Source organism: Oryctolagus cuniculus, chromosome 6, assembly GCF_964237555.1.
Source record: "Oryctolagus cuniculus chromosome 6, mOryCun1.1, whole genome shotgun sequence".
Classification (NCBI taxonomy): domain Eukaryota; kingdom Metazoa; phylum Chordata; class Mammalia; order Lagomorpha; family Leporidae; genus Oryctolagus; species Oryctolagus cuniculus.
Window position 1 is genome coordinate 23938402 of NC_091437.1, and position 121142 is coordinate 24059543.

Genomic DNA, 121142 nt, shown 5'->3' on the forward strand with positions numbered 1-121142 from the left:
TCACTCCCGAAATGGCCAAAATAGCAGGAGCTGGGCCAATCCGAAGCCAGGAGCCAGGAGCTTCTTCAAAGTCTCCCCTGTGGTTACAGGGGCCCAAAGACTTGAGCCATCTTTTACTGCTTTCCCAGGCCATAGCAGGGAGCTGGATGGGAAGTGGAGCAGCCGGGACTTAAACCAGCACCCATATGGGATGCTGGCACTGCAGGTGGCAGCTTTACCCGCTACGCCACAGCACCAGCCCCTGTATGTACTTGGATATATCTGGAATTCAAACTTGTTGGAACTTGTGACTGTGGCCCAAGCCAGCTACTACCCGGAGACGCCTTGTTCCTTGTCTGAGGGACAGGGCGCCTTTACCGTTGCTTGTGCTGACTCTGTCCCTGCCCTTCCCAACGTCTCTTCCCGACGTCTCCGAAGCTCCTGGGTTGTGACTGTTATCTGAAGCTTGTTGCGGAGCCTTTGACTTTGTTAGAATTTTGCTTTAGTGTAAGCAGTGAGAACAGTTCAGAAGAACACTTTGGAGGACGGATTGTGAGGTAGTGTGACATCACAGACCACGGCACTTACTGAGCGCTCACAGCAGCCTCAGGGTGTAGGTACTGCGGTTCTGCCTGCTGTGCCTGTGAGAAACTGAGGCATCGAGCGTTTATCCCTGACAGGACCCCAGGGTCAGCCAGGGACAGAGCTGGAACTTACCCTGGGCTTCTAACTGTGCTGCACTGACCCCAGAACTCCCAGGAGTTCTTACTCAGCACAGTTGCAGCACTGTGCTTCCTCCTTTGGGAGACAGTAAGGTGCCATGATTGCCCAGGAAAACCGGTGCACACACTGCTCCCTCTGCGTTTCTTCTTGAAAGGGTCCCCGGCTACTTCTGGCACACACGGACTCAAAGCCTGTGCCATTCTGTTCTGTCCCATGCAGCTTGTCCCCGCTGCAGTCGTAGCATTCACCCATGTATTTCTTTTCTTTTCTTTTTTTTTTGACAGGCAGAGTGGACAGTGAGAGAGAGAGACAGAGAGAAAGGTCTTCCTTTGCCGTTGGTTCACCCTCCAATGGCCGCCGCGGCCAGCGCGCTGGTGAAGATGGGACAATGTCATTCACAACAGATGAACTGCTCCTCTTCGTTGTGTGAACATTAAAGCCTGTTCAGGGGCTGGGTACTTTTTCTCACATTTCCATCAACCATTCGCCTCCAACTGTTCACTAGAAAATGGAGAGTAGTCGAACACGTCTCGCATGTCCCTGAGCTGACAGGTGTGGCTGTGTGCCGAGGACACGGGAACGTGAGTGTGCACCCGCTCTCCCAGCACTACGGTCGAAATGGGTGCCGGCACCGCAGCTCACTTGGCTAATCCTCCACCTGTGGCGCTGGCACACCGGGTTCTAGTCCTGGTCAGGGCGCCGGATTCTGTCCGGTTGCCCCTCTTCCAGGCCAGCTCTCTGCTGTGGTCAGGGAGTGCAGTGGAGGATGGCCCAAGTGCTTGGGCCCTGCACCCCATGGGAGACCAGGAGGAAGCACCTGGCTTCTGGCTTCAGATCAGTGTGGTGTGCCGGCCGCAGCAGCCATTGGAGGGTGAACCAACGGAAAAGGAAGACCTTTCTCTCTGTCCTTCTCTCTCACTGTCCACTCTGAACAGGTTTTAATGTTCACACAATGAAGAGGAACAGTTCATCTGTTGTGAATGACATTGTCCCATCTTCACCAGCAGCGAAACAGCCACAACTTGGCTCCTGCTCTTCCCTGAACCAAATGTGCACGTCTGCAGTCCTGGGCACGGGGTTTGCCTTCCCACGTGCCACTGCGTGGTTTTCAGCATCTTCCCTTACTAGATGGGGCCTGCAGCCTCCGTGTGCAGGAGGTGGAATAAAGTCTTTGATGTTCCAGGCCTTTGGAGAAAGTTTGAATTTGAACTGGACCAGACAGCTGCTTCGTGTTTTCAGTCCACTCATCCTGATCTCGTGCAACAGATAATCAAGCAGCCTGCCGCCCTCCTGCAGTCAGCTTTAAAGTAAGGAAAAGAGCGCTCAGTAGAGAGAGTGACTGACTGACGTTATTAACAGCAGTTTTGTTTATCTGGATCCTTCTTTTGAAGCAGTTAATGAATTTTGTGGAGTTTATCCCAAATGGTTTCCTTTTTTCTGTAGTTATTTGCATATATTAAGATGTACAACTCGACCTATAATTTGAATAGCTTAGACTTCGGCTTTCTTCTTCTGGATGGTCTCATTAAAATTCAGGAATGGGGAATGGTTGGAAAATTAATTTGTCATTGTCTCTTTCTCTACAATCTGTGACATTTTGTATAAACAGAAAAATATTTATATTTTAGCTTGAAGGGATCAATAAAATTGTGCAGGGCAGTCTATTAAGAAATATAATGCTAGTAACTTTCTCAGGAGTTACCTTGGAGAAATTAAGCTTAAAAATTGTATTGACAGGGGCCACTGCTGTGGCATAGTAGGCTGCGCTTCTGCCTGTGGCATTAGCATCCTATAAGTGCACCGGTTCTCATCCTGGCTGCTTTTTTTTTTTTTTTTTTTTTGACAGGCAGAGTAGACAGTGAGAGAGAGAGACAGAAAGAAAGGTCCTCCCTTTGCCGTTGGTTCACCCTCCAATGGCCGCCACGGCCGGCGCACTGTGGCTGGCACACTGTGCTGATCCGATGGCAGGAGCCAGGTACTTATCCTGGTCTCCCATGGGGTGCAGGGCCCAAGCACTTGGGCCATCCTCCACTGCACTCCCTGGCCACAGCAGAGAGCTGGTCTGGAAGAGGGGCAACCGGGACAGAATCCGGCGCCCCGACCAGGACTAGAACCTGGTGTGCCGGCACCGCAAGGCGGAGGATTAGCCTATTGAGCTGCGGCGCTGGCCTGCTCCTCTTTCAATGCAGCTCTCTGCCATGGCCTGGGAAAGCAGCAGAGGATGGCCCAAGTCCTTGGGCCCCTGCACCCATGTGAGAGACCTGGATGAAGCTCCTGACTCCTGGCTTCAGACTGGCCCAGCTCCTGCCACTCCAGGCACCTGGTGGAGGAAGTAGGGGCAGCGGGGATGCCTACCAGCACTGCACAGGGCCTCTGTGTGCGTCTCAGCTGTGGCTGCGCCGACAAGTCTCTGAGCTTGCTGCCATGTGCCCGGCTGTAGGCTGGGCCCGGATTACTAAGCAGAAAGAGAATGCCGCCAGCAGCCTCCGCCACAGCGGTCTGGCCGCCACTCGGGTGCCGCCGGCCGTCCTGAGCCACTTCTGCTGGCGCAGCCCCTCTTCCAGTTACTCCACCACTGGTGTTATCTTCTTGACGTCATGCGTCAGTACTTGAAACTACCTTACTTATGTGTTTAGTATGTTTATTCTCTGCTCCACACACCAAAACTCCCTAGAGGAAGAGCTTTCACTTGATTTACCGTTATAAATCCAGAACTAAGTGTTCCTGACAGGTGAGAAGTGCTGAATTGTGGTTGTCGGTAAAGCTGGCGCGTGGAAGCCTTCCTAGAGCAGAGGATGGAGGGTGATGTGGTTTCTTGCTTGTAAGCTGGATCCTGGTTGTCTTGTAGCAGGCATTTCTGCAAGCCTCTTTATCTTTGGAAAACAGATACACTGAAAATAAAAAAAGGGTGATTGGGGATTAGAATGACATAAGGAGTCATGGCAACTCACTACTTCTAAGTAATGATTTCCTTGGTTTTGAACTACAGAGTGAGGCGGGCCTGAAGTGCCTCCTAAATTCTAGAAGCATCTCTGATGTGGCATATCAGCTTCCAGGGCCAGCATGAGGTTAGCCAGTGCCGTTACTGGCACTGGGTCCTGGGAATTAGCCAGCTTCATTTCAAACTCTGCCTTCACAGTTTAAAATGAGCTCTGGGGCTTCCAGCACATTTGTGAGTTGACATTCAGCTTTTTAGTTTGTAAACTAAGGAACAAATAAGGTAAAAGTACAGTGTTCACCGAGCTTATACAGTGCTGGACATTGGGGGACAGCATCTGGTGCATTGGTTAAGTTGCTGCTTGGGGGATACCTGCATCCCATATTGGAGTGACTGGTTTGAATGCTGGCTGCTCTACTTCCGATTCTAGCTTCCTGCTACGGTGCATTTGGCAGGCAGCTGATGATGGCTCAGGTGCTTGGATCCCTTTCACCCGCATGGGAGACCTAAACTGAGTTCTGAGCTCCTGGCTTCAGCTGTTTGGGGAGTGAATCAGCAGCTGGAAGATCTCTCTCCATCTGTTTCTGTGTCTCTCTGCCTTTCAAATAAAAATGAAAATACACATTTTTTCAAGTATTAACAACTCTATCATTCTTCTAATGAAATATGTACTCCTGTTCTTAAATTTATCCTTTAAGACTAAAGCAGTCCATCGAGAGTTGATTAAGACATAAATCTTATATTCCTTTTTAAAAGTAACGTGTTTATCTTTTTGTAATTATTTTGGCACCATAAAATTTGGTAGAGGTCTAAATTTGTGTGAACCGGTTTACAACAAGTGGAAATCAGTAAATATTCTTTTTTTGATAGGCAGAGTGGGCAGTGAGAGAGGGAGAGACAGAGAGAAAGGTCTTCCTTTTGCCGTTGGTTCACCCTCCAATGGCTGCCGCGGCCAGCGCACTGCGGCCGGCGCATCGCACTGATCCAAAGGCAGGAGCCAGGTGCTTCTCCTGGTCTCCCATGGGGTGCAGGGCCCAAGCACTTGGGCCATCCTCCACTGCACTCCCTGGCCACAGCAGAGAGCTGGCCTGGAAGAGGGGCAACCGGGACAGAATCCGGCGCCCCGACCGGGACTAGAACCCTGTGTGCCGGCGCTGCAAGGCGGAGAATTAGCCTAGTGAGCCGCGGCACCGGCTAAATATTCTTACAAATAAACGACTGCTTGTAACTGGTTTAGTCATTCTAATAGAGACAATAGAACTTTTAGTAGAATCCAGATTGATTTTTGAAATGCAAACAGCGATCCCACAGAGAATTTGTTTCTAGGTTTTCTTTCTTTGCCAGAAAAGTAGTAGATTTAAAAATCTGAGCTTCTACCTATTTTTGGTTCAAGCTATAAGTGAGCTTTAGTTTATGAATCTTGAAAGCATATAAAAATTCGAATTTACTTTGTTTAGAGCACTTACTCAGAGAAGCATGTCTCTGAGGATTGTGACGTCCGTGTATATTTTAAACAGATTGTTATTGACTGTCTCCCGTGCTTCACCTACTATTTTAGGACTGACGATGTGGGAGTGGATAATACAGAGTGAAACTCCATGCCAGGTCAGAAGTTGGGGAGTTCCAGTAACTGTGTGAGGTGTTGAGGGCTGTGTCGTTCTGTCTCAGTGTTCACCCTCTAGTGTTGCAGTGTGAGAGCGACACAGACAGGGTGTCCATGAAGGGGCAAGGCTGCGTTCCAGGCAGACTTTATGAACTCAGAAGTTGGAACTTCGGGTAATTTTCTATCCGACGCTACTCCTTACAAATACTCTCTTCAGCTATCCTTAGCTCCTAAACGGTACACAGATTATGGACTGATTTGCCAATTCCTGTTCTAGGGTATAAATATATATACTTTGATACTAAAAAGTCTATCCTTATGTTTGAAAAAGCTGGAAAACATGTTTTATGAAATTTTTATGATTAATTTTTTAACATTTTAATCTGAGAGGCAGAGAGAGAGAGAATATGAGAAACTCCCATCTACTGGTTCATTCCCCAAAAGCCTGCAAAGCCCAGGACTGACTGTCTAAAGCTGGGAGCCAGGAACTCAGATTATGTCTCCCAGGTAGGCGGCAGGGACCTACTGACTTAAGCTGTCACTTGCAGCCTCCCAGAGTGCGCATTAGCAAGAAGATGAAGATTGAACGCAGAGCTGGACTCCAACCCAGGCACTCCAGGCCCCCGCCAGCCATGTGGGAGACCTGGTTGGAGTTCCAGGCTTCTGGGTTCAGCCTGGCCAAACCCTGTCCATTGTGGCCCTTAGGGGAGTGACCCAGTGGTTGAAAGATCTCTGTTTCTCTCCATCTCTCTCTCTCTAACTCTGCCTTTCAAATAAATATTTTAAAAAAGAGCTTTGGAACAAACAGTAATGTGTTGATTGCTTTTACTATGTTACTATTCACGTATATTAACATCATTTTAATTATTTAGCTGAAGGTGTTGATTTTTCAGTAACGTTTTGTGATTTTTTTTTCTTGTTGCCACGCAAGTCTCCTTGTGTGTCAGCGCTCACAGTTTTTGTCAACTCGAAGTCATTTTCATCAATCAAAATTGAAGACCCCCAGTGGATGATCTTTCATTGAAGATTCTTGTGGCCAGTGACAGCTACACTCTTAAGATTCCTGAAAGTGAGTAGGTGTCCTTGTGTTTTGTCCATTGGTAGGTTCTGCGTTTTAAAGATTAAATGATTTTTCATAATAATACCAGTGGGATTTATTATTTTTATTTTTATTTTTTTTGACAGGCAGAGTGGACAGTGAGAGAGAGACAGAGAGAAAGGTCTTCCTTTGCCGTTGGTTCACCCTCCAATGGCCGCCGCGGCCAGCGCACTGCGGCCGGCGCACCACACTGATCCAAAGGCAGGAGCCAGGAGCCAGGTGCTTTTCCTGGTCTCCCATGGGGTGCAGGGCCCAAGCACTTGGGCCATCCTCCACTGCACTCCCTGGCCACAGTAGAGAGCTGGCCTGGAAGAGGGGCAACCGGGACAGAATCCGGCGCCCCAACCGGGACTAGAACCTGGTGTGCCGGCGCCGCTAGGCGGAGGATTAGCCTAGTGAGCCGCGGCGCTGGCCGATTTCTTATATTTTTTAAAAAGATTCATTTCTTCATTTGAAAGGCAGAGTTACAGAGAGAGAGAGAGAGAGAGAGAGAGAGAGAGATCTTCCATTTGCTGGTTCACTTCCCAAATGGCCACAATGGCCAGAGCTAAGCTGATCCAAAGCCAGGAGCCAGGAGCTTCATCTGGGTCTCCCACATGGGTGGCAGGGGTCTGGATCAGAAGTGGAGCAGCCGGGACTTGAATGGGTGCCCATGCAGGATGCTGGCTCTGCAGGAGGCAGGGTTACCTGCTGTATCACAGGGCTGGCCCCCAGATTTCTTGTTGAAAATTAGGTGCTTCTAAAGCATCTCATTAGAGTAACTTTATTCCAAAGTTATCTTAATCTGCCAGCCAGAGATACTTAAACTTAAATCGCTTTTCCTGAGAGTATTTTAATCCCATGTATAAATACATGAGAGCATTTAAGAAAGTTCATTGAAAAATGGAATTAAAAGATAAGTTTGTTTTGGTGCAAAATATTTTTAAATCTGTACTTATTTTTTGAAAACCCTTTGTGTGTGTGTGTGTGTGTGTGTATCTGTACCTTGTGTTACATACATAATTATGTATCGTGGCAACCATCTCCTCAGAAACCATTAGATACCTGTTTTAGTAAATAACCAGTAATACCAAATTTAAATTTATAGAATGGCACATGGGGGAATTCTAAGAAATTCATAGAAAATGTGTATTATAAAATAAGAGTTCATGGATTTCTTTTTTGTTTTTAAGATTTATTTATTTATTTGAAAGAGTTACACAGAGAGAGAGAAAGAGATCTTCCATCTGCTCATTCACTCCTCAGATGGCCGCAATGGGTGGATCTGCACCACTCAAGAGCCAAGAGCTTCCTCTGGGTCTTCCCACATGAGTGCAGGGTCCTAAGGACTTGGGCCATCTTCTACTGCTTTCCCAGGCCATAGCGGAGAGTGGATGGGAAGTGGAGCAGCCGGGACTTGAATTGGTGCCCATGTGGGATGCCGGCATGGCAGGCGGCAGTTTTACCTTCTCTGCCTTCTAGTGCCAGCCCCAGGAGCAAAAATCCTCTTTCACCAGCATAGAGCTTAGCTCCATTCCCACTCACCTTTGCAATCACGGTCGCTGCGGTGTCCCTGCGACCCTTTGCTCTCGGGGGTTTCTCCCCATCTCCCACAGGACTCCTGTGCATCGCTGATCACTGCTGACGCCTTGGAGAAGCGGCCTTGATCTGCTGCCTTCTGAGTGATGAATCCTCTGGTGCGTCTCCACGTGGATGTTGTGAGTGAGGGCATGGGGTGGACAGCCTTTCCCTGGGTCAGGAAGGGCAGCTGGGACGCCCTCGTCCGGCACTCCCCCGGGATTAACATTGTCATGTACTTCTTACACGAAGAGGAGACATTCTTCCGAGAAGAGACTCCCATCATGCACCTGTGTTTCAGTGGTGCAGTGAGCAGAGCCATCCTGGGCTGGGAGGGCGGCCACTGTCCATGGTGCACTGAGCTGGTGGTGTGTGCCGGGGAGCTGCAGCCTCTGATAAAGAGCTGATCTGCGTTGCTGAATACCGTGCGAGCTTCATGTCCTTGGGCCTCCGCCAGTGCCAAGTCAGCTGCCTGGCCTTCACTGAGTTCGTGAGGCGGTGGGGGTGGAGCTTGCCCAGCTATGTCACGGGGGATGTGCTGGTCCCTGAGGTGAGGACACCCTGGAGGAAGCTCACGCCGAGGTCTCTGAATGCCTGGGCAGAGCATGGTTCCCCGAGCTGCTGCTCGTCAGGGAGCCGGGCCACCAGAACTGTTCGCGTAGCACGACTGGCTGTTCCCTTCTGTGCGGGTGTGCATTGTAAGATCCATTGCTGAAATATTTTAGGTTAATTTTTTTTTGACAGGCATAATTAGGCAGAGAGAGAGACAGAGAGAAAGGTCTTCCTTCCGTTGGTTCACCCCGAAATGGCCGCTACGGCTGGCATGCTGCACCAATCCGAAGCCAGAAGCCGGGTGCTTCCTCCTGGTCTCCCATGCAGGTGCAGGGCCCAAGCACTTGGGCCATCCTTCACTGCACTCCCTGGCCACAGCAGAGAGCTGGCCTGGAAGAGGAGCAATCGGGACAGAATCCGGTGCCCCAACCGGGACAAGAACCCGGGGTGCTGGGGCCGAAGGCAGAGGATTAGACTAGTGAGCCGCGGCACCAGGCGCTGGCCCTAGGTTAAATATTGATATAGTTTGCAAACTATCTTGATGGATTACTGCAGAAACATTTGAAAAGACATGAGAATTTGAAAAGCCAGCCATCTGCAGTGGGAGCACAGACAGTGAGTGTGGACCTGTTGGTCCATGTGCTCAAAGCTGCCCGTGGTTTCCAGAGTGCTCAGCCTTCCCTAAAGGCATATTTTAGCTAAATTTATGAGACTGAGCTTGCAATCCTTTATGTCTTTTACCGAACAGTTTTGTATTATTTTTGTTGTTTCTGGTTCATCTTGGCATGAATACATATTACAAAATTAAATTTAAAAACTAAGTAAAATCAAGATACAACGATTTAATTACACTTATAAAATTTTAAGTACTACGTAAGATCATCTTGTGATTCAGCAAACAACTTGTAATTTCCAATATACTTTGAATTCCTCTTTATTAAATTACCTTGGGCGATAACTGGCATTAGATTCAATAATACTAATTCATGCCGCAGAGGTTCTGTGAAAAGGAAAACGCTGCCGGGACTGCCCGTTGATGAAGTGCACCGCCCAGATGCAGAGGCCCGTTAGGCAGGGTGTGTTTGGGAGGCACTCGGCGTTCACTGGCTGCCTCCTGTGGGCCTGGGACCCTGCCAGATCCTTTGCTCAAGCGATCCCATACTTCCGTGACAGATCAGCCTGTTCACGGCTGCTGCCCGTGGCTCCGGGATGAAGATGTGTCCTTACGTGACCCACCAGGCCCCACGAAGGCCATCTCTTCCTGCCGCCTCTGCCTCCCCTTCACGGAGCTGCACCTGCTTGGTCCCTGCCTCAGTTTCTCGGAACTGCCCCACCGTGGTCCCCAGGGAGCCGCGCTGCTCTCTTCCTGGCAGCGCTGCACCCTCGGAGCTTTCCTCCCTGGAGGCCTGCGGTGGTGCTGGGTCGCCACCCACTCAGCTCAGGTCCTTGGCTCAGGGGCGCCCAGCACTCATTCCGTGGCTCTTCGTGAATGTGCTTATCACGGCTGTCATTTACTGTGTACATGTCTGATGAGTCCACTTAGCCACCACAGTGGGCTCCCATCAGCTCAGGATCACTGCTGGGTTGTGCCTACTGTTTTGTCCCCAGTGTCCAGCTAGGTGTGGAGCACAGTAAATTTACTAAACTACTTTTTCAAATTCTTCCCCGAAGTACTGCCCCCATATCTTAAATTTCTAAGAAGTCAATTCAACTAAAAAAGAAAAAAAAAATAGAGGGCTGGCGTTGTGGTGTATGTGGTAAAGCTGCCACCTGCAATACCAGCATCCCCTGTGGGCTCCAGTTCAAATCCCGGCTGCTCCGATTCCAACCCAGCTCCCTGCTAATGCAGCTGGAAAAGCAGCAGATGGCCCAAGTATTTAGGGCCCGGCCACCCATGTGGAGGACCCAGAAGAAGCTCCTGGCTTCCTCCTGGCCTATCCCTAGCCATTGCAGCCATTTGGGGAGAGAACCAGTGGATGGAATGTCTCTCTCTGGATAACTGCGCTTCAAGTAAATAAATAGAAAGTGAAATGTGTATATTATTTTTCAGTTTGGAATATTTTTCTTGTGGGGAGCAATCCGGACTGGACTGAGTTACTGGAATTAAGACTTATTCTATGCATCTGCTCTCCCACAATATGGCGCTGGGAGAGAAGTAAACAGCTTCCGCACAGCTGCCTCCAGTTCAACTAATAAACTGTAGGACTTGCTCCTGATTGGAGGAGAGCAGCGTACTCGGCGTGTGGGCAGCCGAGTTAGGATTGGCAGAGGAGGACTATAAAGGAGGAGAGAGATGGCATGCACCGGGAACATCTGAGGGAACACCTGTGCAGCCCCCCAGAGAGCCGGCCGGCGGTGTGCCGCTCCCCTGCGGAAGTGGGGAATGTGGCCAGGGGGAACTGCCCTTCCACGGAGGTGGAAGGGATAGTAGCCAACCCGGGAAGAACCAGCAGCAAACCCGGGGAGGGCCGAGCAGACAAAAGAACAGCGCAGGGTCCTGTGTCGTTCCTCCGCGAAGAGGGGGAGCGACATAATGGTGCCGTGACTCGGATAGGAAACCTAGGCCGGATAGGAAACTTAGGAGGGAAGAAACGGGAAGAACTGGGAAAATACCGGAGAGAGAGACTAGCAAACAGCCTAGGGAAAAGCCGGACGATAAAGGTGCCGGAAGGAGCTATTGAAAGCCTAGGCATAGACTCGGATACGGACTACGGGGGAAGCTGGGAGAAATCTCTAAGGTCGAAGGCGAAAGTGAAAGCTAGAACAAACAGACTCGGACGCGGACTGTGGGGAGAGGCCAGGAGAAATGAGGGAGGAGTATTGTTGGAGGAAAGCTTGGGGAAACATACCGGGTAGAGAAAAATGTTAGGGAAATTGAAGCCGCGGGGGGCAGGCCGAGGCAGATACGAAAGCCACTTTGGGATTCTCAAGTTAGCCCGGGAATAGGGGGCGAAAAGTTGAAACCAGAAGCTGAAACGTAAGCCAGATTGGGATCCGTCTGATTAGCCCGGGGAGCAAAGGACGGGAAGCCAAATCGTGGGGCGGAGACGTAAGCTGGGTTGAATTCGCCAGGCTAGCCCGGGGAACTTAGATTGAATGCTAGTGGCGGACACGTAAGCTACGCTGTGTGACTCGCGGAGGCTGCCGTGTGCAGAGAGAGCGTGCGGGGCACAAGTAGATAGGGAACGGGGCTGGCGCGAGGCCGTGGTGCAGACGCGAAGGGCGTGGAGACCGCGGAGCACGCGAAGCCAAGCCGCGCAAAGCCGAGCCACGCAGATGAGAGAGACGCGGGCTGAAGCGGCTCAGAGCCGGCGAGGCGCCGAGAAATAGCCTCGGGGCGGAGCCTGCCGGCAGGGCGAGGCGCCGGGAGGCCGCGGGGATAAGAGAAATAGAAGTTTAGAAGTAAAGTGAGAGAAATAGGAATGCTGGAAGATAGAAGTAAAATGGGAGAAATAGGAATGCCCGGAGATAGAGAAATAGAGAAATAGAAAGGCCTCCCCTCAACATGGCAATTAGAAGGCTTGGATTCGGTCTGCCCGATTAAGTGAGGCGATGAGCACCTGCGGCGGCTAGCAGCTTATGCGCCGCAGGTCACCGAAGACAGGCACGAATTAACATCAGTAAGGCCTCCCCACAAAAAGGCAATGAGAAGGCTTGGATTCGGTTTGCCTGATAGGGCTTGTAAGCCCCTGCAGGCAGAGCAGAGCATGCGCTGCAGGGCACCGAACACAGGCACGCATCAGCGCCTAAAAACCTCCTCACAACATGGCGAAGAGAGGACCCGGATTCGGTTTGCCTGATTGATAGGACTTGTAAGAGCTTGTGGCAACTCTAGCAAGTAGAGCAGAGTGTGTGCCGCGGGACACCGAAGACAGGCGCGTATCAACGCCAAAAAATAAAAAGAAAGGGGGATCTGTGGGGAGCAATCCGGACTGGACTGAGTTACTGGAATTAAGACTTATTCTATGCATCTGCTCTCCCACAATATGGCGCTGGGAGAGAAGTAAACAGCTTCCGCACAGCTGCCTCCAGTTCAACTAATAAACTGTAGGACTTGCTCCTGATTGGAGGAGAGCAGCGTACTCGGCGTGTGGGCAGCCGAGTTAGGATTGGCAGAGGAGGACTATAAAGGAGGAGAGAGACGGCATGCACCGGGAACATCTGAGGGAACACCTGTGCAGCCCCCCAGAGAGCCGGCCGGCGGTGTGCCGCTCCCCTGCGGAAGTGGGGAATGTGGCCAGGGGGAACTGCCCTTCCACGGAGGTGGAAGGGATAGCAGCCAACCTGGGAAGAACCAGCAGCAAACCCGGGGAGGGCCGAGCAGACGAAAGAACAGCGCAGGGTCCTGTGTCGTTCCTCCGCGAAGAGGGGGAGCGACATTTCTAACTAAAAGAAGTTTTTAAATATTCTTACTACTAAGCAATGACGGTACCTTGTGACTTGTAAGTGACGATTTTGTGTCCCTTTGTTCTGAGACGGTGATCATTGCCACTGCTCTGTCTTTCTCAGGGGCTCTGCCTGGGCAGGCGTCTGCTGTCCCCTGGCCTCTCTCGTTCCCAGAACAGGAGGAGGAGGAAGACCTCAGTCAACAGCAGTGGTGTCGGTGGCGTCAGTTAAAAGTAGAGCCACTTTCTTGCAGTCTGAGCTGCTACTATTGCAGATCACATAGTTTACAACTTTGGATTTCAGGGGTGTGCGGAGGCAGCATAGACTAGAACCTAAAATCTCCTTGAGATAACGGAGCAAACAGATGGACGAGAAATGGCTTCATCGAGATGGTGTTGGGAAGCCGTGGGGCGTTGGGAACACTGCAGAGGTGGGGCTCGGGCTTCACCCGGCTTTCCTTTGGTCTGCTGTCCCGGGGCTGGGGCCGGAAGTATACTGTGTCTCCCCACGTGGAGAAGGTGGCAGAATGCCTGTGGCATCTGTGCTGGTAATAAGGCAGCAAACCAAGAGGGACTCACGAGGGGAGCCTGCTAGCAGGAGAGCTGCTCACTGCCGCGGCCTTTCCTGCACGGTGAGAAGTCACTGCTGGAGACAAGGCCAGCAGTTGAACCTCGCAAGCTCGCAATATCTTGAATCCGAGAGAAAAAGTAACGCAGGATCGTCAGTTCATGTAAATTACCCGGCTGGCCTCACTAGGTTGATCAGGGAAGAGCAAAACGTTTCTGAGATAGCCAAAACCAAGAGAATATAGAGTATTTTTAATTCTTCATCTAGTAAAAATTAAAGCTGTCTTCATTACTTTGGAAATTGTTTATCTCAACAAGAAAATTCTGGATAAGTGAATGCATTTGATATTAGATTCAAACGTTAGTCTTTAAAAATCTGTTTAGAGCACTAAGCAAACTTGTGCATGTTAAAAATGTGTCTTTGCTTTTGGTAGAGGATTCTGGAAATGTTTGGGTAATTTTGTGGGCAAAAGACAAATGGAGGGATGGGCGTGTGGCATGGTGATTGAGATGCCTCTCGGGGTGCCCCTGTCCCATAGCAGAGTGCCGGGACCCGGTCCCAGCTCCGCTCCTGGCGTTGCTGCTAATGCACACCCCGGGGTGGGGGGCGGTGGATGATGGCCCACGTCCTGGGGTCCCTGCCATCTACACGGGAGACCCAGGATTCGCCGCCCATGCAGGTGTTTGGGGAGTAAGGTAGCATATGGAAGCGCGCGCTCTCTATGCCTTTCAAATAAAAATAAATAAAATTGAAAAATCTTCTAGAAAATCAGGGGAGAGAATGTGGGGAAAGGTGGTTACGTAGATTGTACCAATGGAAAACAGAAACAAGATTCTCAGAGTTTTGCTTTTCCTGGTTCGTGAGCCTTGCTGGCTGCATTTGTACTGCACACCCTACCAAGAGAGTGAGGCAAAGAGAGGCTGATTGTTAGATGTGTGAGCATTGCTGGTGCTTTGCCAGTGAGTGATAAATAATGAAGGATCATTCCTGCAGCGCGCCTTGCCTCTTAATTGATCTGTTCTCTTGTTTTCCTGTTAACTTCCTACAGTTAGCATTGTCAAAGTAGCAATCGATTTTATTCACATTATTAATTCATTACTGAACCTGACAATGCTTTTGAAGTGTAGCCATGTTTAGTACGAGAAAGTGAGCTACTCTATTACGTCTCTGTTGTTCCTACCTTTATAATATTTGGATGAAAGCTGAGCATTTGACATCTAAACCCAAGATCAAGATTTAAAAAAAATACTGATATAAGACACCAGGGGGCGCTGTTATCCAATTCTTCCTGGTGCCCGCCAGGGAGGCAGACAGGTAGCCTTCTGCCTTGGGGAAGCTCCCCTTCCGGGTGAACAGTGTCCACATCCACCTGTGTTCTGCTCTGTAGATGATCACTTAAGAAGGCTGGTTCTTGGGGGGCTCAGTATATGTTTCATTGTTGTAATGCCTCAGAGCTCCTTTTGAGATCGCCTGTGAACTCTGTGTGTTTCCCTGTCCTCAGTGGGACCACAGCGTTTGTCTTTTGAAAGCAACTTTAATTTCTGAAAACAACATGAAATTACTGGTACCAAGGAGATGAAGATGGGAAGTAGTCAAATCAGACGGTGCTGATGTAGTGGTCTTTGCTGTAACCAAAACAAACACAGAAACTGCTCTTAACTGTCTGCTCTTATACAGGGTGTTCTGAGCTGTGGGGAGTTAAAGGTGCTGACTGTATGACAGATTCCCAGCTCCCAGAACCATCTTTGTTGTCCTGGCCACTGGCATGCACGTTGTGTGCCCCTGCAATGCGGAACTCCTAATGATAAACACCCACGGGGTCACCTCCCCGGGAACCTGCCGCGTGGGTGGCCACTTCAGTCTTTCCATGCGTCCTCCCTTACCCACTCCTGAAGTCACCAGTGTACATTATTTCCTTACCTCTTCATAGAATGTTATTACACAGGAGTATATGAGTCCTTAGAAATTTGATTGTAATTGTTTTAAGTTTATAAAAAGGTATCATGCTTCATATGATCTTTTGGGCTTTTTCAAAAAATTTATTTGACAGGTAGAGTTATAGACAGTAAGAGAGAGAGACGGAGAGAAAGGTCTTCCTTCCATTGGTTCACCCCCAAAATGGCCGCTATGGCTGGAACTGCACCAGTGTGAAGCCAGGAGCCAGGTGCTTCTCTTGGTCTCCCATGCGGGTGCTGGGCCCAAGCACTTGGGCCATCCTCCACTGCACTCCCGGGCCACAGCAGAGAGCTGGACTGGAAGAGGGGCAACCGGGACTAGAACCCACACCCATATGGGATGCTGCTGCCGCAGGCAGAGGATTAACCAAGTGAGCCACGGTGCCGGCCCCAGTGATCTTTTGGACTTTTAAAAAAACTTTATATTGGGGTCAGTGCTTTGGCACAGTAGGTTAATCCTCTGCCTGTGATGCTGGCATCCCATATGGACACTGGTTCGAGTCCTAGCTGTTCTTCTTCCCATTCAACTCTCTGATGTGGCCTGGGAAAGCAGTAGAAGATGGCCCAAGTGCTTGGGCTCCTTTACCTGCATGGGAGACCAGGAGGAAACTCCTGACTCCTGGCTTCAGATCAGCTCAACTCCAGCTGTTAATGGCCATTTGGGGAGTGAACTAGTGGGTGGAAGACCTTTCTCTCTGTCTCTCCATCTCACTGTCAGTAACTCTGCCTCTCAAATAAATAAATAAAAATCTTTTAAAAAAAGCACTTTATATTACTATCATTCATCTATTTTGCTTTGTTTAGCTGAGTTCCATTTCCTGTTACTGTTGTATAACATTGCATTCTTTGTTGAAAAGATTCATTTATTTGAAAGGCAGAGAGACAATGAGAGGGGGAGAGACAGAGACAGTGAGATCCTCCCTCGGCTTGTTCACTTGTTAAATGCCTGCGAGACCCCAGGCTGGACCTGACCAAAACCAGGAGCCAGGGACTCCATCCAGGTCTGTCATGTTGGGGCAGGGACCCAAGTGTATGGGCCATGGTGTGCTACCTTCCCAGGTACATTAGCAGAAAGCTGGGTGGGAAGCAGAGGAGCTGGGACTCAAATCCAGGCACTCCCATATGGGATGTGTGCACTTGAAGCACTTGCTGGCGTTACCTGCTGGGCCACAGTGTCTACACAGTGTTCCATTCTGTAACTGTAACATACTTTGGCCATCTCACTGCTGGTGGACATTTGCCCCAGGTTTTGCCAAGACAAACAGTGATGTCATGAACAATTTCTGCCTATGTCCTGGTGGACAGTTACATCCATTTCTCCTGCAGTTGAGTTGAACTCATTATATTTTCCTTTAATGTATTGCTATCTGCACATACCAGTGGAGTCACAGGGAGTGTAAGTAAGCCAGCACTTGGAATGCTGGCATCCCATACTGGAGTGCCGAGTCAAGTCTTGGATCCTCTGGTTCCTATCTAGCTTCCTGCTAATGTGTACTGGTGGCCCAAATGCTTGGTCCCATGCCACCCATATGGGAGGCCTAAGTGGAGTTCCAGGCTCCTGGCTTCAACCTGGCCCAGCTTTGGCTGCTGTAGGCATTTAGGGAATGAACCAGGATACAGAAGATTCTCTCTCTCCCTCCTCTCTGTCTCTTTCTCTCTCCCCTCCTCTCCACCTCTGTCTCTTTCAAATAGAAGCAAAATAAATATTTAAGAAAAGAATACAGTCATTCTACTGGAATTTTCTGTATTCCAAAGAATTTAAGGAAAAATCCACAAAAGTTTCCAGAAAGAGTAATTTAGTCATTTCTTTCTGACTTACTGAAATCCAGGGAGCCAGAATTATGCTGAGTCATAATTTGAATATTTATATGGTCTTCTTTCCTCTTGGAACCTGTTATCAGCATGATTAAGGCAGAGGAATGCAGAGCTGTCCAGTGTGGTGTAGAAATAAGCAGCTATAATATGTATACAGCTGGGTGAGCCCACCGACTGGCCCCCTGGGCCACATCCTAGAGAGAGGCCGACCTCTCTGTTTCTGGTCCTCCCTGGAATGCAGCCTCAGGGGCACGTAGGGTCTGGTTGCATGGCCTGCCATCCCTGATTACCAGGAAACCCGTGACTCCCCCGGGAGCCTGGAGCATGCAGGTGAAGATGTACAGGGCCCTTGCCGTCCACATGGGCGGCTCACCCCCCAGTGTGACAAACCCACGGACGTGGCTGAGAGTCTTCACCACCTTAGCTCAAAGGAAGCCTCTGACTTACTGAGCCGCTGTTCGTGAGGTGTCTGCTGCTTCTAGCGTTTTACCCACTCCGCAGCCCTACCGTCCAAACACCTCCGCCTTGCTCTCCTTTCCCAGCAGAAAGGTGGCAAGTTTCAGAGGTGTCAGAAATGCAGTCTGGACCAGCTCTAATGGGCTTGCTTATTTGTTCTAGGTCTTCAGGAGTGAGAAATCTAAAAAACCAAAACCACCTCAGATCCCGTGGGTGACAGAAAGATCAGAGAGCCCCGAGAAATTCGTTCACACCCAAACATCAAAGTGACAATGAACTGAAGTCTAAATGCTGCTTTATTTCTTGCATGAATCCTTGGGAAATAACGATGCACGGCTGGGTTTTTAAGAAGACAGCTTCTGTTTTGGAGGTCTGGGCCTCGTCGCCCAGTTAGAGGAGCGCGGTGGGGTCGCTCCCGTCGCAGTTCTCCACGTGTACGTGCGATTGTATGCCGGGGTACACTTTCTGCAAGGGCAGCAGGGTCCCCAGCTTGTCTCCCTTTCTGATAGAACCTCTGTACTTAATTGGCTTGATGTAGAACATTTTAATACAGAAACCTAAAAAAAATAAGCATTATTATTTATTCTCTGAGCTTCTGGAGCCCTAAGTCAGAAATTTAAAAAATAAAAACAGGGGAAAAAAAAGAAGTAGAGTTGAATGAACTCCGAGGAGAAATAGAAGGAAATGACAAAATCGTATTTAAAAGAAGACTGACACTTGCCAAAGGGAGAAAAGAGTCTAATGAAAACTCAGTAAAAACAATGAAGAATAATAACAGGAAAACACCAAGTAGCTGGAAAATCGGCCCAGAGTGATGTCAGCTGCAAGACGATCTAACAAAGCTATTAGACTTTAAAGATGAAGGAAGATGGAAATCACCGTGGCAAAAACAGACTTTGCTTAGGATCCAAAGAACTAAAATAAGCAAGGACTCGCCAAGAAAGGTAGAAAGAGAGTAAAATACAGTCATTATAATATGACAGTGTTGGGACTTAGTATATGAGTACTATCTATAAATATAAATGGGCTTATCTATTTTAAAATTTCCCTACTGGCTTGAGAAGCAAAACTCAATTATATGCAGCAAGAAATAAAACACAATGATTGAAAGGGCTAAAAGTAAAGAGCCACACAAGGTTTGCCAACCAAATGGAGGCAATAATAAGACATTAATGGTTATGAACCTGTTACCTAACAGTGGAATTCAGGCCAAAAAGCACTGATACGAGGCTCAGGAGGACAACATATGATGGAAAAGGCCACAATTCTCAATGAAGTTATAGCATTTTCAATTATTCATGCGCTGTGAGCACAGAAGCCAGTTATATAAAGCAGAGACAACAGGAGATGCAAGGAGAAAGGCAGGAAACCACCAAAAATCAGATACACACTACTTTCAGAACAAGCAGCTCAAGTGAGGAAGAAAAAAAACGAAGGTTATGACCTTGTCCAAGACAGTAGGCATTCACAAATGAAGAATTCTGTGCTAACAGTTTCATCAGTCATCAGGGATGTGCAAATTAAAACCGTGATGAGATGCTGCTGCACACTCGGCAGAACGGCTGAGATAAAATGGTAAATAGATGACACCAAGTATTGTGTGTGGAGCCAGTGGACCTCCCACACCCTGCTGGCTGAAGTGTCGATTGAGAAACCCACTCAGGAAAACCGTGTGGCACCATCTGCACCTGCGACCCAACAGTTCCATCCCGGCAGCATTCTGCCAGCTGCTGAGCAGGTGATGCCAAATGTGAAGTAGCCATAGGGCAGAATCGAGGTTGCACTGGGCCCAGTGTAAGTCGGTCCTTGTGAAAAACTGCGGTGCTCAGCGGACTGATGGCCTGCGGTGGCCTTTTACATCTCCAGGAATTAGTGTCAGTTTTGATGGGGGACTTTGCCATATCATTTGGTGATGAAAGTAAGACTCTGATTTGCCACACCTAGCAAGATTTCTGTCTGTACAGATCCACTAAGGCTGTAGTTGGCTGCCCACGTGTTGAGTTCAGGAGTCACCATGGTAACCTGTCCAGTGCCGTAACTCTCCAAGTGTCAGGTGAACCTGATGACTGCTTCAACTCTGGTGTCTGCTAAGTGGTGGTGCTTCAGGGGACCCAGTGCAATCGCAGCAGTTTCTGATAGTATTTTGGGCCCACAGAGGACAGCCACCAAGTCGCTCCTCAAGGACTTGGGGGTCCTCACAAAGTGACTCTCCCAGGCTGTGCGAGGACAGAGCCCTCTACCCCACCCCCAGTGGATTGCATAACTACATTAATAGTACCGTAAACTTCCCAATAGCAATTTCAAATCACCTAAAACGGGGAGCCGCCCAAATCGTCCACACACAGAAGAGGTATGTGACGGGACACTGTATCACTGTGAAGGTGGGTGTGGATGAGCCCCACAGCCTTGCTGTGAAAGGAAAGGGAACCCCCCCCCCCAACAAAGAGTGCATTCTCCTTAATTCTATCCTGTTTACAAACAGACAAAACTAACATACAGTGTTATACATTGTGGTTTTTCTTGCTGGCAATAATGACTGGAGGTTAGTGTGAGTGTCCCTGGGGGCTGGTAAGGTTCTGTTTCCTGGGCTGGGGGCTGCTCACCCAAGTTTGTTCACTGTGGGAAAATTCATGGAGCTGCACACTCGGCATTGTGCCCTATTCTGTGAGTGTGCTACCCTTCAACAGAACGGAAGCAGCCACCCACCCCGTTCCTGGAAGACCAGGAGCCCTAGCTATACCTGGAACATAGAGGCCTTTGAAAATATTTCATATTCAGGCGTGCAGAAATGCCAGCATTCATGAACTGGAGGGATTTTGGTCATGGTGAGTATTTCTGAAAGTGACTTTGTTTATAGATTTTTCAGAGGGAAACCACATAGGCCACAGGAAGGGACCCTGGCAGTCAGCTGTGGGTTTTGGTGGAGCCTGTGCATGAAGCAGAAGTTGTCAGGGTGCTGGAGCAGCTTTGAAAATGCTTGGAATTTTCATTGTGGCTTTGAGAGAAGCAGAAAAGTTGTGTGTATGGAGCCTGCATTAAGTAAGCATGCATCAGCACCTCCAGGCGGCGCCCCAGGTCCGCCCATCACCCCCTTACCTCTCCCGGAAATCCGAACACCATTGTTGATGGCGTTTTTGGTTTTGTATGGTTTCTCCTGGCCCACAATGGTTCCGGTGAATGGCGCCAAGACGGTAGACCCATCAGGGCACAGGACATCCACACCAGGGTGAGGCCTCTGATTTCTAGGATGGAGACAGGCACAGACTGAGAGGAGCTGCCGCGGGGAACTGCGTTTTCTAGGAATGAGGAGTCAGCCTGCTGTTCCCAGACTGGGGTTCCACAGATGAGACTGCCAGAGCATGCTGGCATACCTCACTCTGTTTAGCCCCATTTTGTTTGTTTGTTTGTTTGTTTTAATTTAAGGTCTGTGGGTTGAGAGAGAGAGCACATAGGAGAAAGCCATCTCCTGTCTGCTCATTTGCTCCCCAAATGCCTGCATGAGTTTGATCCATGCTGAAGCTGGGAGCCAGGAACCTGCTGCCCCCAGAGTGTACCTTGACAAGAACTGGAACTGGCAGCAGAGCCAGGACTCAAACCCAGGTACTGCATGTGGAATGCAACATCCCAGCTGTCCTCGATCGCTAGACCAAACACCTGCCCTGCTTAGTCCAGGTTGGACCTCCCTCTTTCTAGGTAGTAATAAGTACGTTGTAAAGACGAAAGCCTTTAAAATAGTACTTGGTGGCCGGCGCCGCGGCTCACTAGGCTAACCCTCCACCTAGCGGCGCCAGCACACCGGGTTCTAGTCCCGGTCGGGGCGCCGGATTCTGTCCCGGTTGCCCCTCTTCCAGGCCAGCCCTCTGCTGTGGCCAGGGAGTGCAGTGGAGGATGGCCCAGGTGCTTGGGCCCTGCACCCCATGGGAGACCAGGAAAAGCACCTGGCTCCTGGCTCCTGCCATCGGATCAGCGCGGTGCGCCGGCCGCAGCGCGCCGGCCGCAGCGGCCATTGGAGGGTGAACCAACGGCAAAAAGGAAGACCTTTCTCTCTGTCTCTCTCTCTCTCTCACTGTCCACTCTGCCTGTCAAAAAAAAAAAATAGTACTTGGTATATGGTAAGCCTTAAACATTAGCTATTATTATTTCATGGCATTTTAGAGAAGGGAGGTAGTCCATGTAAGTAAATGTTATAAATATCTGAATCTTGACCCCCTTCAAGACAAATTTGCAAATAATTCTTTGTATGAAAACCTAAAAGTATCCCTTGTTGCCCTAGTCTAGTTTTCTCTCCATGATCTAGAAAAGAAAGCAGTGTTCACCAAACATGGTGTGTCATGCAGGGAGTGGTGCCCCTGGGCCTACGGAAGTGGATGCAGAAGTAGCAAACAGTTATGTAGTGTGAGGTCCTCAGGCTTGCCTGTAGCCACCCCTCAGCGCTCGCCTTATTCTTCCACAGCTGTCGCTGTGCCTGCTCCTAGCAGCCTCCTTCCCCTTCTCACAGGCTCCTGCCTGAATTAGGGGACTTCAGGAAGTTCTTGGAAGATAGAATTAAGACGTTTATGTAGAAGCAAAAAAATTGAAACCCACAGTTTTTTCCATAATATGCAGTTTTCGTGAACTCTATGAAGATGCCTTGTGTGCTGGGAGTTCAGTTTTTTTTTTTTTTTTTACACCTAAGTAAGCATTTCATTTATTTTAGTACCATCTTCCATGAACTTTTTAAAGTATCTTCATACATGTAAAGTAACGTGGACCAGGTTCCAAGTGAAGAGCCAGGAAGACATCATATAGATCAAGGGCATAAACTTAAGCAAACTGGTTGGAGTCTTAATTTTGGCCATTCAGAGGCCGCGTTTACGTGTTTTCTGTATCTTAGTCCTGTTTCAGGTACTGGGGCTGCTTTCCAAGGGGCATCTCACGCACATTAGGGTGCAGACCAGTGATACGGTTGGCCACGTGGCTGTGTGATCAGAGCAGCAGTCCCAGGGTAAGGCAGTGGTTACTGAAACTTGGTGAGCGTGTCCTCCACTATCTGGAGAGACAGAGGTATTCTCTCATGTGCTGAGGGCCAGCCTCTAGCAGTCCACATCCAGAGCTCGGGTTAGTAATACCCTGGTTTGGAGGGAAGAGAATCCAGATGCCTGAGTTCAAGTCCAGCCTTTGCTGTCTCCAGCTGTGCTTCTCAAATCCCTTAGCCCTTTGGTGCCTCGTTCCAAGTTCCCCTTGAATAAACTGCAATGGGAATGTTTGGTTTTACCTTTGGAAAAGCCAGATGAGCTAAGTCAATATAAAGACTTTGTGAGGGAAAAGAACATTGGTTCCCTTCTTTTTTCCTTATTCCATGTTCTGTCCCCAAATCAGAGCTCACATTTGAAGCCAAGTTCTCAGAGTTGTGGCAAAGGCAGGAAGGTATCTGGATGCACCCCTGGGTCCTGTTGTCCCAAGGGATGTGTGAGCTCTCAGGAAAGCAGGGCGAGGACACTGAGGGGAGGGCTGAGGATGCTGAGAGGGTGATGGCCGTTTGTGACCCCCATACCTTTGAGCAGAGTACTGTCCGCAGCCGTGGCTGTCGCATGCCCGGATCTCGTTGGAAGACTTGCCAGCACATATACTCGCCCATGGCCCAGCCAGTGCTAAACAGAGAAATGTGAGAGCCTCAGATATTCCCAGTCTCCGCTTGCCTCCTTCATCTCCCAGTGAATCCTGAAAAGCCTGCTTTTACTGTCGTTTTCCCATCTCTGTAGTTTTTAGAAAGGTTTTCCCTACAAAATTTTGCATGATTCAGATGTAAAATTGACTTTTTCCGTGGCCACAGGATTCTGTTTTATAACAGAGCTTTTGCAAATATACTTATTTATAAGCATTCACCTTCATTGTTAAACATTGTTTGAGTTTACTAATAAGTGATGCAATGCTTCCGATTCTAGCTTCCTACTAACGTGTATCCTGGCAGGCAGCAAATGATGGCTTAAGTACTTGGGTCTTTGGGGCCAGCGCTGTGGCATAGTGGGTAAAGCCACCGCCTGCAGTGCCAGCTTCTTATATAGGCACTGGTTTGAGTCCGCGCTGCTCGTGTTCCAATCCAGCTTTCTGCTATGGCTTGGGAAAGCAGTAAAAGGTGGCCTAACTCCTTGGGCTCCAGCACCCATGTGAGAGACCTGGAAGAAGCTCCAGGCTCCTGACTTTGTATTGGCTCAGCTCTGGCTGTTGGTGACCATTTGGGGAGTGAACCAGCAGGTGGAAGAGCTCTCTCTCTCTGCCTCTGCCTCTCAAATACATAAATAATCTTAAAAAAAAAAATACTTGGGTCCCTGTCATTTACATGGGAGATCCAGATTAGATTTTAGGCTCTTGGCTTAGCCCTGGCTGTTGTGGCTATTTGGAGAGTGAACCAGCAGGTGGAAGATCTCTCTCTCTGCCTCTTAGACAAAATGAAAATAAATGAATAAAAATTTTTAAAAAGCAAACGAATCAAATATCCTAATTCAAAAGTAACTTTGAAGTGCTGTTTTATGATTAGTCCTAATGCTCAAACCCCACCAAAATGTTTGAGTTAAAGAAAGAGGCTCTGGACTGGCCAAATTTATTGAACACTAAATAATCTCCTTCATATTTGCAGTTATGGAAAAGGAAGATTTTAGAAATGATCAGAGGCCGGCGCTGCGGCTCACTAGGCTAATCCTCCACCTAGCGGCGCCAGCACACCGGGTTCTAGTCCCGGTCGGGGCGCCGGATTCTGTCCCGGTTGCCCCTCTTCCAGGCCAGCTCTCTGCTGTGGCCCAGGAAGGCAGTGGAGGATGGCCCAAGTGCTTGGGCCCTGTACCCCATGGGAGACCAGGAGAAGCACCTGGCTCCTGCCTTCGGATCAGCGCAGTGCGCTGGCCGCAGCGTGCCAGCCGTGGCGGCCATTGGAGGGTGAACCAATGGCAAAAGGAAGACCTTTCTGTCTGTCTCTCTCTCACTATCCACTCTGCCTGTCAAAAAAAAAAAAAAAAAGAAAGAAAAGAAATGATCAGAAAGGTCGAGGCAATTTAGTCTGTAGTGAAGGAGAGGTGAGGAGGGAGTGGAAGCTATTCTGAAAAATCACAAAGAGGAAAACCTGGAGGAGTGGGCTGGCTCTCGCCCCATGCCTTGTGCGAGCTTTAAGTGCGACTTGTCTCTCTGGTGTGGTACACATTGACAGGTGCTCATTTGAATTACATTTCCTGGTTTTCCAGTTCACAGGGAGATACGGGAATACTACTTAAAGTTCACAGGAAATGGAATTAAAAGGGAAGTTTGGGTGCAAATAATTTTTGAATTCCATTCATATTTTCATCACACACTTTTTCCAGCAACCTCTGGGAGACCCTTTATGCAATTAACCAACTTAACCGTTCACTTTGAAACACATCAAACAAGCAAAAACAAGACGCTGCTAATTTCCTCACTGATTTAATTTAAAGACACTTCACCCTTCGCTAACGCACGTGCTATGAAGGGAAGCCACAGGGAATGTCCACCAGACATATTAATGTCCTTGTGAGAGGTAAGGTTCTGGGGTCTCCTCCCTGGGGGCCAAGCTTCATGATCAACTAGGATATGACCACTCTTGCAGCCAGTGTCTCTCCTGGTCACTGGTCCATCCCTGGGCGCCTGAGAGTCTGCATTGTCTTTGCTGCATTGATTTCTGCAGGAAGGATCCCCTTGGTCCTGACCCACAGCAGCCTGAAGCCAGTCCTTACACAGAACCTCCGAGTCCTCCCTCTCATTGCCAAGCACATGCAGGTGGGAATGACTGAGAGACCCCTCTCCCCAGCGTACCTCTCTACTCCGTGTTTAGTAATCTGATCTACGGGTTCTGCTGTCCTTGTGCTATTAGAGACCCTAGAATCTTCCTCAAAACCAGGTTTTACAAGTCAGCCAAACTTCTAGAACTGTGCTTTTGACTTACCAGTGGAAATGGAAACAGCCAGAAGGAGAAGTCTTGTGGAAAACATCTGGGTTTTGCCCCCGGTGTGTTTCTTCCTCTAATTAGAATGGCCCGCACACTCTTTGAAGAACATCCAAGTTTGGATGAATATTTCTGGCTATTTTGCCTTAGAATTCTGCACCTCTCTTCTCTTTAATTTAGTCTGAGACACAGAAAACATAAGAGAATGGTGCAAGTCTAATACTCTGTGGTCAGCTCTCTGAGTCCATGTAGGGTCTGTGCAAAGCCTTTGATCCGAAGGAGTCGATTTCACTGGAAACACTGACTAAATATTAACAGGAAATGATCAGGCCAGGTGCAGCTTGATGGTCTTTGGGGCTGTGGTTGGTAGGCCAATATCCATGTGAATGATGGTAGGTTTAGTACCATCTGCTCGTAGGTCTTTTTCATTTTAAGAATTTATTTTCACTTTATTTTAAAGGCAGACAGAGAAACAGAGCTTTTCGTCCTGGTTCCCCCTCAAATGCCCACAGTAGCCAGGGCTGGGCCAGGGCCAAAGCCAGGATCCAGGAACTCCATCAGGGTCTCCCACCTGGGTGGCTGGGGCCCAAGTACTTGAACCATTACCTGCTGCCTGCCAGGGTACATGTTAGCAGGAAGCCGGATCAGAAGCAGTGTGGGCGGGTTTCAAACCAGGCCCTGTGTCAGGGAATGCAGATGTCCCAAGAAGTGTTTTAACAGCTGTGCCAAACACCCATCCCTGATAGCAGATCTGCCTTTCAGTTCTTGAGCAGCACATATTTCAGAAGAGAAATGATCGTGAGTAATGTATGACCCTTCAAAGTACAGTCTTCAGTATACCCATTAGGTTGCTTTTGATTATCAATTTAATTACATTTCATCTGTGTCCTACTTATAAATTACTTTGATAAAATTACATTTATTTCATTTGTGTGATTTTAAGTGTTTGCTTGTTTATCATAATGAAACATTAACATTCAAAGTCTCCATTAATAGGGGGAAGATAGATTATGATATGGGTGTATGGTAGAGTATAACAACTTATATGAAGATCGTTTGTATGTACTAGCCCAGTTAGATCTCCAAATATATTATTGAATTAAAAAGTAGCCTTTAGAATGATACGTACAGGATTATAGCATTTATTTGCATTTTGAAAACAAAGTGCGTATTCATCTTCATGATTCTTGAGTTTGTGATAATGATACAAAACAAAAAAACCACATAGACCAAAGTTAGGATTACCACTTTGGTCTCCCTCTGGGAAGGCAGAGAAGAGAGAACCAGGGAGAAATATGTAGGCTGCTTAAACTCTAAAATATCATTTCTAACTCAGAAAAGATCAGAATCAAATATGTAAAAATATTAATTTCAGAATTATTAGTTACATGGTTTTTATTTTATTCTTGGTGCGTGGACACCCTTGCTAGTATTTGCTGGAGGCAGAAGGGACTTTCCCAACTCTTTATCTGGGGTTTATGTGGCTTTAATGATTATTTATTTACTTATTTTTTTAACTGATTTGAAAAGCACATTATCTATCTGTCTAGACAGGGAACGAGCTCATGTGCTTGTGTTTGCATAAATGTTTGAAGAAGGCCAGCGCCGCGGCTCAGTAGGCTAATCTTCCGCCTTGCGGCGCCGGCACACCGGGTTCTAGTCCCAGTCGGGGCGCTGGATTCTGTCCCGGTTGCCCCTCTTCCAGGCAAGCTCTCTGCTGTGGCCAGGGAGTGCAGTGGAGGATGGCCCAAGTTTTGGGCCCTGCACCCATAGGACACCAGGATAAGTACCTGGCTCCTGCCATCAGATCAGCGTGGTGCGCCGGCCGCAGTGCGCCAGCCGTGGCGGCCATTGGAGGGTGAACCAACGGCAAAGAAGACCTTTCTCTCTGTCTCTCTCTCTCACTGTCCACTCTGCCTGTCAAAAAAAAAAAATGTTTGAAGATATTTGTACCTCTGCAGGCACAACTCCTTGTCAATTGTTTTTCCTATGCTATTATTTCTAATAAGCCCTTAGATTTTTGCTAATAGTTTCTCTGTTGATTTTTAAAAAGTAGCTATATTGATTATTCTGATTATATAAGTAACACATTCCTATTACAAAAATTACCCAGAATGTAAAAATAAATAAAACGAATTCCCATTAATATTTAGCGTGTATGTTCTCCTCTTTTTCTTGTTAACTGGTCTCTGTTGTCAGAAATATCCATGCTTTATTAGATATGTGCTGTCTTGAGCATTGCACTATAGAAAGATAAAGGCTAGACTGATAAGTGAGAGAAGGATTAAAGTACCTGGCATGGCTGAGAGCCTCCCTTTGGCTGAGGTCCACAACCATTGTGGTTTTATTTAGATAGGGAAATAACCAGTGAGAGGGTATAGAAATGAGACATTTCTGCAGTAGCTTTGACCTTTGGTTCCAACTGCAGCTTGGAAGCCTTTGGGGAAAGGGCAGGGTCAGTGTGCTTTGCATGTGGTTGTTGGCCTGGGTGACCTAACTCAACCCCTGAGTACCCCCTCTCCCCTGCCGTGTTTCACTGGAAAGGACCTACCTGGAAAGACCAGGCTGTGTCAGGCCAGTGACTTATTAACCTGGCATTCAGAAACCTGATGCAAGTCCAGAACCCCCTCTGCTGAAGTCTGCGTGGTCAGACCAGAGTGAAGGCAGCACTCAGTGGACTCTTGGCTAGTGGGGGCCTTGCTGAATGATGCTAAGTAGGCATCAAAGTCACCCTTGCTGCCTGCCCAATCGCCTGCTCACTTGTGCTCCCTCTTTCTCTCTCTGTGTGTCTTTCTGTCTGTCTCTCTTGCTCTGTCTCTCACATACACACACACATATCCTCTCTACTGATAGAGAATTAATTATAAGAGTGAAAGATTGGTCATTGCTGTTTGGGAGGTGAAATATACAAGGGGGCAGATTTGATTGCAAAAATAATGTAGAGAATACTTGCTATGTTTCCTCCTTTATGGAGTGGTTGACTTATTTTAGAATACAGGAACCTAAAGGATCATTTTCCCCCAAGCCATTACCTTTTTTATTGTATTGATGGAATAATGGATGGGTTAGATTGTGATCCTTACAGTGGGGAGGGTATTTTGTGTGATTGCTTTAAATTAAGTTATAAGCTTAGGTTAAAAGAAAAAAAAAACTCCATCTCTTTTTTGAAACATGTGAGTACACACAGTGCAGTGTCTTGTTGCACGCAGTATTTTGAGGTTGGAGGGATATCGCCAGGAGGATTTCTGTCTAGCAGTCTCCGAGGCAGTGTTACCCACAGCAGGTGGTGAATACACAACGTGTGTGTCATGATCTTCCTTCATGGACCCAAAGCAGACATTACTAATCAGGGAAGTGAGTTGTTCTGTCACAGTGCAGACAGGTCCTCAGCATCTTGCTTGGGACAAAATCTTTCTGAACTGTTAATGTGTTGAAGTTAGCATGTAGATTCATACATACTTGTCATCCCTGGTGGAGATAATTTACCTTACTCCAGAGACTGGGCTTTATACAATGTATGAAATCTCCCACATTCAGAACAGAGAGAGCAATTCAAGTTCATCAAGTTCCTGGAATCAAGTAAATGGACACAGAGATCAATCAGTGGACCAATAGATTATGGGTACCTGATAACTAAATAGATAAATGATAGTTCAATAGGTAGATAATGGATGGTAGCTAGATAGATGATAGGTAATTGATTAGATAGATAGATAGATAGATACAGATCAACAGGGATAGACAGGTAGCTAGATGTGATTTTCGATGGAGATGATTCTTCTATAATCTTAGCAATCCATAGGCGTGAAAGCCAAACAATGAAGAATTTTAAGGGCTTTCCAAACAGCTTTGTGGCCAGGTCTGAATTCTATTTCCTTTCCCACAAAAAAATGGAGTAGAAAACGTTTCCAGGTATCACCAAACAGATGTACAAACCTCTGGCTCCTGGATTCCTTTTTGGCTCCCTCAGGCCATGTGTTTTCAACTGCAGGTGCCTGGAGGTAGGCCAGGTGATATAAGAAGCCACAGGATAAACATGGTGACTCAGGTTGTTGGTGATTAGTTAGGATTTGGGAATAGGAAAAGAGGAAAAGGAAAGACCATTATATATAGTAAACATATGCAGTTTAGGGGTTTTTCTTTAATTCTTCTAACACATTTTAGTCTCTTTTTTTACATTGAGATTTAGGTCGCATACCATAAAATTTATCCATTTAAAAAAGTATGTGGGTACAGACTTTTGGCCTAGTGGTTAAACTGGCAATTGGGACACCCTCATCCCCCCCTGGAGTAGCTGGGTTCAGCGCACGCTGTGGGTCCAGCTCCTGACTAGAGCTTCCTTCCTGTGTAGACCCTTGGAGGCAGAGGTGATGGCATACGTGATCAGGAGCTTGCTACCCATACGGGAGACCTGGATTGAGTTCCTAGCTCCTGGCGTTGGCCATCCTAGCCATTGTGGGCATTTGGGGGATGAACTAGAAAATGAGAGCACTCTCTCTCTCAAATAAATGAATAATATTTAAAATGTGTGATTCACTGGTTTTTTTGTTTGTTTGTTTAGTTCATTAACAAGGTCTGGCAGCTGCTAACACTATCTAATTTCCGAATGTTTTCATCACTCCAAAAGGAAAAAAGCACACATACTAGCAGTCACTCCTCATTCTCCACTTCCCTCAGCCCCTAGAAACTGCTCATCTACCTTTTTTCCCCTATGGATTTGCCTTTTCTGGACATTTCATATAAACAGAATTAAGTACTATCTGGCCTTTGTATCTGGCTTCTTTGAGTTACATAATTTTTCTAGGAGCATTTGCAGTGTTACAGGTAATTTATTCCTTTCTGATAGCAAGATAATGACATTAAATGGATCTACCGCATTTTGTTTATCTGTTCATCGGTTGATGAGCATTTGAGTTGTCTCTGCCTTTTCTGCTGTTACGGATAGTGCTGCTATAAACATTCATGGTTATAACTCTGTGTTGAATTTTTTGACAAACTGTCGAAAAGTGGCCGCATCAGTTTACAGGCACATCAGTCATGTCTAAGAGTTTGACATTTGTTATTATCTATGTTTTTAACTACAACAATCAGAGCAGGTATGAGAGGGCATGAGAGAAATATTCCAATTTCTCTAATGGCTACTTTATTTTTTAAAAGTTTTTTTATTTTAAAGAGTTAGAGAAAGGCAGAGGCAGAGAGAGAGAAGTCTTCCATCCGCTGGTTCACTCCCCAAATGGTTGCAAAGGCCGCAGCTGGACTGATCCCAAGCCAGGAGCCTGGAGCTTCTTCCAGGTCTCCCACATGGGTGCAGGGACCCAAGGACTTGGACCATCTGCTGCTGCTTTCCCAGGCACATTAACAGGGAGCTGTGTTGGAAGTGGAGCAGACGGGACAGGAACAGCGCCCGTATAGGATGCTGGCACTGCAGGCAGTAGCTTTACCTGCTATGCCACAGTGCTGGCCCCTCTAATGACTACTTATGTTGAGCATCTTTTCATATGCTTGTTGACCATTTGTTCATATTCTTTGAGTAAATGTCTACTTAAACCCTTTGTTCATTTTTTCCCAGAAACATTTTATTTAAGGAATACAAACTTCATGCATTTTGTAAATACAGCTTTAGGAACACAGTGATTCTTCCCACTGTACCCTCCTGCCCTCTCACCCAGACTCCCACCCTTCTTCCTCCTCCTCCTCCAATTTCCCATTCTTATTTTTACCAAGATCTGTTTTCGATTAACTTTATACACATATCATTAACTCTATACTAAGTAAAAAGTTCAACCAGTAGTATGAAAAACAAAAAACTGTTCCTTAACAGTCAAGACAAGGGCTGTTCGAAGTTATTACATCTCAAAGGTGTCAATTTCATTTCTATAGATTACCTTTTGGATGCTCTGTTGGTTTTTTAAAATTAAAAAATATTTGAGAGTAAGAGAGAACTATCTACTAGTTCACTCCCCAAATTTCAGCAGTGGCTAATCCTGGGCTGGGCCAAAGCCAGGAGCCCAGTGACTCAGTCCGTTTCCCGTGTGGTGGCTGGAACCGAGTGCATGAGCCACCATTGCCATCTCCCAGGATACGCACTGGTGGGAAGCTGGAGTCCAGAGTTGGGGTAGGAAGCAAACACAGGTACTCTGATGTGGGATGTGGGCCTCTTAGCCACTGAGCTAGATAACCGCATGGCTCATACCTTTCTGTTGAAAACTCGGGATTTTAATATCATGTTGAAACTCCAGAAGTCAGATTTTCTGCTCGCCGCAACTCTCTGGGGTCTGGTGTTGTTGCTGTTTTTATCGTAGTTCTTGGTTTCAATTTTTCTCCTTTTTTAACCTTTCTGAGCAAATCCTGTAGAATTGTATATTCTTCATCATGGGTGGTCATTAGGTGTCTGCTTAGGCTTGGCCATTTAGTGATTAAGCAAAAAATTTCTTAAATATCTGAAATCAGTAGACCTCCCTGACTTTGCTGTGAAGATTCATTGTGTGCTAGGGCCTGTGGTCAGCAAGCTGCCAGGCAGTTCACAGCTCTGCCCAAGCCTTTACTTCCTGCTCTGGGTGCACAGCTCTGGGTATCACACAGCCCTGTACACATCTTTCTCTCTGTAGATTCCCAGGCGGATAAAGGAGCTTTGCAAAGTCCTTAAGGACAACTTGCAGTCAGCTTTTCCTTTTTAGCCCTCTGATTGGTCCTTTGTTTATCTGAACTTTCATCTACCATCTCGGGCAGTGCCGGGTGAACCAACTCTGTGATTATTTTCAACAGTCACCCCCAGGCAAAGGCTGGCTGGAGCCTGCACTGGGTAAGCTCCAAGTCTGTTCAGCTGCACTTACCTTGGAGTGGAGTCTTGGGTACCCCCAGACAAGATCAAATGACGCCAGTCCTTTGGAATGAGATTTTAAAGAGCTCCTTCCAGTTGCTGCCACACTGCTGATTTTCACTGCAAATGTGGACTGGTGGGATGGGATAGGATTACAGTGAGTCAGTGTCACAGAGCTCGCCGTTCTTACCAAGGTTCTGTCACTTTTCTTGAGTAAATATCCCCAGGATTGGTTCCTTTTCAGGGTTCTGAAAAAGCATATTCTGATCATTTCTGCCAACTTCTCACTATCTTTAAGGTGAGAAATTTTTTAAAAAATTATTTTATTTATTTGAAAGGTGGAATTACACACAGAGAGAGGGAGAGAGACACACAGAGAGAAAGATCTTCCATCTGCTTGTTCATGCCACAGTTGGCCACAATGGCTAGGGCTGGGCTACATGGAAGCCAGGAGCCAGGAGCTTCATCCAGGTCTCCCATGTGAGTGGCAGGGGCCAAGAACTTGGGTCATCTTCCACTGCTTTCCCAGGCACATTAGAAGGGAGCTGGATCGGTAGTGGAGCAGCCAGGACTTGTTCCGGTGCCCATAGGGGATGCCAGCATCGCAGATGGCAACTTTACCTACAATGCTACAATGCCAGCCCCAAAAAGAAGAGAATTTTCAGTTATTATTTTGCTGACATCCATAACCATTACTTTTATATTAAAATAAACATTAACCTCTTTTGAATTGTAAATAGAATCTACATAATTCTGTAAGCTTGCAATATGGATCTTGAAATACACCTCCCTTCCAGCAGTGAACTTCTCTGCTCTCCGTCCTCGAATTACATGAAGCCATGCAGCAGCACCTGCCGTCAGGTCCATGAACCGCCCCATAGTACGTGTGTGTGTAGCATGTACACATGTATGTATGTAGAAGTCAGTGCCCTCCCTCTCTCTGTCTAGCGTGTGCTAAAGGCAGAGGATCAAAATGAGGAGGTTACCGCTCCTAACTTGTTCAATTATGGTGTCTACCTGCACAGCTTCAACTGCTCTCAAGAACTCTTGTAAACTAGCTAATAATTTAGCCAGTGATAATTTATACAAAGCAAATATAAAAAATGTACACTAGTATAATTACATGTATTTTATATATTTATGTGTTATATGTTATATATGTTTTATATGTAAAAATATACACTAATGATAATTTATACAAAGGAAAATGATGTCACTCTAGCCAGTGACTTTTAGATTACATGTGAACTTTTCCCTGTAAACGATGGCCTTATCCCATTGGGTGCCAATAGGAAATCAAGGAAAACCCTACACCCATTCATTATTTGAATCCATCCTTTTCCGGTGAGAGTCACTTGGTCTTAAAATCCTGCTGGAGAGTTTTTTATGGGAACTGACCGTTTGATTCTGAGGTTCCAGGGTGTAGCAAGCCTCAGTGAGTAAACAACCCTAGCACTATCAAATACTTAGAGACTTGCAGTGGGCATTGTTCCTCACCCGGTTTCACCACCTGCTAGTACTTTGACCAACAAACAGCCCGAGGCCACCTGGGGAAGCTCAGATTAACCGAAGCCATGGTTAAGTGTACATGTTTGGCCGGCTGTGCTTTGAACCCTGAAGTTACACCGCACGCAGACATGGTCAGAGTGTTGCCAGAGTTACAACACACATTCTTGGCACCATTGTTCTGCTTGAGTCCGACCAGCTGGAGAATTGAAACTCAGTGATAACTCATCTGTGACAATGGAAGAAATGATGTTCGTCAGCCCAGGGATTAAATGCCTCTCCTGCTACTGATCCCTCCTAAAATTATTAAAAAAAAAGAAACTACCAACAGGAATGACTTCCAAAATTGATTACAGCACTATTGTTCAGCCACTCCCCCACCCTCCACTCCATGTGCGGGGTATGCAGGGCGCCGAGCTCTGTCTGGTGAGAGCGTGGAGGTGAGCGGGGATACCAGCAAGCTCAGCGAGGCTGAGAACCTTCCAGGGTCAACAGAAAGGGAGGGGGGTGAGTGAGGCCGGACGGGGCAGCCTTTGTTGTCCTGTAGCTGGCTGAGCCTGTGAGACGTTTCATGGGGCACTGGAAATGAAACCTCATCTCCCCGATGGCCTGTTTCCAACTACAAAGATGGAATTTTTGAATTTCATTCGGCTCTAGGGAGGCCTGGGACTGCTCCAGCAGTATTCCTGCTGGACGCCGTGAGAGAGGATAGGGAAGTCATTCTCGGGTGTTTGAAAACATCTGGGCAAGAACGAGAGCCATGTTTTCAAAGTTTATTTTGGAATTTTTATGAGGAACTGCATCAGAGATATAAAACAATCCTTCTGTTATTGCTAAACAGGAACTATCAGCAAAAGACGCTTGGTCGGACCCACTGGGCGTGAAGGCCGCGTGCCCTTCAGAGTGCAGCACACTGCCTGGATGGAACCTTAGCCACACAGCAAGGTACACACAAGTTTCCAGGAAAAACACAACGGTCCCACCTGGCAGCATCGTCTGTGATCCCAAACTCAGACACTTCCTTTCTGTTGGAGATGTTGTTTTCTCTCTGAAATTAACATTGGTATTAGGGTTCTGCAGTGAAATTAGCATTGGTATTAGGGTTCTCCTGATAGGAGATGGGTGGGTAGATGGATGGATGGATGGATGGATGGGTAGATAGATAGATAGGTGGATGGATGGATGATCAGTAGATAGAGATAGATAACAGATGAGAGATGACATAGATGAGAGAGGCAGAGAGAGATGGATTTATTTTAAGGAATTGGCTCATGCGACTAAAGGGGCTGGCTAGTGCACAATCTACAGGACAGGTTGGCAACCTGGAGACCCAGGGAAGAGTTGATGGCACGTCTTGAAGGGCAAAGCCAGTTCAGAAGCAGAATTCCCTCTCTCAGAAGCCTCCCATCGTTTTTCTCTTAAGGCTGGCAGCTGATTGGGCGAGGCCCACCCATGCAGAGAGAGTCATCAGTTTTACTCACTGTCTACTGACTTAAATGTTGACTTCATCCATAAAGAAATATCTTTATCGTGACACTGAGACTGGTGTTTGACCAGATATCGGTCCCGTGGCCTAACCAGGTGGAGACATAAAGTGAACCACCGTACCACACAAGTCCCTGTGTTTCAGGAGGAAGCCTTTAACTCTGTCCTTGAACTTCACCGGATGGAGTGGAACAGAAGCAGAGCTTGGCACACTCTGGGAGCCTGGGGCTGTGGGGACAGCTTCACAGAGCTTTAAGAAATTTCACTCTGTTATTTAATTTATGGCAACTTTATAGACCTACTTGCAGTCTCATTGAAAAAAAAATCTCTTATGGTTTGGTCCATTTAAATCGTTTGCTGAGGAATTAGGAGAGAAATAAGCTATAGTAGAACTGTTTGCACCAGGGAAGCACCCCTCATTCCCAGATTCATCGTACTCCGCGTTTTGTAGGTGTTCTGGGCGTCTCCTTGTATTTTGCCAGCACAGAACCATGCAGCACAGAACGGCAATCAGAGAAGAGCGAAGGGCAAGTAGAGTATATGCCACAGCAAGCAGGGAGGATCCCGCAAGGGAAGATAGACTCAGGGTAGCCCGAAGCCCCGCAGTTTCCATAACAAATAGCAGAGGCTGTTCCAGCATCATTTAAGAGCAGTCTTAGTTGGAAGAGGGTTCTCACCCACGGGCGTATGAAACCAAATCCACGTATTAAGTGACTTATGCTTTGGTTGATCAATATTAAATATTTTGGAACTTTTTTTCCCCAAAAAACTCTTTCTTTCCAAAAACTTAAACAAAAAGGTTGAAAATTTGGCTTTGTCAAAGGTAGAAGCATTATACATACAGTTGAGGGAATTCATCCTCGCTGTGTTCTTTTAAAGGGAACATAGCCTCGTTCTGTGTCTGCATTTACTACCTCATTTGTGCCTGTTCCTTGTTTCTGCCCCAACTGAAGCTCAGACAAGTGAAAGTGAGACTCTGACCTTGGTGCCTGGGAAGCTCTCACCTCCAACCATTCTCCTCTCTCAAGGACAGCCTCTCTGGGGTGACTTCTGATCCAGTCTCTGGTGTCATGGGCATGCCAGGTCTGAGTCTATGTCAGAGATTCTTTCCCCTGACGTGTTTGACAGTGCGTAAGTCACAGACGCCCGAAAGCAGAGCTAGCGCGTCTTTGAGAGACTGCAGGTGAGAGAGTGGTGTTAGACGACGAAGCCTTTCCTGTGCAAGTCACGTGACAAGGTGAGGCAGTCTGGGACACAGATGAAGAATCAGTGACAATTAGAAGGCATTTGTAAGTCGGGGGGTGGGAGGGACATAGTTGTTGTAGTGGCTAATGCCCCTTGGGACACCCACATCTCGGAGTGCCTGGGTGTGAGTCCTGGCGCCACTTTGGACTGCAGCCGCCCACTAATGGGTACCCTGGGAGGCAGCAGGTGGTGACTGCAGTGGTGGAGTTCCTGCCGAGCACCTGGGAGACACAGACTGGATTCCTGGTTTCCAGCTTTGACCTGGCCTAGCCCCAGCTGCTGTGGGCATTTGAGGACTGAACCAGTGAAGGAGAACTCTCTTTCCAGTAATAAAGACATAGGAATTTAAAAATAAGTAAAGTGGAGTCGAGGCATGTTGGAGAGCTCTTGCAGAGCAGCCCATCTTTCAAGATGAGTGGAGACCATGATGGGTGGGATTATACGTGGTTTGTAGGCTGCCCAGTGCAGCTGGTAACTGAGCAGCTGGGTCTAGGGAAGCCAGGCTCTGGGACCTTGTCTGCCCGAGAGTGGGAGCAGAGGGAGGGAGCAAGGTCCTGGATCAACAAGCTGGACCTTGAGTTCTAGGCTGGATGGAGAGGCAAGAAAGAAGCCAGCTGGAAGCTGGGGTGGGCGTCAGAAGCCGCGGTGGTCCTGAGCAGTGGCCGGACTGCAGTGAGCGGCCCCCGTCTGGCTCCTCGGGGAACCTCTCTGCGTCCACTGTCAGCGCGCACCACCCCAGCCTCTCCCTCCTCTTCCTCAAGTGCTCTTCCTCTCCTTGGAGCTTGGGCGCAAGTCCTGCCTGCTCTGTGGAGCTCGCCCGGCTGTTTGTAGATGTGTCGAGCCCTTTCTCTCAGAACTGTCTTCTGGGGCACGTAGATTATTTTAAAATGACAGTCCTATATTGTATCCTTTGCATAGACTCACTTCCTTATGCCAGCTCTCTGAGGATGAGAACTGGGTTGTACAGTGCTTTCATTTCCCTGACAAGGCCAAACACTATTTGAACACAAATATGCTAAAATTTTTTAAATGCATTGGTTGATTATGTAGTCAATTTATCCAATAAAAATAAATAATAAATATCATATGCTTATTTTGAGACTGTTTGGTAAATTTTGTCAGATTTTGGTATTTCAGAGTTTGTGATGTGTCCCAAAATATCCCAAAACATCTATCAAGTAATGCTAATTTCCAATATTATTTACCTAATATTTACAATGTTATTTGATTCCAGTAAAATACTCATGGAAGACGGGCTCCCAAGCACTTATTTGCAGTTTCTAAGTTGCGGCAGCACTGAGAGGATCCAGGCTTTCTGCAGACGTTTCACATTTCCTGGGTAAGTTTGCGCTTTCTTTTACTATGATGACTGGAATCTTGAAACACATTTGTAAGTGATAGGTTATGAAGAATAATAATGTATTGTACAGAAGATAACTTGTTTTTGTGAACCAGAATGGCTGCCAAGAGGTCAACTGTGCCTCAGGCTGGTGGCCTTGGACAAAACAATTCCCAGTGCACAAGATGCGTGGGTGGACTTGGGAAATCAAGCACGCGCCAGTCGGCATGGCCTCCATGGCCTTCCAGTAGTGGGCGCCGCAGAGCAGACGGCAGAGGGTCCGGCTGTGTGCTCCTTAGCAGCCTGCGTGCCCTTCCCGTCCTGATTGATGCATTAAGGTCTGGAATGGTCCAGAATTGTGAAAGTCGTTGGAATAATTCGATTTCATCAGCTGTTATTCTAAAGGTCTGCCGTGGCCCTCTGGGGTTGAGTCATGGCCTCACCGCAAGTCTGCAGTTCTGCCACTACTGTCTGTTGCCGTTGCGACAGACTTCATCCTCCGTGGAAAATGCTGATGCTTATAGCGCGGTGCTTTCGTCTCAGTAGGGCAGTTAATCTCTGTCTACACGTTGAAGGCAATGTCGGGCTCCCTGGACTCCTGGACTGATGGTCACAGGCCAGTTCTTAGAAATGACTTCAGCTGTAGAAATTCAGAGAAGAGGAAAAGCTTGGGAATGGTTGGAGCCCAACCTTCTGCTCTCACAGACGAAGGTGGAATCCTGAGGAGACAGGGACTGGTGCAGGGCCATCCCACACCTGTGTGACGGAGGCAGAGACAGGTCCCCAGCGGAACCCTCGGGTGCCTGCTCGCCGTCACCTTCCGTGCTCTTGACTGTCCTGCGAGCCTTCAGTGATGTGGAAAGAACGTGACTGGCAGCTCGCTTTGGTCCTTGTGGAGACAGACGGCCTTCACTTTGCCTTAGTAGCCGCTCACTGTGTGCCAAGCACTGAGCTAAGTGCTCCTAGCGTGCAATGTCTCCCTTAATCCCAGGCGGTGCCATCCCCCACTCCAAAGACAGGGTCTGGAGCCAGCAGATTCAGACTCTAGTCCAACTCTGCTTCTCAATAGCCATGTGACTTCGGGCAAGTGGCAGACCCTCCCTGAGGCTGAAACTGGGGAGAGCAGTAGAACCGTCTTCTCTTCAGTGAGATAGAAGCCACTTGGCACAAGAGATAGAAGCCCCAGGCAAGCAGCCAGAAATGTCCACTGTCATTTTTCCTGGTCTCGGGCATTCATTGTCTTCATGTTGATATTTAATGTGGCAACCGCCTCAGTGTTCTAGTTCACATTTTTGGTCTGAATGAATCTTTTTTTTTTTTTTTTTTTTTTTTTTGACAGGCAGAGTGGACAGTGAGAGAGAGAGACAGAGAGAAAGGTCTTCCTTTGCCGTTGGTTCACCCTCCAATGGCCACCGCGGCCAGCGCACCGCGCTGATCCAAAGGCAGGAGCAAGGTGCTTCTCCTGGTCTCCCTTGGGGTGCAGGGCCCAAGCACTTGGGCCATCCTCCACTGCACTCCCAGGCCACAGTAGAGAGCTGGCCTGGAAGAGGGGCAACCGGGACAGAATCCGGTGCCCCGACTGGGACTAGAACCTGGTGCGCCGGTGCCGCAAGGCGGAAGATTAGCCTAGTGAGCCACAGCGCTGGCTTCTGAATGAACTTTGAAAAGTGTGTGTAGAGGTGGACATTTGGCCCAGCTGGTAAAGTGCCTGCATGCTTTCTTGGAGTACCTGGGTTAATGCCCACCTCAGCTCCCAATTCCAGCTTCCTGCTTAATGCACACCCTGGGGGCCAACAGGTGATGGCTTAAGTAATTGGGTCTCCACCCACGTGGAAGATGCGGATTGAGTTCCTGGCTTCAGGCCATCCCAGTTCTGACCATTGCATACATCTGGGGACAGTTCTCTGTCTATCTCTTCCTCTCAAGTAGATAAACCAAAATAAATAAGTAAATAAGTCAAACATTGTTTTAAATAGTGTATGTATTGATGGCCAGCGCCGCAGCTCACTAGGCTAATCCTCCACCTTGTGGCGCCGGCACATCGGGTTCTAGTCCCGGTCGGGGTGCCGGATTCTGTCCCGGTTGCCCCTCTTCCAGGCCAGCTCTCTGCTGTGGCCAGGGAGTGCAGTGGAGGATGGCCCAAGTGCTTGGGCCCTGCACCCCAAGGGAGACCAGGATAAGCACCTGGCTCCTGCCTTCGGATCAGTGTGGTGCGCTGGCCACAGCACGCCAGCCGTGGCGGCCATTGGAGGGTGAACCAACGGCAAAAAGGAAGACCTTTCTCTCTGTCTCTCTCTCTCTCACTGTCCACTCTGCCTTTCAAAAAAAAAAAAAATAGTGTATGTATTGTTTTCATCTCTTCATACAAATAATGTCTTTGTGAGATGAAAGCATGAAGTAATATAAATCTACAGAAAAAATTGTCTGAGATGCTTCAAAAACAGCTTATTTTCTTGTGATGCCTCTCTTTACCCCCTCACTTAAAAAGTTGAAAATAAAATGAAGAAAAGATTCCAGATGAAAGGCATCACCACATTTCTTTCTAACAGTATTTGTTTCTCTTCTCTTAGGATCGGCACTCTGCCTGTGGCTCTGGCCAAACATCCCTTTAACGTTTAGGATCAGACACTTTTTAATCTGCAGGACAAAATTCATTGCACTTGGTTTTCTGTGGTGTCCCGTTCAGTTCGGTCCCCGTGCTGGTTGATGTGAAGGTGTCTCCCAGGACCATGTGCTCCGAACGACTCAGCCACGTGCTTGCCACTTGCACGTGTTCCTTCTGTCTCGGCAGCCATCGTAATCAGTGTGTCCCAGTGGGAACATTCTGCCTGAGTTCCCTGTGGCAGGCCCAGCATTCAGAGCAAAGCCGTTTGCATTTGATGCCTTGAGACCTGAAGGCCGAGGTTCTAGCTATAAATAGCATGCCCCATCGGGATGAGATCACTTCCAGGAAAACACTGAAATGTAGCAATGGGAATAACATCTGGCCTTTCAGCAGTTGCATTTGATTTAGACTTGGACATCCTACGTGAAATAGTGGCTTATTTATTAATGACTTCAGTTTCCGTGCCATCCACTCATTTTAACTTAAAAAGCAAGACCGTTGCCGGCTGCTCATTAAACCTATGTGTGGATGCAGTGTCCACTTGCTAGCCTGGCCTGTCCAATCCCACCTCATAGCCACACCAAGTAACTAGACAGTCCCTGGCTTACAGTGGTTCCGTGTGACGATGTTTCCGTTTTCCAGTGGTGCAGAAGTCATATGCTTCTGGTAGAAACTGTACAGACTTCAGGTTTGATCTCTTCCTGGGCCAGTAGTATGGTGTATGACAACATTCTCTCATGGTGCTGGGCAGCAGCCGTGAGCTGGAGCTCCTAGTGTACCACACCACCACAAGCACCACAAGTTCTAGGGAGGAAAGCTTTTTTTTTTTTTCTTTCAGTTGTTGTTAATAGGCTGAGGCTAGGGGATAATGTTCATTGGGTAAGATAAAATCAAAATCTCTATTTCAGTATCTAGATATCATATTTTTTTGCCCCTGTGTTGCAACAAGGCTCCTCCACCCTTTATTTTTGTTGGGTCCATGGCCAGCTAAAGCAAAGATGCCATTTCCAGCCTTCTGTGGTGCTGGATGTGGAAAAGAAAAAAAAAGCTAAGTTCCAGCCAATGGGATGTACGCAGAAATTGTGCTTGCAAATTCCAGAATGTGTTTTTAAAGAGGGGTTGTGAATCCCTCTTCCTTTCTTCTCCCTCCTTGTTTGGGATATATTTTAATGGCCAGGAGTTTGAGCAGCCATTTTGAAAAAATGGAAGACAGATGTCTTGGAACAGTGAGGCAGCGAGAGCCTGCGTCCCTGACACCGTGGACGGCCTTATCAGTCCTAGACGGGGAATTTCCAGACCACCGTGGGAACCAGCACAGAGCAGCAAAGTGCATAAAATACAAATGGACAGCTCTCAGATGCATCAGAGGAGAAAGCTCTGTGTACCTAACAGTTGTTGGAGCCTTCTAAATTTTCCATTTGAGGATTTAATGTAGAATATTTGTCCCTTCTGTCAGTTTGCTAATCATGTTGTTTATGTTTCCTACATGGCTACTGGCTTTTTGGTTGTTCTGCCAGTTGTTGAAATAGTTGTGTAATAATCTCCCACTCTGATCACACATTTCTGTCTCTCTTGGTGTTGGAAACTTCATTCATGCATTAAGATTTTTGAGGCTCTTAGAATAACTGTATCATTCTCTGAATTGAAATTTTTTAAGTGTTACTCTTTATCTCTGATAATATACTCTGCTTTAAAAGTAACTTTGTCTCTGGATTTTAATATAGCAGAAAGCAAATATACTTAGAATTTTTCATGTTACTTTTTCAGTCTTCCACTTTCAACCTTTCTGTATTTCCATGTTTTAGATGTATTATAAATATGATGTATTTGGGATTTACATTTCTCAATCAAGTCTCACAACTTTGGTGTTTTAATAGAATGTGTAGGCTGGTGCTCACTAGGCTAATCCTCTGCTTACGATGCAGGCACTCCGGGTTCTAGTCCTGGTTGGGGGCACCAGTTCTGTCCTGGTTGCTCCTCTTCCAGTCCAGCTCTCTGCTGAGGCCAGGAAGGCAGTGGAGGATGGCCCAAGGACTTGGGCCATCTTCAGCTTTCCCAAGCCATAGCAGGGAGCTGGATCAGAAGTGGAGCAGCCAGGACTTGAACTGGCTCCCATAAGGGATGCCGGCACTTTAGTCAGCAGCTTTACCCACTACGCCATAGTGCCGGCCCAAGATGTATTACTTATATAAATCAGGCTGTCTGGGAGAGCAGCTCGGGCTTGGAATATTGGTTAGAATCTTGTGTGATCTGGACCAGCAGCGCTGAAGTAACCTTGGAACATTTTAAAAATAAATTTTCAATTTCAGAATAGCTTTAGACTGACAGAGAAGTCGCAAAGGTAGTCCAGATATATTATCTTAACCCCGTTCCGACTCACCTTTCCTTGGCGTTGACCTGATGTCCCTGTGTGCGTGAGAGTTGGAATTGTGTTTTCATCAGGTCCACAGGACGTGTGTCACTTTCACATTACCTGAGTTGGTGTATGTACTGAGGAGTCTCACCTTCCCTTCTTCCCAGTCTACCCCAAACTGAGACTAAGCCCAGGCACTCCTTGCTGTGGCGTCAGTGGGGGACTGATAGCACACAGACGCCTCCCCTAGGGGCGAGGGGGGTCCCGCGCAGCCGGATGCCTGCAGCACGGTCTCCTCTCCTTGCTCTCACAAGCCTTCCCGAGCCCGTGGCGAGTGCCCAGCAGTTTCCACCTCATCTCCTGTCAGACTGAGCCCCTGAGGTCTTCATTTCAGTCACTGTATTTTTCATCTCCAAAATTTCTATTTGCTTCATTTTTATAACTTGAAGTCTTTGGATGCGTGTTAGTGAGCTTGTTTTTAGCTCCTTGAATGTGACTAGCACATTACTTTAAGGTCTGTGAAGTAATTTAACCATTGTGAGTCTGTTTATTCTCTCTGTTGGTTTTCTTATTTTTCTCTCAAGTTGTCTGACTTGGTGGCTACTTTTAAATGTATTTATTTAGGGGCTGGTGCTGTGGCAAAGTGGGTTAAGCCTCTACCTGTGTGACACCAGCATCCCATCCCAAACGGGCACCGGTTGAAGACCCAAGTGCTCCACTTCCAGTCCAGCTGCTTGCTAATGCTTCTGGGAGGGCAGTGGGAGGTGGCCCAAGTGCTCTCTCTTGTGGGAGACCCAGAGGAAGCTCTTGGCTTTTGGCTTTGGGCTGGCCCAGTGCCAATGATTGCCACCACTTGGAGAGTGAGCCAGCAGATAGAAGATTTATCTCTGTCTCCTCTCCTCTCTGTATAACTCTGCCTTTCAAATAAATAAATCCTAAAAAAAGAAAAAATAAATGTATTTACTTTTTGAGAGGCAGAGAAAAAAACAACAGCAAGGGTTCCTATGCACTGGTTCACTTTATTTGAGAATAAAATGGGAACGATGTGCACCTGCAAGGCAGGCCTTCAGGTCCAGCTACGTGGTTCTCAAGTGCTAGTGGACACGAGAATCCTCGCCTGGTGGTTGAATACGCGTGTGTCTGGGTCTTAGCCCCAGAAGCTTTGAGTCTGAGTACTCCAAGTTCTACAAACTCCTCGCAGGCGCCCCTGGACCACGTCTCATGAAGCTACAGGCAGAAGAACCCCAAAGTGCCTGTCGGTGCAGCATGTTTTTGGTTTGATTCTGCTGCTGACCGGCTCTGAGAACTTGGGCAACTCACTGTGCATCTGTGAGTTTCCAAAGCAGGTCATCAAGAGAGGTTCCTGTGACTCACCCCCACTTCCCAAAATGCTCCACAAAAGAGTGGGTGAAGTGAACCACACTCGCCGTCTCCAGCCCTCGTGCAGAAATGGTTGCTTCTCTACCGCGCTGATGTGAGGCCCTCTCGGACTCTGTCTTGTGTGGCAGTGGCAGTGAGGGTTGTTCACCATCCATGTGGCTCCAAGCCTGAGGTCTCTCCCCATTATTAATGGGGTCTGCATTGTCCCAGTGTCCCCTGCTGGGACTGTGGGTTGTTGAAGAGGGGCAGTGCAGGCTCATTGGACTGTAATGATTCAGACATATCTGACTGTCCAGTCGGTGTGGACTGTTGGCTCTGGGTGCTTTAACCATAAGAAAGAGCTTGGTTGATCAGGTTCTGGGTCTCTCTGGGCCCCCTTTGAATCCTCCGTGATCTGGCATGGCCAGGTAGCCTCAGCCTGCCAACAGAGCAGTTGAAAATCTTCCAGAATTGTCAATTCAAGGTGGCAGACAGAATTAAGGAAATCAAACCACCTTGCCTTTTCCTATCCCATGTTCCAGGTGTGATTTAGAATACAGGAAAGGTACCTCTACAAGAAAGCATTTATCAGTTTTTGACCAAGTCTGCTCTTTGGGAGTGAGATAGCAACAGGGCCAGCTCCTCTCCTCTGCTGGCCGTGATGTGGAAGGAGCGGTTAGTCGGGGTATGTTGAGGTAATACAGAGACTCATGAAGCACTTGTTATGTGCTAGGAGCTGAGGATAAAACAGTCAGTTAGAAGCAGTGCCTTCCCTTGGGAGCTTCTGTTCCCAGGAAGAGCCAGCGCCGCTATGCGTCCTTATCTGTGTCATATCTTGTGACAGACCTGGGCAGTGACATGGAGCAAAAGACACTGCTTGGGATGCCCACATCCTGTTGGGAGTGTCTGGCTGCGAGTCCTGGCTCCACTCCTGACTCCAGCTGCCTGCTAACGCACGCCCTGGGAGGCAGCAGGGGCTGACTCGAGCACTCGGGTCCCTGTCGCCCAAGTGGCGACCCAGACTGAGTCCCCAGCTTCTTAGCCCTGGCTGTGGGACACAGTTGGGAGCGAACCAGCAGGTGACTGATCTCATATTCTCTCTCTCTCTCTCTAATAGCTAACTAAACAAAGGAAAAATAAATAAATAAGGTTTTAAAGGGACGTGGTTCTATTATAGGACATGACAAAAGGTCCTGCCTAGAGCAAGGGGTGGAGCGGAGAAAGTGACGCCTGGGCCCATATCTGAAAGGAGGACCGGAGGGTGGGCGGGGCTGGTGCTGGGGCAGCGCCGAAGGGGAGGGGAGTCAGGCAGTCCAGGCCCGGACATGGCAGGTGCCCTGGTCCCATGTGAACACAGCCGATGTGTCCTGCAGGAGGAAGACGGGAGGAAACGAGGTGTGGGCCATGTGGGGAGGAGCAGCACAGCCCTCGGCTTAGGACCCCCTGAGCCACATGAGGGATGGGCGGTGCTGTCTTAGAATACAGTGGGAAACCGCTGAAGGCGGTCCTGCAGAGTAGAACTGTGGTGGTATCTGGGTGGCTGAACAGTGGACAGAGATGGGAGGGGCTGAAAGGGTTCGGGGCACGGCAGCAGAGATGGAGAGGAGTGGACAGATGATACAGCTCCACACGGAGGTTGCATGAGCTCGGAAGGGGCGAAGTCACCCCCAACATGTGTCTAAGTCAAGTGCGTGTCTCCAGCCGGCCCACACCCTCCACTCTATGTGTGCTCTTTCTCCCTGGTATTTTCCTAACAGCTTTTTCCCTAAATTTCCCATCCACACGGAGAACAAATGACATGCTAATGTGTTCAATTGGTATCATATGTGGTAGCTTTGAAGGAAGGTGCCAGAATGTGGAAGGGAAGTGATGGGGCTATGGAAAGTATCCATGGCAATGCTCTCCTGTTTAGCAAACACGACGAGAATCTGTGCTGAGATCATCAAAACAGTACCTAGAGGTACGCTGTGGCAGGTCCAGGATCTAAACTGGTGGTTTCCACTTTTTGCCTGCAAGGCAGAAGTACTGCTCAGATACTTTGTGCTAGAGCTCTCCAGCAGCAGTGGGCGGGCGTCCTCGGGCCGTGGGTGACTGCCACACTGCCATGTAGCATTGGGTGCGTCCATAACTCAAGGCAGCAGCTTCACACTTCGTTTAGGTCAAGCCTGCCGGTCTGCTCTGCAGCCCAGAGCCCTGTGCTCCTGCCTCATTCACCTGATACTTGGTCTCTGTTGTTGTTTTTCTTGTAAGTTCTGCAAGACTTTAAGACAGAAACATCTATGAGCAATCCAAAGATGCTTACCTAACGTGACTAGGACCATAAACAGTTAAGTCCTTGGGTGTCACTCACCGGTGATGCGGCTCTCTTGGTGTTTACTGACGTCTCCAGCACACCAGCAGTAGCTGTCTCTGGACTCCTTGGTGCATTAGGAATTATCTAGAGTTGATGTTGTCTAAATCCGTCCCAAGGTGGGGCAGGCATTTGGCCTAGCAGTTAAGACACGCTTGGGATGCCTGCATCCCATATCAGGTTACCTGCACTGAAGATTCCGTTCTGCTCTCAGTGACAGCTTCCTGCTAATGCAGGAGGCAGCAGGTGGTTGGGCCACTGTTTGGGTCCCTGCTACCCTTGAAGAAGACCTGGACTGAATTCCCAGTTCATGGCTTTGGGCTGGTGCAGCTCCAGCTGTAAGGGGTATTTGGGAAGCAAACCACCGGATGGAAAATCAACCTCTCTGTGTGTATGTGTGTGTCCCTGACTCTCCACCTTTCAAATGAATACAAATTAATTAGTTGGGTCCCAGATAGAAGAGTAAAAGCAACATGTTACCGTTTTCTGGTGGAAAATCAAAGAACTAGTGTTTTAGTCCACTCAGACTTCTATGACAGAATACCATAAACTGGTGTTTTATAAGCAAGTTTGGAGCAAGCCAAAGTCCTAGTCCCAGAGAACCCGTGTATCAACACCTTGTTTGTCCAGATATACTTTATGTGTATGTAAATGGAATTTATGTCAGTCTCAGAGCCAGTTGCTATGGTCTGCATGTCTGTGTTCCTCCAGAATTCTCAGTAATTTCCCATGGTTCTGCAGGCTGGGAGGTCCGCGGTGAGAGTGCTGGCCAGGGCATGCTCCCTGGTTGTGCAGTGCGGAGTCTGGCTGTGTCTTCACCTGACAAAGGGCAAACAAGCTCCCCAGGCCTCTTTCCCCCTCATCAGTGCCCCACCCGCATGCCCTAATCACAGCACCAAGGCCCTGCTTCTCGTTACCATCACTTTGGGATTTATAGGCTCAGGATATGGGTTGTGGGTGTGCACATTCAGGCCATAGCAACTGGTTTTCCTACTAGTTCTAAAATTGATGTAAATTCTATTTTTGGACATAAAATAGATCTAAATAATCTAAGTGTTGATGTATGGTTCTCTGGGACTTGACCTTCAGCTTGCTCCAGACTTGTCCACATAGGGGCTATACCTTGCAGAGCTATAAAGAAATTGAAGAAGATCTAAGTTTGGGGCCTTCCTAAGAAGTAGAGGGTGAGAGGCAGGCGTTTGGTGCCGTGGGGCAGCAAGCATCCCATCATGGAGTGCCTGGGTTGAAGTCCCCACTTCACTTACCACTCAGTTTCCTGCACACTCTGGGAGGCAGCAGGATATGACTCAAGTCCTTGGGTCCCTGCCACCGACACGGGAGACCCAGATGAAGTTCCAGGGTCCAGGCTTCAGCCTGACCCAGCTCCATCTACTGTAAGCATTTAGATTAAAGATCCTCCCTCCCTCCCTTTCTCTCTCTCTCTCTCTCTCTCTCTCTCTCTCTCTGTCATTGTTTCTCTGTTTGAGTGTTTGTGAGTATTTGTGTACTTCTCCCTCTTTCTGCTAAATAATAAACATTTGTCAGTAGAAAACTGGTATTGAGCTTTTGGTGCAGTAGTTACAAAGCCTCTTGGACGCATCCTCTAGTGAGTGAGTTCAAGTCCCGGCCCTGCTTCCAATCCAGCTTCCTGCTGTTGAGCACCCTGGGAGGCAGCAGATGATGGCTCAAGGACTTTAATATCTGCCTGACCCAGACCTAGAAGTTGCAGGATTTTGAGAAGTGAACCAGTAGATGGAAGACAGACAGACAGATAGACAGATATCTGCCTTGTAAAGAGAAAGAATTAAAAAAAAAAAAAGTATTTAAATCAGCCAGCCTCCAGTCAGTGGATTCAGTGACCGATCTGTCAGGATCTGGGTGCTACAGCAGCAGTGTGCTACCTTTGCCCATTGCAGGTGGTCCATCATGGGAGGACTTTCCTGCCAGCCTGAGTTAGACATATCCTGGGTTGTGGCTGGCACATTTAAATAAGAAATGTTATAGAAACATAAAAATCTCCCATTATCCAGTTGCCCAAAAAGCTATCACTAATATTTTGTGTATGTTCTTATGGTCTGTGTGTCTTCTTAGGTTTCTGACTGCTGTTTTTTTTTTTTTTTTAAGATTTATTTATTTAATTGAAAGGCAGAGTTACAGAGAAGGAGAGGGAGAGGGAGAGGGAGAGAGACATCTTCCATCTGCTGGCTTCCTCCCCAAATGGCTGCAATGGCCGGGCCTGTGCCAATCCAAAGCCAGGAGCCAGGAGCTTCTTTTGGATCTCCCACATGGGTTGCAGGGGCCCAGGCACTTGGGCCATCCTCTGCTGCTTTCCCAAGCACATTAGCAGGGAGCCAGGTTAAAAGTGGAGCAGCCAGGTCTTGAACCAGTGCCCACATGGGATGCCAGCACCATAGGAAGTGGCTCAGCCCAGTAAGCCACAGCCCCAGCCCTGTCTGACTGCTTTTTCCCCCTAGAAATAAATAATGGAAATGTTACATTTTTCTGTTGTATAATTACATTATCGCAGAGCTTAGCATATTGGGTAGTACTTAGTAAGCATTCAGTGTCGCGTCTCAGTCTTTTGTTTTTTTTTTTTTTTTTAACTTTTATTTAGTAAATATAAATTTCCAAAGTACAGTTTATGGATTACAATGGCTTTCTCCCCCGCATAACTTCCCTCCCACCCGCAACCCTCCCATCTCCCGCTCCCTCTCCCATTCCATTCACATCAAGATTCATTTTCAATTATCTTTAGCCTTTTGGCTAAGATCAAGTGTAGCATTCAGTAAATGTTTGAAGCAATGAGTGACCAGGGCAGCATGGTCTAGCTTTGGCCCTGACTCTTAGTCAACATGAACAAGTCCCTGCATAGCAAAGAAATCGATGCGACCTACTGTGCCTTTGGCGGTCCTTGTGATTACCTCACCTGAGCAGTGATACTCAGATTTAAGGCGCTGATGTCATTCTCTTTGTCGTTCACTCTGCCAGCCTGAACCCTGGCAGCTCTGAGGTGGCCCAAGCCAGGGCCTGGGTCCGTGGCTGCCTCCATCTCTGGAAGAGAATGACCAAGGGGCCTTCTGCCCGCAGGTGCCCTATGCGGGAAGAGAGGCCGGTTCTGCACTCAGGGGACACAGTCCCTCTTCCATCTGCCCACCCAGCTCTCTTCAAAGCCACACTCAGGCTCCCCCTGTGGAGGCATTTTCCATGACTCAGAACACCCAACTTGCTGGGAAATCACAGTTAAACAACCTTGCTCCGCGTCAGAAAATCTAACAGAGTCACTATTCGGGTTAAGGCACCTTCTGATCCATTTATCCACCCGACCTCCCACGTGGAATGTTGCAGCTTCACTTCTTCATTTTCCAAATTGCCAAAAACAAGAAAAAAAAAGCAGAAGAAAAAAGAATGAACTCTGGACTGTGGCTCTGTGATGCTCCTCTCGGAAACATGAAAGGAGGGAGCCAGAGGCCACGGTGGCGGCACATGGGCTGCTTGAGCTCAGAGGCCCAGGCATGCACCAGGACATTCTTCCTCCCTTAAACTCATGCCTGCGAAATTCTTGCAGCCAAGGTCCAAACAATGACTTCAGACGAAGGAGTAAACATCAGTGGAACAGAGGATTTCAAACACTTTGCCTGCATGGTCCCTGCCAAAGAGCTGCTTTCTGGAATTGGTGGAATTTCAGGTTGAGCTCACACTTACCCATTCCTTCTGGAACAAAAGTTTCAGAGGTTGCCAGCCCATGGGAGGCCACAGGGAAAGGCCCTGCACAAGATCTCTGTTACTGGCAAGAGGACAAAGTTTTCAGGACCACCCTGACAGACGAGGTGCTCCCCCAACTACCCCCACCCCACCCCTGTGGCCCATTCCCCTCCTGCCCGGAAATGACTGTACGCTCCCAGGTCTGACTCATCCAAGGCCAGACAATAAAGCAGTCACGTTTGTTGATTAAGAACCAGTGTACTGAGACTGTTACCGTGCCTCTCAAGTAGCTCTATTACTCTATCTGCAAAGCATGTGGCAAGCCTGCTCTGTGTCGTCTTTCCATTAAAATGCAGCCCCAACAGGAGGATTGCAGCAACCCAACATCTGCTCCAAATTTCCCCATGATTTATGTGACTGTGGGGCCAACTCTGTGTATAAATATAGACAGATTCTGAGAGGGATCTTGTCCTGTACACAAGTAAAAGCAGAGAGACAGGTATTTAGTTACAACATCCAATTTGTTTTAGGTCTTAGAATGTCCCGGTGTCAACCAGATGTCCACATATCCAGATTTATTATTGCATGTCACTGAAACATGGAAGTGCTTTGGATATATATGTTCCTTGTAATTAATTCTGAATATTTTACATAAGTTATTCCCATCACTACTGCAGCCAACAAAGGAGGAGTGAATTCCATTAACTTTTGCTGCTGGGGAAACTCGGTGGTCACAAGCAAATGGAGCAGCCAGCACCTAGTGCTTTTGACTCTTAGCTTACTTTTTTGGGGGTAGTCTACTCAATGCCATAAAGATTCATTTTTGATGAAACACTGGCCGTGTTTGGTGCAGGGGTGGTTAAATGTCAGTACCACTTCAGTGCAGGACGTACCCACGACACGGTGGCCCTCGTCTCTGACTAGGAATTTCATGTCCGCTCACTGCGGCTGCTGTGTGGGTGCTGGACTGCCAGGGCACAAGCTGGGGGCTGCACCCATGTTCAAGAGACTTGAGGAGCTTGCTCCTGAGGGTCAGATGCTGGCAATACTAAAGAGAAGCAAGAGGCTGCTTCAAGAGAGAGGCAGAGGGCAAAATCTAGAGGGCCTGCTCAATAAAGGAAAAGGGAGAAGATGGTGAGAAGGGTGGCCCTCTGGCTCCTGATTGGCTGGTTCAACAGTTCCTTGGGTTCAGTTTGGGGCTGGCGTTGTGATGCAGCAGATTAAGCCGTGCCCTGCAATGCTGGCATCCTGTATCTGAGTACTGGTGCAAGTCTGCTGCTCTGCTTGCAACCCAGCTCCTGCTAATGTGCCTGAGAACCCAGCAGAAGATGGTTCAAGTGCTTGGACCCCTGCCACCCATGTGGGAGACCCGGATGGAGTTACTGGCTCCTGGCTTCAGCCTGGGCCAGCCCTTATCCTTGCGGCCATTTGGAAGTGAACCAGTGGGTGGAAGATATTTCTCTCTCTCCCTCTCTCTCTGTCTCTCTCTCTCTGCTCTGTGTGTGTATATGTCTCTCTCCCTCTGTCACTTTGCCTTTCAAATAAATAACATAAATCTTTCTTAGAAAAGAGTTCAGTCTTAAACCAACATGGTATCAGGACTGCAAGCAGAGATGTCCACTCGGAGAGCCGACGAGCAGGGTGCTGGGCCTCAGCCCCCACAGCCTGAGTCAGCCTTGCTGTCACCTGTGTGGTGGGTTGGTGTTCTGTGCAAAGATTTGCTGTGGTTTCAGCGGTTTGATCTCCAAAACTCATGTTGAACCTTATGCCCCAGTGCACCCATCCGGGGAGGTGGGGCCTTTGGGAAGTGGCTGAGCCCTCATGAATGAGATTAGGCGCCCTGAAGAAAGGGCTTGGCCCAGGGAGTTCACCTGATTGCCCTTCCGCCTTCCGCCACATGCACAGAACATTCCTTCCCACGGGAGACTGCAGCCCTCCAGGCGCCATCTTGGGAGCAGTGAGCAGCCGTCCTGGACTACTGAACCCACTGGCACCCTGATCTTGGACTTCCTGGCATCCAGAACTGTAAGAACTGAAGTCCTAGAGCTTATAAATTACCCAGTCTGCAGTATTTTATTATTCCAGTAAAAACAGACCAAGAAAAACTTTTTTGGACAAAACAATCCTATCACAACCCAAAACATTGGGAAAAAAAAAAAAAAAAACACTTTTGCAAACATTGGGGAGTGGCTGAAGCATTTAAATCCGGGAAGTGAGTTGAATGGATTCCTATGGAAGACCCACTTGGGAGCAGTAGCTGGGAGGAAATTGGGGTCTTGGCTCAGCTGGCCTCTTAACAGCTGCTTAGATTTGGGAGAAGTCAGTCAATTATGCTGGGTCTCAGGTTCTTCATTAGTAAAATGGACATAGTGCTGCCTTCCCTGTAGGGTTGTTATGAGAATCGTTAGAGTGCCTGGGAGGCTTCAGTTTGCCCCAGCAGGGCTGGTTTCCTTCTCTGTGGCTGAGCACCCATTGGTGCAGCTCAGCCCGTGGAGAGGCAGGAGACTCCTCGAGAGGTCCCAGTAACCTTCCCAAAGACGGCAGGGCAAGCCCCCCTAGAGAAGATCGCAGAGTCTGGACTGCTGGTGCTAGGGGCTTCGGGCAGGGTATCTGGTGGAAGGCTGTCTGTTCATCCTATCTGGGAGTTCAGGGGCAGAGGGAGAGCACTGGTCAAGTGCAGGGGCTGCCTGCAGCCGCTGGCACACACACAGCCCACGTGTACCCAGGGTCCGGCAGAGCTCTTCACCACCACCTTTCCTCCTTAGCGCCTTCCCCTGCTTTCGTCCCTCTTGTGGCTTGAGTCGCACCACTGTGCCTCATGGTGGCTGGTGCACCTGCCTCACCACCCCTCGCCCCCTCACGATTGCCCAAGTCTCTTTATACACACATGCACACACACACACACAACTTCCTGCATCAGGACTTGGTTCTTGCCTGTGCACAGCCTGGGTGTTGGCTGGCAGGTGTCATCTTTCTCCTATCAAGATAGGAATGTGGGGGCCGGTGCTGTGGCTCACTTGGTTAAATCCTCCACCTGCGGCGCCGGCATCCCATATGGGTTCTGGTTCTAGTCCCGGTTGTTCCTCTTCCGGTCCAGCTCTCTGCTGTGGCCAGGAAGGCAGTGGAGGATGGCCCAAGTGCTTGGGCCCCTGCACCTGCATGGGAGACCGTGAAGAAGCACCTGGCTCCTGGCTTCAGATTGGCGCAGCGCCAGCTGTAGCAGCCATTTGGGGGGTGAACCAACAGAAGGAAGACTTTGCTCTCTGTCTCTCTCTCTCTCACTGTCTAACTCTTATCTGTCAAATAAATTTTAAAAATTTAAAGAAAGAGATAGGAATGTGTTCTTTAAGTCTTCCTCTCTGGGCTGGAGCCCTGCTGCTTTCTTGGCCACAAGAAACCCGGCTCGGTCACCGCTTGCAGAGCCTCATCTCTTTGTGCTGGGTTGTCACCGGAGGCAGAGGCCATAAGGGCCACACGGGCAGCGTTACCCAGGCCATGGCCCTCTGGTGCTTAGCCCAGGGGAAGATGACTACATTGATCAAACGCCCCAGCTCCCCTAGAAGTTAACCAGGCTGGGGGCTGGGGGCTGGGGGCTGTGGATTCAGAGCAGAGGGATGTGGCTGGTCCGCAGTGGGGCTTCTGATAGAGCCTGCCCTGCTGCACAGCGAGGGGAGAGCCGATGGCAGCCGGACCATCCCGGAGCCTCCAAACCTGGGCCTTTCTTCCTGAACCACAGCGCCTTGTTGCCCCCCTCCACGCCCCGCCTTTTTCTAGACTTAGGTTGCTGAGCGATTCCTCTTTAAGTGGGCTCACTCACCTTTAAGCCACACCTTTGCCCTCAGCCTGGGCGCTCACCTGCCTCAGGGAGATGGTTCTGCCTGCGTGGAAGCCTGGGGGTGTCTTCCTGGATTCACCTTTTCTAAATCACATTTGTGTCTCTGTTCCAGAAAGGTGTGTCCTGTAGCATTTCCAACAGAACTCTAGGTGACTCAGAAAAGGCAGCATTGTTTTTTCCTTTTTTAGGCCAGCTTTATTGAGGCATTATCTACCTATCATAGAATGTATCCCCGTTAGGTACGCAGTTGGATGAACTGTCATCCAGGTGGCCACCACCACAATCAAGATATGGGACATCCAAGTCCTCCCCCCAGATCGCCTGTGCCTTCATCTCCCAGTCTGCAGCCCCTGGCAACCACTCATCTGCCTCCTGTCGATATGAATCAGTTCTGCTTTCTCTAGAATTGTCTATAAATGAGTCATACAGTAGGTACACTGGCTTATGCTTTATGCTCAGCATAAATGGTTTTACATTTCATTTGTTTTCATTTTGTTTGAAAGGGGGAGAGAGGGAGAGAGCGAGCTTCCATCTGCTGGTTCACGTCCCAGATGCCTCAAAGGCCAGGGCTGGGCCAGGCGAGCCATAGCCAGGACCCTGGAGCTCCATCTGCATCTCCCACACGGGTGGTAGGGGTCCAAGCACTTGAGCCTCCCCTGCTGCCTCCTAGAGCGTGCATTAGCAGGAAGCTGGATTGGGCGCTGTGCACCCAGGTCCTGAACCAGGTCCCCTGGTGTGGGATACAGGGATCCCAGGAGTGCGTTAACCACTGTGGCACACGCCAGCCCCAGCATGGCGTTTCTGAGATGCACGTTGTAGCATGTTACCAGTAATTTATTCTTGTATCTTAGCAGTATCCCATTGTACAGAAGCGACAGTTTGGAGGGTTCGTTCCAGCTGGCTTTCTAGACCCTTCCACCGTGACATGTGGCACAAGTATGCCAAATGGCATCCTCAGTGGGAGCCGAGGGCTGGAAGCTACACTGCCCTGGTGTGTTAGTTTTCTGTTACCTCGGACCTTAATGGCTTTAAACAGAAGCATTTTCTAGAAACCTCAGCTTCCATGGGTCAGGAGTGCAGGTGCGGGACAGCTGGGTCCTCCACCCCAGTGCTCGCAGCGCTGCAATCAAGGTGTCACCCAGGTCTGGGTTCTCACCACGAGCTCAGGACCCTCCTCCTGGTTCCCTCAGGCTCTGGTCGGGAGCCAGGTCCTGCAGCTGAGATCTGCCTTTCTTGCTGTCCTGGAGACTGTCCTCGTGTGCGGGGCATGTGTCCCCCTGCACAGCACGGCTGTGTCTGCTGCTGCTTGAGTCACACCTACCTGCAGAACCCCCTGTGCCATGTGCGTGGTGCGTGGTATGAACACTGGCGTGCTGCCCCACCGTCCTTCCTGGCCCGGTTATGCTCGGGGAGTGGGGGGACTATGCAGGGTGTGCACCCTGGGGGTAGAAAGTGGAGCAGCTCAGAATTCCACCCCCACCTGGGATTTCACCTTTGACCCCTTGCTCCTCCACCTGCAGAGGGGTGACGCCGTGCCCTCGGAACCTGAGCCTGTGTTCTGTTGCATTGTTTGATCTTGGAGCCCAGCTGGAAGCACGTGAGCAATCATTTCGTCCAGCATGGACTCTCAAGGCTGTGCTAGGCAAGCGCTTTGAGAAGCCTGAGAATCGCTGGGGAGAGTGAGGGGAGAGGCAGCCCCACAGCAGGCAGGCAGGCCTGGGAGGGGTGGTCGTGGCCATCCTAGCTGCTCGCATACGTTCTGAGCCGTCCATGGCGGCATTGTCCTCTGTCCCTTTCCCAGCTCAGCACAGCCAGGTGCCCAGCTGCAGCGAGGGCAGTGTGGGTAGTCCCTGGGAGCAGCAGCTGAGGAGCCCGTGTGGGTTTCGTCTCCCTCCTGTCTCTGCCCTATTTTGGCAGTGTTTGTGATGGTGGCTGCTCCATCAGCCTGGGCTCTGCGCCAAGCCGAGCTGCAGCCAGCCTCTAGTGGACATGGGCGTGACGGAGAAGCTCTGTTCTCCAAGTCCCCGAGGTTCAGGGCTACTCGTTACTGCTGCACCACCAGGCCTGTGCTGGCTGATGCCGAGACGGGTGCCATCGCCGTGACGCTTGCTGCCCCCTTCCCTTGTCCCTGATCTGACACTTCTTGAGCTCTCGCCATCGCAGTCAAGCTTCGTGAAAAGTCTCTGTGTTGCTGTAGAGCTGCATGTTGTCTGTCACTCACACAGAGCTCCCCCCTACCTGCTGAGAGAGGACAGCTTTCACATCCTAGGACTTCAAGCCTCGTGACAGTAAATAGGCTACTCCTGTTGAAGAACAAAAAGAAATAATTAGCACATTTAGGGGAAGCTGTCAATCAAACGCAGTGTCATCTGATTTGCACCTGCCTTGATGCAGTTTACTTGTCTTCGCTCTCTGAAAAAATCTCAATTATCACGCACCTGCCGGGCCCCTCACTCTTCGGTTCCTGCACCTGTCGCTTGTTTGTTGCTTATGTCGGCATCTTTACCATTCTTGTTTCTCCCAGACTTTCACGTTCACCACGTCTTTCTCTTGGGGTCTTTTCTGCCGCCACATCCAGAAGCCCCAGAACCTTTTCCTTGCTGAGCATTTCGGAGCTCTGTCCCTTCCCCAGTGTCTTCTCACACAACAGCTGCCCTCATAGTTGTTTAAATGCCACTCACCTGCTCCTCTCACCCTAGGGGCCCCCAACGTCTCTTCCTTAAGCACCCTCGCACCCTGTGCTCTGGGCTCACTTCTTCTCTCCCTGCCCTGGAGCTGTGGGTGGCACTTCCCTACTGGGGCCATCTGCAAGCCATTCTTTGGCTCAGGACACTATTGCCCCAGCCACACAGCTTCCTGATGGGCCAGTGTGCTGGGCCACGTTGGGGACGGCCACCCAGTGACCAGACGCATTGCAAAGACAACATGACTCATTGTCCAGAGACCTGGCACCTGCAAGGTGGACACCACCAAGTGGCACACGGGCAGGGCCCACCCTCGAGCAGACACTGCAGCCCCCTGGGACTGAGAAGAACTCGTGCACAAGAACCAGCGTGGTGTTAAATTATGCCGCATGTTAACGAGGGGAACTTCGAGACCTAGTGAGGCCCTGGCATTTAGGTTCATGATGATCACTAACAGCTGACCAGCACTGGCGCCTGCAGACCGTGCGGCCCAGCCCCCGGGTTCCGGGGGAGGGCTTGCCTCTGTGGAGGTAGCGATAGCGGGAAGTGAGCCCCTGGCGTCCGGCTAGGACTGCCTGCCCTTTCAGAGTAGATGGGATCGAATTATTGCATCAGCTCCCCCGACACCCTCAGGACCACGGCCTCCCTCTGCGGCTTTCTTCTGCCTGTCCAATGAAAAGCAGATCGCTGCGCTGGCGCTGGCGCCGGCGCTGGCTGCTGCAAGCCGGCTTCGGAGGTGCGCGGGGGCGGGCGCGCTGCGCCATCTGGTTCTCGTTGACTTCAGCGGGGCCGGTGGAGACAATGGGCCAGTGTGCAGGGTGCGCGGGCGTGTCCGGTGTGGAGACCCTGGCCGGCAGGCTAGGCGTGGCCGCGGGCCGGGGGGCTCGGGTTTCCTGCAGTGTGGGGGTGTGCTCTCCCCCGCTAGGCCCTTCTTCCTAGAAAGATGGGTTTCAGCTGTTTTCCCAAGACTCCTGGTGACCTCCTCGTAAAAGCGATATTGTGTGCACGCGTGTTAACTTTCAAAAAATGCAGCCTACATTTGATACAGAAAGCTGGAGTGCACAGGGGTGAAAGCCTCGCTCCTTGGAGTTGTAGCCTAGGCTCTGCAGTCCTTCTTCTAGACACTTCTTAGCCTTGCAGATTGGGAAATGCGTCTGAAATGTCTGGGACCGGGAATGTTCTAGACGTTTTCCAATTTGGGAATACTTGTGTACAGTATCGTGCCATCCGCACCTTGGGAATGGGGCCCAAGAGCAAATGTAAGACTCTTGTGTTCGTATATATCTTATACCGGAGCCTGAAGGTGATTTTAGACAGTATCTTAAATAATTGTGTGCACCAAGTTTCAAGGTGTGGAATTCTCCACTAGAGGCATCATGTGCAAGCTCCAGGCTTCAGATGTTGGAGCAGTTCAGATTTTTAGACTGGAGGTACTTGACGTAAATTTGAAAGAATGTAAGAACGGCCTGGTGCACGCTCTGGAGTTAGTCAGGATGTTAAGTACTTCGTAGGGGTCACCTGCAGCTGCATGTAGTGCTTTTGCTAAGAACATTTTTACAAAGAATGCAGTGCAGTGGGGCAGGAAATCTGCCCTCGGTTCCCCAGGGAGGGGTGCAGGAGCCAGCCTCAGCTGAGGGCGGGGGCTCCGGATTCCACAGTGCATAACCCCCTCCTACACCTCCGGGCAGCTGCTCGCTGGTTTCTGTCTTGTTTTCCACCCCACATGGAATCGGGGCTTTGTACCTTCCTGCTCAGTCCCTAGCGCTGTGCGCGTGATGTTAACAGCTGCATTGCAAAGGCTTCCCTGAACCTGTTTAGCAAATCCCTTGATTCTGGATTGTTCCCTCATCCTGAGATGATCGTCCACTGTCGACATCTTCAAGCCCAGCTCCAGTGATCTGGCCGTAGAGGGATTCCTAAGCTAACAGGCATGTACTCTTGAACAGGTTTGGGAAGTTGAGACAAAATGCCTCTAGGAAAAGATGTGCTCCTTATAACAGTGGGCATTTAACCTTTCATTTCAAACTCCCAAGGATTTCAAAAAACGTGTGGCTTACCTTCTAGACCTTTGACTCACTTTGTAGTGATCAAAATGGTGAATATTTTCACTCATTCGTTGTCAATTTTAACTTTTCATGCTCTTTATCAGTTGATTCATATAACTCATTTTTTAACTGACTTGTAAAAACTTGTTGCATTAGGAACGTGGATCCTTTGTCACCCGTGTTGCAAATACAGTTTGTCATTTGCCTTTTTGTCTTGCTTACCATGTGTTTGTATGTTTGTGAAAGAGGCTTGAAAATGCTACATCTATCTTTTTCTTTGTATTTTCTCCCTTGTTTTATCTTTAAAGTTTGTTTCCCCAATCATACTAAATAAGTATCAGTATTGCATATTGATATTATCCTATCATTTAAAATTCAAATAGTAGTTATTTTAGCTTATAATGTAACTGTCAGAAGTTTATATACATTTAATGGTCTGAGCATTTTTAGACTTTAAGGAATATCTCAGCATTTCATATGTAATTAATGAAATCTATTGGTGTTTTCTTTAAAAGAATCAGAATTGCTTCATTTTCCTCACAGTTATTATGAAGCTAATACCTGATCACTTTAAATATTCTCAGGAGAGTTAAGACTGTTGAAAGTTAAGATTTTGGCAGGGGCTTCAAAAAACTCATGGAAAATGTGCATTGTGAAAAATCTATGGGTAGATTTCAAAAAATGTGTACCAAGTAAACTTTTTTATATTTTAGTTATTTTTAAGATTTATTTTATTTTATTTGAAACAGTTACAGAGAAATGTAGAGACAGACAGGTCTTCCATCCACTGGCTAACTCCCCAAATGGCCGCAGTGGCTGGAGCTGAGCTGATCCAGAGCCAGGAGCCAAGAACTTCTTCCGGGTCTCCCATGTGGGTACAGGGGCCCAAGCACTTGGGCCATCTTCTGCTGCTTTTCAGGCACATTAGCTGGGAGCTGGATGGGAGGTGGAGCAGCCAGGACCTGAACCAGTACACATATGTAATGCTGGCACTCAGGCCAGGGCTTTAACCCACTGCACCACAGCACCGCCCCTGAGCTTGTCTGTCAATCACATGTTTCCACCAGTTCTTTGAGGTGACCTCATAGCATGTTTGCTGTTACCAAATCTGGAGTCCCTTCCTCACCTCCCCCTCCAAAGCTCCTTCTGCCTTCTCAGTTTCTCTCTACAGGAAGGAGCAGAATCCTGTAGGTGAGCAGGTTTTGGGGGGGATTCTGGTTTGTAAAGTCTTTACAAATTGCATGACACTATTTACATATCTGAGGACGAATATCAGGAGAGCTACGACATCTGTGCACGAGTGATCCCCCCCTGCTGCTGAGAAACACCCAGCGGACGTGCCCTGGCCTCCCCTGCCTTCTTCCTGAGACCCCTGTAGACACAATGCAGCCAGCAGCCTGAGGGCAGGCGAGTGGGACCTTGTGAATCCTAGCAAGTCCCAGAGCAAGACAGGACAGCGCCAACAAGTCTGAGAGCAGAGAGCAGCTGGATAAATAATAAAGTTGAAGATCCCTCAACAGTCTACCATGCAGAGGCCACCTTGATTGACACCTGTCCTCAATGACTCTTCAAGATGCTCTTCTTGCTGGCGCCGTGGCTCACTAGGCTAATCCTCCGCCTGTGGCGCCGGCACACCAGGTTCTAGTCCCAGTCGGGGCGCCAGATTCTGTCCCGGTTGCTCCTCTTCCAGTCCAGCTCTCTGCTGTGGCCAGGGAGTGCAGTGGAGGATGGCCCAAGTGCTTGGGCCTGCACCCACATGGGAGACCAGGAGGAAGCACCTGGCTCCTGGCTTCAGATCAGTGCAGCACGCCGGCCGCAATGTGCCAGCCGTAGTGGCCACTTGGGAAATGAACCAACAGAAAAAGGAAGACCTTTCTCTCTGTCTCTCTCTCACTGTCTAACTCTGCCTGAAAAAAAAAAATACTCTTCTTTTATGCAGTTGAGATCCTGCTGTAGAATTGCTTTGTAAAAGCGTAGCTAACCACAGGACACCTGAGGCCAAGTCAGAAGCCAGTGAGAGAAGGGCTCGATGACAGGCAATAATTGTATTTGAATGGTTTATCAACCATGCGAAATGCACTTGTGAGATGACCCAAGTCATTCAATGGGAGTGAATTTGTTAAAAGCAAAAAAAACAAAAATTGTTATTCAGTCTTCTTGAAATGTCGGCGATCTTTTCCATTGCGCTGTGCAGCCACTCTTGGGTGGACGGAAGTCCAGATGCTTTTGTTTGTTCATTTAAACCATGGCTTCCGGAATGTGTAGGGCAGGGATGGTAGGTGAAGTGAGGAGGCCGCTTCCCCAGGGCTAGAAGTCGCTCTTCTCTCCTTCTACCCACTGCCCTCGGGCGAGGCCTGGAATCTTGTTCCTTCAGTAATCAGCTCAGCCGCTCTGCCAGTTGAGCCCATTTCTTTGTGTGGAGCAGCCATTGAGAACAAACAGTTGTGGAAGTGACCACCAGTCATGGCAGAGGATACCTCCAGAATCGTGGGGCGAAAGGTAAGGCACGCAGAATCCGTGCATCGGTCTCAGTAAAATCCCGGGGGGAAGAGAGCACTGAGGGAAATGGGAAGGGTAAGCTTCAGGTCACAGAGCTCTCGGACGACGCAATCCCACTGCACTTCCGAATGTGGGAGCTGGGTGCCCTCCAGGAACTGGGCATGCGGAGCCCCCCAGCCTCACATTACAAAAGCTTAAAGTGGCAGCCACCAGCAGGTCTGGTTAGGTATCTGAGGCTGCCTGTTGCCTTCGCTGTGAAGACTGAAATTGTTTGACTCTCAGATTTCCCTCCTCAGGACCTTCTAAGCTGCTTCATATGAGGGGACAAAGGAAAAAATCTGGAGCCAACCAATTTTTATGTTCTTTGAGAAGTTTCTTTTTCTTTCCAGATGTGTAGTATAAAAGTAGATTATTTTCTTAAAATTGAAATAGTTGGTGTTTAAGTGAAGGGCCTGTGTCAGAAGTCCCCACGGCCACCACTGTGTTTGCAGACTCACTCCAGTGACTCACAAAACTCAGCTAAAGTGTGCTCTCGGTGAGATTTATTGCAGCCGTGCTATGAGGCTATACGGCCAGCTCCTGGGGGAACAGCCACAGGCCGGGTCTGGCAGAGCCCCGAGCTTCCTTGCGCTGGCTCCCGCCCATCGTAGGTCTCACACAGCTCACGCTCCTCCCCTGCAAGGAACAACATATATGTGATGTCCTTGCACAGGGAAGCCCATTAGAGGCTCAGGACTCAAGTTTTGTATCAGCCTAGGGAGTGGCTTCCAGCAAGCTTTGGGCGCCAGCACGCAGGCCTTTCTGCGGATAGCAGCCAGCCTGTTGCGTAAGGCTTCTCGGGATGCCTGCCCCACCCCCCACCCCGTACTTTATTTTTACCTAAACTACTCTGAGCCATTTCCATTTACTCGCCAGTGATTTTGTCTTTGAGTGCTGTTTCTGATCTCATGTGTGAGTTTCTGTAATTCTCAGATGTGGTGAGACAGAATGAGGGACCCAAGCATTCTTCTGTATCATTTTTGTCACCTTACAGCCTGTCTCACGATACACACACACACATTGGAGATTTGTTTATCTGAAAGAGCGACAGATGGTGTGGGAGAGAGAGAGAGAGAGAGTGAGAGCGCACTTCCATCTGCTGGTTCACTCCCCAAATGCCTACTACAGCCAGAGCTGGGCCATGCCTAAGCCAGGAGCCAGGTATTCTGTCTGGGTCTCCCACATGGATGACAGGGGCCCAAGCACTTGAGCCATCTTTCACTGCCTTTCCGGGACACTTGCAGGGAGCTGGATCCAAACTAAAGCAGCTGGCACTTGAACTTGCCTCCTATATGGGATGCATATGGGAGCAGCTGTCCCTCTGCCATCTCTGTGAGTCTCATGGTTGTCCGCCAGGTAACTGATCCACTTCTCCCTGGTGTCAGCTCAGCTTCTGGCTGACCTAATGAAACTTTTCTTTTTTTTCTAATATTGTTTAAAACGTACTTTCAGTTGCAAACCTGGGTTTTTTTTTTTTTTTTCAGAAGTTCTGGAGTCTCTCCTCCTTATCCCCTTCCCCCACCTCTCATTCTCAATAGTGGAAGATCTTTCTGCACCCCTTGATTTCCCATGAAGAGCTGGGGGCTTGAACTTGCCGCTGTTTCTGGACTCTTACTGTCTGTCAGAACCCCTGTGAACTCTGAGGGCACTTCAAAAAGGTCATGAAAAAATGGAAGGAAAAGCTAAGTTTATTTGGGGGCCCCAAAATGGAAATCTCTGCATAGTTTCTTCCTAGGACACATTTTCCATGAAGGTTTTGAAGATGAAGATTTGCCATGAAGATATATGGATTTCAGTTTTTTGCACCAAAATAAGCATGTCTTGTCATTCCATTTTCCACAAAGCTATTGAGGAGCCCCTGCAAGTCATTGCATGGCAGATTGTGGGGGCACAACTACTAACCTGCCCCTGGCAGCCGGAAGGCTCTCTCCCCAGTGAACGTCAGCTAAACCAAAGCCCGATCTCCTACCTCACCCTGGGAGAAGCCTTCCAAATGCTCAAGGAAATCTTAATTCCATTTTTCCACAAGCTTTGAGAGTACCTAACATAGCTGAAAATGCATGTCTGGTCTCATTTTAAAACAAGTGCGTTCTGCCCGTTCTGACGGATTGATAACTCGGCGGTGGGGAGTCGGGTATTGCCTCCTTCTGACAATGAGCCCTGCTGCTTTTGTTAGGCCAGGTTTAGACAAAAGGTCTCCGGCTCCACTCAGTAGCTTCGGAGGCATCAGGTTATTTGGAGACTCTTCTGGCTCCCCAGAGCCTCTACTGTTCTCCAAGTGGGTTTTTTCCCAGAATCCCATACTCTCCTCTGTCTGCTGGGCCGAGCTGAGTAGGCGCCTGCTGGAGAGTAGGGTAGCGCCTGCCTCTTACCAGGCTGCTCTTACACGTGAGGCCCTTGGGACAAAGGGTGAAGGCTTGGGCTGTGTCCTGCCCACAGGGCCTCGCCTCAACCCGAATCAGGACAGGAGTGTCAGTTTGCTAATTTAGCAAACTATAAGATGATGCCCAAACCAGATATTCAGGTTAATGTAAAATCCACTTAAGGAGCGTAAATAATCTAATTGACTGTTGATGCACAAACACAATACATAATCCCAAACTCTCCCCTGCACTTGAGGTTCCGGCTCCCCCTCCTTTTGGCGTGAATTGCTCCGACTTGTCCCTTTCACCTGCATTACGCTGGAGGGAGGGGGTACTGGGAGGGCTGCTTTTATAACTCCTATCTGTGAGATGTACAAGAGGGAGGACGTGCACATCCCTAAGGATCTTTCTCTGTGACCTCCCCTGCCTTTAAGGCCTGAACTTCTTGTACCCAACAGAAAGACCACACTCTTCTAGTTTGTAAAAGTTTATTTGAGGGGCTGGCCTTGTGGTGTAGTGAGTAAAGCTACTACCTGTGATGTTAACATCCCATATGGCCACCAGTTAGTATGTGTCCCATCTGTTCCACTTCTGATACAGCTCCCTGCTAATGCACCTGGGAAAGAAGTGGAAGATGGCCCAAGTAGTTGTGCCCCTCCACCCACGTGGGAGACCCAGAAGAATCTTCTGGCTTGTGTCTTTGGCCTGGCCCAGCTCTGACTATTGTGGCCATCTAGAGAGTGAACTAGTGAATGGAAGATCCCTCTCTATAACTCTGACTTTCATATAAATAAATAAATAAATCTTTTCAAACAATGTATTTGAGAGGGAGAGAGTGAGAAGAGTCCTGTCTGCTGGTTCACTCCCAGATGCCAACAATGGCCAGTGGATTTGAAGCTGGGAACCAGGGACTCAAGCCAAGTCTCCCACATGGGCAGCAGGGACCCAAACTGGAGTCCGGAGCTGGAGCCGGGACTTGAACCCAGACACTCCGGTGTGGGATGCGGGCATCCTCACGCATGTCTTAGCTACCAGGCCCAACGCCCACCCTGCACACTGTGCTACTGCACACTGCTGGAGCACAGCCAGGTCCCAGCACTTCCCACACTGTCTTGTGTCTGTCTGGCCTGCCAGTCTACACTCCTGCAGGTTGAAAGCCACGTCCAGCTATGACCTCAGACAGAATGTCTGCAGAGCAGTGCCCAGTGGTGACTAGGTCAGCCAGACAAGTGAGCTCTAGACTTGGCTGAAGAACTGAGAGGACGAGAGTCCGGAGAAGGCGGGCGTGGCTGTCAGCAGTAGCGGCCTGTGACTGTCCAGTTTGTGTAATGGAAATGTTTACTGAGCATCTGCTTTGTGCCAGGCATTCTTCTAGACACTGGGGAGAGAAATGAAGAGAAACAAGAGAAATGAAATTCCTCCTCTGGAGGAGTTTACATATCTTGGGGAGATAGATAATAAACAGCCAACAAAACAAATCAAACAGTAGCAGTTGTTAAGGGAATGAAAATAAAGTGGTGGAGGGGGTTGTGCAGTGGGTTGAGCTGCTGCCTATGATGCCCGCATCCCGTGTGAGTGCCGGTTCAATTCCTGGCTGCTCCACTTCCAGTCTGGGAAAGCAGCAGAGGAAGGCGCAAGTGCTTGGGCCCCTGCTATCCATGTGGAAGACCCTATAGAGTGCCAGGTTCCTAGCTTTGGTGTGACCCAGTCCTGGCCGTTGTGGGCATTTGGGGAGTGAACCAGCAGATGGAACATACCTGTATTTCTCTTCCTCTCTCTCACCTTCTGTAACTCTGCTTGTCAAACCTCGAAAATGAAAAAAGGTGATGGAGAATAAAGTGAGATCTGTATGACACAGAGAAACACAGAAGAAAGAACTTTCCAGATGGCAGTGGCAACTTGTGCCAAGGCCCTGAGGTGGAACTAAGCTTCTGTTACAGAAACGGGAGGCCTTCCAGAGTGGCCGAAGACTGCACATGGGAGTTGGGAGCGGCTGGCACGCGACTGAAGAGTGGCTGGGGCCAGGTCTCACAGATCACTGTGCATGTCCTGGGCAGCCACTGAGGTGCTGTGAGCAGGACGGGGGGAGTGGGATGAGTGTGTTCACGGAGGTGTTTGGAGGTGACCTCCTGGACAGGGCCCTGACCTTCCACATCCACTCCCGTGTTCTGGTGAGGAGAAGACATTTGCTGTGCCTGCATTGGCAGCAGTTCTGCTTCCTTGGCCCCCCTGGTGCACGTTTGGACCTGGAGGGGACAGGACTTTGCTTGGCCACTGGGCCCTTGGTTCCCATGAGAGTAGAATCTGCACATTTGGTCTTAAAGCATTGAACTCATCGGCCTGCATTCTTTGAGCTGCAAGCCATACAATGCAAGTTAGTAAAAATGAGAAAACAGAGAATTTTTTGGCTGCCAAAACTGACCATTGCCGGGTAGAGCTGGCCTGAGGGCTCTGTCAGCTGGACCGTCTCTGTCATTTGGTCTCCCCTACTCTGCTCCACTCTGTGTGTGGATTTTATTCTCTCTTGTTCTGGGACTACTTCCCCAAAAAATGTCCTTAGATGCAGAATGTCAGGTGTCTTTCCTGGGCCCCAGGCCTCCGAGTGCCCCATGTTTGGAGTCATTTCCTTGAAATTCTCTGTCTGCTCTGAAGCTTGGACGTAGCTGAAGCCATCAGTGCTGCCCAGACAGAGTGCCCAACACAATTCTCTTCATGAGCCTCGTCTTCATTTCGCCCCTTTGGGATACCCGACCCTCTTTCATTTATGTGGGGTCAGCCAGATGTTTGGGTGAGCCTCAAGATGATCGCTGGGATTATCCTGGGACCCTGGAGCCAGGCCCCCGTTCCAGGAAGATGGCCTGGGGAATAGATAACTCTGGCAGGGCAGCGTGGTAGCTCTTTGACAGGACTTTGTGAGACCGGAACACCAGGATGGCACTGACATGCTGATTCGGGGTGCTCCTACTCCCACCCGCTGTAGGATGAGTTCAGGTTCTGGCTGCGTGTGAAGGCCCGAGCGGCTGTCTTTTCTGCTAGTGTTCTGACTGTGGCGCACTTGAGGGCCGCCAGCCTCGTGCACCCTGCTGCGCCCAGGTAACCACCCCACGTTGTACCACATGCCAAGGGCTGTGTCCTCCCAGTGTTCCTGATTAATACTGCTGAGCACCAGTGAGCCGTGCCAGATGATGTCCTTGCTTGCGTGTGATTGATGTGCTGGCTCCGTGCCCTCCCGGGCTGGCTGTCGTCCATGCCAGGTAAGGGATGGGCACTCCTTGAGAAGATCAGGGCGATGGTGGAGATCTGGCCTGTGCCCATCTCTCTCACATGGACAATGACCCATCAGTCAGAGGCTTTGTACGCTGCCTTCTCATTTACATCTACTCCGTTCCTAACTGGGTATGCTCGCGTAACCCTTACACAGCCAGACCCAGGGGACCAGTTTCAAGGAGGTGCTGGCCAAAGAATCACAGTCCACACACCCAAACTGACTTCAAAATAACACACATATTTTATTTTTGCTCCTTGAAAATCATGGAAGGGGTCCAGTCACGTGCTCGACAGCGACTCTGCCCACTCACCTGATGGTGCGGCTGCTCCAGCGCAGCCCTCACATTCACACCCTCGCCCAGCTGCTAAGCTCACATGTTTTTCTTCTTTCCCATCTCTCCTTTAGAATGTAAATTTCTCATCTAAAAGTATACTGTCCAATAGAGTAGCCTCTACAAATGTGATTAGTAAGCACTTGAAATCTGGTTGGTCTGAATTGAGATGTGCTGTATGTGTGAAATACACACTGGATTTCTTTTCTCTGGTATACTTGAGAGAGGGGAGAGAGAAAGAGGGAAGGAAGAAGGGAGAGAGAGAGATCCTCTCTGCAGGTCTCCTCCCTAAATGCCCGCAATGGCAGGGGCTGGGTGGAGGCCAGAGTCGAGAGGTGGGAATGCATTCGGGGTCTCCCAAGTAGGTGGCAGGAACTCAATTCACACTGGATTTTGAAAACTTGGTATGACAAAAAAAAACCACTGTAGAATACTGAGCTAATAGTTTTTATATTGACCACATTTTGAAATGATAATGTCTTACATTAGGCATAATTAAATATACAAGATTAATTTTGCCTGTTTTGCTTCACTTTTGTAATGTGGCAGCTAGAGAAGTGAAAGTCCATACATGGCTCCTCTCGTGTATCCATCAGACAGCACTGGGTCAGATCAGGAAGATATGGGAGGTTTCCTCATTGTCCTTCCCCTGGGATTCTCCTGTGCTGTAACTGGACTCAAAAACACTGTGCTCCAGTTAGCATTCTGGGAGAAATAACTTGTGTTGGATGGGATGTCAAAGGGCAAAGACCCTAGACACAAATCCCAGGGGACTTCAAGGAACCCATGGGAAAATGAAATCGACATATCAGCTCATTTTGCTGCAAAAATTTTTGAAATCCATGCATAATTTTTTATTTCATAATATAAAATTTCTGTGAATTTTGTGAAAACTACACATTGGATTTCATAATTTTTGCACCAAAATAAACTCAACTTTTAGTTCCATTTTTCACGCATTTTTAAAGTGGTTTCATAATAGTAATCGTTTTTGTCTCACCACACAGAGGTTAAGGGGCACTGGGATTAAAAGACGCTTCAGGAAATAACTGACCTCACTGCTTATTAAAATTGCCGTCATAAATCTTTACACTGGAAAACAACCTTAATGGGAGAAAGAGAGTAGATCTTTTTTCCCCTGTCACCAGTTACTGCAGAGTTTCAATCATTTCATTCACAAGGGGGCTCCTCTCTGCCTTCTGTTCTTTCCAGGCTTGCCACAGCCCCATACCGCCCAGTTGACACAGCGCGTATAAGACACTTAGCCCTTTATTGAAAGCTGGCAAGCAACATTTTCCTACTGCTTTCTTCGCTTGCATCCATGTGGAGTCCCCAATCTGTCGTCTGCAAGCACTTCAGACTCTCCCACTTTGCTCCACTGAGACCGTCCTGAGCCGTGAAGGCAATGCCCTCATGACTCACCCTTCCCATAAGATGTCTGGAACTTTGGGAAGACAGCCAGAAGTGCATAACGTGCACTTGTGATAAGAGACACAAGGCAGTCGAGGGGACAGTCAGAGGATCTGTTCTGAGCTTTGGAACAGTTTTTATCTGATCATCTTGTAAATCTTTTCTGGAGTGGATTGAAAAGCCATGAGCATTCTCGGCTCACAGGAAACTTAGTTATTCCAGGGTCTAAGTGCTCACATATGTGAGAGAACCGAATGCGGGCTGAATGAATGCATTTGGAAGGAATCCTGGCAGGAGACAAAGGCCGTCTTTGCCTTGGTGATTGCTCTCCCGAGGTCATAAGGGAGCAAGGAGGAGGGTGGTAGAAGATTGAAAAGCTGCCTTCTTATTGTTATCAGCTTGTGGCTTTGAAAACGAGAATGAACTTGGAAAGCGGTGTCCTAGACTCTCACAGGACGTCAGGGCACCAGGGAGCACTCTCTGGGTCTGTGACCTTGTCATCCTGTAATGCCTCAGGCTCCCCTTTGTATATGAAAAGCACAGCTCTACAAGGTGAGGATTTGTGTATTTAATATTTCAGACAACTGCTCGTTCATGTTACTGCACAAAGAGGAAGTCAGGCGTTGTGTAACAGAGCAGAGTCCCGAGAATTTACGCTGATAGCGGGGAAGCTGTTTCCTCTTCCCGCTGTGTCTAATTCGTGCTTTCCTTGACAAATGGCAAAACCGCAACTCTCATCAGAAATCGTGAACTCCAAATATTAATCTCTGCGTTCTTAGTTAACTTTGAGGTGTCATTTTCTTAACAGCTTTTTGAAGCAAGGAGCAAAATTTGGCCGCCTCGCAGCTGATTTATCCTCCAAGCAATGACTGTGCAGGCATGTGCAAACACATTTTTCGTGTTGTTGTTTCTGGCCAGAAAGCTCGACTTGTTTCTCCTCCGGGCTCCAGTTCCTGCGTGAGGCCTGCCGCAGCGCCACAAAATCCCAGGGCAGCGCAGCGTGTGCAGGTCATTTCCTCTCCCGCTCTGCAGGGCCGCCCAGGGCCAAGCGTAGTAGACGCTGTGTGCTCTTCAAGACCTCCTCTGCACACCTCCCAGCGGCTTCCGCAGCTGGGTCCAGGCCTAGCACGGCCGAGGCCCTTTTAAACGTGCCAGATAAATGTGCCTTTGCCCAGTGGGGTGCTGGATGAGACTCACTCGGCCTCTGCCTTGCTTCTGTTCTCTTAGGGTGTGGTGACTGGGGGCCAGCACTTTCTGGAGTTCCTCCCGAGACCTCTGGGCCAGTCTAAGGAGAAAATAATTTTAAAAATGACCTGCTCTGTCATAAAGCCTGCCGCACACCTGCAACCCCATCGGCACAAACTCTGACCTCAGAGAGTGTGGCTCACCCACACTCAAGATAGTCCTGGGGGGGAGATGGGTGGGTGGAGGGAGTGGGTGCAGGGCGAGGGCAGGGGGTGAGCGCGTAAAAGGCCATCATCACCATCATGTACAGGAGCAGCAGCTTGGATGGATGCCAGGAGCCCAGACGTGGGGCGCACGGCTGGCCCCGCAGAGAGGCACATGGCTGGTCGTGTGGGGAGGTGAGGTCCTCCTCGGTGGAGACTGCTTCTACATGTGAACTGTGTCTGGCCGCTGCCTGAGATTTATAAGGGCAAATTACTAAACGATTTCCATAGCGTGAAGGGAAAACAGAGGTGTGGGCCAAGTTCAGATGCGAGTCTCTGCATTCAAAGAACATTTATCCTGGGCTTGAGCGGGGGCCAGGCCCCGGCTGCCAGACTGAGCTGGAAGCAGCCACAGGGGAGTCTTCCCTTTGAAGTCGGGGGTCGGTTTCCGCGGGCCGAGGTAATGAACCCCTCTCGCCCCCGCTGAAGAGCAAGGCTATTATTTAGGAGGGAGGGAGCCCGCATTTGAAGTTCTGGGTTAACAGTGCTACAAATGATAGAAAACTTTTTCTTTCTAAGCAACATTTAAGTTGCAAGGACCAAGGCAACTCTCCTAATGTGGGTTTTACCCACTCCTCTTAGAGTAGCAATTTTAAAAGAGCTTTAATTTAATGAAACAAATCAGCATGCCAAATAATCCTTGCAGTGGCGGCGATGGTCTGGGACCCTGCAAGCCTCAGACAAGCCCCCCACCCCCTAGCAGCACTGAGTCTGCTCTCTGCAGGGTGAGGGGGCAGCTGTGCCAAGGCAGCCCCTGTGTGCCCAGCCAAGTGCTGGATCTTTAGGATAAACACGATAACCGGGACCCCACTGCGCCCTGGTAGAATGGGTTCCCCCGGGGTGGGGTGGAGTTGGGGAAGATGGCACATGTTGTGAACCCACAGTGGGAAATGCCCCCAGGAACCACGATGGTGATGCAGGAGGGATCTTTAAGATGAGCCTGACAAATGGACAGAATGTGGGCAAGAAATGGAGCAGAGAGCAGCACAACAGAGGTGGGCGTATGGGGAACGTTGGGCCTGTTCAGGGGAGAGGGAGGCCTCCAGTTGAGTTGGAAAGTAGGAGAGCACTGGGAGAAAAGTCCGGAGGAGAAGTCAGAGCTGGGCAGTGGAGGAGGCTGCCTGCGTGGCCCAGGCAAGAGGAGAGGGGACAGCAGCGGCTGGGAGGGGAGACTGCGGGAGCCAGTGGGATGGGGCTGCCTCCGTGGAATCAGCCGGGGAGCGTGGATGCTTGCAATACCTGCAGAAAGACCAACCTGTGTGTTCTCACTTAGGTGTGGGAGCTACAAAGGGGAGCTCCTAGCAGTAAGATTCGAATTGGGGTTTCCGGGGTCGGTGGGTAAGAGGGGTGGGAGGAGATGGGAGGGAGAAAGGACTGCTGACGGGCACAGGGTGCGGTTGGGTAAGAGGAAAAATTTCTAATGTTCTCTTGCACAGTGGGGTAACTATGGATGATTACAATCGTATGTTTCAAAATAGCTGGTAAAGAGGATTTTGAATGTTCCTAATGAGAGAGGTGACAAATGTCTGAGGTGCTAATATGATCTTGTCATTACACACTGTACACATGTATGGACAACTCGTGCATACCATAAATATGTGCAATTATTATTTTAGATTAAAAATGTATACATACAATATGAGGGCACTTCAAGAAGCTCCTAAAAATGGAATTAAAAGATGTCTATTTGGTTGCAGAAACATTTGAAATTCAGGAGTCTTCCCAAAGTCCACGAAAATAATGCATACTATGAAAAAACTAGACATGTATTTAAAAATCCCCCTGCACCAAATAGACTTACTTTTTTAGTATCGTTTTCTCAGGCATAGTTTCAAGTGCTTGGTGTGTTAACAAACCCTAGTGATGTCTGGACCACATAACCAGAGATTCTGGTTTAACTGGCCTGGGACATGGCCCTGAGCATCAGGATTTTTAACAAAGTGGCCAAGGTTCGAACCCTGGTGAGCAGCAGATGGGAGGCAGTGGGGAGGGGGCTGTCCTGGAAAGCTCCAGGCAGGGCTGATGGTGGCCCATAGGCCGTTCTGAGGGCAGCAGGCATGCCCAGGCCCTGACCGTGCCTCACCTGCGGAGCACCTGCCTACAGCTTAACCTCTCTGGCAAGGGGAAATGGAGAACATCTCAGGCTTCATTGCCCCTGCTGACAGGGCAACACATGGTCCTTTGTACAGGAGCACACGTGTCCCTGGCGCTGCAGGAAGACTGTCCAGAAATGGGCACAGCTTTCGCAGAATCAGTTTCAGATGCTGGCGTCCACAGGAGCCCTCTGCTGTCACAACTCTCCTGAGGCTGCTCCTCTCCCATCCCCCTTCTCCCACGCGACAAAGGCAAGATTTCCTTCTCTCTCCAGACTTGGTTCACCGGTTCACCTCGGGGCCTTGTGCCTAACACATAGCAAAGGGAGGTTAGAAAACGCTCCAGCTGTTGTGGCCATTTGGGGAGTGAACTAGTAGATGGAAGACTTTTCTCTCTGTCACTCCCTCTCTCTGTAACTCTACCTCTCAAATAAATAGATAAATAAATAAAAATAAAAATAAAATAAAATAAAGAAAATGCAAGCTCCTAGATCAAAGCCAGCAACGGTATTGGCTTCATCTAGGCAAATAGTGCCAGGTGAGACACACACTTCTCCATCTCTCCTAGAATTAGAGCTCAGAAGGGAGAAGGCTGTCAGGAGGGCAGGGAGCAATGTTAACCAACAAAATCATGCTTTTCCTCCCCAAAGGAAGGCTGCTTTGGGGGATGTTGACGAGGAGGGCTGGCCTCAGCTTGGATCGCCTAACCACAGTAAGCATTCACAGAGCTGTGTGCACCACTGTTTATCCTAAGTGCTTTAAGGGAATTACCTTCTCTAACCGTCCGACAACCCTAGGAGGAGGTACTATTATTATTCCACATTGTTGAGCACACTGACACGGAAGAGGGTGAGTGGATTGCCCACAGCTACAGAGGGCTTGATTCGCGAGGGGACAGAACTTTCTATAAACTCCATGAACTGAACCTGCAGTTCTAATATGTGGACAGACAATTCATGCAAGGCTTGTCTGGTGTATCCGGATAGATGGCAGACATCTGTGAGAATCTTCTGTAAGAGCTGCAGGAGGATCCATTCTCGGAGAAGATTTGGGAGCAAGATGTTGGAGGAGCACTGACGCTCAGCCACACAGCCCTGGCTGTGACTTCTGGCTCCGTGGCTCTGCAGTCTTGGCCACGTCCCACCCTTTCTGAGGCTCAGTCTCTCATCTGCAGAAATGAGGACAAGCATCCCCACTCGATGGAGCTTTAAAAGATCAAATCAGAGAGACCAGGAAGCGGCCTGGCCTGCAGCCGGCTCTGGGTGGGTTGACAAGTGTGATTACCATGGGTGGCATCAGCAGAACCACGAGGTCATGGGGAGGAGCTCCGTGAAGGGGAGCACACTTTCCCCTCACTCATGATTCCCTGACCCCCAGGGGAACCCAGACGGTTCATGGGGGCCGTACCATGAGGCATCCAGATCCCATGCCTCCCCATTGCCTTCCTTCTTCGAACTTTCTCAAAGAAAATCTCTAAGAGCACCTCTTCCAGGATGTCTCCCCTGGTTAACACAGCTTCGGCACGGCCTTTCTCTTTCATCATTTGACTGGTTCATGCTAGGTACGCCACAGGCTGGCTGGTTGGCAAGTCCATGAATGAATGCTGGGGATAGGTCAGTGAATAAGGCAGCCGTTCCCCTACGCTTGCCAAACATGCCATCTGGTACGGAAGACAGACCTGTCCCTGGCACATGCTATGGTGGTAGGAGGAGAGGCACTGGTGAGCTCCAGAGGAATGTCAGCACAGGGGGCTTCCTGGAGGCAGTGTTGTCTGAACTGAAATCTGATGGGCAAGTGGAAAGCAGACAACAGGAACAGTGTGTTCAGAGGCTGGAGGTGAGGAACAGTATGCTGGATTCGGAGGACTGAAAAATTTTCAGTGCACTTGGCGACAAAGAGGCGGGTCTCCTGAATTTGAACTTGATTTCTTGCCTCTTCTTGGCACTCCCAGACAATGATGTGTTTGTGGAAAACACAAAGATTCTTCCACAACTTTTGTGTTAGTCCCACATTTGCTTGACTGCTCAATAGGCACAGCTGACACCTGTTCACCGGGTGAAGCTCTCTGGAGCTTCCTTGGAGCCCATCTTCTGCAGCCCCTGGGCCTGGACACTGCAGCATGGAACCCAGGCTAGCCAGGAGGCACCTGCAGAAGCCCGTCTACTGACTCCTGTGACGTCAAGGGAGCCATGTCCTCAAATGCCTTTTCTCGCATGGTTTCCAGTTAGGACTACGGGCGAGCACTGCTCCTGGAAGCAGTGTGCCCACCTGGTGGCCCTGGGGCTGCTCCTGTGGGCTGGGTGAATGGCAGTGGCCTGGCTTGTCTTGGCCTGCCTTCGCCGACTGAGGCCAGGGAAGGGCACCAAGTCAGCAGCAGGCGTGAGCCAGCAGGATTGTCTGCTCAGACCTGAGCGCGGGCAGGTCAGATCCAGTCACCATCAGACAGTCTTAGTCTTTTTTTTAAAGATCTATTCATTTATTTGAAAGAGTGACAGAGAGGGCAAAGGATGGATCTCCCATCTGCTGATGTCGCCAACAACCTGGTCTAGGGTAGGCTGAAGCCAAGAGATTGGAACTCCATCCAGGTCTCCCACATGGCTGGCAGGGACCCAAGTACTTGGGCCATCATCTGCTGCCCTCCCAGGTGCGTTAGCAGAGAGCTGGAGGAGCTGGCCCTCAAACCAGCATTCCACTGTGGGATGCCGTGGCTTAGCCTGCTGCTCCACAATGCCTACCTCCAGGCTGAATTTTTCTTACGGCCCTCAAATCTTCCGGGCCAACTATCTGCTTTCTCTCTTACATACCCTTTGGGCCTGTCTGTCTACGAAAGTAACTGCCACAGAGACACAGGCCATGGTCCCTGACAAGCCAAAGCCAGCTGGGGTTGGGTTTTTTTTTTCTTGTGAAGCATGAAACCAAAGATTGTCTGTAATCTTTCAGAGCATTCCTAGTTGCAACATTTTCCTAGAAATCCACAAGTCAGTGCTGTTTGTGTTCTAGAGAGCGATGAAATGCATCCTCGGCCCTCCCACGGCAGCTGAACGCTGTGGCCGGCTCCAGGGTGGTCAGGGGTACCACCGCAGAGGCACGGCCACTGCCCCTCTGTCTGCTGGGGAGGGCCATGCGTGTGTCTGCTCGTTTCCATGTCACCGGTTTCAAATATTCAGAGGTGATTTTCCCTGTGGTTGTGGCAAGCACGTTGGTCAACCGATGGAAATCAACAGAAGATGACTTTTCCCAAAAGCCTGGGTTCACATGGCCTGGCCTCCAAGGCCTTGGGCCAGCTGTAGACTGGCAGGGACGTCACCTGCGACCTGGACTCAGGTTGAAGCTCCCCACGCGTGCAGCCTGGCCGCTCACACCCTGCCAGAACCCACCGTTGCGCACCACTTTCCTCTCCTGAAAGCAGGCCCACTCGCCCTGGCGAGTCCTCTGCTAGGCCTGTCCTCCAGGATGCCTTCGCTGGCTACTTTCCTCTGGCGCTGGACACTCCCTGGCTTGCTTTCATGGGTCTGTGACCTGTGTGTGTTTGTAAGCACCCTGAAGTCAAGAGCAACCATCCCTCACCTCTCCGCTCTGGAGCTGTAGAGGAAGCAAGCGTTGCGTGGGTCAGGTTCCCGAGCGAACGCCGGCCCCTGTGCCATTGCCTTGGTGGTGGGGTGTTTTCTTCCCAGCTCCAGCCTCCATCTCTCACTGTCGTTTAGGATGACTGTGATAAGTAGGGAACTTTCCACGACCTTCCTTTTCAGGAGATGTCTTCCCTGAGGTTCCTGCATTTGGCTGCCATCCACTCTGCGGTCTGTGCGAGGTAAGCCCTCGACAACAGCGAGTGCTTGCAGCCAAGTGAGTCCTCGGAGATGAAACCACAGAGGCCGACCCGCCGGGACCAGTAGCCGCCTGCTCTTAGCAAGGAAGAAAGGCCTTGCATTTGTTCTCGTCACCGTGCGGATCCCGCGCCAACCCCCACATCTGGAAGCAGTTACGGGGAGCGAAGAGGCAAGGAGGCCTGCGTCTCATGACCCTGGAGGCTTCCTTTCTGCCGCTCTGTTTATTAATTTGCTGGTTTAGAGTGATCGGCTTGGGTCCCCAGAGTGAGTTACAGGAACCGAAGGGAGGAAGAGTGGCCCCGGCTATCACGGCACTCCATGAAAGCAGGCCAGGGTCTTACCGGGGGGCTCGGATGGACTTTGTGTCTAAATAAACAAGGTTTCAGAGCTGCATACTGTGTAGTACTTTAATTACTCAGCCAAGTCCTTTTAAGCTCTGTCTTAAGCTTAAACCCCTCCCCAGCTTGGCAGAACTCAGCTGCCTCTGTCTCTAGGGCTCAACAGGATTTGTACAAACGTTCGGGATTTGGACACAAAGCAAGCCTGTTATTTGCACATCACACAGATACACACTTGTTGCCCTTCCTGGCCTCCCTAAGTCTGTAAACAACTTAGAAGTTAGGAAGGAGCTGGACTGTGTTTTGCACAGCGCCAGGGCAAGGCAGTGTTAGCTGCGGATGGTGCCCACAAGATGCCAATACAACCCAGCGGCGTGCGGGGTCAGCTTCAGGGCTTGTGAGTTCTGGAGTTTGAAAAGCGCCATGGAGGAGACTTGGGTCTCTCTTTGACAAGGACCAACGCAAGGCTAAGGCTGTGCAGCGTCTTCGGCTCCGTACAGCAGAGAGGGATAAAAGGGTGACCTTAAATGCAAACATCAGAAGGCCATTCTCTTTGGCCAGGAAGAACGAATGTGCAGGGAAGCAATCCTTGCAGGTCCTCGTGCGTCTCAGGCGAGGTAAAGCACTAACAAGAAGCAGACTAGCAGTTCTGTCTTCGCACTCAGCCTGTCTCCGGACTCTGGGTTGATGAGTTGCAGTCTACCTTGCCGCCTTGGCCTGGCTCCCAAGCAGACGATGAATCACTTCTTCTGGGAAGAATCCCACCCCCCACCCCCCTTCGGCTCATTTCCCTCCCACCTCCTTCCCCTCCCCCCAGGCCCTGCTGCCTCCCACCCCTGCCGTGGGCTGTGTGGCTAGGCGCTTTGCTTTGGCATTCCTTGCTCCGAGAGAGAGCCCCACATTAGCCACTTCCTTCATTGTCTGTGCCCCCCCCCCAATCCCCGCTGGCTCCCCACCAGACTGTGAGTGCCTCCGGGCCTCCGGGCCGGAGAATGACTCAGCCATCTCTGGACCAGGCTCTTAGCCTGCGTTGAGTTAAGTGTAGATTCGGTCAAGAGCTGCTTTCTGGAGCAAGCTGGTTGCCCGTATGCTGGCAGTAACCATTTCTTAGGGAGGTAGAATAACAAGACTGACAACCTCTGGGTCAACTGTTATTTCACAAATGTGCTCGCGTGCGCGATCCGATCTTTCCTACAGTCCTCAGGGGTCATTCCCATTCTTTCTTGTCTTAGGATCTCGGTGTATTAAATATTAAAGTGACCATGATGTTAGTTTGAATAATTATCTGGCAGATCATTGAGATTTGATCAGTAGTAAAAGAGGAATTAAGGAAGATTTTTTAATGTGTCCTGCCAGAGTGTTGTCACACTTGGAATTATGCCAAGTAACTCCCCCACCCCAAAAAAGAAATTACCTTTCCCTTCTTATTTTACAAATTTTCCTGGTGCTTAAAGAGAAACGACTGCTTAGTATATCTTGGGCTGTCCCCAGTGTGAAATGCATTAAGGAAAGAAAGTGATCTGTCTTGCCAACCAGAAAGTCAGACAGTTCAGAAGGCTCAGTAGGGATCTGAATGGCTGGAGCTTGCTGACTCCAGTTCCCACCTGCTTAAGGATCCCGCGGGAGCTGAGACCAGAAATTCATGCATGGAGGGTCCCCCGGGGGCAGGTTGGGTTGGGCTGTGACGTGTTCCCTCCGGGGAGGCTACAGGTGTCAGGGCTGCACACCCCTCCAGCTTCTTTCCAGACCCTGGGGGCAAGGCAGGCATGAGCTTAGGGGGGGTTTAAGGAAGCAGTTCCCCTGCTGTCTGTGTCGGTGAGTAGCTTTTCCATACTTAACTGAGATTCTGCAGGCTTCAGCAGAGGAAGACCTCGGGGTGAATGGGAGGGCAGAGTCACCAGTGGGCACTGGAGGAGCACTGGGCTGACACGCTGTCATGGCCCCCATGCCTGGGAAGCGCTGGCTCACCCAAGTCCACTCTGCTCCAAGCACAGCACATTCTTCTTGCTGGGGCCATGATGGTGGGGTTGTTGAGGGAGGCTGAGGACTTCTAGTGAACTCACTCAAAGGAACCCTGGTCTCCTAGGGAATCCACACTGCGGATCCGGCAGCCCAGTTCCCTGCCTGTCTGGGGAAGGGGCGACTGGCCTTGTGCCAGCCAGCTGCCTTGTTCACCACAGTGGCTGCTGGGACCTGGGAGGCTTTGCTCAGCAAACATCTGTGCAAGGAGGTCTGAGGGGTGTCAGAAGCTATGGAGTTACACCCCCAGGAGGAGGCACGGTGCACACAGGGAGTTTAATAGGGCAGACACAGGGGCCGGACTGCCTCCCTTTGGACCCTTATTCTTTTGTCTGCTGCCTTCAACACTGCTCTGCCGACTTCTGTCATCTCTCCCAGTCTTGCATGGACAGAGTGACTCCATGCAGGAAGGGCTCGGGGTGGCCCATGTGTGCCCATGCATGCCTGTCTGTGTCCTCTTCGGACTGCTTGTCCGCTTCATTCTGGGACCCACAGCCTTATCTGCAGGTGCCTGGAGGTCAGCCCTTGCTGCGCTTGTCTTTATTCTAATTGACACAATATTTGTCCGTGTTTATGGGGCACAGTATGATTATCAGACACATGGATACAATGTACAGTGATCAAATCAGTAAACAGCATGCCCATTTCCTAACAGAGCTGTCTTTTTATGTATTAGGAACATTTAGACTTTTATTTTCTGGCCATTTTGAAATCTAAAAAATTGAGGCAGGCCAGCGCTGTGGCTCACTAGGCTAATCCTTCGCCTGCAGCACTGGCACCCCGGGTTCTAGTCCCGGTTGGGGCGCCGGATTCTATCCTGGTTGCCCCTCTTCCAGTCCAGCTCTCTGCTGTGGACCGGGAGGGCAGTGGAGGATGGCCCAAGTGCTTGGGCCCTGCACCCACATGGAAGACAAGGAGGAAGCACTTGGCTCCTGGCTTTGGTTCGGCGCGGTGCACCGGCCGTAGCGGCCATTTGGAGGGTGAACCAACGGAAGGAAGACCTTTCTCTCTGTCTCTCTCACTGTCTAACTCTGCCTGTCCAAAAAAAAAAAAAAAAAAAATCGTGGCAGACGGTAGTTCCCTCCCTGTGCTGTAGAAGACAAGAAGTCCTTCGCATCCCGCTGTATTTTGGTGCTCCTTCTCAAACTTCTCTCAACGCCCCCCCCCCGCCCCGCCCCCGCCCCACTCCCCTTCTGCTTCGTCGTCTCTAGTGGCCTCTATCTACTCTCTTCTAGGAGATGGACTTGTTAAGCCTCCACCAATGAGTGAGAACATGTGCTATTTGTCCTCTTGTGCTAGATTTATTTCTCTTACATAGTAACCCCCAGGCCCATTCACCTGCTGCAAGTTGCAAGACTTGCATCTTTCTGTGGTTAAGATTCCATTGTGTATACATACCACATTTTCTTTCTGTGTTCTTAAAGGTTTATTTATTTGTTTATTAGAAAGGAGGTGACTGAGAGACAGAAAGAGAGAGATCTTCCATCTGCTAGTGCTGAGCCATCGGAAGCTAAGAACCAGGAGCTCCAGCCGGGTCTCCCCATGGGAGGCAGGAACGCAAGCCCTTGGGCCGTCATGTGCTGCCTCCCATGCACATTAGCAGGAAGATGGATGGGCAGCAGAGGCAGAATTCAGTCCCAGGCACTCTGATATGGAATGTGGGCTTCCCCAGAGCAGCTTAACCGCTGTGCCACAACACCTGCGCCATTCCACGTCTTGCCGAGCCCTTGATGCACTGATGGCCACCTTGGCTGATTGATACCACATCTCAGCCACTGTCAGTAGTGCTGCAGCCTCCAACATGCTGATTTTGTTTCCTTTGGATCTATGCCCGGCAGTGGCATAGAAGCAGTGGCCCAAGTCCCTTTCCCTGTCTCCCTGTATCATCCTAGACATTGTGTTCTTAGCTGCCAGCCACGGTGTGGTTTGTTCAGAGCCCAGAGGACCATCGGAAGCTCCCCACTTGGGCGACTGGGGGAGAAATTCTGGGGAGAACTGGGGAGGGGGTGCTACAGCCAGAAGTCAGGCCCTGGCTTCTAAGCCCCTGGCTGAGGGGGAGTGGAGAGTCCAGAGAAGTCCATCTGGGTACACTGGGGCCATCTGCATGGGGTATGAGTTTCTCCTTTCTTGCCAGGGCCATGGTGTCAAGCTAGGCATTGAAGAGGCTGCAGGGTGTAAAACCACACAGGCAAAACGCGATGGCCCTCACCATGCAGGCTCTGCAACCTGCACACACTCCTGCTTCTATGCCATGGACTCAAACGTCCAGGGTGTTCTGTGGCTGGGTGGGTTGGGGTGATGTCAGGATAAGGGCCAAGTCTTGGGGTCTTGGAAGGCGGCTTAGCAGAATGGCTGCTGTAGAGCCAGCAGCCACAGCCGCTTCAGCCTGCCTTCCTTTCTCCTGACGCCAGCGCAGTGCTGCCGCTGAGGAAGCTGAGACTGTCACTTAGCCTGGGGGAATACCCGGAGAATCAGGATGCGATGTGGGAGCACTCGCTGCTCCGTGCTGGGACCAAATGCCCACTAGGTTGTGGAGGGAGCCAGGACCACACAGATCAATGCAGTGCAAGGTGCGTGATGGCGCAGCCCCCTAACGCAGCGCCCATGAGTGTCTCCATCTGTCCTGGCCTTCCCCTGGACTAGGCGTGTGCTGCCCTGGGAGGGATGTAGGCCAGACCTTTCAAAACGGATCAGCATATGTGACCTGTGCTCCAGCATGGCTTAGTATGAGACTGTCAAAGAGTCTCAGGAGGCCGCACTGTGAAGACCAACTGTGAGGCCAAGGAGAGACTGCATCCATGAGAAAGCCTGCAGAATGAACAGCCGGGGAACGTGCCTGAGCAAAGCGTCCCAACAGCAAAGCTGGCGTTGCAGGGAAAGCATCATGCGCTGTGGTGGAGGCGGTGAGGCACTCAAGTGGCGGGGGCTGGGAGAGATCGGGAAAGAACACTTGCAGAGTCTCGGGACCGGAAGAAGGGGGGAGAGGTAGAACTGAGTGCGAGGTTTCCAACCTTGCAAGATCCAAGGAATGAAGAGGAGCAGGAGGAAGGAGCTGCGGGGGCGGGGGGAGTCCCGTGCTTTAGAATGCATTGCTGCTGGGTGGGGTCTCTGTCTCTGGCGCCTTTGCCCTCGTGTGAGGAAGTGTGAGGGGAGCAGAGAAAACAGGCAGGGAAGCTTTGCTCTTCAAACCAGCAACCAGCTGTAGGCATCACTCCGCAAAATATTTGAGGTCAGGCAATTAAAGCAACCTCAACACTGCTTCTGGATTCTTCTAAGATATTTTAGCTGAGCCAAATCAATGGAACTCTCTGGTGAAAAATCAATTTCCCTAGAAAATAAATTTGGATTCCCACCAACAAGTAGCATTTGGCAAGCCCTGATTAAGAAAGCCAGTGTTTGGAGAAGTTGTGAAAGCAGCCAGTCATTTCAGAGATAAACACTGGGGACCTAATGCCTTCCTGAGGACAGCTACAGCTGTCACATTGCTGTCAATCGTGGCGCCCAAAGCCGCAGGTTTGTTGTTAGTTCCTGCTGTTACCGTGGTCCGAACCCGCACCCTATGCAGGCCTTGAAAGGGAAGAATGGAAGATGCCTGGGACAGAACCTAATTTCCTGTCCCTGTTCAGTGTGTGGAAGACACTGTGCATCCAACCACACCCAGAGGAAAAACTGCTCATCCACAGTGTGTGCCAGGCCCCTGAGTGAGCGGAGAGCCCCGGCACATGTTTTCAAATGTACTCCTTTTTGTGACAAGGGCTACATGTGTGCAGTCCTGTTTTAATCAGATCTGAACTCTGGCCATCTAACATGACCGTGTAGGCCGTGCTTGTCCCACACACGTATCAGTTCCTGAAGGACCTCGTGAAAATACAGTCAGACTCTAGGTCTGGAGGAGGTCTAGGATTCTGTGTTTCCATGAAGCTCTGGGGTAGCGTTGATGCTACTACTTGCAGATCACATGTTGCGTGGCCAAGTGGCAAAAGACAACTCCTGAAAACTGAGATATGTAATCCCCCAAACATACTGTGTTTGCTCCTTAATTTCAGGAAGCGCAGGTGTTTCTGGGATGGAATGACCGCTGTGTGTCAAGTGCTGTGTCACAGGCTCTGTGTTAACAAGGTCGGGGCACCGCCCCCCCGGATGTGATCTTGTCCTCTGGCCCAAACTCACCCTTCGTCCTCACTAGCAATTCGTGGGGAATGGATTCCCAGAGTTCTCTAATAAACCACATGGTGAGGAGTTCAGGAGACCAGGTTCCCTCTGGAAACGATCTTGGCTGTGTCCCCCGGCTCTGCTGATGCCCTCACATCACTAGGGCCTTGGGCAAGCGGGGCTGCTGGCAGGCCTGGGGCCGGCAGCTGTGACTGCCAGCTCTCCTCCCTCTCCCCCCACCCCCCGACCCAGAACCCATTTCTCTCCAGGGCTCCTTCATGGGGAACTTTAGAGGTCGAGTCCCGTTGTCATGCACCACAGGGTTATTTTCAAACACTACTAGAGATCTCGTGTGTGCCGCAGGCTGCAAAAGCACTCATTTCTTGAAAGTAGCTAGTACTTCGAGTAGTTATTCTTCCAAAAAAGCCTCATTTTCTCCTCTTTAGATTGACATGGAAAGAACAACAACCAAAAAAAAAAAAATCCTTTCCCAGTGAAAGGCTCTTTGGTGTGCTGCGCCTGCCCAGGGTTGGGACGGAGGATCTGGCTCCTTCCAGGGCTGCGTCACCACGGCTCCGGGGTGGGAGGATGCCCGCATTAGGGGGGTGCTGCCTTGTATGGCTCTGCAGGGGGTGACAGGGGAGGGTGCAGAGTGGGGATTTTTTTTCTTTAAATATCTGAACAGTGAGTAAAGCATTACTGTAATCTCTGCCCTGAGCTCATGGAAAAACTCCAGTCATCGAACGTCAGGTTTACAGATGGGGGACGTGCAGTCCAGCGGCATCACCCGACTTGCCCCAGAGCCCTAGCGCTTGCTGGAGGCTCCCAGCCTCGTGCATCCAAGGCGCGGCTTCCCTACAAGCTGTCACGCAGCCAAGCGTGCCCCGTCCTGGGGCCAGCGTCTGGGCTTCAGCCGATGCTGCAGTGTCCCTGGGCACCTTCCAGTACCCTGTGACAAGCCGTCAGACTGCAGCAGAGAGAGGTTTTGCTTTCAGTCTATTAAATGAGCATTTTCAGGTCATTACTTCTAGAGCCACGAAAGTCTCCTGCCTTCTCAGTGACCTCTACTGTCTAGAATAATTCCTGGGGAGAGGGAACAGGAATTGCAGCAACTCATGTCAACTGGCCACTCCCCAAACGGTCGCAATGGCTGGGGCTGGATCAGGCCAAAGCCAGGAGCCCAAAATTCAATCTGGGTCTCCCATGTGGGTAGCAGGGACCCAAGTACTCAGCCATTGTCCTCTGTACTCCCAGGTGCATTAGCAGGGAGCTGGGTCAGAAGTGGAGCAATGGGGACTCAAACTGGTGCCACTATATGGGATGCCTGTGTTGCAAGCAGTGTCTTAACCCACTGTGCCACAACTCTGGCCCTGATAGGTTTTATTATTATCTCTAAGAGGTTGAATAGCCTGCTCAAGGCCACACAGCTGAAAAGTAGCAGGACAGGAACTGGAACCCAAGTCAGGGCTCCCAGAGCACTCAACACATTTGCTACACTAGTGCCGTTGCTCACTGGCGAAGACTGGCTCGGGGATCCAAGCTGTAAGTGTCAACCATCAAGCAACATTTCCAACTGCTGCTTCCTCCCCTCGGAGTGTACACCCATCCCAAGAACTTTCTTTCAGTTCTTCCCCCAGCCTTGTGGTCAGGACCACCCCAATTCCACAAAGGGGTTATTTGAGCAGCAGCTCATACTCGGATGCCAATCCATGGGGCACTGCGGTTTGGACCTTCACCCCGGCCAATCCAACCTCCCCGGCTTATGAGCGTAGCTACCATGCTTTTGACTCACTGAGTGGGCTCATTGCCAAGGACATCCATCTCTACTGGCTCACGGGCTGAGGCAGAGAGTCAGCAGATGGAATCTTCTGGGGTGGAAATCACCACTTCTTCCTACTATGTTCTCTGGGTCAAGGGGAAAAGAGAAAATGGTAATAAACATCACGAGGGGAAAAAGGAGGCAAAGTCAAGATGCAGCTCAGTCCAGGGACCCTGAGCCAGCAAGTGCAACCCTATCCTCTCAGAAAGTTGGTTTGGGAAAATCCACTTACTCCAGACCCAAGTATGTGCTTCTCTGTGCTCCCCAGGGAGCAGTACAGTCCCCACCTGGACAGAGGACAAGCAGAGCATTTTCCCCAAAGTGGCAGAGGTCCCCAACACAGGAACTGGTCCCCAGTTGTAGCCAGAGGAGTAAATGTCTCACCTCTCCCTTCTGGGGAGATCGGGTGAGGAGGAGGCCAAGGAGGCTCTACTCAAGGTCAAAGCCACAGCAGAACACCCCTAGTCTTCAATGCAAAAGATATAGGCCCAGCTCCCAGTGCTCCAGGAAACTTTGTATGTATAGCCTTATGGCCTCTGCCTTTCTGAGTGCCAGCCATACACTAGCAACCACTCAGCTTGACCCCTGCTTGCCTGCTGGCTCCCTGAAGCCCTCCCCAGTGTCCTCCCTGGCCCCTGTGACCCCCCCCCCCCAGGGATCCTTCTCAGCCAGCGCCCCACTTCCTCCACCTCTCCAGGTGGGTGTCCCCCTGGGTTCTGCCACCCCCTCCTCTTTTTCCCTTGGCTTCTCCTCCTGAGGGAGCGCATCAGTCCATGGCAATCACAAGCATCTACTAGGGTGTTTGACTCAGATCTGCCTGCCCGAACCCTCCACCTCCCTGAACCCCAGACCTCTGAATACAGCTCCCTCCCATCCATCTCCTCCATCTGAAAATGCGGAGGCTGTGCGTGCACTTTGTGCACAGAGAGCTGCAGTCACGGCTCACCCACAGGTGCGCCTTTCCCAGGGGAGCAGTGCTCCTGCCCCAGTCCTCCCAGGCACAAGCCTTGAGCTTACCTCTGCCCCTCCTTCTCCTTGCCCTCCGTGCCCAACAGATTTCCCAGTCCGGTCAATACTCGAACTGCAATCTCCCTTAACCCTGTGTCCTGCCCTGCACTCACTCCCACCCCAGTCAGCCTCTTCCTGCTCCTCAGTCCTCTCCTTACCCCACTCCTGCCGGTGGCCTTGACCTGCCTCTATCCCCCTCCTTTCCGACAGTGCTGTTCCAGCATCTTGGAGCCTCCCTCAACTTTCCCAGGCTTTCTCCCTGACAAGCTTCTTAGAGCACAGCCTTAAAATACTCACTTCCTCTCCTCCCCACCAGCCACCACTTCTGGCTTCAGGCATCCTGCTGTCCACAGCCAAGTCCCCGGTGACCTCTCTGTTTCTGAGAAGGTGGACACGATTCGGAACCGTGCTGGGCGCAGGCTGTTGACAGCTCCCCCGCTCCTGGACTCCCTGGGTCCCATGGCAGCTCCCCATTCTCAGCTTGCACCCGTGCTGCTGTCAGCACTCCCTCTCCTGAAGGCCTGCTCTCTTCCCCGTCTCCTCCCTCCTTCCCCAGGCTGCGGGATGACCCAGGCGTAGATTTCCATGCCAGATCTTCAGTCCCACTGCCCATGGGATGCTCCGGCGGGATGCATCATAATCATCCCAAATCGCAGCAGGCCTGGACCCCTCTCTCCATGCCCTCATCCCCAGAACAGCACCACTGCCCACCAGAATGCCCCTGCCCCAGACACCATACTCGCCCGTGGCTTCTTTCTTGCTGGTTCCTGGTATACAGGTGAGGTACACAGGCAACCTCCTGACACCCGTGCAATTGGCCCACCACTGTCCATCCCCACTCTACTCCCAAGCTCTGCCATGGCCCCTTCTGGTCACCTGATCCTGCCTGCAGCCTGCTTTTTTCTTGTCTGATCTACTCAAAGCCTGCTTGGGACACTGACCGAGCCCTTGTCTGTGCCCCTGTCACCAGGGCTCCGAGCTTGGCTCTGGGCCCTGTGTGCTCCTAACTCTTCCCCTACCCTTCCCTCCACCTCCCCGCGTGTTCCTGTCAGTTAACTCGAGTTCCCTAAATGTGCACCTCATTTTGCATAGCGAATTCCTTCTCATCCTTCATACAGGACAAGGGTCACCTGCCTGGGCCAGGTGCTGCCTCTGGACTTGAAAGCCTCAGCCCATTTCCATGGCTTGGCCCATGGAACTCCCCAGCTGTGCGCCCTTTCAGAAAGTACTGGAAAGAGTCTGCTCATCCATCCTCCCCCTCCTCCTCCTCCCAGCCCTCAGGGCTAGGAGTGCCTTGTGGCTTATTCCTGACTAATAGGTGTTTGGGTGCATACCTGCCTCCTCAACAGGTGACTATGTTTCTCTGCTCTGAGCTCCTCCAGGGGTGCATGGTGCTCATAGCTGGTTTCTGGGGGAGGGGGGGATGAATGAGTGCATGGCCTCCCCAAGGTTTCCAGGAACAGCTGGGGGCCCACACACCCCGCCTCGCGATTTGCTGGTCTCTCCATTAGCACTGGTGCGGCTGGCATGCGGAGTGTTGTGGGGGCCAGTACTGCCTCTATTAGTGCCTGAAGTGTTTAGTTAGCCAGAGCAGTGCTCGGTCCCGGGGTTCGGTTCGGGGCGTGAAGGACCTGAGGAGGGAGCGAGGTTTGAGGCGAGCCTCAGTGGCAGCGGCCGCTCAGCGCTCAGTGTCACCAGCACCAGGGCGGGTTGGGAGCGCTGGGCGCGCGGGTGCCGGCAGAGCCCGGAGCAGCAGCGCGGGCGCGGCAGCGGGCGGGGGGCGCCGGCGGCTGGGGAGGCGCCAGGCCGGCCCGCCCTCCCCGCGCCGCGGCCGCTACCACGCCCCTCGCGGCCGCTCCCTCCCGCTCGCCGCTTACTTAACCTGGCCCGGGCGGCCCAGGCGCCCTCACTTCGCCGGAGCCGCCCGCTCGCGCGTCCTGGCGTCCCTCGGTCCGCGCGCGTCCTCCAGCTTCATGGCGCTCCTCGTGCGTCTGCTGGCCCTCGCCCTGGCGCTGGCCTTGGGCCCCGCCGCGACCCTGGCCGGCCCCGCCAAGTCTCCCTACCAGCTGGTGCTGCAGCACAGCCGGCTCCGGGGCCGCCAGCACGGGTAAGCCGGGCCGCCCCGCCAGGGGCGCCTGACGGACGGGGGCCCCCGGGCTCCGAGCGCACGCGCGGGGGGCAGGCATCCAAGAGAGCGAGGGGCGCAGGGGACAAAACCCAAAGGAAAAGCAGGCAGGGGCGCGGGGGAAGACCAGCTCTGCAGGCGGTGGAAGGAGGGAGGTGCGGCTTGGAGGCTGGAAAGCCTGGAGGAAAAGGTCAGGGAGTGGCCAGCGACCCCCAGCTCAAGCCAAAAGGCAGAGGCTGTGGCGCTTTCAACTGCTCTCCCAGAATCGCCGTGGGAAGGTGCCCAGGGCAAGCCCACTCAGCGGTGCACACACCCCTACCCATCCCGCGCTGGCCCTTGTCCCATGACCCCAGACAGGAGGCGGGGGCCACCCAAGTGGCAGCACCTCAGGCACCCCAGAGTTCACTTGGCTGTAGTTGCACCCACCACCTGGCATCACAGCACTTCCTCCTCTGCCCCACGAAGAGCAGAATTCCCTGGGCCTTGTGCTCATTGTGTGGATGGGGAAACTGAGTCATGAAAAGACACATGGCCCCGACCACTCCCCGCAGTCCTGTAGCACGCACTGGAACCAGGCCTGGAGTGATCTGAAAGCGGAAGCCAGGTTTGTACCTGTGGGACACTGCACTGCAGATACTCCCTTGAGACGCAGGGGATGTGTTGGTGTGGGAGGCAAACCCAGGCAGCGGGTCTGAGCGGGTCTGAGCTGTTGAGGAGCCTGGCCTAGGCCAGGTGGAGGTGGGCAGTTTTCTGCATCCCAGCTCACGCAGGTCATGGCTACTTCACACCTGGGCTGGCTTTGTTGCCGCTTCCAGCCAGCCTGGTGGTACTGACTTTCCCCAGGGGAAGCCCCACTGCCTTGGGGCCTGGCATTCACACCTGGGGCAGCTCTGCCCTCAGACCCAAAAACTGTTGTGGGTGAGAGAGTTGTCTGCCTAGGCGCTGCCAAGGCCTGGGCTCCCCACACCTGCCAGTGCCCTGGGCCCCCAGGGGTATCAGTGGCCTCTTTTAGGGAGTAACTACCCTTGTATCCTCTGCCCGTGGCTTTGGCATCACTTGGGCCGTCTGAGGGGAGGTGGTGCTGGGAAGATGACATCCATCCCCAACCTCAGTGTCGTCCTGGGAAGGAGAGCACCAGGGTGTCCAGGAGCCGTCAGGGAAAGGGGAGACTCCCCTTGGACTTAGGAGGGAGGGTCAGAAAGATGAGTGGGTGCGAGGCCCACGGCGCATGCGGTGTTTTCATGACCTCTGCCAGCTCACCTGTGCCCTCCCTGCTTTCTTGCCAGTGGGCCAGGCTGTGTTCCATGTCACAGTCTGCCAGAAGGCTGTTCCTTCTGCCCCTTCACCTTTGAGTCAGGAGCAGAGCCCAGGGGTGCCCCTGCAGCATGGCACCCAGCCTGGCCTGTCCACCCGGCCACAGTGCAGGGCCCCACCAAGGGTCCTGGCTATGCAAACCTCCTGTCCTTGGGAGCCCAGAGCGGCACTGGCCAGCACGTGCTTTTTATTACAAGTTTCAGAAATCCGCTCACTGCCCCACCACACCCCAGCAGGCCACTCCTCTTGATGGGCTCCTTGCAGTGTAGTTGGCGAGGCCGATAGTCAGAGTGACAGGCAGAGTGATCCCGGGCACAGGAGCAGTCCTGCCCCAGTCACACGTGGGTGCATGGGGCCGAGAAGTGGGATATAAAGGGTACCAGCATGGCTGCGTGGACTTGCACTGTCCCTGAAAATACCCTAGGGCTGCCTGGCCTTGCACGCACAGGCGTGGCACCTTGTGGGAAAGGATGACCTTGTTCAAGCGCCACGGTGAGAACTGGTGACCCGGGAAGGAGAGCATCTTTGCCACTTTCAGGAAATGCTGCGTGTTCCGCAAAGCACGGGAACGCCGACTCCGCTTTCACGTCCATCTCCCCTGCACGCTCCCATTGTACAGGTGGTGAAACTAGCTCAGAGACAGAGAGCAACTGTGCAACACAGAAAGCTGCAGGGGGAGTCCTAAGTGGCCTGCTCTCCTGACTCCCAGCTGCGTCGGTGCTGCCGGAGGGAAGCAGAAACATTATACCGAGAGCTAAAAATGCAGTCATACTTGTTAATATCAACAATCAAAAACTGGACGGAGTCCCCGAAGCACTTGGCTTTCAAGTCCAAGTTCAATGGCAGTGCTGTTGTGCTAGGGGCAGGAGGCCCAGAAATGCTTGATACTTCAGCGTCAGTTTCCTATGTCTGCTGCCCACTCCCACCACCCCACCACCCCACCCCTGGTGTGAAAGGGACCCCAGCGGCCCCCAGCTCTACTCGTGTCCCTGAGGACAGCAGCAGTGGAAAGTCATTCTGCAGAGGAATGCTGGCGCTGCGTCCACAGAGACTGTGCCAGACACCTCCGGCCAGTGGCCGGGACTCCATCAGCCGTCAGTGTTTCCTGCCTGGTCAGATAGAAGAACTCCCAGGGTCGTACAACAATAAATAGGATGTAGAGCTGGACTGTGGCCAGCACGGATTCGTCAGGGGTTATTCGGGGACTGTGCATCCCAGGCAGCAAGCAGAGGTTCAGAGATCTGCTGGCATTCGGTCAGGCCCAGCTGGGGCGAGGGGCCCCAGACCTCCCCGCTGCTGGCCTGTGTGCTCCTCTGCTGCCTTAGCACTCCTGTCTTCAGGTCCTTATGTCACTGCTTCCTTGAGCCGCTCCCCTCTGCCTATAGGACAGGAGGTGACAGCCACAATATAAGAGACGGGACAGAGGAGTAATGAGGATGACTTCTCCCTCGGTGACCCAACTCCAAATGGGAGCCTTGGCCAGGTTCCTGTAGGCAAGGTGGTGGGGCCACTGGGTGAGGCTTCCTGCCAACCACTGTGCATGCGGAATGACACCTGTGGGTGACACATGTAAAGTAACTGAGGAGTCGATGGTGAAGGAACGCCCCCTGCTTTGTGAGCCCCTGAGCTTCCTGAGCTCAGGGTTTGGGGGAAGCCCTCGGTGTGTTTGCTTTGTGTTCCTCTGTCTTGCGGTTCGTCAGGGAAACTGCCTGCCTCCAGTTTGGGAAGATCACTCCTGGCTGTCACCACGGAGCCACAGTAGCCTCCCTGCCCCAGCAGCTCCCCATGAAGGTCCCACCACAGGTCCCTCATGGGCGGACATCCAGATGGGCAAGGCCAAGGTCTGCCCCCTGACGACACCAGTACCACAACTAAATTGGCCATTTCTCTTCCATCTTTCCAAAGTTCGGATGGCCCAGGAAGACCAACATGAGGGGAAGGACCTTGGGGCAGGGTGGGCGTGCTGTCCCTCTTGCTAACCTGTCTACTTTGTTCCCAGCCCCAACGTGTGCGCTGTGCAGAAGGTCATCGGCACCAACAGGAAGTACTTCACCAACTGCAAGCAGTGGTACCAGAGGAAAATCTGTGGCAAATCAACGTGAGTATCTGGGACCGCCCACCCCAAAGAAAGCTGCACTGTGGGCGCGCTGGCTGCCTGTGTCGGGGTCCTGGGGTCCTGGGGTCCTGGGCTGGGCCAGTCTTCCCAAAGGTCAGGCTGCCAAGGGTGCCACGGAGGTGCAAGTACAGCAGGGTCAGGGCACTGTGTGCTGGGCATGGCGTCTTTAGGAAGCTGGCTGATTTGTCTTGCATGGTTAAGGCTGCTGATAAAGCTAGATGCACGTTTCAAGGCTGGCTGGGGATTACGAGAATGAAACACATACACACATACAGAGAGAGAGAGAAGCACTCAGTCCTCACTGCGTGGAAGCAGCATTAGTGGAAAAGCCTGTGACTGGGAATGAAATCCATAGGTGAACCTATGCTGAAGAATGCCACCCAGCTCTGCTGTCCAAAGGAGACACCCCACAAAGTCATGGGGTGCCTAGGAAAGTGCTTATGATGAGGTATTACCAAGTACGCGGGTCACGTGCAAACTCTGGCTCTGCCAGGCCTCAGTTGCCTCGTCTGTAACGTGGGAATGGCTAAAGGATGGATCTTGTGGAGCTGTCGTGAGGACTAAATGACATAATGTGCACACAAGACTGATATGGCACCCGGCCCTGGTGTCAGGAGCTGCTAGCTGCTGTACACGTACCCCAGAAGGTACAGGTCGAGACCACGTAAGCAGATGGGCAAGCGCCAGCAGGGTGTGACTGGGGTGGTGACGGTTCAGCTTCTGGGTGCCTCTGTCACCATGGAGCAAGAGGCTTAAGAGATCCTAACCGACTTTTGCACACCGTCCAGTGTCGCGGTTTTAAAATTTATTGCTTGTGACGTGCTTCTGAGAAACCGTCTCCTCCGACGCCGTAAACTTGGGGAAAGAAAACCACTTTTTCCTTTAAAACGTTCCTGGAGATCCAGATCCCGGTGTGACCTGGAGCGTGGGTGGCACGCATCAATCCTAGCATGAGTGGAGGGAAATGAGCAATCTTGGCAGAGCAGGGGCAGCTGCGGAGGGCTGGTCCGTAGCCGCTGCTTCCCCCGGGGTGCAGGGCCCAGCCTCCCTGCTCAGCGCTGTGAGCTAGGAGCACACCTCTGTTCTGTCAACAGAGGCCCGTGATAATTCTTGCTGCTAGGAATACATGGAGATTGTCCAAATTCTGTACCACTCATCTGTCTATGAGAGCTGTGTTAAAAGAAAAAAAAGCCCCCTTTGTGCTAATTGACTTTTCCATGTAATACATTATGTACTCAAATAAACAATTAATTACTAATTACCTGGCCAGGCCCACGTAATTGCTTCTTGGAAGGTGCCCAAAGCTTGATGCCAGGCAAGCAGCTCTCTGCTCTGCCCATGGTGTCTGAGGGTGCCACGTTTCTCTTAGTTCAAGGGTCTCAAAACCCAGGACCAGCTGGCCATGGCTGGCACGTGCCGAGCTGTGACAGGTGCCCTGTTTGAAGTATTTCCTTGACTGGCTAACAGTAGCCTGGTAGCACTCCCTGCAGTGCTCAGGTGGCACTAGTCAGTGACAAGTGGCCCCAGGGCCCTGCCTTGTGCTACCTGTGCCTTTTTCCATGTACATCCCAGGGCATCGTGCAAGCAAGAGCCATGGGTTGGCAAAACGTTCCTGGGGACCGAGTCTTCCCCTCTGAGGCAAGTTGGGCCTTGAGCTCCCTGGCCCCAGGGAGCACAGGGGAGCCCAGACTCTGGGGTACGAACAGGGTGTGTGCGTGGGGTGAGAGAAGTGACGTTCGTGCCAGAGGCAGACCAAAGTCAGTCCCCAGGCCTGGCTGCTGACCTGGTCTTAGGGAGCCGGAGGAAGACACACTCAAGTTCAGCTCACAATCGGATGTGGCTGTTGCTTTAGGCGACTTCCAAAAGAGGAAATGAGGGTGGAAAAACATGAGTTGATCTAAAACTTCATGATCCAGGACAAGAAGGCCCTTCCTGGAACATCACGTGCAGTGTCAGGAAGGTGGAGCTGACTTGGGAGAGATCCAGCGAGCTCAGAGAGGGAAGGGAAGAAGCGGAACTCGGCTGCTGTCCTGGAGAGCTGAGGCAGAGCAGCTGTGCGGGGCTCGGAGGCCACTGGGACCCATCCCCACCGCCCACCCCGTCCTGGTCTGTGCACCGTGGGGGGTCGGGTGGGAAGGGCCCAGGGCTGTGCTGGCTGCAGCTGACATCATCCTTGGGCTTGCGGGTCCCTAGCCTAGGAGATAGGAGTTGGGGTGGGGGGCGAAGGGAAGATGACCAGCTGCGCGCGCGGGGGGGGGGGGTTCTCAGCAGTTCCCAGGGGCAGGCAGGAGTGGGTGCTGTTTCCCAGGGGCAGGGGAGGGTCACAGTTGGGTGGGGGCACAGCACGGAGCATCAGCCAAGGAGACTTGGAGGTGAAGCCTCCTGGAGACACTTGTCTGTCGCCTGGGGTCCTGGCCTCCCCCCAGCCCTGCTCTCCCTCCTCAGGTGAGGCTGCCTTGTCCCCACACAGCAGCTTGAGTGCCTTTCCAAGGAGGGATTTTGTTACAGGAAGTAGTTGCCAGTGAGCGAGTTTTCTGACTTGGGAATTCACGTCGGCTTTTAGTTCCGATCCTAAAGAGCACCAGAGCCACACGTTGGCAGACAGCTGACCAAACAAGGCTGGGGATTCAGATGGTGTCTCACTCCGGATTCCGGGCCCACGCTGGATGAGTGACCAGGAGGTTTCCATGGGTGGCGACCAAGCAGTGGTGCAGGAAACTGTGGCCAGGAGCCCAGCTCCCTCTGGACAGGCCTCCTCTGTGCAGGTCCTGGGGAGACGGAGCCAGTCCACAGCCAGGTTGGGGCTGGCGCCATGGGGAGCTGATAGGCGTAGTCCAGCTCCCACGAGGCGAGCCCGAGGCAGGGCTGGCTGCTGGGGGAGCAGGCAGCTGGGGTGGCAGCCGTGTGCTCTGAAAGTATTGCAACAGTTGCACACTCCCAAGCACAGAAGCCCTTCTCAGAGTGGCAGTCCTGTCCCTGTCTCTGGTAGCCAGCGTTGCCCTGCCCCAGGCTGAAGCAGGACCATCCTCCATTCTTCAGCCCTGTGCTCAGGCTTGGAGGTGGCACTCGTCCTGGAACAGCTGCTGCATGGCCAAGTTGCCCATCAGCTGCCAGGGCTCACACTGGCAGAGGCCATTCTGGACCGGGTGCCAGAGAAGAGCTCCCCTCTTCCTCCCTCTGCCACGTGGCACCACCTTGGTCCCTGGAGAACAGAGGAGAGGGTGGTAGGGACTCCTGGAGGCTACCCCCAGCTCCCCACCAGTGCCTGCTTCCTGTGTTGTATTTCTCGTGCAGCCAGCAGGCACTCCAACGTGCTCCGGGATAACCCAGACTGGACATGCATCACATCAATGCTGGAGATTCCTGGCACCACTGCCCGGCAGGTCCTCTCCACGGTGCTGACATGGGATTCTGTTCTGTAGCACCCTCACATCAACCTGTGAACCACCTGGGGGCAGACACTGGGGCAGGTAGAATAATGCACACACACCCACACCCCCAAAGGCAGCCACTTCCTAATCTGCTGACCTGTGCACGTGGTCCCTACGTCATGGACGGGGGCGTGGCAGATTGAAGCTGCAGGTCTTTCGGGGAGTGGTGGCGCTGGGTTTGTTGTGGACCCAGTGCAGTCATAGCTTCCTTGTGAGAGGCAGACAGCAGGGGCAGCCTGGCTAGGAGATGCGATGGGGGAGCTGGGACGGGGTGGGTACAGCGGGAAGAGCAAGGAAGGCAGGAGCCCACCTTTGATTTTACTTCCGTTTGGCCAGCTACTGACTCTCAGCTCCAGAATTTTAAGATAAAAAAATCGGTGTGAGGCTGCCAATTTTGTGTGGTCTCTGGTGACTTCTCACCCCAGCAACAGGAAGCTAGCCCTGGGCTGTGTGTTGAGTTCTAGCTGTGGCTCATTTATGACCATAGGGTTGGGCTATCAGTGGTCTCGTGGCGGACATCGCGTACCGTGACGTTGTTAGCCTGGCTTCGGCTTCAGTGGATTCCTGGAGTTCTCTGTGGGAGAGGCTGAGCACTTGGCAGGACCCTCGGTGAATCTCACGCATCTGCGAGGGGCTTCCTGCACGTCGACTCGTTCCGTTTTCTCAGCCGCTCCGTACCATGAGTAGGATTATTAGGCCATTTACAGATGGGGAGACTGAGGGTCAGAAAGCCTCAGAAGCCTGCTCTGAGGCCCCCTGCCATGCTGGTCACTGGGGAGGTCTGTGGACCCTGCTGTGTGTCCCCAGGGAGAACAACGCTCAGCAGCCGATGGCAGTGGTGTGGGAGGCCTGTAGGGCCTGGCTGCACTGCCCCAAGTCTCTCTGCAGCCCCCAAATCCGTGGTCATGGGTCCTGGAGGAAATCCTTTGCAGGGTCAAAAAAGTGCGTTGGCCCAGATCACTCCCCCAACCCCACAGCCTACTCCTGGTAGAATCTCACCACCCCTCCCCCCGGCAGCTGGTAGCTGTGATGCCCTGATGCCTGAGGGCTCCTCCTCAAGACCCCTTGTCAGACGAAGGGTGGTCTGGGACCTGGGGAGACCCAGGCAGCGGCCAGGAACCCCCAGACGCCCTCACCCACTGCTCACATACTGCCACAGGAACTGAAGTGCATTTCCTGAGGACTGTCCTTGTCCCTAACTGGGCCAAGGCCTTCCGGGCAGACAGCAGGGAAAAGCAGTCTGTGATCACCTCCCCAGAGCCCCGAATCAGCTCGGCTGCATTCCCAGGGCCAGGAGCGCAGGAAAGGAACCATGCGGTGGGCACTCCTCAGGTCTGCCCGGCTTCCGGACGACACCAGTCTATGTCTGCCTGCGAGTTCTCTTGGAAACCGTGACACACTGAGTGGTTTGCCTTCTGTCTCAGGAGACTGGAGCCCTGGCTGGTGCCTCACTCCCCCTGCCCCTCAAGTCTGGTGACTCCCCGGCGTCCACAGCCAGAGTGGTTGGCCAGGCTTGTGCAGTCCACTTGAACTTGTTGTATTAACTGCTTGGAAAATTCCTCTCCATGCCGTCAGGAAGGACCGTGTGGCAAGGGAGCAGAGGCAAGCTCCCGGCGTGGCTACGCTAAGCCCTCGTGTGGACACTCTCAGTCTGTGTCCCCCTCCCATAAATGCCCTTGTCCGTCAGGCACCTTCCCTGCTTCCTCCTCAAATTGTTCCTCCGAGCTGGAGAGCTGATCATTGTCCTGGAGGATGAGCTTTCTCTAACCTGAGGCTTGTGTTTGTTAGAGACTGGGTCCGGCCACGGAGAAGCCAGGAGCCTTTCGCCAGAACAGCCTTGGTTGGTACGGTCACATTTGGACACTGGCAGGCTGGTCCCTTCTGTGCAGGGACACCTAGGGCTGGAGGACACAGACCTGGGCTCCCTGTGGTTTCCATCCTGGCCTGTGTTTCTCACTGAGGGAGGGTATCAAGCTCACAGCTCCAGTTGTCCCCAGCACACGTCCCCACAGTGTCTGTGCTGTGCCAGCTCCAGGGCCTAAGGATCATGCCTTAGTGGACTGAGCCTGGGGCAGGTGGGATGGGCCAGCCCAGAAAGGGCAGGTTAGGGTTGTCTCAGTGGGCTGTGTCCTGGGCATGCCCTCTGCTTCTCCAAGGCCACGAGGACCTGCTCCGAAAAGGGCTGGAATTGTTGGGACAGTCAGGATCAAGGAAAGCACCAGGTCTAGAACCATCCCAACCCCTATGGCTGCTGTGCACAGGCCAAGACATAACCCTCCCCTGTATCATGGAGGGCAGTGGAGGGAGAGGTTGAAGGTGGCAGTCAGTTGACCAGGAAAAATCCTGGCGCTGGGGACAGCACTGTGGCCTTGGGGACTGAGCGCCTGTGGTGGGAGCTGGCTGTATGACCCACCCACATGTGACAGCAGCACAGGGTCCTGCCGCCCTGGGACCCGGGTGCAGAGGGCATGGCAGGGTGTGGCCCTGGTCACTTTGGAGGTACCACTGTGTCCTCCAGAGGTCAGCTTTTCAAATCCCTTTACTTTCCAGCTGCCTGTGCATTGTCAAGACCGATAGAAAATGGGCTGGACTTGAGATGCGAGGTGACTCCCAGGCCTGCTCCTTCCCACCTGTGACCTCAAGAAGCCCCCTTGCCCCTCGGAGCCCTAGCAGCTTGCTTGCCTTATAAACATTTTTTTGAGAGACAAAGAGAGAGAAAACTCCCATCCACTGGTTCACTCCCTGAATGCCTGGCAGGGGGTTGGGGGCACGTAGCTTTCTGATTCCATCCTGACTACCCCTCTCCTTGCTGAGACTGTCCTGCCCATTTCCACCCCTCCCTCCAGCCCCTCGGCCCCCACTTCTGTAGTCTGCCACCACCCCCTACACACAGCGTGCACACACACCTGCCCATAGAAAGCAGGAGGCTGTGCATTTAGTTTCCATGAGTCCTCAGTGAAATCCTGGTGAGCTGGCCAGCTGTCTCGTGGGTTTTTGAAGAGCCAGCATCATGGACAAAGGGTCTTGGCCAGCATGGCCGGGGTCTCCATGCCATGGAGTGTGCAGCACCCTTGCACGCAGGGCCCCAGAAATGAGGCTTTTGCAGACCAGACTGTTCCCTCAGCCGTGCTTCTCCAACTGCACAGATGCTTCGTGGGAAAAAGTTAAGTTTGGGGAGGTCTTGACCTTTCCTCACCTCCCATCTCCAGCCGCAGAGCCGTAGTGTATATCAGAGAAGGCCTGGGGTTTCAGGCACAGAGGTGCCCTGGTTCTGTGCATTCAAGGCTTGGAGCTCTCCTTAAATCTGCCTGGGAGAAGTCGGCTGATGCTGTTCTTTGAAAGCGAGCTGTTCTGTTACATAGAATTGTGTGTAAGACTGGAAAGAATTTCAGAAGTCACCAGGTTTAACTTCTTGCCCATTTTATAGATCAGGAAACCGAGGCCAGAGAGAGAAACTGAAGTTCCAGGTCCCCCTGCTAGTTACTGATGGGTGCCCAAGCCAAGTCTCCTGTTTCTGGGGCTGTTCCTGTACCATGCTGGCTTTCCAAGTTGTGTGTCCCTGAAATCTCACTTCAGCGACTTCAGTTTGAGAAGATAAAGCTGTGACTGGGCCAGGGTTGGTGCTGAGACCGCAGCCTGTTTAGCTCTTAGGAGTCCAGGGGTGAAAGGCTAGAAAGGAACAGGGTGGGAGGAGGCCTGGGGGAAAAGGGAAGAGGAAGTGGGAGTCTGGGGGGCGCAGGGCACAGGAGAAAGCGAGACTGTACTCCCCAGTCACTGCTGGGGGGGGGTGTCCCTCTCCAGACCAGCGGGGCCTGCAGCCCCCCACCCCCCACGGCGGCTGGAGAGGCTGCAGCAAACCCCGCCTAACAGCTGGACGCGGCTTCGTCTTCACTTGATGATGTCTTCCCTGAGACAGTTCACAGGGACAGCAGCGGGCATGAGCCCCACTGTTAGGATGCCCGTGTTCAGTTCCTGGCTCCAGCTCCTGACTGCAAGGCAGACCCTGGGAGGCAGCCATGCCGGCTCCAGTAGTTGGACTCCTGCCACCCACATGGGAGACCTGGATTGCACTCCCGGCTCCTGGCTTTGGCTCCAGCCCAACCCCTGCTGTTGCAGTCATTTGAGGAGTGAATAAGTAGATAGGAGCTCCTTTTCTGTCTGTGTGTGTGTGTGTGTGTGTGTGTGTGTCTTTCTGTCTCTCTCAGTCTCTCTCTCTGTATATATATGCATATATGTCTTTGCCTCTAAAATAAACAAAAACTATTCAAAAGCAGGGTGTCCCGAGTGCACTGGGAACCTGCTTCTGCACCTCGGATTTCTTCCCGGCCTGCTCCCTGCTGGTCATGTCATTCAGTACCCATGAGTCCCACCGTGAGCAGATCTGCAGGTGAAGCCTCTCGCCCCACGGGGCGCCTCCATATGGAAGAAAGGACGCCTTGGGTCAGGAGAGGCCTGCTCTGCCTATGCACAGTGACCTTCAGCTGAATTTAAGCCAGGCTTTCAGAGCCCCTGCCTGCTTGTAATATTCTTGGGAATTCCCAGCCTCTGGGGCTTCCCTGGAACACTGGCTTAGTGGCCGCTGTGTGTTTGGGACCTCCTGAAGATGGTCCCTGTCCCAGGATAGACTGGTAATTTGAAGTAAGAAAAAAGTGGCATCTTCCTATAAAGAGCTTTGGTTTAATTTTAAAGAAGTTTGTGAAGACTGAAAACAACCGGATCCTAGCTATGCTACCCTTTTTGGTTATTAAATCAGAGAGCAAGAAGACCATGAAAGACTCCTTCCACGATCTACAGATGCAGAGCCGGGTCCCTGGAGGCGAGGGTGCCAGGCAGGGCTGCCCCAGCTAAGGTGGCGGCCACATCAGAACTGGGACTGGGGCAGGGCTGCCTGTGGCCTCGCAGGAGCTCCAGGCTCCGGCTTCCCACGCGTTCTGTGCAGAGAAACTCTTGGCGAGTTGCGTTTCCTCCTCCCACTCTTGAATGTGCTGCCGTGGCCCTCGGTGTCCTGCTTGGCTCACTGCAGTGTTGGCAAGGCCCAGGAGGGCTGAGAGGCTCCTTGATGATGAGCAGCACGGATGAGACCTGGCAGGTGACCCGGAGCAGAGGTGTCTGCTGTCGGCGCTCTGCCCTGGTCAGGTTGGTGGCACGTGGGCGGGGTGAAGCCCAGCTAATGCACACGTGTGCACCTCCCATTGCAGCGTCATCAGCTACGAGTGCTGTCCCGGCTATGAAAAGGTCCCTGGAGAGAAGGGCTGTCCAGCAGGTGAGTAAGCCTGGCCTGGCCCGCAGGGTGGGAAGAGCAGGGAGGGGGCGGAGGAGTGTCCACAGGAGAAGCTGTGGGGTCTGCAGGGGAGTGGGGAGAGGATGGCTTCTCCCTGCATGTGTACTGGCTCTAGACTCCCCATGAGGGGCCAAGGGTGGAGGCTGGGAGCAGTGTGTTTCCCAAGCTACTCCTGACCTCTTTGACAGACTGTGGAGCAGGCTCTGGTTCTGGCCTTCCGGGCTCTTCTGAGCAGGTGCAGGCTCTGGGCCTCGGTGTCTCTGGCCAGAGCTGGGTGGAGGATCCTAAAACTGTCCAGCAGGGGTGGCCTGGTGGCTCCTCGGCTTCCAATGAGCCCCTCTGAGAGCAGGTGGGAGGCCTTTGTTAGTGGCTGGGCTGGGCACACCAGGCTCCCCATCATCCCCCGTCATCCTCACTCTGTGTCTAATCTTGGCAGGGAGGGGAGCAGCAGGCCAGGGGCTCACCCAGAGTCCACAAAGGGCTCCACCAATGGCAACACGTGACACTTGGGGATTTTGTGAGGACCTTCCCTGGGGTGCCACCTCCGACCAGGGGTTGCTTTGTTCCCACCTAACGTTAGCTATGAGTGAAGAGGATGGGGCTGAGCCTTAAAGGAGGACAGTTCGGTTGGTGTCACTGTCACAGGAGGGTGTGGTTGGTGTGCAGGGCCAACAGAGCAGGAGGAGCAGTGGAGCTTAGAAGGGGGGCTCAGCCTCTGAAACCCGTGTTCAGACCTCTGGAAGCCAGCACTGGGCTCTGTGTCTGAGAGTCCTCCTATGTTTCCAGCTACTTTTGAGAAATGACGTTTTGTTGCCTACAAGGACCCCAAGTGCCCCAAGGACATGTAAGCTTCCTTCCTCTTAGTAGAGGCTGTGCAGGAGCCAGCAGCAGTGACCGGCTGGCTCTGGAAGACCGGTTTGTGGTTAGGATGTCTGTTGCTGCTGTGACTTCATACCTGCCTTGGCTTAACTAGCCAAGAACCAAAGCTTGCCCTGCTGGGTTTGAAATGAGAAGTGACCAATTATTGAGTCCTCTGGGAGGCCCTGGACTTGGGGTGAAGGCTCCCCAGCAGTGGGCGCTCTGGGCCTCCCCACACCCATGCTCGGGCACTCGGCACCTGCAGACAAACCTGCTGTCGTCAAGGGGCGGGGTGGCCCAGGTGGGGATCCCGGAGGCTCACCCCACCTCTGTCATCTGCCCCCTCAGCCCTCCCGCTCGCCAACCTCTACGAGACCCTGGGGGTTGTTGGATCGACCACCACCCAGCTGTACACAGACCGCACGGAGAAACTGAGGCCTGAGATGGAGGGGCCCGGCAGCTTCACCATCTTCGCCCCCAGCAACGAGGCCTGGGCTTCCTTGCCAGCGGTGAGATGAGCTCCTTCTGCCTGGGGCGCTGTCACCGGGCACTGCCCACACACGTCCGCAGGGCCGGGCCTGGAGGCTGGGAGTCTGCAGTGATTTCCTGCTATTTCGGAAGCTTTTCCCCTAACTCCTTAGCTACAGCCACGGAGTGGCCTCCCGTGCTCCATCCACCCCCTGGGACAGACAGAGCCTGGGGCTCACTGAGGAGGGATCGTTGGTGGCAGGGGCATAAGCAGCACCATGCCCGGGGCAGCAGCCACCTCACCATCACACTGCGCTTCCTCCACAGGAGGTGCTGGACTCCCTGGTGAGCAACGTCAACATCGAGCTGCTCAACGCCCTGCGCTACCACATGGTGGACCGCCGGGTCCTCACCGACGAGCTGAAGCACGGCATGGCCCTCACCTCCATGTACCAGAACTCCAACATCCAGATCCACCACTATCCCAACGGGGTAGGCCAGTGCGCCAGCACCCGGAGCTGTCCTTGCTCCAGGCTCTCTGGGCTTTGGTCCTGCACCGGTCGTTCAGCTGTGCACACCCCCCTCCCCCGACGCCTGCTGCTCTTCCAGCCTCTGGTTCCGCAGCCTGTACAACCCGCGTTCTGCTGCTGGGCTTGGAGGCGCCGCGTCCCCCTCCTGGGGGGACTCTGGCCCTGCTGCGTCAACTGCTCACCGCTGCTTCTCCCCGCAGATCGTGACCGTGAACTGCGCCCGGCTGCTGAAGGCCGACCACCACGCCACCAACGGCGTGGTGCACCTCATCGACAAGGTCATCTCCACTGTCACCAACAACATCCAGCAGATCATCGAGATCGAGGACACCTTTGAGACCCTGCGGGTGAGGCCCTGCCCCGGGTGAGGCCCAGCGGGGGACACACCCCCTGCCCAGAGGGCCTGGCAGGGCTCCCCGCAGGGAAACACGGAGCGCACGGGGGGGGGGGGGGGGAACCCACTTATCCGATGCTCAGCGTGAACGGACCCGTGAACCCCCCCCCCACTCGTCTCTCCTCTGTGAAGCTCTCCCTCCCCTAGCTCCCCGGGAGTCCAGCAGTGGGTCCTCTGAGCTCTGGGCTGCCTGGGCCTGCCCCATGGGTTCCAGAGGTGGCGTGGCCTTTTCTTCCCAACGAGCGGGACTAGCATGAAAAAGCTGTGGGGCTGCAGGAGGTTTCCAGTCCCCGAGTCCCAACTCCAGTGCCCGACTCGTTTCCTTGGAGCCCAGACCCACAGAGTGGACACTGCTGTGGACAAGGACGTCAGGGCGCACAGCTGACTGCACCGTGCCCACAAGAGCACTGTCCTTCCCCCATGCCCAGCAAGCATCTGTCTTATAATGGGAGGGGCGGGCGGGTGTTCCTCTTGGCAGCAGCTGCCCGGTCAGGGTTTTTGCCCTCGTTCAAGGAGAACTTCCTAAATGCAAAGGGTGCCAGTGGGAGTGGGACGGTCCCTCCCTGGAGATCTCCAACACAGAGCCACAAACATAGCCTGGCCAGCTGGCAGGGACAAGCCAGAGCAAGTGGGCTTGGCTCATAGGTGGCTCTGGAGGGTCCTGGGGAGCCTGAGCCCCTAAGCTCTGCTCCCTGCTTTTCCTCTGGGTCACTCAAGGGGTGTGGTCTGCAAGGGAATGATCTGCCCCCAAGTTGTGACGTATGCTTGGATGAACCACAGCCAATCGTGTTGAGCAAACTCCGTTGACTATTGACTCCAAGGTTTGGCAACTTTGCCTCCCTTCCTCCCCTGTGACCCTGCCTAGCTCCCATCTGCCTGTCCTCTCATGCACACTTATTAAGCACCTGCTGCAGCCCAGGTAGCACTTCATGTGGTGGGATGGAGGGGTGAACGAGACAGGCCATTGGCACTGTTCACGTTCTATCCCGGGTGAGACGAGGATCACACAGCCAAGGTGGCCGCACACTGACAGGCACTGTGAGGGCAGCAGGAGCAGTGGGGTGGGGGACCCCACATGGGACGGGATAGCCGGGAAGGCGTCTCTGGAAGAGAAGAGGGGAGCTGAGGCCTGAAGGGACCAGAGCACAGCCAGTACAGGGCCAAGAGGAAAGCTCAGAAGCAGGAAACACAGGACTGAGGCTGGCCGGCTGGAGTGAGGAGCCTCAGCGGGCACACAGTCAGGGTGGGCAGCCAGGTGGTTGCCCAGGGCTTTACAGACCCTGGGAGGAAGCCCCCCAGGCTCTTAGAAGATGGTTCTGACTGCTGGGTAGAGATGGGGGGAGGTGGTCTACCACTCACAGACATCATTCCCAGTCCTGCTGGGGTTGTGCATAGCACAGCGAGCGAAGCTCATGTCTGCATCAGACAGCCTCGCTTTCGTCTGGGGGTCCCAGGGGTGCGGGCCAGCCAGGTTGACCTCCCAGAGACATGGCGTATAGTCAAGGCCAAACACAGATCCGAGTCAGGGAGGCCAGGGCAAGGCAGGGCAGCAGCAGGCACGCCGCACCTGAACCAGGGGTGTTGGGGCTGGAGTCAGGCCAGCCCCACCCAAGGTCGCAGCGAGAGGCGGTCTTCAGCTGGGCTTCCACAAGGGTCTCTGCCCTGAGGGTGGACTGGCGAGGCCTTGCAGGCACCTTGCTGCAGCCCTTAGCTGTCCTGCCTCCCCTCCCCACAGGCTGCCGTGGCCGCATCGGGGCTCAACACCCTGCTCGAGAGTGATGGCCAGTTCACGCTCTTGGCCCCAACCAACGAGGCCTTTGAGAAGATCCCTACTGAGACTTTGAACCGGATCTTGGGTGATCCAGAGGCCCTGAGAGGTGAGTGCCCTTGGCTGCTGCTGCCACCGCCTCACTAGAGCAGCCACACTGAACCCAAGACCTACTCTGGCCTGGGACAGACACCTCGGCTGCCCTGAGGTGACTCGGGATGTCGGCCACAGCTGTGGCTGGCAGCCATCCTGTCCTGTTACTCCCAGCCAGCTGTGTCTCTGCAGAAGCCAGAGCGGAGCCAAGCCCTGGCTCTTAGGGGTGAGCACAGAGCCCATCAGCCTTTTTCTAGGACTGAGGAGGGCAGAGGAGCTGGAGGCCACAGCCAGCCCTGGCCTGACACAGGGGAGGGAGGGCTCCCCAAACGGAGCCAGAGCCAGACCCAGGCTGTCTGCTGACCTGGCACCCTGAGGGCGTGGCGGGTAGCAGGTCCTGGCATCCTTGAGCTGGAGTCGCCATGGCACCCCTCACCTCTTCCTATGTGTGACAGGGGGCCTTGGGGCTGGCCCACAAGGTCAGTTAGAAGCCTGTAGTCATCAGCCCCTGGCTCTCCATCCTGGGCGTTGATTATTGCTAAGTGGAGGGAAGGAGCCAGCAAGTGCAGGAGCTGAGGAGGGGACTCTGCACTCCCCCACCCCTTCCGCTCCAGGACTTCTGAGGGCCGTGAGCCCTGAGTCAGCCAGGACGGGGAGGAGGCCCCTGTGTGCCCCAGGCACACACGTGCTCCCACACATGATCGGGGTGATGTCATTCCTCCTGGATCGCTGAGAGCCCCTTGGCAGTGTCGGGCGAGACGTTGACAGAAGTCTCCCTGTGGAGCGCGGGCGGGAAAGGACACATTTCTGAGGTGTGGCTGTGGTGCCCCTGTGTGCCTGCTTTGTGCCAGACTGAAGCCTCAGAGGTGGGCACGGGGCCATGTGGCCTGCAAGGAAGTCCAAGCCTCCTGGGCACAGCAGCACCAGGCCCTTGAGCTCTGAGTCAGGAGTGCCAGGCAGATCTTCACCGTGCATCTCGGGAAGGAGGGCGGGGCTGGGGCCATGTGGCCCCCAGGTTCCCAAGGCCTCCTGGGCAGGAGGGGACTCAGGTGCCTCTCTGTGTGTTTTGCTTCCTTTTCTGAGATGTGTGCCTCGTTAAAACATGTTTTGTGAAGAGCCCATTTTTATCTTCCTGGGTACCGTCCGTCACTCATTGTAAACTCTAAGGAAAGAAAGACGTCTAATTTCCGGCTCAGTGGCCAGTTTGCTCAGAGCTAGCACCCTCTGTGTGCCACTGTGGCTGAGGCCTTGAAGGAAGAAGGTCACGCCCCCCACCCCCCACCCCGCCTCTTCCAGGCTCCCGTTGCTACCGGCAGGGTTGCAGGCAGGCGAGCAACAGCCCGGCGCTTCCCACCCTGGCCCTGCTCCCCACTGCCGGATCTGGGGCTTCAGGTCCCCGTCCAGAAACCCCTCAAGGCCTCTTGTGGATGGTGCCATTGCCATGCTTGTTGTCCCGCCTCTTCCCCTCTGGCTGTTACCGTCAGCACTGACTTGGGCGGGGGGGGGTGCTGTGTGCAGGAGGCAGTGCCTCTGCAAGCCTCAGAGCTTCCTCCTGTCCATGACGGCGCAGTTTTGGTTCCCACACTCCGGGGCAGATGGAAGCTCGCTTCTGTGGTGAGGGTGCCCCGGGCCCTGCTGTGAGCAGCAGTTCGGGAGCCTGCTAGGCCTGGGCGGGGCCTTCGCTGTGGCATGTTCTCTCTGGCCACCCTTGTAGTTTCCGCTGTCCAGCCTGGGGCTGATGGATGCCAGCAACAGCCATGACTGGGTTAGAGCCGTCTGCTCACATGGCACTGGGGCAAGCAAATAAAGAACTGTGTGTTGTTTATGGTGTGGTGAATGGGACGGCCAAGGCCATGTCTTAGCACCATTCCCAGCCTTTACGACCAGCAGACCCTCGGGTCAATGGAGTAAAATCTGTAGGAAGAAAATATGCAGGTAATTCAAGGTTGTCATTTGCTGCAGTTTTGCTCTGACATTTTGCATCTTTTTGAAGGTCAGTAGATTTTGTTTAAAAATCCCACAGTAGACTCGGGGAAAGTGTTTCCTTTCTCCCTGAAGTTGGGGCACTAATAAGAGCCCGAAGGTCAGGTTCTAACAAGCTAATTGCCAGCCTCTGCTGAGCGCTTGATGCTCAGGATCTCATGCTGTCCCGGCCCCGGGCTGGGAGGCAGATGCTCGTCCTGCCGCCTCTCACCCGAGGAGCAAGGAGAGACTCGGAGAGGCCAAGGGACTTGTCCAGCCGCCCGACCTGTGGTGCCCTGTGGTGCCCCAGCTCTGCCCCACCCCCCGGCCAGGGCAGCCTGGAGCAGCTGAGACTTACCTGTGTCCTGTTTGGCCTCCAGACCTGCTGAACAACCACATCCTGAAGTCAGCCATGTGTGCTGAAGCCATTGTCGCCGGGCTGTCCATGGAGACCCTGGAGGGCACCACACTGGAGGTGGGCTGCAGCGGGGACATGCTCACCATCAACGGCAAGGCCATCATCTCCAATAAAGACGTCTTGGCCACCAACGGTGTCATTCACTTCATCGATGAGCTGCTCATCCCCGACTCCGGTGAGCCAGACCTCAGGCAGCCTTGGTCCTGTCTAGCCCACGGTCCTTTCTGCCACCCCTTGCCGTAGTGGTGGGGGCATGCAGGGATCTATGGGGCTGCTTCCCTGCTTGGGCCCAGCCCAGAGCTTCTTAGCCACTGAAGGATCCTGAGGAGTCTTGAGCCCCGAGCACGGTGGGCCCAGCATTGCCTTGAGGCAGTGGGGAACCACTGACGGTGTCGGGGGAGGGAGTGCCAGTCACAGAAAGCTCTCAGAAGGCCTGCCTGCTGGGAGGGGCACAGAGGGCCATGTGCTGCCCTCAGCACATGCTCTCTCCGTAGTGCCCAGGGGCAGGGGAACCAGTTTTCTGCCAAGGGCCATTTTGATACTTAGGACATCATTTGCAGGCCATATAGAATCTTCAAGTTAAAAATGAGCCTGCTCTGTTTACTGAGTTTTGAGCCCCACCTGTGGTTGCCTTGGCGGGGCCAGAACAAGTCATTTGATGGACATTCCCATCGCCGGCCCAAGCATCCCTGGTTCACTGCCCCGTGAACAGACCTTGGCCTGTGCTCATGCAGCGTCCTAGTCATTCGGGAATTCCGGGGTGGGGGGGTGGGGGGGTGGGGGGAGCTCCTGCCCATGAGGGAGGGAATCTCACAGGGAAAACAAAACTCTCCCCACCAGAGTGGTCGCAGACTTTACGTGCTCTTTGGAAGCTGCCTTCCACCCCTGCATTGGGCGGTGCCCTGACCACACTGTGCCCAGCACCTGGGGCAGAACTGAAGCTCGCCTCACCTCCCAGACCTGCTGGGCCAGTGTCCCCTGACAATAGACCCACTGGGACGGCAGTGATCGGTGGGGTTGTTGACTTGCGAGCTGACGCTCCTGCTGCTGCATTTCACGCACTGGGTGGATGACCGCTAAGTGAAAACAGGATTTTTAACTTTTGAACCCACTCTCTCCACGCTCGTAGCCAAGACGCTGTCTGAGCTGGCTGCAGGATCCGACGTCTCCACGGCCATCGACCTTTTCGGACAAGCTGGCCTCGGCACTCACCTCTCTGGAAATGAGCGGCTCACCCTGCTGGCCCCCCTGAATTCTGTGTTCGAAGGTAACCTGGGGGAAGCAGTCCTGGGGTTTTGTCCCTGGAGGCAGCTGTCTTCTCTGCCACCCTCTGCAGTGTAAAGTTCGGACCCCCAGCCAGTTCCACCAAAGCAGGAGCAACTGCAGCAGGAACTGTAGGGGGCGCTGTTGTTCCCCTCAGAGCCCAGACGCCCCTGGGGAGCAGAGCTCTCCCTTGTGGTTTTTGTTTGTTTGTTTTAATTGTTTATATGAAAAGCAAAGGAGACAGAGAGCAGTCTTCCATCGTCTGATTCACTCTGCGAATGTCTCCAACAGGCAGGCTGTGCCAAGCTGAAGCCAGGAACCGCAAACTCAGTCCAGGTCTCCCATGGGGGTGGCAGAGACTCAATCCCTTGAGCCCTTACCTGCTGCCTCCCAGGGTGCACGTAGCAGGAAGCTGGAATAGAGAACAGAGTCAGGACTCAAACACAGGCACTCTGATAGGGGATGTGGGCATCTCAAGTCGGGGTTTGACCGCGTGGCAAACACTCGCCCCTCCCTTGCCAGTTGCCAGGGTGTAGTCAGGAGGTCTGAGTGAGGAGACAACAGAGCCGCAGCCACGCGGGCCTCAGAGAAGGGGCCGAGCTGTATGCACCCCTTCCCCTCCCTCCCAGGGCGCGACTCCAAACACCCTCCGTTTTCGGCGCCTTTTTTGCTTTTCACAGAAGATGCCAGATGTGAAGGCATGTTGGCAGCCTCATTTCATTTCCCAATCATCATTCCCAACTCAGGCGGGGCCGGGCTTTTCCCTGCACTTGCCTGACCCCCCTGCCCCGCCCCGCCTCGTTCTCCCACTCCAGGAGCCTGGCTCTCTGCACCTAACTCCAGCTTCTCTTGCAGAAGGAGCCCCTCCCATCGATGCCTCCACGAAGAGTTTGCTTCTGAACCACATTGTTAAAGACCAACTGGCCTCCAAGTATCTGTACCACGGACAGACCCTGGACACGCTGGGAGGCAAAAAGCTGAGAGTTTTTGTTTATCGTAACGTAAGTTCTGGGCCCTCGGTCTTACTCCCTGGTGGGCTCCGCCCTAAGAAGTGGAAGTTGTATTAGGATAAAAGAAGATGTCCTCCATGGCCAGAGTTTGCGCGAGGACGGCTTCTGCTAAGGGAAGCAGTGGTTTCTGGAAGGCACATATGATATCATGTGAGGTCCTGCAGATGGAGTGGCACCTCCTGTTCTGGAGGCCTTTGAAATAATCCACACGCCTCTCTGGCCGGGTTGTTAAGCAGCTGAGCCACCCTGAACTCAAGGGGATAATACATGGTCAGAGGGATGGAGATTTTTGTTGTCTTCTTTAAGACGTATATATTTATTTGAAAGGCAGAGTTAGAGAGAGAGGTCTTCTGTATACTGGTTCACTCCCCAAATGACCACACAGCCCAGGGCTGGACCAGGCTGAAGTTAGGAGCCTGGAGCTCCATGTGGGTCTCCCACGTGGGTGCAGGGGTCTGAACATTTAGGACATCTCCTGCAGCATTCCCAGGCACATTCGCAGGGAGCTGGGTCAGAAGTGAAGTAGCTGGACTCACATCGGTTCTCATGTGGGATGCCAATGTTGTGGCACAGTTGTGGGGGGGGGGGGTTGTGAGTGCTTCTTAGCTTACAGGAAGAGACACTGGCACAGCCTCCCTGAACCTTCAAAGGTTCTCTTCTCTCTTCTGTCTCTTCCCTGTTTTCAAAGGCAACAGGCACCTGGAATTAAATAGGAAGCACAATTAAATTAATTTCAGCATAGCCTCTGCCTGGGCCCAGCCAGCGTGGTCTGTTGAATCAGTGAATCAGTAGACTTGATGGACTGATTTGACCATTGGCAAAGCCTCGCAGGTAGTGGATGCTCCACTCTGGGGCCTCCATGGCCGTTGCTCGCCTGAGAAGGAACACTAAGTTTACTAAGTTTTTCCTCCTGGGGAAATACAGCCCATTCTTGCTGCCCCCTCCCCACGTGTGTCCGCTGGTCTTTGTGCTGTCAGCACAGGCCTGGAGCAAACTGGGAGGCCCCTGCCAGGGAGTAAACCATCCCTTTCTCCCCCCGACCCCGGCACTGTTTTCTGTGCAGAGCCTGTGCATCGAGAACAGTTGCATCGCTGCCCATGACAAGAGGGGGAGGTACGGGACGCTGTTCACCATGGACCGGATGCTGACGCCCCCAGTGGGCACCGTCATGGACGTCTTGAAGGGGGACAACCGCTTTAGGTAACCAGACCCAGGCCAGGGTAGGCTCCTGCTGTGTGCTCACGCAGGGCCAGGGGCTGGGCCTCAGCTCTCTGCCAGCCTCCCTCCCTGCAGGGCCTTCAGCTAACACTGGTGTGTGCCGGTATCACCTGCTAGGTGGGGGATGCCAAGGGACGAGTGCCCCAGACAGCGCAAGTCAGGCAGAAGGGCCGCTTCAGGGAGTGTCGCCCTCCCCTCCGGGGCAGGGGACAGTGGGCTGTCACCAGAGCAGGTGGGCAGCAAGTGTCCTGCTCTCTGTGCAGAACCTGCTCAGGACAGCTGCGGCCCTCTGGCCAGTTCATTCCCGGCCCGGCCTTCTCTGTCCCTGACTTGCTCATTCGCTTATTCCCTACTGGGTGCTGACGTGTTGAGCATTTCCCTATCAGTGACTTCAGCCACCCGCAGACCCATGGGCGCTCCTCAGAACCACACACCGCCACCCGTGTCCCACGGCTCAGCCAGGCTGCTGGTCACCATGCCTCTGACCTCTCCCTGCCCTGGCCTCTGACTTGGGGCCATTTGCCTGAGCAGGGCATTTGTGCTGGTAGGAGGGAAGCTACAGGTGGGACAGGGAGGGCATGGAAACCAGCAGGCTGTGCTCCCTGGTTTGTCGGGCTCCATGACCTGCCGTGGTGAGGAGGGGTCAGCCACAGGCCAGTGACACCGTCTCCGTGTGTGCCCACAGCATGCTGGTGGCCGCCATCCAGTCCGCAGGGCTGACTGAGACCCTCAACCGGGAAGGGGCCTACACTGTCTTCGCTCCCACCAACGAAGCCTTCCAAGCCCTGCCACCAGGAGAGCTGAACAAACTGTTGGGTAAGAACCGACTTCAGCACGTCTTTTTCTTTCCCAGTGCTGATCCTTCAGGGCCCCCACGGGGCCCAGGTGGCACATTCCAAGGGGTTGATGCTGAGAATTGAATGATGGGACTATTTGTAGAAGCCTGGGTGGGGCTGCAGGACCAACAAAGGATGATGACACCACTCCCCCCGCCCAAGAAGTGTCTACCACTCCCAGGCCAGGACTTTGGAGGCAAGGGCAGGAACCCAGGAGGGCTTGCGCCGTGGACAGCAGCCACTGTCAGAGCCACGGCAAGGGGGCCACTAGGCTCCCCAGCCTCTTTCTTCTGCCAGATGCCTGCCAGGCCTCTCGTTAGCTAAAGCAGGATCCGCGAGGAGCGGGATGCTGAAGCCACAAAGCAGGCAGGGGAGAGTGTGTGCCACAGTCACGGAGGTGTGTTTCCCCGCTGGGGACCTGCAAGTACAGTGATGGTGAAGCTCTCCCACCCCACCCCTGCCGTCCATGAAGCTGGTGGTGGCCTTGACACACTGAGCTGAGGGTGGTCACAGGCGTGGGCTCCTGCGCTCCCTGAGAGCAGGTGCAAACCCTGGCCTAGGCATTTCCCTGCTGAGTGACCTCTGGCAAGCTGCTCACCTCCGAGCCGCGTTGCTTTGCTCACTGTGTGGTGGGCACATGTCCCCGGTGAGTAACAGCTGGAATGACAGTGAGGTGGGGCAGGAGTTGTGGTTTTCAGCTCCAATGCAGGCCCAAGGGAGACAGGTCCACTCTCACAGAAAGGCGAGTGTGAGGAAGAGGAAGGACCTGGGCCCATGCTGCCCACACCGCCCTGTTTCGTTTCCTGTGTCTGTGACGCTAACGCCTGTTCCTGAGTCAGGGGAGAAGTTCACTCCCAGCACAAACTTCCCATCCTCTCTCTGGCCAGAATGGAGGACTCGGCCAGGGGGCTTGAGCCTGCTCTGCGGCCCTGTCCTGTTCGGTTGTGTGGGGGCAGAGGAGGGGCTCAGGGCAGGCTTCCCAGACGCCCCGCCCCCCGGGCCCGCAGGTGGGGTTTGTAGGTCGGGGCACCCCTGCGGCATGCACAGAAGGCAGCCTGCTGTACCTCCAAGGCAGAGTTCCGCAACCAGGGAAGCGGGGTGGAAGTCACTTGGTGCCCAGGGGCTCCACCCGCTGGTGCCAAAGTGGATTTGTTGATAATCAAAAGAGCCCTGCAGAGTGCATTAACCTTTCCCGATTCTGAGATGCTGGAAGTGGCCATCCGCAAGCCCTGGGGCGACCCAGACATCTGTCTGGGAGCGAGAGTGTCGGAGAGCTGAGACAGCTGGCAGCTTCCGCCATCGCCTGCCGCACTTAATTTGGGAAAAGCCTGTGCACCTCTTGAGCCGTCGGATGCCTTCGTGGCTGGGGGAGAGGCTGACGTGGGCTGGAAGGAACGCTGAGACGTGACGGGGAGTGATGCTGCCGCGGAGGGAACCCCCCTCGGCCCTGACCTCATCGGCTCCGCGGCTCCTCCGTCGCAGCTGTTGGCTCTTTCAAGTCCTCCCTGCAGGAAACAGCCGTCCGATGAATACGCACTTGAGGGCAGAATGTGTAAATATTTCACTACCGTGTTACAAGCGGCGGGAGCCTCGCTGGTGATGACATGTCCCAGATGCTGGTGCAGGAAACATCCCTGGCTTCCCAGGCAAATATTTAGCTCATGGAACCATGAGTCATGCTCGCACCGGAGTATGGATTAACTCCTTCTCTGCCTGAGACGAAGCCAGCAGCCCACGGCTGCACGCGCAGATTCACCGCCTTGTGCCTGCCACCCACCAGGCAGGCGGTGGGTCAGAGAGTGCGCCGTGGGTGCTCAGTGACCGCCTGTTACTGGACAGGGGTGACCATTTGCCCCGTCTCCCCTGGGCCCTCCCTGAGCACACCCGTTACCAACCCTGGGACCAACTCTGCCTCCTTGTCTGACAAACCTGCAGGAAATGCCAAGGAACTTGCCGACATCCTGAAATACCACGTGGGCGAAGAAATCCTGGTGAGCGGGGGCATCGGGACCCTGGTGCGGCTGAAGTCCCTCCAGGGCGACAAGCTAGAAGTCAGCTCGGTGAGTGGCCTGCGTGTCACAAGGCTGGCGCGCTCGGGCACCGGGTACATCTCGGCTGGGGATGGCACTGGACACCCACAGAGCCATTAGGATGCACCCTGGGTCTCTGAGTGCCGGGAGAGAAGAGCCTGGGGCCTTCCAGGCAATCACCCATGGGTCTGTCGTCACCCCTCCCACCCCCAAACATGGGGCTCACGGAGCTGCGCCCTGAGCCAGAGCTCCCAGGAGCTTGCTCCCCGAGCCTTCCCTTGCTCTGCCTCCCGAGAAGCACGTTACCCTTTGGAGCTGTGCTCAGAGCATCCCTCCCTCGTGGGGAGAGCAGCCAGCCAGCCCCTCCCCAGAGACCGCCCTAGGGAAGGACTGCACGTCACCCTGTGCCTGGCTCTGCTCCCCGCTCCTCTCTCCAGAGCTGGCTTCCCAGTTTCCCGTAGGAGCAGGGGAGGAACAGAGGGAAGTAGGCATGGGGATGACTTGCTCGGCGTGTGCAGGTCCCTGAGACTCCCAGCATGGAGTTCCAGGTGTTGGGGTTCTGTCTGTGGCAAACCTCAGTGCCCCTTCCCCCTTGCGTCTGCTACCTGGCCAGTCAGGACGGCCTGGGAGAGGTTTACCCTGAGTGGGGGACAAGGGCGGGGGGGGGGGGGGGCTCCTGGGAGAAAATCTTACGTGGTGCATCCAGGAGAAGTGGAGAGAACCTGGTGTCCGGAGCTGGGTGCTGGAGGCCTGGTTTCTGTTCTCAGCTGTTCCCTTTCCTCTCCCTGTCTTGCGTCCGTTTGCTCCTGCGTTAAGGGGAAGAGTAGTGCCTGCTCTTCTTACCACATGGCACGGTGAGGGTTAGGTGGCTAACCCAACAGTGTTCTGTAAATTGCCCTGTGCTGAACCCACACAAGGGGCCGGGCTAATCTACCAGACCGAAGGTCTGCGGAAGGCAGGGACGGTTGCGTTCGCCAGAGCATCCCCAGTGTGCACTCAGGACCTGGCGTGGGTAAGCGCCCAGCGAACGCTTGCTGAGTGGACGACGTCTGCCCTCCCACCAACAGTTCTTGTCTCTCTGTCTTAGAAAAACAATGCGGTGAGTGTCAACAAGGAGCCTGTTGCTGAAAGTGACATCATGGCCACAAATGGCGTGGTCTATGCCATCACCAGCGTTCTGCAGCCTCCAGGTAAGGCCCTAAGGTGCCACCTGCCTCCACAGCTGGTGCTTCGGCCCTGGGGCAGCCGGTGCTCAAGAGGAAAGCAGAGATGAGAGCACGTGTCGCTGTCACCCCCACGCTGTGGCCACGTGGCCACACTCCTGTGTCTGGTTGAGGAGTGACCCGAGAGCCCTCGGTTTCTAACACACGACCCGACCTGAGGGCCTGGAGGACACATTTCTCCTTGCAGAATCGCCTGGCTTTCTGAGCCCCGCCCAGACACGGCCCAGTTGCCTGCCAACGTGTGGCTGCTTGGTCTCAGGCTTTCTGTTGAGCTGCAGTGTAGTTAAAAGTCAGTCCCTCTTCCTCCCCCTCTCACTTGCAACCTTTTCAGAGCTTGTTCTGGGCCTGATTCCAGCAGGAGTTGTGGAAGGCTCTAGAGGAAGAATTCATTTGCAAAGGGGACCCAGAGACTCCAGCAGCACCCACCCAGCTGTCAGTCACATCAGTAGGCGTGGTGTGCTGATGGCTCCTCCCCCTTACCATGGCTGCCTTTTCTGTCCCCTGCAGCCAACAGACCTCAGGAACGCGGGGACGAACTTGCAGACTCCGCTCTGGAAATCTTCAAACAGGCGTCGGCGTTTTCCAGGGTAAGACGCGTGCCAGGGCCAGGCCGGGCCTGAGCGTGACGGGGTCCTCTGCCCTGGCCCGTGGAGGGGCTCACCTGCCCCTGTCTTCCTTGGCTGTCCTCCCAGGCCGCTCGCAAAACTTTGCCCACTCCGTTGGGACATCCTCAGCCCTGATCTCTGGAATTCAGTGGAAAGAGCCCAGGCAGTGCTGCTGGCTTCCTGGGCCTGCACAGCCTGGGGCTGCCGAGGCCACAAAGGGGCTCCAGGGCCCCATCCGTTCCCCTGGCCTTTCCTCCTCCCCACCCTGGCATTTGTCCTGAATAGAGGAGGCAGTAGGCACGTGCAGGTGCGGTCTTCCCCACAAAACCTGATACCTTGCATTTTCTTTCAGGCTTCCCAGAGGTCTGTGCGACTAGGTAAGTGTGATCAGGGCTCAGAGTCCTTGCAGATCTCTGTGGGTCCAAGCCTGCCACCTGCTTCATGTAGCTAAGAGCATCCTGGTGCAGTAAAACAAGCCTGGCCTTTAGGGCCAGACCCAAAGCCCCAGCCTTCTGCTCTGTACGATGGAGGTATTAAAACAGTAACAACCTTTTGAGGTTAAAGTGAGCTCTTTGGCTTTGAGAGCTGGGCGGGGGGTAGGGGGTGTGTGGGGGGGGACTGGGCAGGCCCCTGGCAAGGAAGCGATTCCAAACTGGTAGATATAGAAAATTCCAGAACATCAGACATGGAGATGGGAGATTTCACTCACGAAAAAGCACCCGCTCTGAGCATGGCAGGAGGCCGCTCAGCCCCTTCCCCAGGGTTCTGCAGTGCTGGGAGGCAGCGGTGGGAGGGCGTGCGCTTTCTCACCTTTCGCCCTGCTCTTCGCCAGCCCCTGTCTATCAGAGGCTATTGGAAAGGATGAAGCACTAACGCAGCAGACCACAGGAGGAAGGCACCGTGGCAGCTGCCCACCAGCATCTTTGTTTGCCAAAGAGACTGTTTTGGAAACCAAATATCACCCTTCAGTGTACATGGCCCGCACCCTAATGAGACCTGAGCCTGGGGCAGTGGGGGCAGGAGGGAGAGAAGTCTTTTATTTTTTGCGGCCTCCAAACACGGCTACTTGCAAAGACTGGGATGGCGCCCACCGCCTGATCGTCACTTCCAGAAAGGCCCAGTCCCGAGCCTGGAGTCCTCCGCCTGTGCCAAGCGCCTGGAAGAGGGAGCTGCAGGATTTAGAGCCCCGAGGATGTGACTCGAGCAAGTCAGTGTTCCAGGGAGGCTGGTGTAGTTTTGCAAAGCTCTTGCCCGGCTGGGGAAATGGTGTCATTATAAGCTAGGAGCGGAACTCTTCTGTCAGATGTGTCTCGCATCTACATGTGGCTTGGACGCTTCTCTGTGGCTCTATCCAGGTAGAAAAGCAAGGGTGTGTAGAGCACGCAGAACCCCAAACCCTGCAGCGTGAGAGCCCGGGGGCATTTGTAATAATAAAACCGAGGAAATGTACGCCTGTGTGGATGGGGCCGTGTGCCTGCCCGGCCGCCGAGGGGGAAGGGGCGGCCCCATGCTCCCCCTCACCTGCATTCCACCCAGGAGCGCTCAGCAAGGAGCCCCGAGGGGTGGTCTTGGGGGACACCGGATACCCAGAAGCTCCTCTGCTGAACTTGTTTCCATTTTCGCCTCCAGCGCAAATGACCAGCCCCGGGGGTCGGGTCCTCAGCTCTCCTCCTATTACTCCGGAGCCTCGGCCCCCAGCACCGGAATGCCTTGCCTTCGTGTTGGGCTTCTCAATCCCCCGCAGAGCAGTTGCCAGCACGGCCCCACGGAGCAGATGCTGAGCCTGGGGCTGAGGGAGAGGCACTGGCATTGCAGAAAAGGGCCGAGCCGGGGCTGGAGCCCGAGTCTCCTGACTCCCGGAGACCTCTGCCTGACACGCGAGCAGGTCCGGGTTTTCCAAGCTGCCCCCACGCACGCTCAAGTCCTGTCCGCTGCCCCCATGACCTCAGCCATCTAAAATGCCCTGAGCACTCTGGCTGGCAGTGACTGGTGACTCTGGTGTCACTGCTCCTTGCTGTGTGGCCTGGGGTCTGTGGCCTAACCTCTCGGGGCCTGCTGATCTGTAATGCAGTTGAGTATCACAACTTCATCATGGGTGCAGCGTGAGGGTGGGGTAGCCCCGGGTTAGGTCCCCTGCTTGTCCACACACCGTCTGGGACTGCCAAGCTCCAGTGCATCTGAGGGCCTTGTGTGGGTCTTCCTCAACCCTGGAGATCGGAACAGCCCGCCTTCCGCTCCCTCTGCCCCGGCAGATTGGTGCTCATGCCACTGCCTGGGCCCGGTGAGCTTTGGTCTTGGTGACACAACCCTCTACAGCACGGTGCACCTGCTCAGCCCGCCACTACTGGGAGCGGAGCACAGGATGGGGCAGATGGAGTCCCCGCCTTTCGTAGCTTCCAGGCTGGTGGAAGACAGATGCTTCTTCAGCCCGTTCATCCACCTGTTCCCCAGACAGGTGCTGAGGGCCACCCACGTGCACACCAGATGGGGCCCCAGGGTACAGGAGCGTCCCTGTTCTCACGAAGCTTCCCTTCTGGTGGGGAACTGGATCGGCCATTAGCTCCGGGGAACAGGGACAAAGCATGCCGTCAAAGGGCGGTGGTTTGCAGCAAATGACGTGGGAATTGGAGTGAAGACCCAGGAGCTCCTGTGACTGGGGGGGCCAGGGGTAATCAAGCTCGGGGGCGCTCAGGAGGAGGTGTCCCAAGAGGTAGGGCCTTTTGTGAGCAAGAGGTGACTAGTCTGCCTTTTGACGACCCTTACCAGTCACTTGGGAGGGCACTTGGTGCAGCAGTTCAGACGCTGCTGGGGCCTCCCACGTCCCACATCTGGAGAGCCTGGGGGTGACCCCAGCTTCCTGCTGACTGACACCCTCTGAGGCGGCTGTCATGGCTCAGGCAGCTGCATTCCTGCCACTGTGTAGCAGACCTGAGACCCAGATGGAGCTCCTGGTGCCCGGCTTTGGTCTGCCCCAGTCTCAGCTGTTGTGGGCATTTGGGGGGTGAGCAAGATAGATATCCCCCCTCTCTGCCTTCACATTTTTAAAAAATAACAAGTTGCTATCTTATAAAAACCGCCACAGGCTGCCTTCAAGGTGCCAGACGCGGACCTGTGTGTCCAAGCCTCTTCCACTTCTCTCCATGTGTCCCAGCCCTGCTCCAAGGGGCCCCCATTTCGCCCTTCCTCTCTCCCTGGAGGGGCCTCCTCCTGGCTGAAGACCAGGTCCGGTGCCCTTGTTCCTTTCTGATTGTCATGGAGACTCAGGCTGCCAGTGGTGGGTTTCCAGGGACAAGGGGCTATTGGGGGAGGGAGGTACCCGTGCCAAGACCTCTCCCACCTGCAGGCCAGAGGGCAGCCCCCAACTGAAAGGTTGTCGAGGCCCTGTGAGCCCAGCCCAGGACAAAGGAGAAGGAAAAGGGGCTCTGCTTGTCTACGTCTCTTTGGTGCGCTCACGATTCCAAGGCAGGGAGGAGGGCAGAGTCCCTCCCCGTGGGGCCAGGAGAGCTTCCAGGATGGGGTTGCCTGCCCCACAGGGGCAATGAGAGGCCAGGTCGGCCACGGCCAGAGAGGAACCACGGTGGGGGGCTGTGCACCCGAGTGCGTTCCCCTTGCTACTCACATAGTCCTGGGCAGGGCAGCACCATGGACCCCTCCCCTGACTGCTGCCCAGTGCAGGCTCTCAGACAGCGAGGGATTCACCAGGCTGCAGGCGGAAGAGGCCAAAGCAAGCCTGGACGCTAGGACTCCCGATCCCCCTGCTCCCTCTGCCCGCCCACGCTAAGGGTCACCCGAGCAACCCCTGGCAAGCAGGATGTGGCATCAGGGTGGCCAGAAAATGCTCCAGTTCCCCAGCCCTCCGAGAAGCCTCCGCAGGCTGAGGCCAGGACTTGTTTACAGGCTGCTGGGCACTGGGAAGGGGAACAGGAATGCCCCCCCACCCACCCAGGAGTCAGAAAGGGGAGTGGAAAAACGTCCACGCATGCAACCCCAACTCAGTGTCACGCTCCTGCAAGAGCTGCCCGGAACAATGTGCTCAGAGCCTTCCCAAGCCAAGAGAGAAGGCCAAGGAATGAGGGATGGGCCTGGGCCCCATCCAAGGAGTCCAGTGGGGCTGCCTCTGGCCATCCCTGCCTGGCAAGGAACGGAGCACACCCACCCCAGGGAGCTGGGGAGCCAGGGAATGAATGTGGCTGGGGGCAGGGGAGGAGGAAGCCCGGGACCACCTCCTATACACGCATGTGCGTTCATTCATACACTTCTACACATACATGCTACACCCATACACATATAGACTTTCTCAACACATGAGAGTGTACACATTCACACTCTGCTCACACACGGACATTCATACACATGCACATACCGTGACACTCTACACCTGCACACAGTGTGTCACACACACAGATATAGGCACTCCCAAACACATGAGAGTACACACTCACACCGTGCTCACACATGGACATTCTTACACATGCACATACCATCACACTCTATACCTGTACACAGTGTGTCACACACACAGATATAGGCACTCCCAAACACATGAGAGTGTACACACTCACACCGTGCTCACACATGGACATTCTTACACATGCACATACCATCACACTCTATACCTGCACACAGTGTGTCACACACACACACAGATATAGGCACTCCCAAACACATGAGTGTACACACACCGTGCTCACACATGGACATTCTTACACATGCACATACCATCACACTCTATACCTGTACACAGTGTGTCACACACACACACAGATATAGGCACTCCCAAACATATGAGAGTGTACACACTCACACCGTGCTCACACATGGACATTCATACACATGCACATACCGTCACACTCTATACCTGCACAGTGTCACACACACAGATTTAGCCTCTCCCAAACACATGAGTGTACACACTCACACCGTGCTCACACATGGACATTCTTACACATGTACATACCATCACACTCTATACCTATACACAGTGTGTCACACACACACAGATATAGGCACTCCCAAATACATGAGTGTACACACTCACACCGTGCTCACACATGGACATTCATACACATGCACATACCATCACACTCTATACCTGCACACAGTGTGTCACACACACACAGATATAGGCACTCCCAAACACATGAGTGTACACACACCGTGCTCACACATGGACATTCATACACATGCACATACCATCACACTCTATACCTGTACACAGTGTGTCACACACACACACAGATATAGGCACTCCCAAACATATGAGAGTGTACACACTCACACCGTGCTCACACATGGACATTCATACACATGCACATACCATCACACTCTATACCTGCACACAGTGTGTCACACACACAGATATAGGCACTCCCAAACACATGAGTGTACACACACCGTGCTCACACATGGACATTCATACACATGCACATACCGTGACACTCTACACCTATACACAGTGTGTCACACACACAGATATAGGCACTCCCAAACACATGAGTGTACACACACCGTGCTCACACATGGACATTCATACACATGCACATACCATCACACTCTATACCTGTACACAGTGTGTCACACACACACACAGATATAGGCACTCCCAAACACATGAGAGTGTACACACTCACACCGTGCTCACACATGGAATGGACATTCATACACATGCACATACCATCACACTCTACACCTGCACACAGTGTGTCACACACACACACAGATATAGGCACTCCCAAACACATGAGTGTACACACACCGTGCTCACACATGGACATTCATACACATGCACATACCATCACACTCTATACCTGCACACAGTGTGTCACACACACAGATATAGGCACTCCCAAACACATGAGTGTACACACACCGTGCTCACACATGGACATTCATACACATGCACATACCGTGACACTCTACACCTATACACAGTGTGTCACACACACAGATATAGGCACTCCCAAACACATGAGTGTACACACACCGTGCTCACACATGGACATTCTTACACATGCACATACCATCACACTCTATACCTGCACACAGTGTGTCACACACAGATATAGGCACTCCCAAACACATGAGTGTACACACACCGTGCTCACACATGGACATTCATACACATGCACATACCATCACACTCTATACCTGCACACAGTGTGTCACACACACAGATTTAGCCTCTCCCAAACACATGAGAGTGTACACACTCACACCGTGCTCACACATGGACATTCATACACATACACATACTGTCACACTACACCCACATATATGCTGTCACACACACACGTGCTTTTACACACTACACTCACATATAGGCTCTCCTGAACACATACTCTTACACGTGTATGTACTCACACTCTGCTCACACTCGGACATTCATACACGTGCACATACTGTCACACTACACCCATACACATATATGCAGTCACACACACTCATACACACGTGCACACACTCTGCTCACACAGGAACATTCATGCACATTCTCATGTACACCCACACTAACACATGTACACTGTCGCACTACACTTACACAGCTACACTGATACACACACATTCATATACACTCACACGCCCCTCCGCGGGCCTCAGACACGATGACCCGGCCTCCACTCACTCTGAGACGTGGGGAAGGAAGGCAGCCTCACAGGAGCCTTCCAGCTCCAGCCTCAGGGCAGCAGGGAGGTCCCCC

General features: G+C 52.3%; 2 protein-coding genes across 4 annotated transcripts; one reads left to right on the forward strand and one right to left on the reverse strand.

Moving 5' to 3' along the window:
* The first annotated feature begins 5291 nt into the window (after positions 1–5291).
* TGFBI (transforming growth factor beta induced) lies at positions 5292–115894 on the forward strand. 3 transcript variants are annotated; one of them, XM_017341072.3, is made up of 21 exons: positions 5292–5416; positions 6175–6312; positions 7938–8039; positions 34728–34831; positions 37851–37955; positions 90941–91039; positions 99687–99751; positions 100976–101136; positions 101423–101587; positions 101826–101972; positions 103755–103896; positions 106223–106435; positions 107390–107527; positions 108379–108524; positions 109597–109733; positions 110437–110567; positions 112523–112647; positions 113705–113807; positions 114348–114427; positions 114798–114822; positions 115278–115894. In XM_017341072.3, the coding sequence occupies exons 3-21, from the start codon at positions 8007–8009 to the stop codon at positions 115316–115318; spliced, it is 2160 nt and encodes a 719-aa protein (XP_017196561.1). In that variant the 5' UTR covers positions 5292–5416; positions 6175–6312; positions 7938–8006; the 3' UTR covers positions 115319–115894. The 3 variants fall into 3 exon arrangements, with proteins under 3 accessions (XP_017196561.1, XP_017196562.1, XP_002710268.1); XM_017341073.3 differs by lacking the exons at positions 5292–5416; positions 6175–6312 and having other exon boundaries at positions 7959–8018; XM_002710222.5 differs by lacking the exons at positions 5292–5416; positions 6175–6312; positions 7938–8039; positions 34728–34831; positions 37851–37955 and adding an exon at positions 87332–87609.
* LECT2 (leukocyte cell derived chemotaxin 2) lies at positions 17909–25829 on the reverse strand. The gene is made up of 4 exons (XM_002710106.5): positions 25561–25829; positions 23164–23260; positions 20727–20872; positions 17909–18187 (listed from the first exon to the last, which is right to left on the reverse strand). The coding sequence occupies exons 1-4, from the start codon at positions 25604–25606 to the stop codon at positions 18021–18023; spliced, it is 456 nt and encodes a 151-aa protein (XP_002710152.2). The 5' UTR covers positions 25607–25829; the 3' UTR covers positions 17909–18020.
* Positions 115895–121142: the final 5248 nt, after the last annotated feature.

Coding starts and splice junctions, on each gene's coding strand:
- LECT2 (XM_002710106.5), bottom strand. CDS start 25,606: ATGTTTTCCACAAGACTTCTCCTTCTGGCTGTTTCCATTTCCACTG. Junction 23,261..25,560: donor GGCTGTTTCCATTTCCACTG/GTAAGTCAAAAG, acceptor TTCTCTGTTTAG/CACTGGCTGGGCCATGGGCG. Junction 20,873..23,163: donor GGACAGTACTCTGCTCAAAG/GTATGGGGGTCA, acceptor TCTCCATCCTAG/AAATCAGAGGCCTCACCCTG.
- TGFBI (XM_017341072.3), top strand. CDS start 8,007: ATGAATCCTCTGGTGCGTCTCCACGTGGATGTT. Junction 37,956..90,940: donor AGACGTTTCACATTTCCTGG/GTAAGTTTGCGC, acceptor CTTTGTTCCCAG/CCCCAACGTGTGCGCTGTGC. Junction 101,973..103,754: donor ACACCTTTGAGACCCTGCGG/GTGAGGCCCTGC, acceptor CCCTCCCCACAG/GCTGCCGTGGCCGCATCGGG.